We start from the raw sequence: 144,179 nt of genomic DNA on the forward strand, positions 1-144,179 counted from the left end.
TGTGTTTCACATTCAATATCGAAGCTTGAAACTTAACCACCCTTTATTTATTATAGGGTTCGGTTTTTTCAGACTTTTTCGAAGTCTGTAATTTCGAGTAATTTGTGAGTTTATAGAGAATTTCATTTTTTCCCAGATTTATTATTAACGGAGTACTGAGAAAGTTCTATAAAGTTCCTTTTCTAAATAGCAATTTTTGTGACTCTTATACTCTAAATATTGTGGATCACGAAAGCAATAGTCTGAACAAGACTGTAGTGCTAGTGATGATGATTATGACTTTCCAAATATGTTAGTTTGTCTGAAAGCCTAAAATAGGGCATATTAACAATCAGTGGAGATGAAAAAAAATATTTCCTTGCATCTTCTTTAATAAATATATTAATTTGCTTTTAGTCAGAATATTACAATAGTTAAAAAGAAAATATTTCTTAACAAATTTTTGCACTTGTAAATTATTTTATTTTGTAAGTACTTCCATTCCAAGTGCAAGCGAAGAGTCCGTAGGTGTCCCTTTATTCCATTTACCACCCATTGTAAGTGGTTATTTGGAAGCGGAGCGGAGCACATTACAACTACCACCACAGAATAGTAATTTTTTATTTCCTTGTACGCCTTCGGCACTTCAATTCGCCATAATTATATTAGCAGGAAGCTTTTTTTTATATAAACATTTTTATTTATTGCATCCCTCAGTATTGCAAACACACATACATGCATAGCGCATAAGTGTATTATTGCCACCAACAACCTCATAGGCGGAAAATAAGGAAATTGGAAAACAATACAAACAAAACCGGTAATACCAGGGCAATAAAAATGGCGCAAGAAAGTCATAAAAGCGCAAACGAAAATGACAACATAACTAGAAGCCCACACCTATTCACACACACACACACACATGGATGTGAATATGCGAATGCTTATGTATGTGTGCTCAGCTGCATGATTGCAATGAACACAATTCGAGCGCCACGCTTCCTGCATGGGAGACATCCACATGTCGCCACACTTGAACTCGCCATCCAATAGAGATCAAATTACAAACTCACTCTCGCATGATTCATAACAAAATTTCGGGTGCCTTCTTGTGATAAAACGTCATAAATAAAAATGTGAATGAATCATTTGGCAGGCAGACTTTCACAAAATGTGATTGTAGTGGGTAATATTTGTATATGTATAAGTATATGTATATGGATGAATGAGTTGCAAAGATGACGTTGCAAGCACGCAGAGGCTGCTTTGTTTGACGCATACACAAATATATTTGTACGCGCATATGTTTCTGGCAACATTTTCCACAACAAAAGTTTACTTCTACTTATTTCCACAGCTTCCTCTTCCAACCTTTTTTTGTATCTCATTTGTGGAGCTAAATACCACTTTAAAGCGCTATAACGCATTGTGCGAAGCTTCTTATTCCGGCTGCTTAAATATGTAATAGCTCGTATGCAGGCCGCTTTCCATTTTGCTCACTCAACTCACGTCTCAGTTTTACTTAAGTCTGCTCCATATAACGCAATATTATGCCACCTGGGAGTTCCCCCCTCCCGTGTAGTTGTAATATTTACTCGTAAATATTTTTATAGACTTTACTTCACACGCGCATCTCGTGCTTTCCTTTCCTTCCAGCCTGCGCCTAAAAGCATGCTTGCTAGTTGGCATCTTCGCCACCGTTACCGTCGCCGTAAAAGTATTACTGCCACCTTTTGCCAGATTGCTTCATTTTGCTTTTTACACACGTACCCGCATTGTGCAGCGAAAGCAGAATTCAATTTTCCTTTTTTCAAACTTTGCTCTGGCATTTGCTGTCACCTTTTCGCTTCTCGCTTTGCCGAATTTCATTTTTTTCCCACCACTATGAGAGTGTAAAATATTCAATTTTAAACAAGCACAGAGATGGTTGTCAAGAATGGAGGCTGCAAGTGTGTAAGATTTGGCAGCAGGGTTAAAAAAAGGCTGAAGGGATTGCATGAAAGGTAGTTATGTTAGTGGATGTGTGCTCTAGAGTCACTCTACATGGACTAAAATCGCTACATAAAAACTTTTGTCACACATTTAGGCTGAGCAATTATGAAAGAAGTTCTTAAATTTTTTCTTTTTGTATGATTTTGGTTTGCTTGCAGGTGTTTGCGAGCATCAGCTGTCTTGTTGCCATACTTTTAAGAATTTTTGCTGAAGTTTTATTTTGCTTGAATGTGGTTGCCATGTGCTTAATGGCGTTAATTGTTTACTTTCGAATTATTAGATTATATGTCACAGATACAATTTTTTGGAATGTGAATGAAAATAAACCATATCACCCCTTCTCTTCGCCTTCGTCCTAGACGACGTTATGACCCAATTGTCTCTGCACAAAAGACGTATCATATGGAGTTTCATGATACATCTTGAGGTCCTGGACTTCGCCGATGCCATCCGCCTCCTCTCTCACAAACTCACTGATATGCAAGCGAAGGCGAACAGACTAGTCACGCTGAACGCACTGTCGAACTGGAGGTCAACATCGCCAAGCCAAAGGTAATGAGAGTCAACCACAATAAAGCAAGACATATAATAGTTGACGGGTGCCCATTGAAATTTTTCGAAAACTTCTGCTACCTCGACTGCACTATCACGACAGATGGCGGACCAGATGAAGATGTCAACTGCAGGCTAAACGAAGCAAGGGCGGCGTTCAGGCGAATGCATCCAGTATTATGAATTCTGTATTGTTGTACGGAAGTGAAACATGGCTGGTCTTTAACATCGTCACACAGAGGCTACAATCTTTCGTCAACAAAGGCCTTCGCATCATCTGTATAAGTAGAATATTCTGGCCAAACACCATCAGCAGTAACGCACTGTGAAAATCAACGAATGAGTAGCCCGTCCTATGGCAAATTAAACGCAGAAAGTGGCAAAGGATAGGTCTCACGTTTAAAAAACCTCCAGATAGTATCACCAGAATGGTCGCAAGGGAGCAGAGGTCGCGGTCGGCCAATGTGGATATCGCGCAAGCTAACAGATACCGACATCGCATGGAACAGTGCAAAAACAATAGCCCAGAACCGTGTACGATGGAAGAGTCTTGCAGTACTCTAGAGTATAGTGAACAAAGATATAAAAAAAATATTATAAAGGAAGTTATCAGACACTTCCGTAAGCTCTGTATTCTTCTTCTTTTGTCAATTGCTGTGACTGCATTATAGAAAGCAGGTAAACGAATGATCCGATCGATTAGATTAAAAGAAAAAAGGGTTCACTAATGATTGGCCAACAATCTATTGTATCCAATCTATTTGTATCTGTCTGATTTGATGTGCTGGATAAAGCCTTTTACAGGCCTTGCGGTATAGTAGTATGCAGTGCGTTCCGAACTACAAGTACATCAGAGGAAGTAGCGCTTGGCATATCTAAACTTTGCCCAATAGACATCTTGGCGAGGAAGTTGGCTGAATCCTTAAATAATAAGATGAGTCGTCAAATAGTGAAAGAGAGTTTTTGGCAGAAATGGCAGGGTTGGTGAAGCAACTCACTGAATGGTCGTTGGACCTATCGATTGATTCGCAGTTGGCTAGACAAACGACATCAGGGAGTGGATGTCCACCTTTCCCAAATATTGAGAGGACACGGGTGCTTCAAATTTTATTTATATCATATAAATTCTGATCTAAAGACGATCTATACTGTCCCTTCAGTGCAAATGGCGTGTAGAAGACGCAGAAAATTTTTATTTATCTGTCCGCAGTTTGAAACCGAAAGGATTGACTTTTATAATAAGGTAGGGAAGCCACTTTAGGTTAACAACCTGGTTGATATTATACAAGGTGAAGTCCAAAATAAACAAAACTAGTGTCAAAAAATGTTTTTGATGGTGCCATCTTTTCAATGAGCTAGTGCGTTGGAAACTACATCCCTAGCTGACTTCCAGATAAAGCTTGGTGACATTCGGTTCAGTGGAAGCGAAGTTATTGCGTCTAAGGTGTCAGTGTGTTTGTGTCATCAGTACAAAAATGAGTATCGAACAAAGAGCGTTTACCGAATTATTCGAATAAAAAAAGTTTATGGCAATGATTTTCTATCTCGAGCCAGGGTTAATTAATGGTTTTCACGTTTCAGAGATGGTTGTGAGAACATAAATGACAATGAACATACGGACCGCCCAAAATCAGTAATCACCGAAAACTCCATCGAAATTGTTCGTAAATTTATCAAAAATTAACCGAAATTATCGTTGAAATTCATGGCATCGGAGTTAAATATCTCCAAATATCGATTTATCGGATTTTAACTGATCATTTGGGCTTACGAAAGGTCTGTGCACATTTCATTTCGCACAAGTTAACTGAGGACCAAAAATTGCTCAGAAATCAACATTCGAAAGACCTCATTAAAAATACGAGAAATGACGAGAAGTTCCTCTACAACATTGTAACTGGTGATGAAAAGGGTATTTCCAACATGAACCTGAAAGTAAGCGTCAAAGTGCCACCACCCAAAAAAGCGCGTTTGGAGAAGTCAAAAATCAATTCGATGCCCATTTGTTTTCACGATTCCAAGGAACTGTTCACAAGGAGTTTATGCCAATAGGCCAAACCGTCAATGCAATTTTCTATCTTCGCGTTTTGAAGCGTTGGTGCATCGTATTGGTCGAATTCGCCTTGAATACCGCGAAGGAGGAAGCTGCCGCTTATTGCATGATAATGCACCATCTCATCGATCCACTCTTGTGACTGATTTTTTGACTAGAAATGGCAATTTACCCATAAATCACTCACCGTATTCGCCTGATATGGCTCCCTCTGACTTCTACCTATTCGGAAAATTGCTTTTGGCTATGAAAGGAAAACGTTTTGCGTGCGTAGAGGCAGCTCAATAGGCTTGTACCGACATCCTGAAGGACATTCCCGTCAATGACCTGAAACACTCTTTCGAAAAGTTTATATATCGCGCAAAACAGTGTAACGAGGCCAGAGGGAACTATTATATTTTGAATATATAAACTCTAAGTTCTCAGAATAAAGCTCCTGTCGTTTCTATTTTAGCTCAGTCTTGTTTATTTTGGACTTCATCTAGTACTTGAGTCAAAACAAAACTGATCCGCTGTTTGCAAAGTAGCAAATAAAATCATCATAAAGTCACGTGACGTAACGTCTTCGCAAATTTCCGTAGAAAGTCAATAGGCCACCCTCCCTCCGCGAAGCAATACCTCACGGAAAAAGGGAAACGGAGCTGGGGTGGGTTTTCACTGCAGTGAGCTGAAAGGCAAGTTCTACACTTCAGCTTGCTTCAATGCTTTGTGGCACCTCTACAACAACAAAAACCCTATTTATAAGCAAATATAATAACGAAAACGAATATCGAGAGTTGACGAGGTATTGCCCCCAAGTTTAGAATTTCAAAATAGTTGAATTGAAAAGGGGCATAGTTACCATATCAACCTACAGTATTTAATAACACTGGATCACAAATTTCAACTTTTTTTCTGCACCAGAGACGCCGTTATGAAATTCTTATGTAAAATCACCGTCTGATTCCGAAAATCGAGGTTATTTTTTATTCTATGGTAACGTTTTTGAGATATTTACGAATTACCGTTATTTCAAAAAAAAAAAAAAATTGGCCCACTTAATCATATATATCTCGAAAACGAATTGAGCGATTCAAAACCCGTTTAAAGCTTTTAAAAGGTAATAAAATTTGCTATAAACTGTATGTAAAACACTTTTTGCTAGGCCCTGCAGATTCAAAGATAACGAACTATCATAACGGATTTTTTAAATTTTTTTTGTAAAAATATAAAAAAATTTGTACTTTGAGAGAAAGGATCTTTAAAACTTTTTATTTTTTCGTATATTTTTTGTTTTTACTCTAAGCTCTGTTTTATTACAAAAAAAAATAAACTTTGATTAAGCAAAATCGATGAACTAATACAAAAGTTAAAAGCATTCAAGTAAATATATCCATATAGTAAAACTTAAGTACCCTACAAATAATAGCAAATGTACATATGATTCTGTCTCAACTCTATGATCTTATTTTGTAATTGAAAAAGTTATGTGTCTTGTTTTGACGCTTATTTATATAAGGATCGGTTTCTCTTATGAGAAACCAACAGTAGTCACCCATCATAGCGACATCCCAGAATCCTTGATACCGACTTTCAATCATTTTCATTTGCTGGTGAAACCTTTCGCCATGCTCGCCACTTTCGTCGCCAAGATTTGCTTTCAAATTTTTTGTTTAGTTTTAAAGTTAACTGAGAAAACGGTCTTATATGTGTTTTTTATTTACCCATTTCCGCATAGTTTTTGATTAAATCGTTCACTATCAGCTCGAAGTTAGGACTTTTGTGTTTGCCTAAAAAAGAAGTAACGACCTTTTCAAAAGAGTCCCACGCCGCTGCCTCCACTGGTGACAATAGTTCTTTGAAATGGGTATTGGCCATTATTTTCCTTATTTGCGGCCCCACAAAAATCCTTTCCTTTATTTTTGCTTCTGAAATCTGTGGAAAGATTGTTTTCAAATAATGAAAAGCTTCGCCTTCTTTGTCCAAAGTCTTGACAAAGTGTTTGATAAGGCCGAGCTTGATGTGGAGCGGAGGTAGAATTATTTTTTCCTTCTTTATAAGTGGTGAGTATTTTATGTTATCCACCCCAACTTGAAACTCGATTCGTGCTGGCCAATCCTTTATGATGTAGTGGTCTTGACGTGCTCGGCTATCCCATTCGCATAGAAAGCAACAGTATTTTGTGTATCCAGATTGTAGACCACATAGCATTCCAACGACTTTTAGATCGGCACATATTTTCCAATTATGTTCTTCGTATTTAATTAATTTAAGCAATTTTTGCATTGTCTCATATGTTTCCTTCGTATTTACTGCATGCGCTATCGGGACAGATGGCTTTTGGTTGCCAATATGCAATAATACGGCCTTTAAACTTAATTTATTGCCGTCTATGAACAATCGCCACTCTTTTGAAACATATGGTTCACCAAACTGTTTAAATAGACCAGCAATGTTTTTGCAATAACAAACACTGTCCTTCTTCATATAGTAATGGGAGAATTGTACGTGACGAGTCCTATGCTATGTTACCTTAACATCGGATGAAACAAATTTAAATTATTGCATACGAGAGGAGTGTAGTTCGGCCTTTTCTTTTCACAATTCCAAATCCCTTATCCAATCATTGAGTTGTGCTTGTGACAAAGGGTTTCTTTCGTTTTCCGTTTGCAATTCAGTACAACATGATGCCGCGTAATCAGAAACTGCTGTTGACAATGAAACTGGAGCCAGAACTAAAGTTAAATTTGATTCTGGCAATGTAGCTTCCGTTGAATTTAGTTCTGGTAATGACACTGTAGATACGCTCGCATAGGTTACTTTTCTTGACTTTCCAACCCCAAATACTTTTGTAGTTCAAATATAGCAGTCCGTTGAATAGCAAGTTGGTTCCCTCCACTTCATTGGTGTAATAAGTTTCATATGTCGCCTGAATAGATAGTTTAAGAAACTAGTCAGATATGCATTAAAAGAGAGCAAACTCCTAATTTTTACGATGTACCTTTTGGTTCCGGTTTCCGAAAATATCAATTCGACTCGACACGTGGTGCACACAGTATTCGGTGTCCATGGTTTTTCATTGCCATAACACTTATGGTATGCAAATTTCAAAGGATTTGAAAACACACGTCGCATCCTTTTAACGATAAATTCCCCGCAGATGAAACAGAACATATCTGGATCATTTTTACACTCAAACTCTCGCGCCCTTTTATTCATATTATATTTTTAAGTAAATGACGGATTATAAACTGCAATTATAAAGTGAACAGTATCCGCCGATCCTTGCAGAAATTATGAAGGAACGAGGCACATGTACTATTATTTATACCTACATAGATCAACTAAAAATGCAAGCCTACCTATACAAAAAGGTTCCCTAGTTATACATAGAAAACACTACTTGCCTTAAACATATGGTCTTGCTTGAAATGTATCTGTGTTTGAGATAACGACACAACAATTTTTTGCATCTAATAACTCTTCCAAAATCAACCTGTAACTAACTGATATGCGAATACTAACACATATTACCAGTACGGTACTTAAGTATTAAATGGATATATTTACTTGAATGCTTGTAACTTTTGTATTAGTTCATCGATTTTGTTTAATCAAAGTTTATTTTTTTTGTAATAAAACAGAGCTTAGAGTAAAAACAAAAAATATACGAAAAAATAAAAAGTTTTAAAGATCCTTTCTCTCAAAGTACAAATTTTTTTATATTTTTACAAAAAAAATTTAAAAAATCCGTTATGATAGTTCGTTATCTTTGAATCTGCAGGGCCTAGCAAAAAGTGTTTTACATACAGTTTATAGCAAATTTTATTACCTTTTAAAAGCTTTAAACGGGTTTTGAATCGCTCAATTCGTTTTCGAGATATATATGATTAAGTGGGCCAATTTTTTTTTTTTTTGAAATAACGGTAATTCGTAAATATCTCAAAAACGTTACCATAGAATAAAAAATAACCTCGATTTTCGGAATCAGACAGTGATTTTACATAAGAATTTCATAACGGCGTCTCTGGTGCATTTTGGCTGTAAACCAGTGTAATCAGTAACTCTCACCTAACTGTAAGCTGCTTATCCAATTACGAACATCCTCGTTGTAATCCTTGCATCACATCCTTCATCGACAAATAATAGCCGGTTGGACATGCATTACAAAATAATAACAAGCCAAAGGAAAATACAAAAGTAATGGTACCGATTTTTCCACACGGCATGCACACACCCACACTCGATTGATTAGCACCACAAAATAACGGCGGCGAAGGTATGCGGCAACGCTTCGCTTCACTTATTGCACTTTTTATTATCGTCGCTGCTCTTTTTTATATTTTGTATATTATTTTTTTGTATTTGTTGTTGTTACTGTAGAGTTGCGTGCACCGATGGAGCGATTAACACAAACATAAAACGCTTAAACCGATTTAAGATAAAGGCGCACACATTAGACGGAAGGAGGCTTTTTAGCATAGAAACGTGGCATGCAGATTGTGAGCGATATGCGTTGGAGCGTATGCACGCAGGTTCGTGCTTCTGTGACACAATGTAAATTTATAGATAATCGGACGTGTTATGCTCGTACTTGATTCAATTAAGATATGCAAAGCGAGCGTTGGTTGGGGGCCCATTTAGTCTTAAGTAGGTAGGTGTTGTAGCGGCGTAGGCTGTATAGGCAAGGGCCTGATTAGGTGGGCGTATTTCAAATGAGGGTTTAAGGATGCATAATCGATTGGTTGTATGCTTTTAATTGGCTTTAGACATTTTTTACTTAAGATTTTTTTTTTAATGTTTAAAAAAAATTTTTTTTGTTTAAAACTCACATTCATTTTAATATTAATTTTTGTTAATTTTTACTAAATTGTTAACACCATTTATATCCTAACTTATTATTATTATTTTTTTTTGTTTTTGTTGTATTTTTAATTTATTATTCATTTTATATTTTTTAATTTTTTGTTTTAATTTCTTTTTTCTCGGCATTTACTAGCATTTTTTTCTCAGCAACTTCACTATTAAATTTTTATTAACTTTTACAAATCGGTAAAGGCTTTTATATTATTTAACATTTATTAATTTTATTTTTAATTTTTTAGCTTTTTTCTTTTGTTTTGGTATTTTTTTTAATTTATTACCGTTATTATTTTTTTTTTGTTTTATTTAAAATTTTTTTTTATTTAATTTTTTTATTTTTTTTTTTTTGTTTTTGCCTATTGCACGTAATTTTTATAAATTTCTTGACTCCTCAATTTTTATTCACACTGTAGATTTTAATAACTTTGTTTACTATAATCTTCACAAACTATTAATTCATTCAATATTTAACAAATATCGCTGAATTTTATTCCATTTATTGCAGTTGCCTTTCTGCTAAACAAGCAACTGCTTCGTTTTGTAATTCCATCTTCACTTCTTCACTCTCGTTTCGCACGATATTTTTACATGATATTGAAAGCCTCATGCAACGGCAGCCACCTTATAAAAAAATGTACTCAAAAATATTTATATTTGACAAAATTGTATTCATAAAAAAATATTTCTCTGCAAAAAATCAGGCTTCTCACTTTTCCATTGTTGGCACCAAGTGCGTATAGTTGTTATTATTTTCCATTTCACTTCACATTCACTACTATGCAACCGCTTTTCTTACCTCCACCCATACAACTGCCCTGCTTCCAAATCAATTTATGTTTTACTTATTTCACACTTTCACTTTTTAACACGTTGCACTCTGCCGCATACTCCAATTGTTTGTTTTATTTCTACCTTTTTTTTTTTGGCTTTTCGATGTTATGAAATTCACACTTCACAACTTCAATTTGCCAACGGCCTTCCGTTTCCGCTTTCCCATTACAAAAATAATCTGAGTAGGCTGCGGCCTATGTGTCGTCTCACCAACTTTATTCTCTTCTACCGCACGCACGCACGAATGTCACTTGATTTGCTCAGCCTTAACTTACCAACTCGCCGCGTTCGCGAATTTCCGCACAACCTTTCAACGCGAATGCCGAAACGAAACTGGAGCGCATGGCAGCGCTGCGCTCACTGATGACACGCCAAACGCACATCAAATTGGGTGGGTGTACAAATGCCTACTTCCGTTACTACGAGTAAGCTCTTCAAGCGGCATGCATTGTTTGTGGGAGAGCAGCACGCATGTGTCTCCAACAATGTTGGCGCTCATGGCTTCTCATGAAATTCTCCACTTACTCGCATTTTGTACGTGCTTTTTTCGTTTTGGAGAATCCTTGACATTGACGCTTGAAAGCTGATTTGTGTTTTGTTTTGTTTGCCAATTTCCAAGTTTGAAATTTTGAGAGTGGCAATGCAATTATTTTGTTGTGTTGCTAAAATCTATTCTGGCGCTTGACAGTTGCAAGGTTAGTTAATGAGTGTTTATATGGACGCCAGTCGAATGAAGCATACTAGTAATGCCGATATATTTTAAAACAATAAATTAAGATGGTCATTTAGTGCTTATATGGGAACGCTACCGTCGAGCTCAACGCGAACTTTGTGTGAGTACTACCGGGCATTGAGAAAGACATAGAAACTTATTATCTAAATTGGGAAACGAGGGGTCTACAAATGCGGTTGCGAAAGCTTGAGATGCTAACTGCTACCGAAACAGAAACCTCTATCAGATTATCAGGAACTGATATCAGAAAGCTTTGAGAAAGTTCCAATATCGGGCCGGTTTTTATTTCAAATAAAGGTAGCGAAATGGTGACAGAGCCTGCTTAAGTAATGACGGGAACATTACTTTAACCTGCGGAATGATGGCAGTAGTAGAAGTCACAGAGAAAATTAATACCCTAATATTTTCACCGTTTGAATGGGTTGGTGCGTGACTACCATACGGAATTCAGAAAGAGAACGTCGGTTCGAATCTCGGTGAAAAATCAAAATTAACAAAAAGTTTTTTCTAATAGCGGTCGCCCCTCGGCAGGCAATGGCAAACCTCCGAGTGTATTTCTGCCATAGAAAAGCTCCTCATAAAAGTACCTGCCGCTCGAAGTTGCTTGAAAATGGAGGTCCCTCCATTTGTGGAACAACATCAAGACGCACCCCACAAATAGGAGGAGGAGCTCGACCAAACACCCAAAAAGGGTGTCCGCGCTAATTAAAAACAGAAAAAAAATGTATGTTCATCGTTAGCGGCGGAACTGCCGATCCATTGCCCGGCGGCGGGAAAAATGCATGCAAGGGCTCTTATTTTATATAAATAAAAAATAAACTTACTTGAAAAAATTCATTCCTGTCACTTGAGCACTTAAATGAGCTCTGACTAATTCAAAAGCAAAATCGTCCGCAATCTGCGCCAACTATCGCGGATTAAGTCTTCTGAAGGCTGCGTATGCGGATAAAATTCAATAGAGCTTACTAAATAAATACCATGTATCAAAAACTAAACTCTCTGTCTGAACTTATAGACTGATTGGATCTTATCATTGTGTCCTTAGAACAGGAAATTCAACCGTGACTCGGATATTGTTCACGCATGATGATTTATAAATGATACCTTGGAAACGTCTGTGAGGAAATTTTTTGCACAAACCATCTCTTTGTTGGACTTAAAGACGCCTTTGGCAGTAAAGAGTTGACGGAATGTCTGAAATCGGAATCGCCACAAAACGAATATGTCGGTATAAAACGGCATTGAGTAGTAGCAGAAACTCGAACAGATTTAGAAACTACCTCTCCGAACAGTTTGATGTCAAATGAGTATTCAAACAATGTGACTTTCTATCGAAAACGTGCCCGGGGTCAGGGGCAGTATCTTGATCTACTTCGAAGAATGTGGGGGGATAAAATTCACTTATGCTTTGTGACGTATAACCTCTCGTATTGCGATTGCAATACCTGCAGGTGACGTTGTTGATTGCTAAGCTACCATTCATAATTATATCCAAATTGGTTCGACAATACCAGTTCAGTTTAACTTAGCTCATAAGCTCACAACGGACTTGTTTTTCTCTGGGTGCCAGATTACACGGGAGAAGGCGGAAATGACAAAAACCCAACCAAATGTCTATGATTTTCTAGAACCAGACTCTTTTTCCCTGACAATTAGTTATAGTAGGTTTTTCTTTGCTCATCTAAGTGATGATCAGAGAATAAGTTAGTATAGGAATTCGCTTAGGGATGACTTTGTGGCATCAAAAAGCTGCAAGTGGTATAATCTTCAGATGCCTTCTAGCTTAAATGACCTTGCTTGACATTTGTTTTCACAGAAAAGACGGATCTACTGACAATTTTTCATACGTAGTTCAAACACCTATTCAAGTGTAGCTGGAATTCATGGCAATCAAATTTTAATGGCTATATTAACCCTCCGTTGGGCACGCGAATATGAACAGACTTTTCTGGCCAGACTTCTTCGACTTTGGACGTGAATTTAACATATTTCTATTATAGCTAAGGACTTGAGCTTCCAGGTAGCTTCCTAAAATTAAATTTTCTTTCGATTTATGGACATAACTTTTTTAAAAGGACTATTTTATAGGTTAGGTTGACCTGGCTAGCTGAAAGACATCACATACTGTTATTGATTCTTAGTATTACCAGGTATTACATTTACGTTTCTCCATAGTAAACCTGTAATAAGTCTGCGTCTTTTGCAAACCAAAGTAAACTCTGAAGCTAACCCCGATACGCACTCCAACTTCTCATATTGTGAAGCTTCTAAGCATTTCATTCGTGTTTTAGTTATTGCAGTGCACGAACTTAGAAGGTGTTTTAAATTTTCTCTCTCTTCTAGTTCATTATAAAACCTGCAGTTATCATTGTTCGTAATTCCTATCTTGTATGCGTCTGCCGCTACCAAATCGTGGCCTGCCAGTATACCTACTCAGCTTTCTTTCCTATACAGAGTTAGTACGAATCTGGCATAGGTATTTACCTCGATTCTGTTTACATAAGATTTTCGCGATTTTAGAAGTGGCTAGATTGTTCCACCTCCTGTCTATCCGTTCATGTCCACAACGATCCCATAGTAGGTCATCTTTAAGAGTTTTAAAATTCGTTTCCTTGTCCAAATGGCATGTTAATTGCGCTTTTGGCAATCTCATCTACAATTTCGTTGTCTGGTTGCTCAATAGATGTGCAGCCGTCTGTCGGCGGCCAGTATTTCTCTGATTTCGCTGCTTTTTAGAACGTTTTTAATTGAAATTTCATATGAGTTTATTGCCTTTATCGCTGCTTGACTGTCAACGTATCATTACCATCATAGCATCACAGTCCGGGGTGAACCATTGCTTCCGTTAAAATTCGCCTCTACGCCACTCGGTCATCAGCTTTTTGTCATATCAGATATGAGCATAGCTCCATAGTCGACTTCGATGTCATCGCTCCGTCGTTTCATCGGCCGGCCGCTTCTTCTGTCACCTTCTGGATCTATTTCGAAGAACTCTTTTAGAGTTCTATCGTTGTTCATTCGTAAAAAACCGTACCATTGGATCCTTTGCGCTTTAACGTCACTGATTACATTTGCACTGTCAATGTATATTTTATATTTATTTTGGAGTTGCTCGATGTCTTTGCGTTTGCTAATTTTGCAGTCTACTCTACAGCAAAAACTTCTGTTTAAAAGATACTGCAGTAATCAGGCAGCTTGAACGGCTGAACGATTTTTTTATAAATCGGTGAGATTTGCAGAGATTAAAAAGAACTTGCAAATGGTGCAATAGACGGTTTGTAGTCTGAGTGGCTATTTCTTGTAAGTTATGTGGTTCGGACAAAAAAATCTATGGGCATTGATGTGCCTTAAACCAAGAATCATTTGGTTTGGTAACTGCTAAGATTGCGGTAATCAAACTGCGGTATCTGACCTATCAATTTTCTAAGACGTGAGACCTTACATGAAATAGTTTCATAAACAGTCAGATGTGCACTTTTTTTGCATCTTGGAAACATGCGTTTTTCTGTATTGAATAATAATGTTTGATTTACAAATACAAAATGGCAAAAAAAAGGTTGAGTGATGGAAACATTTATAGTATAAGTATTTTGACCTTTACGCACTACATAGCTTGCCTGTTTGTGTACTGCAGCTGTCCAGTTCAGAAGTGTCAAATATGCAAAAAATATAAATCTTTCGATAGGGTGATTAACTTTACGCCACCTTGAACTAGACCCATTTTGACTCATATAAAAAGCATTTTAGATATGTATTCTCAAAACTTAAAAAAGCGGAGTTGCATGAATTTGTACGCGACAATCGTTTGATTACCTCGGTTTCGAAATTCAAAGCAGGCATGAAACATCAAATGATAAGGAAAAAGCGATTCTTGCTAATAGTGACCGCCACTCAGTAGGTAGTGGCAAGCCTCTGGAGTGTATTTCTGTCACGAAAAAGGTCTTCAGAAAAAGCCATCTGCCTCCAAACGACATTAAACTGTAGGTACCTGCATTAGTGGAAAAACATCAAGACGGGAACCATAAATGTCCACCTCCCATTGTCGACCAAATAGTGAAAGGAAGGAAGTGAAAGAAGTCTTTCGGTCATATCGAGCCCCTAAATCGGTTTTCAGAGAGTTTATTATATTTAACAGACTATTTGGAAATTACTCTATACCATAGAAGGCTTCCATAAAAAAAAACCCTAAAATATAAAGTTCTCGCTGTTTTTTTGATGAAAATACAACTTTGTTCTGAAAAAATTGTTACAATTGAATTATTGAAAGTATTGCTCTTCACTGGCTACTACTTTTCCCCATCTTTCTGGTAGATCCCGTATACCGTCGCGGTAAAACTGTTAATCTTTTGAGGCTATCCACGGATCAAGCCATTTTTTATGTCTTCATATGAATGGAACTGCTGGTCAATTAGACCATGTGCCATCGATCGGAACAGGTGATAATTGGACGACGCGATATCTGGAGAATATGGCGAGTGGGGTAGGGTTTCCCATTTCAGTGCTTCCAGGCAGGTTTTAACGGGCTTGGCAACGTAAGGCCGAGCGTTGTCATGCTGTAGAATCACTTTTTCATGCCTCTCCGCGTATTGCGGCCGCTTATCGCGTAGTGCTCAGCTCAATCGCATCAATTTAAGTCGATACCGATCCCCAGTGATGCAGTGATGGTTTCGCTTAGTTTTAGCAGTTCATAATAACTAACACCAACTTGGTCCCACCAAATACATAGCAAAACCTTCGCATCGGGAATATGCGGTTCATTCCCAATGTATGCAATCGTTTGGAAATGGATTGGCGGGTAACTCCTAATACTGAAGCAAGCTCTTCTTGCATTTGACATTGATCCTCTTTGAGCAGTGCCTCCAATTCAGCATCTTCAAAGGTTTTGGCCTTCCTTCATGCGGACGGTCGTCAACATTAAAATCACCGTCTTTGATGCGACGGAACCCATCTCGGCACGTTGTTTCCATAAACTTTTTGTAGCTCTCGATGCGCTTCAGCCGCCGTTTTATTCGAATGAAAGAGGAAAATCAACACTTCCCGCAAATGACGATTATTCGCCACAAAATCAGACATTTTCACAAAACCAAAAGTATATGACACCAAAACAAAATCACTAATGTGTCGAAGCAGTTTGTTTACCATATGCCTGGCTTGGTTTATGACGTTTAGGTTATGCTGGAATCGACTAGCACACACATCTGGCGGTATCTATTGACAAACAGCGGGAACTTAGTTGCGCACCTAATATATGAATAGAAACTTTCTCATTGAAGGAAACAATTCTAAAAGAAATACAAATATATTTTATTTTAAAAATCACGCTTTATACTGCATTATCTCATTTTTCGGTAGCTGCGTGTTTGCCTAAAATATGACAGAATTGTTTACAAAAGCAAAAATTGAAAAACTGGCGTGAAAGGCACTTGAATTCCTTACTTCTGCATAGAATCCAGTGCACATAAATACATTTTTGCTCTGCATAAAGACGACAACGTAACAATGTAATGCAACCTGAAGCCAATCGACAACAATAACAGATTTTTGAATTTAACCATTTGAGGGTTAAAAAAGCAACTGTCTTCCTAACTCAACACACGCCTGTGCTACCACTGCTGATTGGAAGGCAATAAACGCAAACGAGGGCGTGTGGAATTGGAAAGGATGATGCGGGTACGGGTATATGGAGAAAAGTGTATATGTATATGTGTATAAGCATGAATTCCACTTGAACTTCGTGTGTTTATATTTAAGTATTATTAAAGCTTTCACTGCACACATTCTTCTATGCCTGCTTATCTTCATATCCTTTGAAGCACATTTCGTGCGGCCACATTTAAATTTATATGGTTGATGATACGGCCACTATTGTGGGTGGCAAAAGAAATAGTGGCATATGAGCCATGCCACTTTACAGAAATCTATGTGACCCTCATTTCTGCAAAGCAATTTTGGGTTAAATACCCATGCGCATATAAATAAATATTTTGAAAACATACAGAAACTAATCTGCATTAAAGTTAATATCAGTTGGGTGTATGGTGGAAATCGAATGGCGAAAATATATATAAATAAAGATTTGAAAGATGTTCATATGGAAACGATTATTTTTTTTTGGAAAATATTTCGTTGGATACAGAAATACTTTCAGAAGAAGTGGGTTAAAATGAGCTTACAGAGATTCAGACCAATAAGGTAAGACACTAATAATTGAGATCTGTTTCCAACGTTTTGTACGCAGATAGAGTACGCAGGGCAATGACGGCGTTGTACTACTGCCGAAGGCTATAAGAAAAGAAAAGGAATCATACATTGCTTCTACACAGCGTTAGTTAGGCCAATTCTCTACTATGATATTATAGAAAGATAGAATGCCCTTCAGAAAGGTGTGAACATTAAAAGAATTGTTAAGGTACAAAGACTCGCATCTGTTCTCATAATCGCTGCAATGTCAAGCACACCAACAAAAGTATTTCATATGCGATATTAAGCTTCCTTTCAGTGGATCAGCAAGCAGGATATAATACATATATCGTTAACAGTGCGAGAATATAATAGACCTTTGACACCTTAAGTAAGTGGTCAAACATGGGCTATAGCCACGATAAGATCCTAACTGGCATTTCGGAGCTTTCCAGATTACTAAATACACAGAATCTCTGCTAAGCCAAAACAAACCCAGTCTTAGCACACTGATTTCAGTTACAACGGGGCACTGTCTAATAGGTAAAAAGTCTTCCCCACCTTCGCTCGAATCCGCTTTGAGGTCTGATGTGTTAAGACGCGACCACCTTGGCTCTTTGGCACCACAAGATCTACTCACATTTCTTCGGAGGAGCAGATTTAATGAAAATTAAAAGGGAATCCGAGTGCAGTACAATGGATTTAACTGTGTCTGAGTGCTGTACTTGCTAGTCTGTCTCGACAAAAAAACAAAAAACATAAGTAGACACGTTCAGAAGATGACTTCTGCAAAAGTTGTCTAAATGAGGAAGAAGAAGGGACAATCCCGCACCTTTTGTGCCATTATCTGCTCTATGCATACGTAGATTAACCATTTTAGCTAGAAAATTTGTTAATAAGTTGCAAAATCTCGGTACTGAGCAAACTAGCGTTTTGAAAAGTTCTCACTGGTTTAGGAGAGATAAGGACAAGTTCCCTACATTGCATCAAAATGGGCTACGAGCTTAAGTGAGTCTCATAGTAGACAACCGCTGAAACCTAACCTAGCCTACCAACTTAGGATATTTTTTTCCAACTGAAATATTCTGAAAGAATAATTTCAAGATACGTTGCGGCAATTTCGCCACAAAGAACCCCCACTTTAGACTATTTTTGTGGGAGTCATCTCAAAGATACGAGTTTATGTGAATAAATAAATTAATTATAATAATAATTATTCCTGGTGGAGGTAGAAGAGGAAAAGGAAAGCCGACTTTGCATTGGAAATATCACCTAGCAGAAAAAAAGGAAGACCACCTTTGCATTGAAAAAATCAGGTGGAGAAGGACTCGGTGTGGCCAACTGGTGTGGGTTAGCACAAGTAAATTAAAATTTTTAATTAAAATTGCCGAGAGAGAGCCCCAATTATACCTAAATGTCATTGAAACTTTTGAATGAGAAGTAAGCGTACATACTCTTTTAGGAGCCACCAAATCTCCTGGTGCTCCTTGGCTCGACCTTTTCAAATTTCAAAAAAAAAATTTCAAGCGTACATACAAGTGACATTTGGAAAATATCACTTATCAGTTTGAAATTATTGTTATGAGAGAGATGATGAAAAATTATAAACTAACTCAACCCTCCAGTCATTCCACGAACTTTAATATGTAATACTTTTTTCAACGAGCAGAAAAATGGGCCACAAAAATAATAAATAATTGATTATGATATCCTAAAGGATATGGGAACCAGGTGTTATTTTGAATAGCCCGCTATTTCGGTAGAAGTCACTTTTGAAACTGTCATTTTTTGATATCTGACAAGAAGAAACCACGCCATTAATAAAAATTAAACGATACACGCTTAAACAACGCATTGAAGTTATTAAAGTTCACTATAGGTTAGGTTGGTATGGTTGCCCAGGGAATGAGCACACTTGGACGAAGAAAGATTTGTCCTTTGTGATACCATTATGAAGGAGGTGAGGTGAAAGGGAAAGACCGATGGGATGCAGACCATGTTTGCGTCAACCGCTTTGTGCTGCTGATGAAATTCATCAGATTTTTAATGTCAGTGCCAACTATATCAGCAGGCGTGGCAAAGAAGTACGAACCAAGATACCTGGATCTCAGCCCCGCCAGAGCAGGGCAGGTAAGGAGAAGGTGCTGAGATGATTCCACCTCATCCTCCATACATCCAGCGCAAAAAGGACTCGAGGGGATTCCAAGTCTCACAGCGTGCATTCCTCGCGCATTGTGTCCTGTGAGAGAACCCACTCGATTAGAGAGCTGATATTTTGTCAGTCTCAGAAGCTCGCCCGAGCGCCTCCGGTCCACACGTGGCTAGAAGGATTTCGACCTTACAAGTTTGTGTACTTACCCAGCGCTCGCTGAGTTGGCGCGATGCCCAACTTTCCAGGAGCAGATCGCAGGTAGTCAGGGGGATCCTAATTCTCTCCCTTCGCGGGGAAACCACCTCACATGTCCCTTGTCTGGTCAGCTTATCCGCCTCACAGTTTCCCGCAATGTCGCTGTGACCAGGAACCCAGATGAGGCTTATGTCAAAGAATTCGGATGCAGTCGAAAGTGAGGTCAAGCATTCCTTGACCAATTCCGAATGCACCGTCATAGACTCGAGGGCCCTTATTGCCGCTTGGCTGTCGGAGTATATATTTAAGTTCACTATAAAAATGGTGAAAATTTGGCAGAGACGGTTCGTAAAACTCGAACTTTTTTGGGTCATCGTGAAGCACCTTGTCGGACCGCAATACAGAAATTGGTGAAAAAGTTCGAGCTGTTGGGAATAGTTAGTGATGTGACGAATAAAACCCGTGCACGTCGCTCAAGAACAGCCGAAAATATTGCTGTTATACCCGAAAGTGTTGAAGAAAATACGTCATTCTTTGGAATTAGGCATTCCACAAACGTCATTACAACGTATTTTGCATAAAGATTTGGCTTATAAAGTCCAGATGCGGTTTATGGTCCGGCGGAGTCATTGGACCTTACTTTTTCGAAAATGAAGCTCGAGGAACAGTTACGGCGAATGGATTGCGCTATAGAGAGATGATTAATGATTTTTTATGGCCGGAATTGGATGGTATTAATCTGGATTTATTTTCAACAAGACGGCGTTACGTGCCACACAAGCAACGAAATCATTGATATTTTACGGGAATAACACCTCTTATTGGAAAACCTTTTATTACTTTTTGTTGAAAATATGAATTTTGTATATATATTTTATATAAAATATGTAACGTGAGTTTTAAACAGCTTGCATTTAAGACTCGACGCTAAAAGTAACTGCATACTCTGCGCCTCACTTCTCGATTGACCGACAGTAGGTTAGCCGTTGCGTTTATTACTATGAATATTGTTATAATTAATCCTCTTTAAACTACCAACTAAATAAAAATTTTGTATTCCAGAAGCAAAAAGAGCAAAAGGCTCCTTCTTATGCATGAAATCATATTAAATGAAAGAAAGAAGCAATTTAAAGTGCTTAAATTTTATAATAAAAAAACTTAGTCCTACCTGTTGATTTTACTGTGTGAATTATTATTTTTACATACGAATAAAGCAAAAATATGTTGCAGACTCAATAACGCCCTTTAAACACAAATGCTTCCCGGTGGCACCCTCCCTTTGCTCTCTCCCCATGTTGCACTTGAATGCCTTGCGCATTGCACACTTTTTATACGCATTGAAGTGTTATTAATTTATTTAGTCATATCCCTAATGTCATCTACCAACACCGAGACACTCACAACAACCAAAGCACAGAATGAAACTACACATACAGATTAAAGCACACACATACATGCGCATACACGCACACAAGTACAGCATCTGCATATTGAAGTGCATATTCAATGGCGAAACATGTAGACAGCCTCGTGAAACGCCTAGTTCTATGCTATCTATGAGTGACTGGAAGCTATTACAACATAGGACTGTTGCATTTAGATGCAGTTAGTGCCCACATTTGCGCAGCCAGTGTTGCCACTAATCAAAGTATTAATAAAGTTCTTAAATTTGTTTACATGGAGAAAAAATTCAAATTATTAGGAGTTTTTCAATTAAGAATGAAATTAACATTTCTATGAATTTTAAGATGGAATGGTCCTGATCCAATCTAATTTGTTCCACGTCCGCATGGAGAGAGTTGAATTTACTGCTGGGTGCTTGAGGATACGAGTATGTATATGTAGATACTTGTGTTTACATTGCTTTTAGACCACTGCAGGCATTTTCTCCACCCAACCACCCGCACTACCCTCTAACAAATTTTTTGCAAATGCTTTTGAATTTCAATAATGAAAATCCGTACTTGACAATGCAACTGGAGTGCCACCATTGGTAAGTTGCAAGACCCACTGTCAGGATGTTTTTTTTCTTTTTTTTTGTTGTTTTGAGTTTGACTTTCCTTTTCCGCGCCGGCTTGTATTATTGAAGAACATTCGCTGATGTGCGAAATATTGCGGCCAACACTGAATGTTTGTTTTCTCTGATGATGTGCTTTATAAATTTTAAATATAATAGAAAAAAATTAAAGCTTAAATAAGAAATATTGTTCACAAGTATTAACATGCATAAACAAGTATTTTTATAATCCGTTTTTTTTTTAATATTTGATTTTTTTAATACTGAACAAGGCATCAAAATTTAATTTTTTCCATCGCACACATGAAAGCATTGATACAAGGACTAAATTTTAGTAAAATTCCGATTTTAGTTTTTCACAAATTTGTCGAGATCTTTTAAACATTTCATTTAAGGTTAAGAATTCGGGAAATTATTATGTACTAGCATCACCAGTAGTCGCAATAACGACTCTCATTGTAATTAGTTATTTTATTCAATTTCAATTCAATCTTTCCTTTTGTTTCTTTATCACATCCCCCTCCATCTTATATCCCACCTTTGAACATTTACTGCACTGTTTTTTATCTCTAAATCTATCTCTATCTCTTTCTTTATCTCTATCTCTATCCCTATCTCTATCTCTTTCTTTTTTTTGGTTTGTGGAGGAAGGGAAGCATCAAAATCCTATGGCCGAAGCCGTGGTGTGGAACTTTAACCCAATTAACCCCCCCCTCATGTCCTACGGTATGTGAGTATATTAATACTCAATCGTCTGTTATTGTCATTCTGTTCTGTATATTGTGTTAAGGAGCTCTTTCTAGGGACCTACGTGCATATTCCGCGTATAGAAGGTTCTTCGTGATATTTGCGGCCACTACACGTGTAATTTTCCAGTTTTCCAACCTCTGTTCCTTCCACACTTTTGGAAAAACGCCTTCGTTGAGACATGTGTTGTACAATTTAGCAAAAACCACGGGTGTTGATTTAATTGCTGCTTTCACAGCTACATTTGGCAAGCCATCTAAGCCCGAAGCTTTGTTATCAGCAATGAGCTGTACTGTGGAAAGCCCTTCTTGGGTGGTGACTTCTGGAATGTCAACCGCCATCACCCGTTGTGTCTGTCGTGGATTTGTCTCCACCTGATATGGAAATAATGTGGAAACCACTACCCGCAATAGGGCTGGACACGTTGGCTGTGGTACTCTTGGATACTTAATAGTTCTCATTACAACCATTCCCCAGGGGTCGACGTTCACGCTGTCTCAAAGCTCTTTAAAATAGCGATTTTTGCTAGCCTGTATAGCTTTTTTAAGCATAGCTTTACAGGTTTTATGTTGTGCTAATAATTCGTCACCTCACCTTTCTGCGCACCAGATTGCAGTCCCCTCTTATTTTTGCGATCTGACTATTCCACCAATATACTGCTTTTCTGTGTGGCCTTCCCGATAACCTATGCATGGTCGCGTCGCAGGCCTTGCTGAGACAGTTGCTTATGACCGCCGTCATGCCTTCTGCTTTCATTTCCCTAACGCTATCTAGAGTTAGACAAGCGTTCCGGCTCATGTTGAAAACTTCGGGATCAAAAGATTGTCTCCTCCACCCTTTTTGCTGTGCTCTTTAAAGGCGAAAATCACTATTTTTACACCCATTAGTATATCGATGGTTATTGCTTTATGATCGCTGTACGTATAGATGGAGCTTACAGTCCATGTTGGGTTGCGCGCTATAATACTATGGGTGAAGGCGAGATCCACTATTGAGCATCCTCTTTCGGTTTGAAAAGTGAGTTTACCAGGCACATTGAGCAATTCCAAGTCAAATGGTGCCAGGTTTTCCAAAAGCACTCTGCCACGTCTGTTAGTATGCGTACTTCCCCAGGTAGTAGACCAGGCATTGAAATCGCCAGCTATAAGTACTGGATGCTTGCCACGTGCCTCAAATGCCAAGGTGGTCAGCATTCGTTCATATTCTTCTGCGGTGAGGCTCGGTGGAGCATTACAACTGAAAAAAAAGATGCCTTTCGTCTTAACCCACGTAAAGCCGTGTTTAGCAGTCATCATTTTGCTCTGCGGCTTAATATGTCCCATTGTCCAATTCGCCGACTTGTTTGAACTATCCGACGTCCAGGAATAACCAGCTGCCAGCTGCATGGTTCCCCTTGCAGAATGCACATTGTTCAGGATTTTTGCACGTAAGTGCCTTATGGCCTTCTTGACCACATTTTCTACAGAGTCCCGATCTGTCTATTTGCTCCTTGCACTTTTGAGCGACATGATCGTAACCTCAGCACTTGAAGCAACGCTTAGGAGAATTGACCTTTCGTACCCGGCATGACACCCATCCAATTCGCACACGTTGAACCTCTAACACCTTTTTCACATCCCCGGCTATCTCTATCCCTATCTCTGGCTCTATCTCTACATGTATGTGTTGTTTTTGTATGAAGCATTGAAAATTGTTAAAATTTTATCGTTACGTATCTTCCCTTTTCCTCTTATATTTGCCTAAATCCTTTTCTTCATCTTCATACTTTTTTTCGTTTTATATTCTTTAAAACATGGTTTCATGGAAGATCATAAACATTTCTTCAGATTCTGTATACTTTCATCGGTAGGCCCTTGATTTCTTTGTATAAATTTTGCAATTTGAAATATTTTTCAGCTAACTGTCCGCACGAGGCCCGCTGATGAGGGCCCGTGGTTAGAAAACAGATCATTTAAATTAAAAGTGACTAGGAAAAATTTTAATTTGCATGTGTTCGTCTGTTTATCCATAATAACTTTAAATACTAAAATAATAAAAAATAATAAGAAGAAAAATAACAAAAATGGTGAAAGAAAAATATCCCTGAAGGGCGACGTACAATTATAACTAATACCAAACTATTTAGTACTTAAACACTCATACCTGATTATTATTTTTTCGCTATATTAAGGGGATGAAAACATGCTTAAATACTCGTGTGGGCCTTGTAAGAAAAAGTACAGATTCACAGTCTGTAGACAAACTTTATAAATGTATGTATGCCAAAAGGTCATATGTTATTTACATTGCATGCCAAGGTAGTTGAGTTTATCGAATGCTTTCTCAAAGTCAAATATTACGCCCCCGTGGAACTTCTCAATTCGGAACATTTTAACCTAATTCATGTAAATCAACACTTTTAAGTTATAATTAAAATGTAAATTATGTTATGAGGGCAGGATGAATATGACAAATGTCAACGAACTATGATGTCCGGATTATGGACGCGTGGCGAGCACGTGACGAATGTGGGCGGATTTGGGGTAGGTATATGACAGTCTAATGGAAGAAAGTATCTCAGAAACTACCTTCTTCTTCTCAGGAAATGTCAGTAGTTGTTAATTATTTGAGGAAACGTGCAGCCGGCATACATATCTACAGGTACATATTCATAGATGTAGGGTAAAAATAAAATAAAACAACAGGCATTTTGCGTATTTGAACAAATAGTTAGTTGCATTAGAGACAACTCATTTCAAACCGGACAGGAGTCTTGCTGAAAATTTGTTTTCCAATAATACTTGTAGAAATTGGTTTTTAGGTTATTTCGGCAGAAATGTACATAATTTTTCTCCGTCAAACTGAAAGTTGGGAAATCTCGGCCGAATGCGGCCGGAAGAGAGGTACATACACTCAGCCTAAACCAGCTCTATCTTAGATTTATTAGGAGAACTGGATTTGGAAGAAGTATTGTGATGAGTAGAGACCACAAAAGGCCACCAGGACAAGGTGCAAACCTCATTTTCACTCAATTATTCAATTATACTTGTCCTTTTAAGTGGCGTAAAAATATGAGCGAAGCCGCGCAGAGATGAGAGGAAACTAGGAACATTCCGGAGGACTATTCTACACCAAATCTGTGGACTTTTTTGCGCGGAATAGACAGAAAATACTGCAATATGTAACGACCATGCCAGCTTCACTATATCGTCTGTCTGAATGACAGTAAAGAATTCTGCACAACTTTGGGTTTGTTGTTCCAAAGATTGCATGGAGATACTACGATACTACCAAGGTGATGAAGTCTCTCTCTGCCCAACGCAGGACATTCACAAAGCACATGTACTAAGCTTTCTATGTCCATTTCGCCAAAGCGGCAGACATTGGTCTCAGATAGACCAATATTATTTAGATGATAGGTCAGGCTGCAGTGACCTGTAAGATATCCTGTTAAAAGACGCAGATCTACTCTGCCTAGTGAGAGAAGCTTGTCAGATATTCCTTTGCTGAAACTTAGGAATAGTTTGGCTTGACGCTGACCAGCACAGTTTAGCCAGTGTGCGGCAAGTTTTCTTTCCTCCCATTTCCTAAGGAATTCATTAATGTGGCCTTTTATGAGTCCACAGAAAGGCTCAGGACCAGTAAGTTGCATATTTGCTCCTTGTTTTGCAAGGTCATCAGCCATTTCATTTCCCTCATGTCCTTCATGGCCCGGAATCCAGCCTAGTGTTACTATGTTGAGGTTTCCTAACGTGTTGAGAAGGTTTAGGCAATCATTTACCAATTTAGAGGTGATAGTTGTTGATAGAAGGGCTTTTAGAGCCGCTTGGCTATCTGAAAGTATGTAGATGTGAGTACCTCTCATTTTCCTGATAAGGCATTCTCAATGGCATGTATTTCTGCCTGGAATATTGTTGGGTAGAGTCCCATCGGAATCGATTTTTTGAATTTAGGCCCATTGATTCCTGCCCCTGTTCTACCATTTTCCAATTTGGACCCATCAGTCCAAATGTAAAGTTGGTCGCTAAGTTCGAAAATCCATATAATTTTCCTTTCTGTCAGGAAGTTTATAAGAAATCGCCAAATAACAATTTTTGGATTTCCTTCCTTAAACCTCGTTAACCAATTAAAAGGAGGGGTTCATCAACTTAAAATTAATTATCAAATAAATTATGTGAATTTTAAAGCTCAGCTACCGACTACCTCAAAATACCTCCGAACCGCGGATAGTAGATAAGCAGAGACGAAATGAAAAATTAACAGGACGTTAAGGCCCTCCTACAACCTCACAGAAACCTCAATACTGACAAACATGAAGCGAAGGGATGCCTGCAGACTCACCGCAGTAATAACTGGCTTTTGATTTGCCGGGGAACAGCAGTCAAAATGGGTACCCTTCACAATACATACGAGGTATGTTCAAAAAGTATCGCGAATTGTTGGTACTCATGTCTCTCACTCATGCCGACGAGTTGGGCCATTTTGAATGTTCAGTTAATTGTTGACAGCTGCTTCGCTTGCACGTGTTTCAGCTCGCCTTCGATTTTTACCTACTCAAAGAGATGGACCAAAGAACCTGTATCAAATTTTATGTGAAAAACGAAATTATGTGCGCGGATGGATTCCGAATGTTGACTGTGTCATACGGAGAAGCTACTTTGGAGCAAAGCAACGTTTATTGGTGGTACAAAATGTTCTCAAAAGGCCGAGAAGATGTGAACGACGAAAAGCGTGCCGGACGCCCGAGCATTTCAACAACAGACGAGAAAATTGAGAAGTGAAGAAAATGGTATTGGCCAATCGTCGAATCATCATTGGAGAAGTTTCTGAGAGCCTAGACATATTGATTGGCTCATGCCATTTGATTTTTTTCAATGATTTGGGTATGAGACGGGGCGCCGCAAAATTCGAACCAAAACTGGTCAATTTCGACCAAAAGCAGCATCGCATGAATATTGCTAATGAGATGTTGGACTCTGTCGACGACGACCCAAATTTGCGGTCATAACTGGTGACGAATCGTGGGTTTATGGTTATGACGTGGAAACCAAAGCTCAATCATCTCAATGGAAGTTGCCGCATGAGCCAAGACCGAAAAAAGCGCGCCAAGTTCGGTCGAATGTAAAAGTTGTGCTTACCGTTTTCTTCGATTGCAGGGGCGTTGTGCATCATGAGTTCTTGCCACAGCGTAAAACGGTCAATAAGGAATATTACCTGCAAGTTATGTGCAATTTACGCCAAGCAATCCGCCAGAAATGCCCAGATTTGTGGAAGAACAAAAATTGGCTCTAGCATCACGATAACGGCCCTGCTCCCACATCGTTGCTTGTGCGGGACTTTTTGGCCAAAAACAGCACACTAATGATGCCACAGCCACCGTATTCCCCAGAACTGGCCCCCAGTGACTTTTTCTTGTTCCCGCTACGTTAAGATTGACGAGATAAAGGCGGCATCGAAGGACGAGCTGAACAATATAAAAACATTGATTTTTTGAAGTGCTTCGAAGATTGGAAAAAACGTTGGCACAAGTGCATAATATCTCATGGGTATCACTTTGAAGGGGACAAAATCGAATATTTAATGAATAAATAAATAATTTTTGAAAAAAAAACACAAAATTCGCGATACTTTTTGAACACATCTCGTACTGTGACAGCAAAGAACCAGAGAAAAAATTAATGATTTTCCATTTCCTCTGTGAATGCCCTCTGTCCTATGGAAGGAAAGAATGTCAACTATGGGCAAAACATAGTTCGACAATCTCGAACATCTTTCTGGCTTAGGCGTCAACAGCCTAATAAGGTTCTTAAACCGCACAGACTGGATACAGTAATGCTGTAAATAACCATTAAACAAGAGATGTGACAACAAAATGATGCGGAAGCGCTAGTTGGATTCGGGATGAAACAACACTTCAACCAACCAACCGACTGTAAATAGGAATTGGATGATTTAGTTCTTGGCGCTTTTTTTGTCTAGTCTTATTAGATCTGTTCTGTAGATCGATTCGGATAAAAAAAAAGTTTTCTTAAATATTGCTGTACTTTAAATTGAAAAACTCTAAAACAAAAACCAGCAACTTTTTTCGATTCTCTATTGAAGCCTTTTTAGTAAGTACTTGAAAAATATGTAGATAGATAATTCTGGCCTAAATCGCTTTATACTCACATAAATTTGAAAATATTTTTTATTTTTATTTTATGGTACTTTAAAGTAAATTTATTGACTATTTTGGATACATTTGTGACATATCCACATTTAAAAAAAATACGAATAATTAAATACATTTTTTCTTACTTCACCTCAACGCCCAGCATTTCATTCCACTTGTAGAACAATAATTTATTTCATCACTGATATTCGCAAGTCATAATATCGTAAATCAATTAAAATAACTGTTTTCACATTTTCACGTAGCAGGCACTTAAAATACACATAAAAAGCGCAGAAAGTATAAAAATGATAAATTGCAAAAATAAAAAATTTTAAAACCGAATTTTCCATTCAAAGGTCGATTGCTTCCCGCCACAAAATTTCAAATGCGTACATACACACATTCATACACAGCCTCGCACTTACATTCACTGGCGTGCATAAAAATGTGCTTGCATGACCAAAGTGGCATAACGGACGATTAAAATCAACACAGTTTCAAAATATGCAACAACAACAACACTCACATGCGCAGCTAACCAACCAAAAGCGGCAGCAGCAAACACCAAACAGACGATTGAAATGAGACATGCAAAGGATGTGTAAGGATGCGACAGGATGGACGGAAAGCTGCAATGGATAGAACAGCGCCAACAACCGCAACGGGCAGGGCAGCAGTAAACCAAGCGAGTAAATCATCACTGCTTCCGTATCCATGAAATGAAGCAGAAGTAGACGTCGAAGCACTGGCGGAGGAAGCGACAGATGAGCGGATGGCCAAATGAAATGGGTGAAAGGATATGTGAATGTTGATAATACACTTTGCTCTGTATGTGAATATCTATGTGCATATACACCTGCGTGCATAATAATAGCAGCGCGATATAATGCAAAGTTTTGACTATAGATTAATTTTGTATAAATTTTTTTTTTATAAAAATATATAATAGTATGCTCTGCAAAAACATACTTATAAAAAATCAAAAAATTTTCATCGGAGTCTCAAACTTTTTTTTTCATATTTCTAGAAAAATTTGGAATACGCAATTTTGCAGCTCAATAAATTTTGGTATAATTTTGGACCAGTTTGAAGTAGCGCAAAATTCACGTTGATTTTTGGTAATTTTTTTTGTTGACGGTGTTATGCCTCTTCTTTCGTATAACGAAAGCTCGACAATTTTGTTATGCGGAGGAAATTCAAAATACTGCAAATGTCTTTTCATCAGAAGCCTTTGCGATCCTGTAGACATGGAGAATGCTTAGGGAACGCAGGAACGAGGGAGTTATTAAGATAGTCCAACTGCGATCAAGGCACTGACGACGTCATGGTGCAGGTCTAAACTAGTCAACACCTGTAAGGAGGAGATCAAAATTCGTAGCTGTGCAGATAACATTTCGCCGGTCTGAGTTCATGGGCATAGAAAAATAAAGCGGAATGAAATTGCTGATGAGCTTGCCAAGAAAAGGTCGACTGAATTGGTCTCAGTCCAATTGTCTTCTACTCGGTCATCGATATCTCCCTGACTGTGGCTAAAGAGCAATCGCACAACTTGTTTTTCAGAAAAGTGCAAAACAATTGGAGCTCCATTTCTTCGAGTGCTATTTCGAAAGCCATTTGGCCTCAGTACAATAGACGCAAGTTCTTGGACTCCTCGCCATTCAATTTTCAAACTCGCAGCTGGGTTTACCGGTCATTGGGCGATCGGCACCACCGGGAAATCTAGGTTTACCATATAATTCCCATTGCAGAAACTGTGGGGACCCTTCAGAGGAAGATATTGTTGAGAAATTTCTGTGTTAATATCCAGGCTTGGCAGCTAGACGATTAAGGTCACTGGGTTCCCCTTTCTTCGACACCAGTGCGCTAACCTAAATCCCATCAATCTTCTCCATTACATCAACCGCTCTGGCTGACTTTAAATATCGGCCCATTGAAGGTCTCATAATGCTATCTAAGCGGCACTTGTGTGCTATTTGGGGACTGCTGGACTAGCTGTTCATCCATTTCAAGTACACAAGAGCGCCACTTCAAACTACCACTTTGTTATACCAAAATTGTATAGGCTCTAAAACTGCTTGTTTGGGACTTTTCTTGTTGTGCAAACTATATTTTTATAAAACAAAAAATAACAAAATTAAATTCTAAATAAATAAAAAATCCAAACTTTTCATTTTGTATATCGCGCTGCTAGTGTTATGCACACAGCTGTACTTATGTATATGCAACTACTCAGAAATGAATATCCGTATGTGTCGGCATGTGTGCTGCGGGTAACGCGACCAAAAGCCTGTGTAACACATCGAATTGTCGTAGCTGCTGTGTTTACTATCCCTGTTGTTGTTGTTATTATTGTTGCACACATTCGAACGCAAAACGCATAAATTGTGGTTTGATAAAATGCGGTTAACATGCCGGCAGACAGACATATACACGAACACTTTGGTACAAGTGCATGTGTATGTGTAAATGTAGATGTATAAGGATGGTCGACAACAAATTTTTTTTTTATGTTATCCCTAAATTTGTTCTAAGGCCAGAAAAAGTGTCACCTATATTTTTATTTATTTTTTTAAGTTGACATTTTTCCTTATCACCAGCTTTGAAATTTTGAAAATTTGGCATAAAATGTTTAGTAATCGATATTATTTATTATCCTCTTTTCATTTTCCTTCAAGAACGTTCAAAAACTGTCACTTTATGCGTTATTTAAAAAAAAATTACAAAAAAAAAATTGTTTTTTAGTATCCCTGAAAGCCTCTCAAAATATAAATTGAATTTTTTTAATTAAAAAGAAAAATTAAAATATCTCGTTTTTTTATTTTTATTATCATTTTAGGGTATCATCAGGGAATAAAATTTGGGAGCAGCATCAGGAACACATTTTTTTGGTCCATCCTAATGTATAAATTTGAAATATTTTTAACTAATATTTATCCTTATCGCCAGCGCTCTTTTAATTTTCCTTCACAAATGTTCAAAAACTGTTACTTTATGCTTTATTTAAATTGAAAATCTTAACTATTTTTTTGTAGCTTTCTTGAAAGTCCCCCAAAATATGAAATGAATATTTTTAAGCGGTTAGGGGTAGTCAGAATTTTCAAATAATTGAATTTTTTTTTTTTTGCACTTTCTTAAAGTATAATATCTTAAAAATATTGTGTGAAAATTTGAAGTGAATCCGACTAATACTTTTCGAGTTATTCAACAATTAACAAAGGGCGTTCGGGAACTCCGGAATCGATAGCAAAATTTTAAATGCTTTTTTCTCAAAACTGTGTTTTTTGAACTGTTGATCACTGTAACTTAAAAACCGCTTGCTAGATTTCAATAAAATTTATACTGCTTTTGAAAAACATAAAAAAGTCGTGGCTGATCGAAGGATTTTTTTTCAAAAATTTCGATTTTTTTAAACAGTTAATTGTCGATTTTTTTCTTGAAAATCAGAAAAATATTTCCTGAGTCCGCCATATTGTAAATTTTGAAAAAAGCTTCGATCAGGTACAAGATTATCTATTAATAAAACTAATTTTTCTTGTCCGATTGATTTTGGATGAATCTCAAAGGACTTGTGATGATCACCGCAAGGGACTTCTGGAGAAACGGGCTCCACACAAAGAGCGATAAGTTTTACAATTACTAATTTTTTTTTTAAATTTTGCTAAAGTCAAGTCGAAACTGATGTATTAGTACTATGTTTTTATTTTTGTAAAATAAAGCAATTTACTAGCAAAAAAAAAACATTTGTTTTTAAATCATCATTTTTTCGGGCTACCCCTAACCCGTTAATTAATTATTCTAATTTTTTTTACTCTTTTTTGGGTAGCATCAAGGAAAAAATGGGAGCAGCAACAAGAAAAAAAAATTTTGTTTATCCACCCTAATATCTACGCATGTAAATAAATGTGAGCAATACTCTACTTTTTCCCCCTGTGCTCAAAAAAGAAAAAAAGAATTGCCGGCTATTTGCCTTACAAGCGTAATAACAGTTTCCTGGTTACATTTCTTGTGTGCCCAATTTAAATTTTCATTCGGATTTATATAAACTTGCAATAAAATAAAATTACGCTATGAGTAATTTGAGAATCATAATGCCATACAGTGACGAGTGCTGCATGGCAAGCGATTGGGGATTTCGAACATAAATAGTTTGAAAACAATTTGAATGCTAAAAAAACATTCCACTTAAATTATTAGCAATTCTTTGAGTGAGAAAAGCAATATTCATGGAAAAAATCAGTTTCCTTTTAAACACATTAATTAGCCATTGTTATTCAACATTAACCCTGAGCGATATTTAATGCAATACATTCTGCTATTGAATTAACTAAACCAAAATCCCATATGGATGCTTAAGATACTAAAGGCTTTCCGGTAGCTCCTTAGTTTGCCGTCTGCTTCTTCTCCTTCTTTAATACCTGGCTAGTCTTTTATGTCTTATACTCTTGACGTATTCCCTTAAGCCTTGGAATAAGCAAAAACGCAATTAACCAAGAAGAAAAACCAACCTCCTCACCGGAGGGACTAGTTACCTTCTTAAAAAGATCTTAGTGGTTTAAGCAACATAGTTAGATGATGGAAATCAACTGCAGTTATCACAATGGGCCTTAGGGTCACCGAATGTTTCGCCTTAGACAAGCAACCTGGCTAATCTAATCTAACCTAGTGATTTATCAAAGATTACTAGGTTATCAAACGAAGAAAACATTTTCATCACTGTCGGAGGCAGATGCCAAATTTGCAGTTAAAGAACTTAGCAAAGCGCTTAGCGGCATCAGCAGAAGTATTAGCAGTTTGTTGCCGAAGAAAAAAGCGGACGGAAACAGATTTCCTCGAACTTACAAAAATCCAAAATGCTTTTGGATTAGATTTTAAACTTTCTTCTAAGCTTGAAACATAGTTTCTATGCAAAAATTGATGCAAGTAGACGAATTTCTTATCATATCAGCAGATTCTTCAATACGCCGCCTACAAAGCATGCACCTTCGCCTTCATACCTCCGAAGTCACCACACTTCGACGGCCTGTGGGAAGCAGCAGTGAAGTCGGCCAAACATCTTCTGGTGCACACACTAGGCTACGCGCTGTTAACCGCCGAAGAAGCCGCAACGCTTCTCGTTGAAATAGAAGCAGTATTGAACTCCCGACCGCTCGCACCACTCAGCAACAACCTCAACGACGGTGAGGCGCTAACGTCAGCGCATCTGCTAATCGGTTGTCCTTCGCGAGCTTTGCCACCGGAGAAAGTACCCGACAACCCCAGCCGCTGCTTAGAGAGTTGACAGCGTGTTTGCTCTCTAAAGAGGAAGAGTAACCTTCTGGAGCTTCAGCAGCGCAGCAAATGGGTACACCCGCAGCCCAACGTTCAGCCAGGCCAACACGTCGTCGTCCACTAAGACAACGTGCCACCGCAGCAGTGGGTGCTGGGTCGCGTGGCCGCAACCATTCCCGGAGCGGACTGAAAAATTGGCGTCGCAGACATCGCAACTAGGTTGGCTGAAGTGCGATGCCCTCTCCACAAACTCGCCGTTCTACCGGCGGTGAACAAAAATGTAAAGCTGTTGAATTCCTTCAAGGTGGTCGGTGTCAAGCCAGATTCTGGCAAAAATACAAATATATTTGCTTTGTTAAATATAATGTAATTTTTGATGTATAGCTAATTAAAATTAAAAAAAAAATAATAATATCTTCACAAACCAGTGAAGATTTTTCACTCTTTATACAGAGCAGTTCGCTAACTCGAATTTTTACTGTTTTTGAATGTACGGAGAAATCATAAATTTTTGCAAATGACGTCAAATGTACATAAATCATATCTGACGCTTGTCAACTACACACCTGCACTTTAGAAGCAGACAAGCAATCGAGCGCCAAAGGCCATAATAATGATTTCCATCACTCAAAATTATTTAATTTTTTTTAGTAAAAGAGTTGTTAAAAAAAAAAGGATGATTAATTTTGCGCCACCATGTATGAGCCATACGCAGGTGAGATATTTTATGTTTGGTCGTATTTGGAAATCCAGTCATACTTTCATTCTGAAGTAAATAAATGTTACTGACGCTTTCCTACTAAGGACAGAGGTGTGATTAATATTTAATTTTTTTATCTAATTTTTTTTTAAAGCTTTAATAACAATAAAATTATTAAATAAACAAAAAAGATAACGCAGCGCTAGCAACGTTGGTTTTTAGCTGATGATATGCTTGTATGCATGCAAAATTTCAGTGCTGGGCAGATACATAAATAAAGTAAATACAGTAGGTTCTGTTTTTATGCGGCTTTTTTTTATGCGATTTTGAAATAATGTGGTTTTTTAAAAAATTAAAAAATTTTTGCTTATTTATTTATTTATTGTTGTGCGGCCTAGCCCCACTGTGTTTGCTTAGCTTCTTTTGCTGTTTTGCCGTTGCTGATGTTCTATTGTTGTTGTTATTCTAATTCTTAGTACAGTAGGTTCTGTTTTTATGCGGCTTTTTTTTATGCGGTTTTTAAATAGTGCGGTTTTTTTTTAAATTACAAAATGCATGTCGACCTATCGGGAATTGTACATATAAACAAGATTCTAAACCAGCTAAGCAAAAGCTCATCACAGATTACATCAGAAATGCTAACCCTACAAGTATGGAACCGCCTGCATAACTGTCTAGATCAGACGTGTACATTTCCTAAAGTGACGAAAGTGATTTTATGCCAAATCCTAAACGAATGCGCAACATGTGGGTATTGTCTGATTCTATTTCTGCCGTAAATTTATTTTTCGATTCTGACGTTTCTTAAATAAAGATATAATTTTCAAAAATACAATATTTTGTTTGTGCGATTTTATTTAATTATTTCAGATTCATGCGGTCTATGGAACGTATCTATAGTTATAATATGGGACTAGTGCCCTTTTTTATGCGATTTTATTACATTATTTCAGATTTATGCGGTTTTAGCATTTGAAACGTATCTATAGTTTTACTATAGAACCAGTAGCTTTTTTTATGCTGTTTTTTTTTATGCTGTTTCTTGCGGAACGTATCTACCGCATAAAAACAGAACCTACTGTACATATGCATGAATATTGCACAGTTATTTTTTTTGCTGATCTTCTATTGTTGTTGTTATTTTACTTCTAAGTATGTACGTATGTACATTGTACAGTTATTTTTTTGCTTTTGCTTGCTTGCGTGCTTTTTGAAAGAATGAAGATTATTAATCAACTGGCTGCTTAGAGAAACGGACGAGTCTTTAAATTATCAGCTGTTTTTGTGTAAGTAAAAGCGTTTTATATTCAAATTGCTTCTTAATCATTCACAATTTAATTTAAATTTTAAAGGTTATTTAACCCTGCTCACAAATGTCCAACAAAAAAGAAAAAAGGAATAGAAATGCAATTTCCCTAGAAACTAAAATTTTAATTTTGGACCGCTTAAAAGCAGGCGAACGTTATGCATCTGTTGGGAGACATTTTAAATTTGGTGAATCTACTATAAGAGCAATTAAGAAGAATGAGGCCGCAATAAGGGCATCGGTAATTAGTGGAACAGAGTTAAATGCTAAAAAAGCGTCGTATTCAAGAGGTAGTATAAAAGAAAGATTAGAGAAAATGTTATTAATTTGGTTGGAAGATTTAAACCAGAAGAGAATCCCCACAAATGGCCAACTAATTAAAGAACGAGCACTTCGATTGTATGAGCAGCTGAAAAATTCGGATCCTACTATTTCATCCAGCGATCACAACATAGCAGAGTTCTCAGCCAGTACAGGATGGTTAACTGGGTTTTTAAAGCGTAATGCATTTCATAACGTAAAGATTACCGGTGAAATTGCATCAGCAGATGATGATGAAGCTAAAAGTTTTCCAAAGAAGTTCCTCAAAATTATTGAAGATGGAGGATATAGCCCAGATCAAGTCTTTAATGCCGACGAGACTGGGCTATTTTGGAAAAAGATGCCTAGTCGTACCTATATTGCTAAATCAGAAAAATCTGCAAGCGGTTTTAAAGCAGCAAAAGATAGAGTCACCTTCTTATTTTGCAGCAATGCGTCCGGGGATCGGATATTAAAACCTTTAGTTATAAATCGATCACTAAAACCTCGATCGCTGAAGGGTAAAGACATGGCAAAACTTCCTGTTCATTGGATAGCCAACAAAAAAGCGTGGGTGACTACTGCAATTTTCACAGAATGGTTTAATCGATATTTTGTGCCGGAAGTTAAAAAATATTTGCTGGATAAAGGTCTCGAGTTCAAAGTGATTTTGCTTATCGATAACGCGCCAGGTCATCCGCATATTGAACATGCCAATGTCGAGATAGTGTTTCTCCCACCAAATACAACCAGCATTTTGCAACCATTGGACCAGGGCATTATCTGCAATTTTAAAAAACATTATCTAAAGTTCACCTTTCAGCACATTTTGGACAAGATAGAGAATGAAGGGATAACAGTTACGGATGCCTGGAAAAAATTTTCCAATTTGGACTGCATAAATCATGCTGGCTTGGCAGTTAAAGCTATAAAACCACAAACTTTAAATACTTGCTGGAAAACGGTTTGGCCAGAATGCAATCAAAGCGGAAGTCTATCAGAAGAAATATCAATATCAGAAATTATATCTTTAGGTCATGAAATTGGTGCAGAGGGGTTTGAAACATTATGCAGCGCAGATATTGATGAGCTACTTTTGGACGCAGAGCTAAATGATGAAGACTTAATGGAAATCATTGCTGGTGATTCTGGAAAAGACATCGAATCGGAAGATGAAATAACACCATTTACGTCAAATGTGAATCGAAAAGGAATTCAGATGTGCAGGGAATTAGAAAATTATTATCTGACCAATGATCCAGATACTGAGCGGGCCTTGAAATTCCAACATGAACTTAATTTATGCATGTCGACCTATCGGGAATTGTATAAACAAGATTCTAAACCAGCTAAGCAAAAACTCATCACAGATTACATCAGAAATGCTAATCCTACAAGTATGGAACCGTCTGCATCACCATCCAGATCAGACGTGTACATTTCTTCAAGTGACGGAAGGGATTTTACGCCAAGTCCTAAACGAATGCGCAACATCTGGGTATTGTCTGATTCTATTTCTGACTTAAATTTATTTTTCGATTCTGACGTTTCTTAAATAAAGGTATAATTTTCAAAAATACAATTTTTTGTTTATGCGATTTTATTTAATTATTTCAGATTCATGTGGTCTATGGAACGTATCTATAGTTATAATATGGGACTAGTGCCCTTTTTTATGCGATTTTATTACATTATTTCAGGTTTATGCGGTTTTAGCACTTTGGAACGTATCTACAATTTTACTATAGAACTAGTAGCTTTTTTTATGCTGTTTTTTTTTATGCTGTTTCTTGCGGAACGTATCTACCGCATAAAAACAGAACCTACTGTACTAAGGAAATAGCGAGTATACCAACCACCGGCTCTTTTCGGAATTAACCGTTAGCGGGTGCTTGCATTAACTGCAAGAAATAGGGGGAAATATACGAAAAGTAAGTAACTACAGCATGCCTCGTATAACTAAAATTCTCAATTAGTGAATTTCAAATATGTAAACCAAATTCAGAGTACTTTGGTACATCCTGTTATGGTTTGTGTACTCACTAGTATTCAGCTTGTTGGTACAGTAGCGTCGAAAGAGGAAGAGTGAAAAACATTTCATTGTTGCGTTTCTTGCAGAAGATTCAATTTCGGAATAGAGAGACTGAAGGAAACGTTTATGGATTTGTTAGAGAACTTTCCTTTATTGGTTATGCCATCATTTTTCAATAAGAAAGCAAAATCCACTATGGTCAGCTACATCGCGGGGTGTTGAATCGAAAAAAAAGTATAATAAACAGATGTCAAAGTTGTAGAATTTTCATTTATTAATTTTTATTCGTTCAAGGAACTTACACCCGCATGATTCTTAACTTACCAAATTATCTAACATACTTTCATTTTTATCGAATTCGGTCAGCGTTTTGTTAAAATATTCGGAATGACGCAAAATTGGACATGCAACTTTGTTTTTGAATAACTTTTTTATTAAATCGGAATAAAGGGATTTTGAGTGATGGAAATCGTTATTCTGACCTTTAGGCGCACCATGATTGACGTGCGTATTTTTAATTTTTCGGATAGGGTGATTAATTTTGCGCCACTTTGTAGTAATTTGGCAGACTAGTTCTGGACTTGTTCATGAAAATTCGAGCCTTTTAGGATAACCGATGAGTCGCTAATTGGTCCGAAAGAGAGCTTATATCTCTTTCTATTTATTTTAGCAATGGCAACATGGTTTCTCAGTAGGTGTCCTCGAACTTAAACACTGTAAATTAGCCATCTCGGTACTGTTATAGGTGTCAAATGTAGCGAGAATACGCATACAGGGTGGTACATATGTAAAGTTGCTTCTAAAAAATTTAAATCTTTATTCGATAGAGCAAACGCTCCCGTTATTTATAGAACACAGTCTCTTTCCTGTGGCTACTTCGGCTGGCTTCTCAGAAGGGTGCCCTTTTGTTTCCCCTCTTTTCCAAGACTTTGGAGAAAGTTATTGGATATATTTCACGGAAGGCTTGTTTGATATTAGCTTTAAGCGCTTACGGATCGTTCGCGTAACATCGATCCCTCAAGGCACTTCACAAAATAAGTTCTAACGGCATCAAATCCCAGATCAAACAAGATCCCGCAGTCGAAGTGTAACCAATTAAAAAGGTCCTAAATTTCGTTTGGAAAATTACTTTTATTCAATTCAAAGTAATAAAGAGCGAAAATAATATAAAATTAAGAATCAATTTACTTCTGCTCGATATGACCACCTTTCGCCTGGACTATGGTCTTGAGACGGTCCAGAAACGAATTGCAGGCTGCCCGAGTTTGCCTTGCAGGTATTTCGGCCCACTCGCGGACAGTGACTTTTTTCAGCCCCTCGAGACTGGTGAATCTATTAGTTCGGACCTTGATTTCCAAAATGGCCCAAGAGAATAATCCATCGAATTCACGTCTGGTGAATTTGAGAGCCACTGTGTGGACGTTATGAAGTTCGAAACGTTGTTTTTTAGCCATCCTTGGTTCACTTGAGCTTTGTGAGACGGTGCCGAGTCCCGTCGAAATGTCCATGGTCTGTAATATTTGTTTGCTCACGGCTTCAAAGCAACTATCCAGAATACTTTCCCGATAATATTTCGCATTTACCTTAACGCCAGGCTCGATGAAAACGATGGGTGAGCGCCCATCTGCTGTTACAGCGGCCCAAACCATTACTTGTGGCGCCTGCTGCCTCCTGGTGGCCAATCGTTGACTCAAATTCTCGTATGAACAGTCAGTCATACGTTTCGTTTGGGAGTTTACAAGTTTCTCAATTTGAAAAATTTTCTCGTCAGAAAACACAATGTTCGGAAATTGACCGCTTGCCGCCAAGCGAAGCAACTCCTTCGCTCTCTCAATTCTGACTAGTTGCTGCTTTGGTGTGAGATCATGCGCCTTTTGGATCTTGTAAGGCTTGACTTTGAGATAATTTTTCAGTATGCTATGTGCTATGGAGCTACGGTTTCCAGATGCTGGACTTTTGCTTATGAACCTGGCCGCCATGATGAAACTGGGCTTCGTCAGAAAAGATGATTTTGTATTTTTTTTTTCAATAAACGAAATGGGCCAGACAACATAGACCTTCGAAATAAGTTTGCAATATTACTTTACAACTTTGCTCAAGCCTAAATCAATCAATTTCGTTCCGCGGTTATATCAAATGGACTTTCTGTCAAGATAACCAGAGAGCAATAGCTATCACTATCAAAATAGCATGTGATTAAAATAATGCCTAATGGGGGTCCTGGACTTTAAATTTTAATTAACTGACACTCGATTCAGTGGAAGCGAAGTTATTGCGTCCAAAGAGTCAGTGTATTTGTGTCATCGGTACAAAAATGAGTTTAGAACAAAGAGCTGATATCAATTTTTTTTTAATCGGTAAACGTTTGCCAAAACATTTGATTTTATGAAAAAATTTTATGGCGATGATTATCTATCTCGTGCCAGAGTTCATGAGCAGTTCGCTTCAGAGATGGTTGTGAGGACATAAGTGACAATGAACATACGGGCCGCCCAAAATCAATAATCATCGAAAACTCTATCGAAATTGTTCGTAGATTTTCAAAAAGGAACCGAAATCATCACTGAAATTCATGGAATCGAACTTGAATATCTCCAAAACATCAATTTATCGGATTATAACCGATAATTTGGGCTTACAAAAGGTCTGTGCACGTTTCATTCCGCACAAATTAAATGAGAATCAAAAATTGCTCAGAATTCAACATTCGAAAGACCTCATTAAAGAGGCGAGAAAAGACGGGAACTTTCTCTACAACATTATAACTGGTGATGATTTGTGGTGTTGCCAACATGAACCTGAAACTAATCGTAAAAATGCCGAATGGAAGGTCTCAGACGAGCCACCACCCAAAAAATCGGGTTTGGAGAAGTCAAAAGTCGAGCCGATGCTGATTTGTTTTTACGATTCCAAGAGAATTGTTCACAAGGAGATCGTGCCAATGGGCCTAACCGTCAATGGAATTCTTTATCTTGACGTTTTGAAGCGTTTGCTGCATCAAATCCGTCGTATTCGCCCTGAGTACCGCGAAGGAGGAAGCTGGCGCTTATTGCATGATAATGCACCATCTCATCGATCCACTTTTGTGACTGATTGTTTTGACTAGAAATCCAATCATTCACCGCATTCGCCTGATATGGCTCCCTGTGGCTTCTACCTATTCGGAAAATTGCATTTGGCCATGAAAGGAAAATGTTTTGCGTACGTAGAGGCCATCTAAAAGACTTGTACCGACATCCTGAAGGACATTCCTGAATCACTCTTCCGAAAAGCTTTTAGATCGCGCAAAACAGTGTATCGAGGCCAAAGGGGACTATTTTGAATAAATAAACTCGAAGCTATCAGAACAAAGCTCCTGTCATTTCTATTTTAGCTCAGTCTTGTTTATTGTGGACTTCACCTTGTAGGTATTTCTATTGAAATGTAGAACATTTATGTATTTTCAATATGAGCTGAATCGGACCATAAATAGGACTTTTCGAAATATTTCGACTCAAGCGCCACCTGCTGAGTAATATTTTCGGGATAAACAGCAACAGCAACAGGGGATAAACTATAACTTCCCCAGAAAGTTCCTCTATTTAGCAGTAAAAGTTTCGTCGAATTCGGATCATCCGTAGCGAAGATCAACGATTTCAAACAAATAACCTGACAAAAAGATTTAATTTTATGAGCCGCTCACAATTTCGTCTAAAATAATATTTTTTGTTAATTTTTCCAATGTACAGGCAGGACAGTCCAACCGTTTCATTATAAAGGGTGGTTAAATTTCAAGGGCCGATGTTGAATGTGAATCACAACTAAACGTCAAGCTTTTTCTGCATTTCATTTGACATTTTGCAATTTCAGACTAACTTAATTTAAACCATGGAAAAATACACAATCGAGCAATGGTCAGAATGGTGGCAGGAAATGGCAACAGTGAATGACCAATTTTCGAAGAAAATCATCTTCAGATATGAGGCACATTTTCACCTCAGTGGATTCGTCAATAAGCAGAATTGCCGCATTTGGGCGAATGATAATCCAAGAGTGATTGTCGAAAAACCAATGCACCACAAAGAGTGACTGTTTGGTGCGGTTTATGGGCCGGCGGCATCATTGGGTTGTATTTTTTCCAAGGCCGTTACTGTGAATAGTGTTCGCTATCGTGAGATGATAACGAACTTTTTATAGCCCGAATTGGAAGAGAAGGATGTGGACGACATGTGGTTTCAACAGGACGGTGCTACTTATCACACAGCTAATAAAACAATGGCTCTTTTGCGCGAAAAATTTAATGGCCGAATAATCTGACGTCGCGGTGATGTCAATTGGCCGCCCGGATCATGTGATTTGACACCGTTGGACTTCTTTCTTAGGGGTTATATGAAAGAAAAGGTATACGTTGATAAGCCAGCAACAATTCAAGAGCTAAAGGAAGTGATAATTCGGCACATTAACGGCATAGAACCTCAATTATGCCTCAGCGTCATCGAAAAATTGGACCATCGGATGTAGGTGTGCCGCCGAGGCCGCGGCAGCCATTTGGCCGATATTTTGTTTTATACGTAATTGAGCCATACCAGTATTATCATAATAAAGAGAAATGAGAATAATTGCCTAAAAAATTGTATTTTATTCAAAATCAACACCGGCCCTTGAAACTTAACCACCCTTTATCTCGACTCGGGCGACTCCTAAAATTCGCAAACAGTACGCGCATCTTGAGTGATGCATATTTTCGCTAAATGGGACTCTGATCTGGTATCGCTACGGACCAAAGTGGTATCTGTGTGGCTTCGGCCAGCCAGTATAACCTATCCTAACCCACGTAGTATAGATTGCCTAAGAAATACCCAAAAAAATTAGTTTTTATAAATAAATACACAAAATGTAATTTTTCAATAATTTTATATGCTTTATTCACTTTATTTTTGGTTCACGTATTGTTTTTGGTTTTCATATACTTATGCATTGTTTATTTAGTATAATATAATAATTCGTGTATTTTGTTAAGGTTAATAGCTTTTTGTTGTTTTTCTATCTTCAGCAAAGTTTATCTTGGTTGGTTTCTGAGCGACGCCAATATCTTCGTGGCGGTTTTCTCTTCACTAAAATAATTGAAAAAAAAAAAAATGGAAAAAAACGTAAAAATATGCCGTTGAGAACTAAAAATATTTGTGAAATTTTTAATGCTGTAGCTGAAATTTTAATTCACGAATTGGAATATTAATAATAAAATATCAAAAAAAAAAAAAAAATAAATAAATAAAAAAAATCAAACCGAAGTGAAATTATTTTTTGTTATGAGTAAAATTTCAGTCGATTTTTGGTCGAAACAGTACCAACTTCTTAATTTGCTTTTCAAGTCCTACTATTTCTCGTTCATAAGTACATAGCAAAATTATTCAACTATGGCGACCAAATGTAAACAGATACCTATGGCACACCTCAAAGAACTTGATTTCCGCAAAACACAAGAGAATGGAGTTTCTAGTACTGCGAACGAATTTGAAAAAGTTTTAAGCGAGGTTTTGGTAACGAGTAAGTCACGAGGAACTAACTCACAAGTGAAATTCTGGATTATGATGAAGCAGACGAGTGCGCGAGTGACTTGGCGAATCAAGTCCAAGCACACAATCTTTTTCGGGTTTACTGTTTTCAGCCTGGAAATTCAACGTAGAATCTCTCTTGCCAACAAGTGCTACTTTGGACTAAGTAGGCAATTGAGTAGTAAACTCCCCTCTCGACGAACAAACCTAACACTCTACAAGGCTCTCATCATGCCCGCCCTAACGTATGGCGCAGAAGCTTGGACGATGACAACATCCGATGAAGCGACGCTTGGAGTGTTTGAGAGAAAGATTGTGCGTAAGATTTTTGGACCTTTACACCTTGGCAACGGCGAATATCGCAGGCGATGGAACGATGAGCCGTATGAACTTTACGACGACATAGACATAGCGCAGCGAATAAAGATCCAGCGGCTACGTTGGCAGGGTCATGTCGTCCGAATGGATACAAACGGTCCGGCTTTGAAAGTATTCGATGCAGTACCAGCTGGTGGAAAAGGAAGGCCTCCTGCGCTGCGGAGACTTGCATCCTGACCTCAAATTGCCATCTGACTGTCACCAATTATAAAGAGTGTTTCCAAAGGATGGTTTCCAAAATGTTACATCTTCTTGAACCACAATGGAATTATGCTGAAGCATACATGGGCCAATTAACCACAGTACCAGGTGAAAGTTGCTATAATTCCAAATATGCCAGTACTCGGCAAATTCTTCAGATATGTAGACCTCACTCTAGAGCCGTAACGGAGCCACAGATCTTTCGAATTTTATATTCGGTTATCTCAAAAGGTTCCAATAATAGCTGAGAAACTTTTATAGCCTTTCTATGGAAGTCTTTTATGGTGCCTTGATGGAAATACTCCAAAAATGAGTCTATTCATTTAAACACTGAACTCCATTCCGTGTTTTTTTTTCTATTTTAACTGGCTGATATTTAGTTTCAGGAGCTGTTAACTCTAAAAGCAGCCCACGATCAATGGAGAAAATATGGAGATTAATCATTATTGGTATTTCATTTCATTGTTAGTCATCCAATTCTTTCTTCGCTAGCAAAGTTTAGCTGGTTGAATTGATATCTAGACGTGGCTGAAGCTGAACCGGTAATAAACATTAGGTGTATACTTCTTATAAACCGATGACATCGCTACTACCATCGAAGTGCTCATAGCGCAATCTCCATTACTTAATACGTAAGCTTTCTGCGAAGAAACGATCCCAAATGTTCTCTGGTTACTGTACGAGTCAGTTAATCCTTTCTACAACTAATTTAGCCTTCATATATTTGGACTTTATTTTTAGCCACTAGCAATGTGATGATGAATATTGACTTAAAGGTATTGATGAGATGCATCAGGTATATTGGGTTCTGGTTCCAAAGAAAAATGTTAGCCAAATATACCTCTATCTTCAGCCTTGGTGAGGTGTGCCTTCAGCGGATGCCAATTCACGTTAACCTGAGGCATAGGCTCAGTGTTGCTCAATAGGAACGTGATTGTGTTTGTGATTAACTGAGACCTGTTTGAGTTTCTAATGCATGGTTTTTTTTTTAAATATGTAAAACAACTATTAACTCCTTTTAAAAGTAAAATAGCTTTAGTTGTTAATTAATAAACGTATTTTAATTATTAATTAATTTGAGAAATGGAATTCTTCTTCTTCTTAAAAAAAAAACAAATTTTATATAAAAAATTGTCCATCTTCAAAAAACAAAAGTAAAATATAGAAAATATGCGTAATAATTCTAAGATCTCACAAAAAAAAAAACTGAAAATAATACTAATCATGTAAAAAAAGTTAATTCAATGCTTCCGTCCTTTTTTTTCATAATCACTTAAATTATGAAATGAAAATTGCTTATTAGTTGCAATTGCACAACGTTTCTAAAAAATTAATCAGAAATTAATAAAAAATATTTTGCGCCACTTCAAAACCAATATTTTCTCTTAGCTCAATTATTTTGCCATACTAAAAGTTGCGGCATCAAATTTCACCAACCATTTTTGGAATTTTTCAATATTCCAGCTTCTTCTTTGCCTTTGTTTGCACAAATTTGTTTTTGTTGATAATTCGTTTTCTCTTACCTCTTCAGCTAATAATAATTTTTAATAATTTGTTCATTAGTTATAAACTATAAACTACACACACACATAAGAGAGAAAAGTGTTTGGTTTCTTATTTAATGTTTTTTTTTTTTGCTTTGTTTTGGTTTGGAATTTTTTTTGGTTTCTTTGCTTTTTTGGTTTAATTTTTGTGTTTTTTTTTTTGGATTTATTTTTTTTGTTTTTCACTCTATGAGTATTCATTAATTTTTTATTCTATTTATTTGTATTTCTAGTGTTGTCGTGTTGGTTTTCCTTCATTTGTTATCCTACATTTTTTAATTTGTTAAATATTTATTTACTTGTTTCTTGCTTGTGTCTCATCCTACCACCAACTTTTTTTTTAAATACTAATAATATAATTTTTTATTTATTAATTTTTTTCATTGTCTTTGCCACTCTTGCTGTGCAGATGCTATTTATTTTTTATTTTTTTTCTTTTATAAAGAATTTTTTTTTTCAATTACGCTAGTTCACATGATTTCTCTTTTAACGGTATTTACTCAATCTTTGTTCTCATCCACACTTTAGGTATTTGCTTTTAAATTTTTCGTTTTTGTTGATGATATGCAAATAAGACGAAACCTTTGCGGAAGATTTTCGCTTAACTCAAAAAAAAAGGATTTAATCAAATTTTTTTATAAATTTTATAAATTTTTTTTAATATACAATTATTTATAAAAAAATTTGATTTAATTTGTTTATTTAATTTAATGAAAATTTTTTATGAATAATTTAAGTTTTATAAATTTAAAGTTTTATTTTATAAAATAATTTTTTGTGAGAAAAAATATTTTCAAAAATTTTTTATAAAAAAATATTTTTATCATTTAGAAATGAAAAAAAAAACATTTTTAAAAAACTTAATTCTTATAAAAAAATGCATAAAATTTAGTCATTTTAAAAAAATTTGATTTAATTTAGTTATTTCATTTTATGAAAATTTTTTATGAATAATAACATGAATAATTTAAATTTTATAAATTTAAAGTTTCCTATATCATTTAGGAATAAACAGAAAAACAATACTTTTAAAAAACTTAATTCTTATAAAAAAAATTTATAAAATTTTATTTTTATAAAAAATATATCGTTCTAAAAATTTAGAAAAAAATTTATGAATAATTTAAACTTTATAAATTTAAAGTTTTTTTTAAAAAATAACTTTTTGGGAGAAAAAATTTTTTCAGAAATTTTTTATAAAAAAATATTTATATCATTTAGAAATTAACAAAAAAAAACATTTAAAAAAAATCGAATTTTTATAAAAAAATTAATAAAATTTTATTTTCTAATCTTTTTATGAATAATTTAAATTTTATAAATTTAAAGTTTTTTTATAAAATAACTTTTTACAAGAAATAATGTTTTCAAAATTTTTTATAAAAAAATATTTATATCCTTTAGAAATTAACAAAAAAAACAACATTTTGAAAAAATCGAATTTTTATAAAAAAGTTTATAAAATTTTATTTTTATAAAAAAATATGTCTTTCTAAAAAATTTCGAAAAATTTTTTATGAATAATTTAACTTTCATAAATTTAAAGTTTTTTATAAAATAACTTTTTGTGAGAAAGAGTTTTCAAACATTTTTTATAAAAAAATATTTATTTCATTTAAAAATGAAGAACAAGAACAACATTTTTAGATAACTTTATACTTATAAAAAAAAATATGTCTTTCTTCTTTTTCAAAAAAATTTCGAAAATACTTCCAAAATGTATGGTACTTTCTAAGCTATAAAATAAAATCAAATTTATTAAAAATTAAAAAAAAAAAAATTAAACAAACTCTTTTACTGCAAGCAATGAATATTTTTCTATTTACTTCTTTTGCTTCCATTATAGAAAATTTAATTTTTTCTTCTAACTCTTTTTCAGCGCACACTTTGTTTTTTTCTCAACTTCTCTCACATTTATATACTATTTTTATTATTAAGTATTTATTATGTTTTAACAATTTCAACAATTTAATTTTCAAATTTCAGTTTTTCAATTTCGTTTCAGTCTTTCCAAAATGTATAGCCAAAATTTTTATCGCAACACTACCCCCGAAATACATATACATATATTTATTAGCACAGATACGAGTTTATTTGTTTTTATTACTTACTTTGTTTTTTAAGAAAAATTTCATAACACATAATCCTTTATTAAAAAAAAGTTTGAGGTGGCTTAGATTTTATTTTACTCTTTCACATTTCTTTGTATCCCTTCTACTTAATATGATTTTGCATTTTTACTTTTTGTGGCTCTGCAGAAATGACAAGTAAAGTTGTTGTTTTTTAATTTTTCAAACAGTTGTGTGAAAATTTCTAATAAATCACTTTATAGCTATTGGCTTTGAATATTTCTTGTTGCACGGTTTTTTTTTTTATTTTTATTCTTCTCTATTTTGGATTATTGTATTCCTTTGCATATTTTGATTTGGTGAGTTTGTGCTTAAAATATATTTGAAAACATATTTGTTGGCAATTGAAAAATCTCTATTCCGTATTGGTAAAAGAATTTTGAAAATATTTTTGTCTTTTTCAAATGTCTGAAATCCTGTGATGGTGAATGGCCTCTGAAAAAGGGACGGAATATCTGGACCCTCAACAGAGAAGATCTTTCCAACGGATAAATCTACGAGACTTCCATGGATTAGACGATAAGCTACTTCCTAATAGAAAGAAATAAAATTTACCAATTCGTATATCTCACTATATCTCAGTTTCCAATTAGAGTTTGATAAGAAAGTATTCATGATCGATATAGACGGAGAAAAGAGAAAAAGGAAACAGAGCTGCAAAAGGAGGGATGTAAAGCTTTCCCAAATTTATTTGAAGATCCGTCAGAACTTGATTGCTGCTTGGCTATCAGTTTTGATGATAAGGTCCGTATTTTTGTACCAATTTTAAAGAAACAATTGATATTTTCAGAAAAAGTTGGTGGTACTAAAAGTTACTGAAATCTTTAAAAAATTTTAATTTATGCTTCAAAAAAGATTTGGAAATTTTTCAATCACCACCAAAAAGTTTTACTCATTAGCGCATCTTCAAGTTAGTATTAAATGTTTTTTTAGTGCCAAACCATGAACGAACGCATAGTTTACATTTATGTATGTAAGTATGTATGTATGTATGTATGTATGTAGGTGTTTACTTGTAATGCGCTTATTGTGAATTGGTCTGTAATGAATTGCTCACTGAAGTTGCTTATGTGGGTGGTTTGCATACAGGCATTTTTGTTAATATACACGCATATGTTTGTGTATGTGTTGCGGTGACTGTGGGATAAATACGTATGCATATTCATGTTAATAATTAAATATTTTTTATTGAAAAAAAGTTTAATGATTCTTTCTAATATTTCTTCATGTTCATTATTAAATGCATTTGAGTTATTTTTGCTGTTTTCCTACTCCAACAGAAAATTAGATAATGTTTTTTTTATCCACCTTTGTTGTAGCTTTTTCGGTATTAAAAACTGTTAAAGCTCAACAGCTGCTTCCGTCAAACTGCTTCTTTTCATTTTACGTCCACAACAATTTTTATTTTGCAAATTCGCTTTTATTTTAAACCTTGATTTGGTATTTGCGTTTTTTGTTTTTTTTCTTTTTCATATAAGTTCCTACAATATTTAAATATCTATTGCATAATTAAATTTTATTTGATAATTTGTGCTTGCATTTTCCTTAAAGGAGTTAGTTTGGTTTTACTACTACACTTGCATTCATATACATATGTATCTATGTATGTATGTATGCGTGTATGCAAGTTTGTATGCTAATTCTCATATGATTTTTGTTTAACGTAGACATCGAAAATTTGAAAATTTTATTTGAAATTATTATTGTGTTTAATTATTTCTTCTTTAGTTGTTTTTTATCATATTTTTATTAAATATTTTTTGCGTCAAACTGAACCTTTTTGTCTTCATACCTGCATATATTTATATCTATGCTTGCAAAGGGCGGTCAAAAGTTGTGTATACTCATTGCTAAGATCATGACTAATTTTCCAGCTTTCAGGAAAATTTTTATAACAAAATTATTAACACGTTTAACCCTCTAATGCACAGAAATGCCGCGGACATGTGTTTTTAATCCCAATTACTTTAATGGCATCAGTTCTTTTCCACTCAGCTTCGTGTTGAGAGGTATTTTTTTAACAGAAAAGATAGAAAAAGATTAACTAATTACGATAACTTATCGCCTGTGGAATGTGAAAAGTCAACAGATATCAAAAAAAAAAATCGAAAAAAAATGAAAAAAACGAAAAAAATAAATAAATAAAAAAATATGTAGTGGACTTTTTCGATTTGCTTGAGAACCTCCAAAAATACTTGCACTATACCTATAGCCTCAATAAAAGTATACAAATTTCTAATTCAGTAATAGTTTATTTAATAGAAAAAAAAACAAAAGAAATATTAAATATAAAACCAAAAACAAAAAATATAAATAAAAAAATAAAACCAAAAAAATATAAATAAAAACAAAAAATAATAAAAATGTAAATTAATTAGAAACACAGGCAGGTTTTACATTATTTTAGCTGTCATTCCGACTATGACCGATAACACAAAGCTGACTTCAGATTAATAAAAAAGTAAAACAATATAAAATAACAACAAAGAAAAATATAAATAAAAAACTAAACATATAAAGATAAATTTAAGTATTTTGCAAATTAGAAACACACACAGGCTTTCCACTATTCTAGCTGCCGTTCATCCTGTAACTGAAATCGCAAAGCTGACTTCAGAGTCAAAAATCAAAATAAATAAAAATGAAAATAAATTAAAATCTCAAAAAACAAAAATAATAAAAAAAGGTAAGCAAAAAAAAAATAAAGAAAAAATTAAATACATAAAATAAATAAAGGAGCTTTGTGAATTAGAAATGTAGACAAACTTTACGTTATTTTAGCTATCATTCAGACTACAACAGACTACAAAAAATAAATAAAAAAAGTATAAGTAAAAGTATGGTTAAATTTCAAGGGCCGATGTTGAATGTGAACTACACCTAAACGTTACGCTTTTTTCTGCATCTAATTTAATATTTTTCAATTTCAGATTAACTCAATTTGAACCATGGAAAGATACACAATCGAGCAACGCGTTAAAGTTATTCAGGCTTATTATGAAAACGGGTGTTCAAATCAAAATGCATATCGCGCACTTCGTGAAGAAAATCATCTTCAGTGATGAGGCACATTTTCACCTCAGTCGATTCTTCAATAAGCAGAATTGCCGCATTTGGGCGAATGATAATGCAAGAGTGATTGCCGAAAAACCAACGCATCCACAAAGAGTGACTGTTTGGTGCGGTTTATGGGCCGGTGGCATCATTGGGCCGTATTTTTTCCAAAATGAGGCCGGTCAGGCAGTTACTGTGAATAGTGTTCGCTATCGTGAGATGATAACGAACTTTTTATGGCCCGAATTGGAAGATATGGATGTGTACGATATGTGGCTTCAGCAAGACGCTGCCACTTGTCACACAGCTAACGAAATAATGGCTTTTTTGTGCGAAAAATTTGATTGCGGAATAATCTCACGTCGCGGCGATGTCAATTGGCCGCCAAGATCATGTGATTTGACACCGTTCAACTTCTTTCTTAGGGGTTATTTGAAAGAAAAGGTGTACGTCAATAAGCCAGAAACGATTCAAGAACTAAAGGATGAGATAATTCGGCACATTAATGGCATAGAATCTCAATTATGCCTCAGCGTCATCGAAAATTTGGACCATCGGATGGAGGTGTGCCGCCGGGGCCGCGGCGGCTATTTGGCGGATATTTTTTTCATACGTAATTGAGCCATACCAATATTATCATAAGAGAAATGACAATAATTTCCTAATTGTATTTTATTCAAAATCAACACCGGCCCTTGAAACTTAACCACCCTTTACAAATAAAAAATTAAATATATAAAACAACAATTTAGGCATTTTGTAAATTAGAAACACAGACAGGCTTTACATTAGTTTAGCTGCCGCAACGCAAACCTGGCTTGAGATTCATGTTTCTCGGTCCAAAATAATCAAACAAAACAAAAAAAAAAGTAATGAACTTTCCACTCGCAGCGATTTATGCATTACGTGTTAGAGGGTTAAGCACTAAAACTCAGTTTATTAATTATGTCTGTGTAGTTGTAAAGGGTTTTTTGCAGTATATTAAAAAAAAATTAAATGTAGAATTAAAATCTCAAAATTTTTTTTTGGTTCCTCATGAATCACATACATTCCGATCTACCCATTTGCATTGGTTGGTGAAAATTCAAATTAAGATACTCTTTCCCCAACTCCTACTCATACTTAAACACTCAGGGGCAATAAAATAGGTGTGCGGCCAATTATTTTAACCAGTTTAGACTTTTTTATTTTTGTATTGGTTTATTTAAAGTCTATTAATTTTTATAAAAGTTTACATTATATAACAAAATCCGTTAAACTTTTTCTTCGAACTTTGCACAAAAATTATGAAAATTTTGCAAATTTTTAACGTAAGTCCAAATTTTTATATAAAATTTTTAAAATAATTTTTGGTATGCAGTTTTATTACCCATTGAATTTAGTTTACTAAAATGTAAGTTGCAAGTGATAACAAAATCCTGTTGATTTTTGAAACATTTTTTGTGGACAGTGTCATGCATTGACTACCAGTTTTTGTCTGGATAAGTTTTTCATAAGTAAGGAAATGACTAAACCAAATCGTCCATAAATTTAATTATACGAATGATTAATTTTATTTAAATTTAATTATATAAATGATTAAATTTTAATTATAAAAATGATTAAATTTAAAAGATTAAAATTAAACATAATTTTTTCTTTGAAGAGTGTAAAAGGTAAACTGAATTTCTATTTCTACTTTCTTTTGCTTCTTTCAAATTTCATCATTATTCGTAATTATTTTCTTTTAATATTTACTTTTTAAATTATTTGTGTGCTTTTTTTGATTGTTTTTGTTTGTTTGTTATTTTTATAATTTATTTATTTTTTGTAGTTATATATTTTTTATTATTCATTTATTTTATTTTTTATTATTTATTTGTTTCAATTTTTGCCTTCGCTTTTTTTATACATTTTAAAGTACTCTCCTATTAGTGAGTTTCCAGGCACATGGAACAGGAAGTAGCAGTAGAGCAAAAACAAAAACTTGTATCTGTATTTAACACTGTGTTTTGTTGTTGTTTTTGGTCACTAGAATGTGAAAATTTCTAAAAAATTTAACAGTTTACAGTAATTTAAAAAGATCTTGACACTCTTGAAACCAAATAAATAGAAAAAAATCATATCAGCTGTTCTACCATCCACTACCTGCTCAATGCGCCTTGGCTAGTGCCATTTTGTGAGTCGAACATTTTTTTGAATTTTTTATATATTTCAATGGGACTTTTTTGTTTTGATTTTTTTAATTTTGAAATTTTATTTATTTATTTAGTTTTTTATTTGGAATTTTTTAATTTATTCTTTATCTAATTTTGAATTTTTAGTATTTTTGAATTTTTTTTTTTCTTATTTTGAATTTTTAATATTTTTAATTGATTTTGTTATTTTGAATTTTTTAAATTTCTTAATGTATTTTTTTTTAATTTCTAATATTTTTATATATTTATATTTTTCACTATAAAGTAATTGTTAATATTTTTTTTGTTTTTTTCGGACAAATGCTTCCTTATTTTATTTGTGTGTAATACATTTGCATTGAGTTCTTTTTGTCTTTTGTTTTCTTTTCTTTTATGTTCTTAATTTTTTTAGTACATTTAAGTTAAATATTTTGTTAAACCTAATTTTTGTTTTAAATCTAATTTAGTTTTATTTAATGTCGTAAAGTTTTATCACACCATTTGAATATATGCTGGCGGGGAGGTTTTCTATCTCTTTAATTTTTTCTCACTTTCATATAATTTTTTTTTATTATTTTCCTTTTAAAAATTACAGTAAACTTGATTTGTAGACACTGATTCTCTGCAGAGAATCTTATTGTGAATGAAAAGTAAGAAAAAAGATCTTGAAAAAAATGTTTATGGTTGATGATATGAACTCAGAATGCCCAAAAAATTAGCGTCAAAATTTATTTATTTTATTTTAAACGCTTTTGCTTTCTTCGTTTGCGAATTAATATTATGTGGTTTTTCATAATCATTTCAATAATTTAGTTTACCTAAAAACAAGTATTTTTTTCCAGTATTCAGTTCCCTTTCATTTGAAGTTATTGCTTCTTTACTTTCATTTTTTACGTACCTACAAATACAAATAAATTTGTTAGTGCCCACTGTAAACATAGTTTGCTGGCCTTCAGACTTCTTACTCATATTGATTTACGCATCCATTTCACTTTTTTGCTCCCTATTTCGTTATTATCTCTCTCTTGTCTTTTATTGCATATTTTGGTACAGCCTGCCTAGCAAATTAGTAACGACGATAAATTGAAAATAAATGGGACTTATTTTCACATATCACATTTAAGTATTTTGGGCATGTTCTTCAATTTTTCTGAAAATTCTTTTAATGTTTTATTTTTGTAATTTTGAGTTTTATTCAGCGCTCGAAATTTTTGTACGGAGTTTTTAAAGTCAAAATCTTCTCCTACTTTTGATATTTTTATAAGCTTTCTTTTATTTTCAAGATATAACATAATTAAAAAAAAATTAAACATTTTGAAAATTTTTATGTCAAGTTTTTTAAAGTCATACAGAATTTCTTAATGTTAACATTTTTATAATTTTTGTTTTAATTTTTGGGATAAAATATAATAAGAAAAAAACAAATTAAAAAAAAATGTTTTTCTTTGGGAAACATTTTTTTTGTCATATGTGAAATGTATTCATTTTTATATAGATATAGCTTTTTTAATTTATACATGCAGTTATAGGATTTGACTATTCATTTATTTATTTTCAAACTTCTTTATTTTTTTTTAAGTATAGTTCAACTACAACAAAAGCCATATAAACTAAAGTTTCGAACTTTGTAAAGGGTTTTTCAATAAGGGCGGGTAGATGTTGAAATGGAATAAAATGGCGTTTGCTGTGTGGCACGTAGGGCCGTCCTGCTGGAACCACATGTAGTCTAGGTCCCAATGGTTCAATATGGGCCATAAGAAATTGGGAGGGCCACCACGTCTACCGAAAAATGGGCGCAATGCGCGCAACGTTTGCGCTAATGAACACTCATTTTGATAATAAAGTTTTATCATTTGAACGTGCTGTTCAATCGTGTAACTTGCCATGATGATTTGGCATAAACAACTGAATAATAAACAAAAGATTTGACAGATGTCACCAAAACAAAATGGCTGCCACAGGGCGCCAAAGTCGACCCGCGCCAATTGAAAAACCTTTTATAAAACTTGTAAAAGTTCGGCAAATTTTCACCTGAATTTCAGACTTTTTACTTAGAATTTTTAGAAAAATTTCGGTTATCTAGTTTTATAGATCATTCAATTTCGATATAATGAAATGCAAGTTTTAACTACATTCAAAATTACACTGATTTTTGACAATTTTTTTAGAAAGCGGTCTTGAGCAGTTTCTCTATTCGACGCAATTTTCTTACTATACCTATATAGAAAAAACATCCTATACCGTCAGCAGAAAAAATTGTCAAAAATCAACGCGATTTTTGAACTACTTGAATTTTGTATTTTATTTATTCAATAATCTACAAAACTGCGTACCTGAAATTTTTCTACAAATTCCTAGTGAAAATTGTGAAATTTTGCTGAACATTTGCTGAATTTTCATAAATTTTGTGTTTAGTTCGAAACCTTAGCTGATATGGGTTTTATTTTGGTACGAACCATATTTTTATAAACAATTAATTGAAATTATAAAATAAGTAAACAAATAGTCAAAACTTAACAATATCTGGTGAACACTTTATTTTGACGCTGACGGTATATATAATTTTTAGACTGAAATATAAATTAATTTTTTTTTTTGCGAAAAATGTTTATTTGCTTCCGAACATTTTTTTGTTGTAATTTTGGAAAAAGACCTACATTTTTTTTAATGTTTTTTTTTGGTTTTCTGATACTAACAGATACTATGCTCAGTACTCCCTGAAAGTTTCATAATAGGATCTCAATAACTTTTCTACTTATATTCAAATACGTACGACGAACCAGAAACCAAAAATTCTACTCTAGTGAATCGCTAGGCTTTGAATATAACTCGCAAAGTTATGGCAATCGCACTACGAAACTCTCGAGGTAAAATGAAAAATGAAATGAAATGAAATAAAAAAAACAAAACAAATATGAAAAATCTGATTAAAAAATTAAAACAAAAAAATTAACAAAAAATTTAAAATTTTTCAAAAACAAATTTGTTTTTAAGTATATTTTATTGTAAAATTAAAAATACATTTGAAAAAAAAAGATATTTGCCTTTGTCCCTTTGAATTTTTACCCAAACGTTTTTAACAAAAAAATTGAAATTAAAAAATAACAAATAAATTTTAGAAAAATATATTTCACCCTACAGAAATTTTTAACAAAAATTTATAGTATTTTAAAAAAATTATTTTATTTATAAGTGTATCTAATTCTAAAATTCAACAAAAAATGCAGCAAAAAGAGAAGATATTTTATTTAAGCCTTCGAATTTTTCCTCAAATATATTTAACAAAACCAAAAAAAAATTTTAAAATTAAAAAAAAAAATTTTTTTATTTAAAATGGTTTTCAAGTATATTTTATTCTAAAATTAAAAAAAACTTAACAAAAGATATTTGATTTTTCCTTCGAATTTTTCAACAAACGTTGTTAGCAAAAAATTAAAAAAAAAATAAAATAAAATAAAAATAAAATAAAAATAAAAATTAAAAAAATTATTTAAAAAAATATATTTTGCACTAAAAAAATGTATATATGTATAAAAATGTTAAAACTAACTGAAGAATTCCACTTTAAAAAACTCTATAACAAAATTTACTTTATTTTTCAAAAAACTTTTCTTCAAAACTTTTCATATTTACTTCTTATAATACGTAGTCCTACAAATAACCCAATTTTCAGAAAAATTTAAAGCCATGTCCAAATACTGAGATCACTTGACATGGAATTGCTCCTCCAATGAAAATGTGCGAAAAAGATGGCTATATTATTCAGTTATCTATCTCATATCTTAACTATGAGTTATCGACTTTCCTTTTCTGCTGCACAGACTGTTCCGAGTACTACATAGTTTTTTGTTGTTGAATGATATCAGTGTTCCTCTTTCCGGATTTTTCAGCACACTCCTTTCACCTCAGTTTATCATTTATAATTTTATCTACACTTTAGAAATCTCTATTTGCTTCATATCAAATTGTTTAAAACCTATTAAAATATGTGTTATGAATTTCTTAGTTTTATTACATTTCTATTATCAATATTCAATATATATTTTTATGGCTATTCAATTATCTGCTCCTTATCATCTATCGTTGAGTTGTGCTTTCTCTGTAATTGATTATACTATTTTACTTTCCTACGAAATAATTACATTCAGATCTGATAATCAATCGGGTGTCTGGTTATCAGTGAAGCCTCCTTATCAGTTAACGACACTTATGAAATCAGATCAAGGAAATGGAAATTTTTCACTTAATTAATTTTTAATTAAATGCTGCTATGAACTCGTGTGTGTATGTATGAAATCTATACAAATAGTTTTATCGATTGTTTCACAACTATCACAAATACTTAATTTACGAGAAACTAGCTTTGTCAACTTAGTAATCTATTGAAGCTATGAATAATAAATATTTTATTGTTAAGCTGATTTTTATACACTTCTTTTCTTTTCTCTCTAATAAATCAGTGGTCAGGTGGTCTTGAAACTTTTATATAAAACTTGGTAGATGTGTTCTGATCGTGAAATAAAAAAATTATGTAAAGGAGAGACTGTCACTGGAAAGAACTTAATGCTGTTTTCACACCTTAAAAAACCAATCACTAGATTATGAGGCTTGTCGCAAATATTGATCGCAATAGGCGAATTGAAAAAATTAAAAAAAAGTCGATTAGCAAACTAGAATAGAGCTGAGGTTCTACTCAAGAGAAGTGCAAGGAATGACGGATCATTTAGCGGATCATTCTGCTTAGACGTTTCTTTGCCAAGTACAGCCTTGGAGTGTTAGATCATCCACCTGACGAGTATACGTCGTATCTTGCGCCGTACGACTTTCAATTGCTTCCTAAGGTAAGATAGAATCTGCTTTAAAAGGCCCACAATTTGAGTCCGTCCAAGCAGAGAAAGAGAAATCGGTATGTGCGCTGAAGAAGCTGATAGAGGAAAACTTCTACCAATGTTTCGAAAAATGAAAAATTTTCTAGGAGATTTGTCGGCTTAGACCAGTAATGTGTATTGAAGTTGATTAAAGGTAAATAGTCATGAAATCAGAAATAAGTGTTTAACAGCATCAGTCTCGTTATTTCATGGCCACACCTCCCATGCCTTGATTTCAAGCTTAAAGTAATGTCCCTCAAGTTTCACTTTTCATTTCTCGCTTTATCTTTCTCCTTCGCACCTTCAGTGTCTGTTTAATTTCATAGACTTTTATCACTTGTGTATTCTCAAAAATTATTTCATATCTACTTTTATTGAGCCTTTGCTGAATTTCTAATTATATGCATTTTTGTGTTAGACATCGATAAATTTGAATATGCACCTAATAACATTGATTTCTACGGAAAAGTCATTAATTATTTGTTTTCAATTGCATTTTTTATATACAAATTAGCATACGAAAATACTCGCTCGTGAGCTGATAAATTGCGTGCTTTTTTGTTACAAGCTGGCGAGTAAAAAAATTTGAAAACAAATTCGTTTGGAAACTTTTGTTCATCAAATAAGATTATAAAACCTCTATAAATCAGCGCATGAAAATGCTCGCTCGTGAGCTGAAAAATTAAGAGCTCTTCAGTTGCGAGCTGGCGAGAAAAAAAATGAATTTGTGTGCACACTTTTACTATCTTCTCCTTTCGTTTATGGCTGCTATTAACACGTAATAATTTTTTCAATTTGCAAGTCTAATTTTGTTTACCCGCGAGTGAAATTTTGTAACCCACGGACTAAGTTTTTCAGTTCGTGAGTGAAACTTTTTAGTTCGCGAATTTAATTTTTTAACTCGCGAGTTTAATGTTTATGCTCGCTAGTTTAATTTTACAGCTCCCGTGGCCAATTTTCACGCTCTCGACTTTAATTTTTCGGCTCGCGAGTTTAACTTCGCAGCTCACGAGTTTAACTTTCCAGCTCACGAGTTTAATTTTTCTGCTCGCTTGCTTTGTTCTAAGCCTTCTAGCTAAGAAAAAAGTCTTGCGTGTTGAGGCAGAGAATATACATACATACAACATCATATCCTGTACCCAGATAGGTGTGTAATCTCATGCGACTGAGTATGTATGTACATATGTATGCATACATGTAAAGGGTGGTTAAATTTCAAGGGCCGATGTTGAATGTAAACCACACCTAAGCGTCCACGACACCGTTGGACTTCTTTCTTTGGGGTTATTTGAAAGAAAAGGTGTACGTCGATAAGCCAGCAACTGAAAAGCTAAAGGATGAGGCGGCCATTTGGCCGATATTTGATTCCATACGTAATTGCGTCATACCAATATTATCATTATAAAGAGAAATCACAATAATTTCCTAAAAAAATTGTATTTGATTCAAAATCAACACCGGCCCTTGAAACTTAACCACCGTTTATGTGTAAAAAATGCTTTGGTCAAATAACAAATCATATTTAGTTTAATATTTATAATATTTTAATATTTAGTTTGTTTTCTAGCTGCTTTTTTTCATTTCTATTAAGCTTAAAAATTTTACAAGCCTATGTATTTCATACCATTTCCTATTCATTTTCAATTTCATCCAATTCTATTCACTTTTAGTAAAATCCCCCTTTTTTATTATTATATCGCCATTTATAAAAATTAGTGTTGCACTTTTTGTTTTTATTATCAATTGAGTAAGAAAATCTATTTGCATTTTATTGTGTTATTATTACTTGTTGTTGTTGTTGTTGCTGTTTTGTGTTTTTGCAAAAATAGACTTCACTACTATCACATTTAGTATTATAAGAGGTTAGACGGCAAATGCTGACATTGAAAGCGAGTTGAAAGCGCTATTTGCGCTCACATTTGAAAAAAGTTGTTATTTTACGTTATTTATATTAATAATAATAATATTTGTTAATTCATTTATTTCTTCTTCTTCTTCTCTAATTACAACATTTGGGCTGTCGCTTAACAATTTTCGATTGCACCCGAATGTGTGGCTTCAAATGCAAATACATACGTGTGAATGTATGCGTGTATGACTTAGATTTTAAAAATTTGTAATTTTCATATATGTACACTACACATACATAGTATATTTGTTTGCTTGTATATGTTTTCTTTCATATTAATACTAATATCATAGCTATTTTGTGAGTATCGTTTGTATTTTTACAAGGATTCTTTTCTTTTGCAGCGCAAACGCTGCCTACTAACTAATTTACATACATACATACAAGTAGTTTATTTATGTATTTTCCTATAATACCATATTTGCCTTTTTCTTTATTTATAAATGGAGATGATAGTTAATGGTTATATAGAAGCGGCAATTGTGGAAAATCTACAAAAATCGTTTTGTGAAAATTGTTTAGGAAAAGATCGCCCATCATAACAGGGACTGGTGCATATCACGCCGTTGCTGCAAGAGTGTCATAATCCAAAATACTTCTATCTATCTATCTAATCCAAAAACAAAAAACAGATATTTTTTGAGACAAGTATGTAAAAAAATCACCCACCTTCCTTCATGTTGTATTAAAAATGGATTTTGAAAGTTTAACCAATAAGTACGTCATAATATGAAGTCACAATCTCGAACAAAAATTATTTTGCATCTGTACTGGCACTCGATTTCTACTCAAATACATACATGGGCAACCCTCCATATTCGACGGACCTTTGTATCTTTTGACAGAGACGTCAGATCGCTTAATGACATACCGCGTTGGAAGCGTCAGTCCAGGCAGATTTTTACCATGGAACAGTACACGCCACGCGAGCGCTCCCAATTTACATTCAACAAAAGAAGTCAATTGTGAAAAAAAGAAGAAAATTGTAATGCCAATTATTCGTCGAAAGCGTATGAGTCAGTTCTGGTTTCAACAAGACGGCGCTCCACCACACATAGCTCGCACCACAATCGATTTTTTGAAGAAATTTTTTCCTCGTCGTTTGATGTCGAAAAATGACGATTTGACTGGCCACCGCGTTCGCCCGATTTAACGCCACCTGACTTCTTCTTGTGGGGATATTTAAAACCAAAGGTTTATATTAATAAGCCAAAGACCATAGAAGAGCTCAAGAACAACATTCGTGAGGCAATAGCCGCTATTCCAGCCGAAATGTTAGCTAAAACTATGGAAAATGCTGAAAACGGGCTCAATACGCCGTACAGGCTCAAGGCGGCCGTTTGAGAGATATCATATTTAAAAAAATAATGACAACAAATCAAAATGATTATTATCGTCAACATCAAAAAAATAGTGTTTTTCTTTGATTTAAAAAAAAAAAAAAACACATGGGTCTGTCGAATATGGGCAACCCAGTATGTTGCACTTCTCTTTTTAGTAAAGTAAGTAATATGGAAATTAGAGGATAGGCAAACCTTTGTGTCGAGTTATAAAGGCGAGCAACGATCATTCTGCTCGTATATGTATAGAGTTAGAAGGAAGAATAAACAACGCGTGGTGCTACGTGGTGCTTCCATCTAAAAAGTTGATAAAAATAGGCAAATACTGGATTTTGCTAAAAGTGTGTCCTCATTACTTACTCAATGGTTGAACGATAGAGCCTCAATCACTAATTATTTGGCAAACACGCAGATTGATGAGGCCGATCGGGTGTAAAGAAGATGAAGAGAAGATATCGTGACGAGCTCTACTTGGCTCTACAAAGAGAATGCGACACGAAGCAAGTGCGTTGTCGATTTGAACACGGCAAATATATAGTCCGGGAGCCAGGGGTCATTTTGACCTCATCATTTTATGCCGACTGATTATAATACTGAAGGCAAACGCCATCCAATGGATGACGAAACCAACCGTCAGCTGGTCCAGTAGCGGTGGATACGTGCGTGGGATGCTGCGAAATGTAACGAAAAACAATTTTTAACAACTCATTTAATACCGGCTGAAATTTTTTTCATGTATTGTTGACATTTAGTAGATTACAAAAAAAAAATAGTCAGCTGCGCGGTAGAGGGGGGAAAGCACGTCAGCTGAACAGGCGAACTTGTAAAATAAATTAAAAAGTAAAACTACTTTATGCCGATTGAAATTTTTTTACATAATTTTGGACACATATGAAAATATAATAATGATGGTCAGCTGCGTTTATAGCGGTGGGAAGACCGTCAGCCGAAGCAAGATTGTATCATTGCGTTCAGCTGATGTATTTTACCCCCTCTACGGCGCAGCTGATTATTATTTTTTTTTTTGATTCTACTAAATGTCAACAATACATGAAAAAAATTTCAGCCGGTATAAAATGAGTGGGTAGACATTTTTTTTCGACACGTTTCGTAGCCTCCCACAATCACACCCACCGCGGGTGCGCCAGCTGACGTTCATTTACGTTATTCATGAAAGCTAAATCACAAGTATAGTCAAGAAATTAACGGTATAAAAACGCAGTCCAAAATCAACCCCTGGCTCCCGGACTAATAGATGAATTTTGCCAGTACTGGCACCCCACATACAAAAAATTTTTATTCGCGATTGTGACTCTATGTTATTAGTTACTCAATAGATTAACGCAATAGAAGGAATATACAATATATTTTTACTTCCACAGAATTAATAAAATGCAAATTTCGATACCAGTTTTCTTTTGTTTAGTATTCCGGTATTTTTTTTTCTGACACTCTTCCAGCAAAGGCGCAAAATGCTAGTCATCGGCGCCTTTTATCCAAAGCCAATGAAATCTTTCCCGCTTGCTGCTTACCTGTCAACGTATTCAAATGGGAATACATTCAGACTCCATGCAATATTAAGAATAAGCAGACACAATAAGAAACTTTCAAAATCTTCAATATCCTCAATATCCACCTCTTTTCAGTTTCCAGAAAAATTAATTCCAATTTGTGCTTTCGAAAATCATTTTTCTTCTCATACTTATAAGTGCGTTGCCGAGGTATTCAATATTCATTCACGAGGTCTGCAGCATATTTTAATGGGGCATACTCGTACGAGTACGAACTGGCAATGCTTAAGAAGTCATATCTCATCAAAAACCAAAATCGCCCCTAAAAACACCAAAATCGACCCCTCTGAAAGGGTCACCCACAATGACGGGCATAAATCACGTACGGTGATCGGGTCAAACGTAAATATTACGTGTGCCATGGGGTCGGGTTGAAACTAGATGATTTAAAAAAACTTCCCGAGCTTGTATACGATTTCGGCCTAACAACCTCGATCCAAATCGTAGGTTAAGGGGCTAGTTTTGGAATAAATAAGATTCAATTACTTATTAGCCTAAGGTATGCACATAATTTTGTGAATATTTTCAATCCAGCAATTCAATTTGAAAGTCGAGTTTTAGAGCAACACCATTTCCATATGTCAAATAGATGCACTCTTAGATAAGTAAAAAAATATATGAATTTGAATATGAATTTTAAAAATTTTGTCTGTGAAGCCTACAAGGCGATGAAGTAGTGTCAAGTGAATGTGGAAGAGATAGAAATAGAGGAGGATCTCAATCAGAGTATGAAGATGGAATTGCTGCTAAAAAAATTTTATAAATTCTGAGGCTCTAATAATATATATTAAGTTGCTCTAATATTATGAAAGCTTTTCCATGAATACTACGAAAATGTGTCCAAACTATGGAGTTCACTAAATTGAAATGAATTATTAGACTTCACAGTAGCAACCCATCTAAAACTAGCCAATGTACTTACAGAAGCAACGATTCAAGCAAGTTGCTGTTCATGCAGTTGGTGTAGTCACACAAGAGTTCAATGGAAATCATGTGGCTTGTGGATAATAAGTACCGCACACTATTTGGCTGAGTCAAAAATTTCATTGCATGGGCACAAAGCTGGTAATGAAAGCGCTGGCGCAAAACAGTGCGAAAATGCCACTGAATTGCCAGTATTTGATCGTGACGATAATACAGAGTTTATCGAGATACGTGAAGTATAAAGTTCCTGTTGCTCATGCAGCTTATAAAAATAGTACAATGCCCAAAAAAAGATACAAATTACAATACACAGTTCAATGTATGCATTTAAGTGGTAAGTATATAATTTTGAAAATTTTTTAACTGCTGGTTATAACAAATACTCGCTGCTTGACTCTTCTTACTGCCAAGCAATTACTTGCATTTTTTATGCGTTTCCAAAATATTCTGATCGTAACGCCATTCCAAAGTATTTCGGGTATTTTCAAGTGAAACGTATTTTTGCATGCCATGAGACCCCAATTTGTGCCTACTTTTAGGCCACAAGATATGGATAAGCATCATGTAAGCGTGGACTACTCGCCAAAAATGTGTAACCACTAAAGGTGTGGCATAATTTTTAACTTAAATAAAGATGTTCACTTCATGCAAATAACCAATTTATGAGATTTCACGAGCTTTTGAATTATAAAGAAAAATTTAGTTTATAAATTTACTTATTTACATTTTTTTCCGCAATTTTTTTTTTATCACCTCCAATTAAATTTAATATTAACTACCGTATTTCAGAAATTAAATATTTACAACTGGTAGTTTCTAATTTATTTTTATTTTTCTTTATTATATTATATTTTTAATTTTAATTTTAAATTTATTTTTAATATTAATCATTACTTTATTGGTTCCTAATTGCTTTTTTAATATAGACATTGCTTCTTCTTCTTCTACTTCTTTTCGTCTTCTTTTTCACATCACTAGCAATTACGCATTTAGTATTTTATTGAAAAAATGTAAAATAGCTGCCTTTAATCTCATATTTTCGTTTTTGTTTACGTTTTGCTTATTTGTTGCTTTCATGCTGCGAATATTTTTATATTGATTACATGTATATGTGTGTGTATGTATGTGTGTTTGATAGTGTTTCCTTAAAAAAATGCATTTTTTTTGACATTTTTCATGCCTTTCAATTAGTTGATATTTCTAATGCTGAGCGACTTAACTTCAATTCTGTTTTATTATTCCTATTACATTTACATATATCAAGTTATTGTTGTATGTCCTTTAATTTGTTGTTGTTCATGGTGCGTTTGATATGATGTTCATGTTCATTACTTTATAAATACACTTGTGCCCCTCTCTGGTTTGGTTATCCCTTCATCCTCATTGCCACAGTGAACATTTGCGGTGTTAAACAGCGCCTGAAATGTGAATAAATTAAATGAGTGAAATGTTTTACATCAAGTGAAATCTCTAAACTAAAAAAAAAAATAAAAAAAGATTTAAAACAAATGTTTAGTAAAAGCTGTGTATTTCATAGGGCAACGTTTAAATCAGCATTGGCTATGAAGGCGGAAGCTTAGAACCTTGTGGTGGTATAAATCTAAGCTTGCATTTACTAAAGTGCAAGGGATGCCATTGTCTGTTGAAACTTCGCCAACTCCGAATGGCAGATATTTTTATGAGGAGCTTTTTCATGGCAGAAATACACTCGGAGGTTTGCCATTGCCTGCCCAGGGGCGACCGCTATTATTGTAGAAAAATGTTTTTCTTAATTATAATTATATTATTAAAATTATACAGAAATAATGAACATTTAAGAAAGGCAGAAAAACAAAAAATAGTCAAAATCGGTCAAATATGTATCCGGGGTTCGATAAAGAGTGTTTCAAATAGATTCTTTCTGCACTCCGTCTTTGCACTAAAGTCAAGAGCCTGGTTTATAAGGTCAAAAAAATCAATTTTTTTTTTCGTTTTAAGCGATTCCTGATATACATATTTTAGAATATTCACACAAAGTTACAGAGCCTAATTCTCAATATTTCCGTAGATACAAAGCCAAAGGTAGGCGAGCGTTAGGTAGTTACGCTGTGACCGGACAGCTATAGTACAAACTTTATCTTCTTTTCTCGCCTTTTCATTTTTATGATTTCTTTGAATTGGCGTACATGAATGAAAAAAAGACTAATGCACCTTTTGAAATTAATCATAGCTTCTTCCCTTCAGTATTAAATTCTCTTCTATTTGAACTAACAAAATAGAGAAAAAAAAAAATTTTCAAGATTTTTATACCAAGTTGAAGTGAATTTTTTTTTTATAGAAAGGCATTTTTTTCTTTAAAACCTCCAAAAAGTTGAAATTTTGGAATTTCTCTCAGTTTTCTAAGTTCATCTAGAATGAAAAATCATGATAATTAGAAATCCATTTGAATTTTTTGCTTTAGATAATAATTACGACCTGTATCTTGTACGCCAGTTGGAAACTCCAGCGTTGCAGCGTTCTACTAATTTCTATGTTAAACATTTTTTTCAACTTATTTTAACCAGTACAAAAATTTTTTCTACTTTTTAAATGTTCATTAAGGGGGTAGTATGGTTAATTCGGTGTAAAACAAACATATTTTTCGAAATTTTTTTTGTCGACACAGTTGATTTATTCAAAACTTTAAAATTACTTCATTATAAAGTCATATTTAAAGAATATTGTGTGAAATTTTCATTGATTTTTATGAAGAAATGAGTTGGTGGCAGCGAATCTTCGCGGACGTCTCATAAAAAAGTTTTATTGCGGTGTCCCTCAGAACTCATTACTGGATCAACTAAAATCAAAAAACCAAATTGATTTCATCAGCTAATAAAGTTTCGCAGGTAACAACGTCGAATTTTTTTTTTTTTTTTTTTTTTTAATTTTTTAAAGCGCTTTGAAGTCAAAACACCGATTTTTCATAAAAAAAAAACTTGAAAACTTTGTTGTTTTAAAATATGACAAAATTTAAAAAAAAAAAAAAACTCGACGTCATTACCTCGTGAATAAAGTAAAGAAACAAAAAAACCAAATTTGAAAAGAATCGGTGCAGTAGATATGAATCTACAGTGGACACCGACCGTAAAAAAGGCAAGTGTGAGAAAAACGCGTTTAAAGATTTGTGAAGATTTTTACAGCGTGAAATCCGGTTGGAGAGGTAGATACTTAATCCTTTGTGTCTTTGTCAATTTTACTCTAATGCACTTCAAACTTTCACACAATAATCTTAAGATGTTATAGAATAATTTAAAAAAAAAAAAAAAAAAAAATGAAAAAAAATACCATACTACCCCCTTAAAAGATAGAAAAAACTTTGTAGTGCTAAATTAATTTTTTCCTTAAAAAAAAATCGCAAAGAGATGCAATTTTTAGTCCTCATAAACCAGGCTCCATCCTTTATGAAACCTGCTATGATAACAAATTTTCTCAATTAAAATTTGACTTACCTCGAGTTGTTGCTGAACCGCTTTCAGTTGCACGCGTGGTTCCCAATTTTTACCCCATTCTCTCAGCCATCTCTTACTGCCGCTAGTCTTCCTGTGTATTTCTATGCATGTATGCGTGGGTATGTTTGATTCTGGTATTTCACATAGACATTTATAATATTTTATAAACTACTTTTCTTCGAATAACTATTTTCTAAATGTGCGTTTGAATATTTTCGTATGTCACTTTTTAAATTGTTTGCTAGTTTGTTTGTTTTATAACTATTAAAATTGTGAAGAATCAGAGTAAAATAATAAAAATTTACTGGTGTAAAAATTAATTTTTTTGTGCGAAGTGTATACTAAAAAAATTAAAATTTAGTTTAAGTTTTGGAGAAATAAAACTCTGAAATTTTTATGAAAAAATAAACAAAAAAATGTTATAAAATTAAAAAACTAAGCCGAAAAAAATTGTTAAAAAAAACTAAAAAAAAAATTATTAGTACCTTTGCATTCGTTTTTTTTAATAACACATTTTTAGGATATATAAAAACGCTGAAATATTAAACTGTAAACAAACCGGTTTTTTGATAAACAATAAAAATTAAGTAATTTGATTAAAAAAAAATTAATATCTTTCAAAAAGATTTTCCAATAAAAAAAGGAAGAAATTTCGTTTTAGATAAAAAAATACGTTTCAATTAAAAATAATTAAAAACGTATATTTCAATGAAAAATAAAGAGTTTACATTTTGAAAAAAAAAAAAAATTATTGTATACAAAAATAAAATTCCCATCAAAAAGTAAAGGAAAACATTACAAAATATTTTTCAATAAAAAATTAAGAAATGAAGATTTTGAAAAAAATTAATATTTTAAAAAGCAAGGGAAGCAAATTGGGGCTTTAAAAAAATATTTATATCTTCATAATATATTTTCCAATAAGCAAAAAACAAAACGTGCGAAACAGGTTTTTTACTCAAAAATTCCTTACTCATTCAGCTCAATTGAAGTTTGAGGTGACCTCTTGAGTTGGAAAAAGTTAAAAGAAAATACACTGTTTGAAATTCGAATTTCGAAAAAATTTCGCACTTTTGTTCTTTGCAAAATAATAAATTTTCAACTACTTTTTTGCTGTTGTTTGTACATGAAGTCCCTCGTGCAAGTAATGACCATCATTTTGAACCCAGAATCATTAAAATCGGCCCATTTTTGACTAAGTTATGAGCAATTAAAAAAAAAATTCTTATATAATTAAAAAAATCGATTCTGAGCCGAAAAACAAAATTGCCGATAACTCTTGAAAAACATTTTTTTCGGGCAAACAAAAAAATACGTGTCTCATTATTTTGACCAGAGAGCAACATATTTGAGTTACATCGAAATCGAGGAACATGTCCCGAATAGCCCGGTTGAATTGAAATGGAAAGCATCTATTACGTTTTCGAAAATAGATAATATCACCAATTTCAAATAAAAAATAAGACAATTTAGTTTTTGAAACAAAAAAAAATATTTTTGAATTAAAAATACAGAAATTACGTTTAGAAAAAAAAGTTATCTTAAAATCTCTGCTATAAAAAAGAAAGAAATCTCGTTTTTGAATAAACCTGTTATCTCAAAAAAATAATCTTCAATAAAAAACAAAGAAATAACGTTTTTGGAAAAACACTATATCTTAAAAAAAAATTTTAATAAAGAATAATAATTAATAAAGAATAAAAAATACTATTTTGAAAAAAATTGAGCTCTTAAAAAAATATTCTCGAATAAAAACTAAAGGAATGACTTAAAAAAAATGTTTATAAAAAAAAATGGAATTGGAAAAATATTAAAAAAAAAAAATTAAAAATTTTTTTAACACTTTTTGTTTAATTGTGATAAGAGATGAAGAAAGATTTATAAACCGTGTCAAATAATTAAATGTAGTTAAAAAATTTAAATTTTTTCTTTAATTATTGACACAATTTTTAAAAATTTTTAATAAACTTTTCAGAAATGCTTAATAGTGTATCAAAAAAATTTCATAAAATATAAAAAATACCATTTCGAAAAAGTTAAGCTCTTAAAAAAATATTCTCCAATAAAAAATAAAGAAATGACTTAAAAAATTTTTTTTATTAAAATTGTTATTAAAAAAAAATTTTAATTTTTATCCAAAAAAAATTTTTTTTCTAAAATATTATTTTAATATTTCCTTTTTGAAAAAAATACTTTTAAATTAAAAAAAATAAAAGTTGTCTTAAAAACTTTTCTATAAAAAAGAAAGAAATCTCGTTTTTGAATAAAATTGTTATCTTAAAAAAATATTTTTCAATAAAAAACAAAGAACAGACGTTTTTGCAAAAAAACAATTTTTAATAAAAAGCAAAAGAATACTATTTTGAAAATTAAGGTCTAAAAAAATATTCTGCAACAAAAGAATGACTTAAAAAGAAAATTGTTTATTAAAAATTTTTTTTTTCAATTTTTTTGTTGTACAATTTTTTAAAATTTATTTTCCAAAAAATTGTCACTAAATTTTTCTAAACTTTTTTCTAATAAATTTTGTGAATATTTTTTTAATTTCTGTGAGAAATAAAGAACGATTTTTAAAATAGCCAAATAATTAAAATGTTTTTTAATTATTGACACAATTTTTCGAAATTTTTTCATATATTTTTCAGTTCAATTTCTCAAACCAAAATACTAACGATCCATATTTTCTGGTTTACTATAACTTGCCATGCAATTGGTCAAAAATTTTAAATTTGTTCTTAATAATTGACACAACTTTTCAGTACGTTTTTAGTCACGTTTTTAGGAAAACTTAATATCTTAAAAAACAAAATACTTTTTTGAAAAAAGTTAAGCTCTAAAAAAATATTCTCCAATAAAAAATAAAGAAATGACTTAAAAAAAAATCCTGTTACAATTTTTATTAAAAAAACATATTTTTAATTTTTTTCCAAAAATATTTTTTTTAATTTTTTTCCAAAAATATTTTTTTTAATTTTTGTCCAAAAAAAATTTTGTTTTTTTTAAATATTATTTGAAAATTTTTTTTTAACTTCGATGACAAATAAAGAAAGATTAAAAAAAAGCCAAATAATAAAATTTAGTACAAAAATATTCAATATATTCAGTTCACTTTCCCAAACCAAAATATTAACGATCCATATTTTCTTTAATGGCTTGCCATTAACTTGCCACGCAATCAAACGCAAAACGAAGATACGAACACAAAAACAGATTTGAATAAAACAAAAACTATTATTTTTTATTATTTTTTATATTTGTGATTTTCACTTGATGCCTTTTTTGTATTATAAATTAATGTAAAAATTTATAATTGATATACTTAGATAAGTGGAAAAAATAATACATAATTAATAATACACAAAAATTAAATAGAACCAAATTCGTTTGTGTTTGACTTAAAATAAAAATTTCATTGCTTTGTAAACAAAATGGACAAAGCGATTGCGCTTTTCAGAGTTTATTATTTATATATGTACATACATATGGTTTGATGTTTTAAATGTATTTTTATTACAATAATAACTTTTAAAAATATATTCGCTTTTAAAGATTAATTATAGACCAGGAAAAACCGAAAAATTGTAGAAATAAAAAAATAAATAATTTTGTTATAATAATTTTTATGCAAATCAAAAAGAAATTGAACAGCGACTAGCAAACCAAACACCATTTAAATCGCAGTAGTGAGAGCCTTTTACAATTTAAGTATTAAAAATAATTATTTCTTAAATTTAAAATTTCTAAAATTTTCCAGTTACGAATATAGTTTAATTTTTCATTAAAAACTAAAATGACTTTTTATGCGAATACACTTACATATGTACTAAAAAGTGTGAATTGTACAGCAAGTAATCATTTTCTATACAATTCATTTGTAAATTAGTGAAAATGCCAAAAAAATTAAATAATTTCTTCCAATTTTGTTTTCTTTTTTGTGATATTTTTTACACTGCTTTAATCCCAAGAACTTTGTCTTAAACTTATTTTTTTCTTTTTATATTCTACAGCAAATAATTATATTTAAATTTGTTTGGGGTTTTGCAATTTAATCTTTTTTTCTTTTTAAGTATTTATTTTTTGTGTTTTTTTGTTTTTTAATATTACATTTTGAGTTGTCATTTCTACTGTTCTTCGTCGGCCTTTGACGTAATTTACAAAATTATAAATTAGAAAAGTAAAATCGCTTTTAAAAGTTAAAAGGTGCATGTCTATCCATACATATTTTTCTTTTAAATTTAATAAATTTCTATTTTAAAAAATTTTCCTTATTACAATTCATTTGTGAATGCCTCAACGCATTAGCCGCTACAGCCGCTGTTGCATACGAAATTTCTCCGCTACTCTTGCACTTCTGTAATAATACCTTTGTTTCACCAACAGCCAACACTCAATCAACCTCTTCTTCTTGTTCTCTTTCTTAAATATTTATTTACAGCTAAAATTATAAATTTATTTTTACATAGTTTAATACTTTACATAAAAAACTACACTCGCAATGTAGCTGAGATATTATCGGATAGAATAGTTGATGCTTTGCAAAATTTGTATTTGTATGTTTTTTTTTTTTAATTTACCATTTCGGTTTGTATGTATGTATGTTTTTAGGTTGCAGGAAATGTGTAAAATATATTTCATTGAAATCTCTGTGAAAATTTTTAGCTCATTTTTCCCCTGCAGCCATACAATTTTTTCTGGACTCACTTTTTCTGCTGCTGCACACATCCGCTTCTCTATTCACTATTTTCGACTTCTTGTGATTATATACAAAAATGGCAAACATTTTGTGTTCTATTCGATATGAAGATGGATTTTGTTTTTTTTTTTCAAATTTGTGATTCGGTTTAATCTTCTGCGCAATGTTCAAGCGATTCTAGTGATTTGCATGATTACTTGAGTTCAAAATGTGTATGTGTGTGTGCGTGCGTGATGAGCTGACATGCATGCGTTTGATATTCAAGTTTGGTGATACGTTTTTTATGTCGAATTTAATTCACTGTCCTCCAATTCCGCTGCAATATGAAAAATATGTTTGTGTGGATGTATGAGTTCCAGTGAATAGTTCAGATATTTCATACGCCGTCCTGCAATTCTGATACGTCCGTGCGAAATTTCGCGTAGATTGCAAAATAGGACTCGAATGATGAATAATGAAAATTTGTCCACACAAAAAGTAACAAAAGCAGTGCCAATGGTTGAAAAAAATCTTAAAGAGCTTTCCCACCGAGGAAGAAGTTTATGAAATATTTTGTTATACAAAAATTTATTTTTAAGTATTCCAAAATATGCGGAAGATATGTTGCCATATAAAGGGTGGTTAAATTTCAAGGGCCGATGTTGAATGTGAACAACACCTAAATTAACGACACCGTTGGACTTCTTTCTTTGGGGTTATTTGAAAGAAAAGGTGTACGTCGATAAGCCAGCAACAATTCAAGAGCTAAAGGGTCAGATAATTCGGCACATTAACGGCATAGAACCTCAATTATGCCTCAGCGTCATCGAAAATTTGGACCATCGGATGGAGGTGTGCCGCCGAGGCCATTTGGCCGATATTTTATTCCATACAAAATTGAGCCATACGAATATTATCATAATAAAGAGAAATGAGAATAATTTTCTAAAAAAATTTTATTTGATTCAAAATCAACACCAAAAACTGGCAAAAGATTCTTTAAATTAGTCACTTCGGAATCTCTATGGAGGTTGCTTTTAAGAAACTGCGATCTCAAAAAAGACATGAATACATTAAAAGCTCTGGCGAGAATATTGCAGAATTAATCTGCAATGTTTAAAAAGGTTTTAAAGTTGGTGAACTCTTTTCAAAATTTTTTCAAAAAGAACATATTGGTAGGTGAGTAGGTAAGTATTTTTTATAAATTCTTCCTCCACTAAGGCTACTCGGCTAAGTAGATTTATCCAGAGCGATAAATGACAAAAGTGTTGCGTCAAAATTTTCATAAGACAACAAGCTTTCATAAGGTAAGAAGCTTTTATAATATAAGAAGCTTTTATTAAATAACAAGCTTTCATCAAAGTTTAAAGCTTTTCAACGTAAGTTTTACGAATACAGCTACTTCAAACAAAAATGTCAAGCTTTCACAGTTGTTTTCAAACGCGTTTGGGGAAGTGAGTAGGTAAACCAACAAAGGAAGCTTAGCAAGTTCTTGCCGACTGCTTAGCCTTTCGGGATGAGAGCGATAAGTGACAAAAGTGTTGTGTCAAAATTTTCCTAAGACAAATTTTATAAAATAATAAGCTTTTATAAAGTAAGAGGCTTTCATAAAGTAAGAAGCTTTTTTTAAATAAGAAGCTTTCTTAAATTAAGAAGCTTTCATAAAGTAAGAAGCTCTTATGAAATACGAAGCACTATGCCATTGACGTAGATTTACCATTTTAGGTAGAAAATTTTTGAATGAATTGGAAGATTTCAGTACAGTGGAAATCAGGGATCTTCTAAAATGTTTCATTGGCATATACTCGTTTCAGGTGAGATAGAAATAAGTGGCATTACGCCGCATCGCAATGGACTATGAGCCTGAGTGTGTCCCGCAGTGGACAACCGCTTCAACCTAACCTAACCTAGCAACGTTGCCTATATTTTTTTCCAAATGAAATATTCTGAAAACATGATTTCACGAGATGTTGCAGCAATTTGGCCATAAAGTACTTCCACTTTGGGGATCATCTCAATGAAAGAGTTTATGTGAATAACTAAAATTGTAATTCTTCCTGGTGGAGGTAGAAGAGGCAGAGGAAGGCCGCCTTTGCATTGGAAAGATCAGGTGGAAAAAGACGCGACATGCCCAACTGTTGCGAATTAGCACAAGTAAGCACTAACCTCTGCAGTGCACTCTGCTAGAGACGTGTTCGGAGGTTTCTCCTTGGCTGACCAGAAAATTCCAAGCCACAAAAGAAATCATCGATTGAATGAAATTCCATGCAATCAATAATCATTTTATTAGCCATGGATTTTACCAAGTCTACATAATTCAAAATGTGCTTTATAAAACATGTAAGAAAATACAAAACAACAAAAAAAAATAAATACAGCTCACTTACCTCTCTCTTAACTTTTCATTTTGGGTGTTTTTGTTTTTTTGAGTAATTTGAGGAAACGCTTAGCGCCTTGCAGGACAGTGAATGTATTGCAGTTATTTAAATGTTTTGGAGGAATTTATATGTATTGCTTGTTTGCTTTTAGTATTGATTGATGTAATGATGATTATGTGATTTGCTTATTTATGTAAGTATGCACTAAAGGTTATGCAGGCTACAAATTAGTATTTTTTGTATTTGTATTTGTATTTGTATTTGTATTTGCTAAAGCTGTATCCATGTGAAGCTGATTGCTGCATTTATTACACTTCTCTTAAAATATTATAATTTATGTATACGAGTATGTATGTATGTATGTAAGTGCCTGTAAATGTTTTTGTGATTTTAAATTAGTTTTCGTGATTTGGTTATTGCTTCGAAATTTTATAATTATGAAATTTTGATCAAATCTTTGATAATCGATTAATCGAAGAACTCATAAAGCTGATGATATAAAAAACAATCTGAAGAAACGAATAACGAAATCGTTGTTTGATCGCCTAAATAAAAATCATGTTTTTCGGTTTCTTTATAAGAGAAATTTTTCTTGTTTCTTTTGTTTTGTTTGTTTTTTTTTACTTAACAAAATGTCTGCTTAATTGAGCTACTGATCAATCGATTATGCTGCATATTCTTAATTAGTTCTTAGCTGCATCGATTAAATGCTCGAGTGAGTTGCATGAGTTGCATGAGTCTAAGGCTTCATTTCGAAGCTATTTTAGTATAATTGCCTATTGATTATTTTCTAATTTCACAGTTACTAATATTTATTTATGCTTTAAAATTTATAAATTTTATTCAAATGCTTGCTTGCCTAGTGCTTTTGCTGCACTAAGATTAATACTATTTTCATTAATTCTCATTGAAATTTCATTTAATACTAATTTGCGCGATACATTTTGATTTTAGTTCGTAATATCTATGGTTTTTTGTTTTCTGTTGTTTGCTTTTTCGAGAATGTGAAGTTATAATTTTTTATTATAAATGATGTAGCCTTCATTTTTTTTTTTCTAAATAAAATAAAAGCATTAAATCAAATACTTTTTCAAAGAAATTACTTCTCAGAAGAAAAAAATTATGTAAAAATGAAATCCAGAAAGCTTTTCTTGGACCCAATTATTTTACGCTGAAACTTGGCACCTCAAACCCAAGCAAAGGCAAGTGAGCGCAGCGCTGGCTCGTAATTCGAATGTAAAAAGTAGTAAATCTCTGTATGAGTATGCGAGCAGGAGGGAGTGCTATCAAAGAGACTTAGGGTGCGCACAGGGTGACTCTTAAAAGTTTTTTATTTATTTATTTATTGAAAAGAGTAATAATTATAAATAATTATTCCACTTGAAAGGTAAGAAAAAAAGGAACAAGCACTGGCTGCTAAGGCCTTCGGCTATTGTTTTAAATGGTTAATAATATAGATAAAGAAGACAGGGTGACTCTTAAAAATTACCGCTGCAAGTTTTTGCAAAATCTTTTTAGTGTGAGGGGCAAATTCTTATTGGACTCAGGCTACGCTGCTTTTGCCATCAGTCGTGTAAATTTTACTTTATTTTACCCAAATGAGGAATACTCGCAGTTTTAAGCTGCTTCTAAGGCATTTAGGCTAACTGCAAATTTTTACAAAATCTGTTTAGTGTGACGTTGAAATTCTTATTTGGTATTGAGGCTGCGCTGCTCTTACCGCCCGGCGTGTAAATTCTAATTTTTTTCACACGAATAAAGAAGACTCTCACTTTTATGCTGCATTTTAGGGCTTTCTAAGAAATCTTTTCTTGGAGAGAAATGCGCTCAGTGGGCTGCTTTCGCTATTAATTTGATATATTTTGTTCATGGCCATCGCATTCGTAAGGCCACGAAAAAGCCACTCCACTTGTCGGATAACATAAAAAGGGTGGTCTTAGCAAAAAGTGCGGGTTTTCTGGTGTGAAACTTAAGGTTTACATAGAATATAAATATTTTCTCACAAAGTACACTGCAAGTGTGCGAAATTCGTGACTTCTCGCGTCCATGGTTTATGTCATAGTAGTTATTGTTGTTGTAACAGCACAAACTGTTCGCTATAAACTTTTGGCAATTGCTGCTCTAGAGAAAGTGCTTTTCTGCCTTTAATTCTGGGTTATTATGTCCAAGCAAGCGCAGCTCTTCACATGCGTCCCACGCTCTGATTGGGTGTGAGGTGGCTAAATACTGGGTCTTGTTCGAGAAAAAAACGACCACAATCCCTTAAAATGGTTCACGAAAGATTTCTGGTGAATATATAAAATGATAAAAAATATATTTTTTTTTCTTTTAATAAATTTCGTTTAAAGAACTTCGAGTGTACTTGTAAATATTCAGAATTAGTTTATAAAATTAAGAATTTGTTCAAGACATACTAACATATTAATATACTTTTTACCATTACAAATACAACACACTCTCAACTCATCCATCGCCAGCCAACACTAAAGTAAAGCCACGTAGTTAAGTAACTAGATATTTTACGTGTATTTGGAAAATACCTTTTAAACGCACCATTCATGTCATTTAGAAAACCCTAAACATCACATTGCTGTTCCCTCTTTCGAGCAGTTCGATTCGTATTTAATAGTATACTAAATTTAATCACTAGTTCTCTCAGCACTCCTGCTTCTACTACAGATGTATGCCCGGTGAAGAGAATACAGAAGGTGGCGACATCCGCTAACCATTCGCCCGCGCTCAGTGAATTTGACAGTATCAGCTGATTTGCTGACGTAATAATTGGATGTTTGTTCTCATTTTATTATTGTTTTTCTACTCATGTCTCATTTCTATTGTTATTTACGTGCAAATTTATCCTTCTACGCCGTTCCCTTTCTTGTTTATCCAATAGTTACGTCACAGCCAGAAATACTCTCCCGGATGTCGTAATTTTGTTATCAATCAATCTTGCTAGGCAAGCGCGTACATGCACGCATGTATGTACTCTCTGCTTGGCCGACTCACTCAGCTTTTCAATAGAACCCCTTGCCGCTGCTCATCATACTCAATACAGAAGCACCCAATTTCCAACTGAATCACATTAGTCATCATTTGAGTGTATTATAGATATTATCGGCCACCTCCTCCAGTTCGTTCGCAATGCTCGCAGCTGTAGTGCTAATACTTCCGCCGCCGCCGCCGCCGCTGCCGCCATTGTGCGCTTCATACGCAGCCGTATTACCTTCTAACGCCACTGTGGTGACATGCGCGCGACTCTTGCTGCCCACCTTGTTGCGTCTCGCCGCGCGCCCACTTTGCTTTTCACCACCGCTGAGCGGCTCTTCACCGAGATATACAGTGTGATAGCTCACCGGACTGACGGCATTGCAGTTGATTTGTACGCGACTAATTGCCAACCCAGTTGGCGCCAATCTGTCGCTAGCCACAGTTTGTCCACTCGCTGATTTACTCAATGCACCGGCCACATTGTTGCCACTCACCGCTGGCGTAGGACACTCGATTGCGGTGTATGTCAGCGAGGCGTAGTCACCATAGTCGTCGGAGATCTGCGTGGAATGTGTTTCATTGGAAAAGGTTTCACGTGTGGCCGAAGTGCAAATGCCACCCATGGCCGAGACAGTAGTGCCAGCTGCCGCCGCCGATGTCGAAGATCCTGCCGCCTTATGACTTACATTGTCGTGACATATTTCCGCATAGATATTCTCTTTGTTGTAGTCGATCAGATTGAGCGCTTGACAGATGTTGCCCGTTGGATTGTCGGATGCTGATTCGTCGCTTGAAAGCACCAGCGAATCGCGTACACTTGAATAGGGTAGATCGTCTATTAGACTGGTGGGTGTGAGTGGTGAGGCAAGTGCAGAGTGGTTGCCCAAAATGCCAAGACTGTTAGCAACGCCAGCGTTACCTGCGAGCAATGAAAGTCCACCGGCAGCGCGTCTGCCTGTTACCGGTTCGCCAATATTGAAATCAAGTCGCCTATCAGTGGCTGTTGGTTTTGCCACAACGCCATTGTTAGTGTTGTGCTTCAGCTGTGCCATGGAGCGCTTGTTATCGTGCAGCTGCATTTTTTGTGGCAGCGAAAAGTTGAGCAGCTGATGCAAGCTCGAGGAAGATTTACTGTACTGGCGCGTTTTCACGTGAAATTCATTGTACAGCTTTTCGGTAATGAAAGATTGTGGTATGGTATCTTGATTCTCAAGATCCTCCACATCGGTGCCCGCTTCTGAGATGGTGTCATTTGGTAGTAAATCGGGCTTACGCGATGCAGCACCGCCACTGATGAGCTCAATATCCTGTAGCGACATAGATTTCGTCATCAATTTTTTTCCGCGCGTTTCGACTTTTTTCAATTTCTCATCGATGGTCGCCAATGTTGTGGTTTCTGTGTCTGAACAGCCAATGTCCGATGCGCCACCACTTGGCTCCGAAAAACTCTCGTGTACATCGTGAGTTTGCGTATTTGGCTTATCGCCGAATCGTTCCTGTAACAGCTTAGACATATCCGAATAGCGTTCCATGCTCATGCGCTTCGCCTGCACATCCAGTTCGTAGGAGGTCATCGTGTGCGCAGCATGCTTGTCCTGCTTGCGGAACCATTTCTTCTTCGTCGATTGGAAAACTTTCATCTTCTCGGTAATGCGATTTGCGCTGCTTGTCGCACTCTCGAATGCAGCTTGCGCTGCTGCCTCTTTCGCCTCTAGATTGGCAAGATCCGATTTGCTAAGGAAGATAATTGAGTCTTCCTTTTCGTGCGCTGGTATCGTCGTTTTCTCGCGCCTCAGCAACTTTGGCAGATGCAAGGGTTTTAGGATTTTCAAACCTTCCCCACGACTTTTCGAGCCCGAGCGCTCCGGACGGTGCAGTATCTCGACCTCAACCATCTTCAAGAATTGATCACAATTGAATTGACAAAATTTTAGTATGTTTTGCACATTGGGGTTGGCGAGCATACGTTGCTCGCTTTCGAAACCGAGTGAGCTCTTCAGCAAATTCATCTCTTTCGACAGATGCAGTTTGCGTAAGTGTAGTGGACTTTGCACCTCCACATCTTCAATGGGGCAGGCAATCACTACGTTCTCGGTGGTTATGTGCGTAATGCACACATTGTCGGGTATCGCGCTGTTACAGCCATTCGGTCCCGAAATGTAGCGCAGCGTAAGCGGCAATTCACGCTGTGGTGTTATCAGCGCTGTTATGCGATGCACACAATCGGGATTGGCCTTCTTGTTCGCCTCGTTGCCAATGCCACCAAGCTTCTGCAGTATTTGTGGTATGCCCGGCTCGATTTCGTAGAATTTCCCTTTTGTGGAGAGCGACACGTACAACACCTGCCGGTTCTCGTTTAGCAATTGTGCATAGCGGCCCTTCTCCTTTTCACGGCCATGATTGTTATACGCTTTTGCGGTTACTCCACCGGTACAACCGATGGTAGCGTGATCTTGTTTGCCATCTTCGAAAACGGCAAGCAATCGAAATACTTGGCCACCTCGCGCAGTTGTCTTCACATATTGTGGTCGATTATTGGTCGGTGGTGGCGGTGGTTGGGAGTATATTGGTATGCAACCCTCCGTGGGTGGGTTATTTACGTTGGGCTGGGATTCCGTAAAGGCGGGCATATTGTCGACTGAGACGAATTTGTACACACGTTCGCGCACCAACTGTATGAGCGATGTGTAGAGTGTCGCTGTGGGTATTCCCTTGTCGTTGAGCAGAGAAAAGTAACCTGCAAGGAAAATTTAAAAAATTTATTAGAGAAAATTTAAAAGAATATTTTGTGTAATTCTTTCAAAGTTCTATTTAAGGCAGTGGCTATAAATATGGGAAGCTCAAACAAGAGAAAAGATCTAAACACTAACACATAGGGAGCCCCAAACATATTGCAGTGTCTTTCTAATTTATTGATTAAGCTTATGTTCTCTTGTAGTTCTGTGGTCGGCTGTTCAACTCTTCGAATCTTGTTCCGCAAAAATTAAAAAGTATGGCATTTCCATTCATCCGTCCTATAGATTACATGGAACTCCAATGCATGGTAAATACTGATACAGGCATAGGAGCTCTAACGAAGTGAGAACCAACTCGATATACTGAACAGGTTTCAGTTCCCAAATGTTTTTGTGTGGAAGTGCAGAGCTTCAAACCTAAGTGTGCCAGAAGTATGAAGGAAGATGAAACCGCCAGACAAGTGCTGTACTGATGCAGAAGCGGCACAAACGCCTTGGTAAACATATTTTGCCAGCGGAGGAAATAAAACTCAGTGTAATAGGACAAATACTAAAATTTATTGAGGAGCTTGAGCTCAGAGAAATACTCTGAATCCCGAAAAGGGCATAGTAGATCTCCCAGATCGCTACAAATAATAATAATAATACCCAGCATGCCAACCCGCGTTGTATACTTTCAGAGCTCGAGTGTCTCTGCCTATTAAAAGCAAGACAGCGGAACTGCTGTATTTCTATATCGTTGTAGAGCTCGTACAGCTCGTACAGTGAGTGGCTGTAATTTTTGTATGACGAGAGATGTCGAAGAATTATTTTTAATTTACATACTACAATTTTCGAGGTGATACAAATTCTAGACTGGACTATTGGTTATCGGTTATTATGATAATAAGACCAATTGTATTCATTGTATTGAAAACTGAATCTACTAGAAATGCACAATCGCAGCTAATTAGGGTCCCAGGGTACAGGGGTGTAACTGGGAACGAAGTATGTAGTGGATGCATTGGCGAGAGAGGCTGCCGCCCCGTCATTAATAGGAGCCGAACCCTTCTTTCTTATGTGACAATACACCATTAAGGGGAAACTTAGGAGTGAAGAGCTAAGGCTAAGGGAGGCTGATTGACACCAAACTACATGGGGCTACACCAGGCGTAATCCTTACTGGGAGAGTGTAAACAAAGGAGGTTCAGGTAACTCATAACCATATCTTGGGATCAACTGAAGGAAGAGCATTCTTACAGGCCATCGCAGATCGCGCAGTCATTTGCACATGATTGGCATATAATCCACTGACTGCTGGCTTTTATGCGGCCAAGCTTCGGAGAATCCAATGTACCTCCTCCATCAATGTAGCTCAATAGCGTGGAGAAGGTTGCGACATCTCGACCAACTGCAGCCAGAAGAAAGGCAGCTGCGCGCAATCCAACCCAGCTCTATCTTGAGTTTAATAAGGGAACTGGGTCTGGATGAGGTACTGCGATGGGTAGGGAGCACAAAAGACCATGAGATCCAAGTACTTAGTACTGTCATAAGTTTTGTTACAAGTTAAGTGCGTTATAGATATGAAATTATAATACTTTACTGGAAGATCCAACTCCTTCCATTGAAGAGGGTACTGCTCAATGGCTTCAACCCACCTTCCTTCTAAGACTTCATTATGGTACGCTTTGCCAGGATCTTAACCCCTTTTTCCCAGAAATGAGGAGATGTAATGCCTTTAATGCCTAATGGCGGCCGCCGTGGCCGAATGGGTTGGTGCGTGACTACCATTCGGAATTCAGAGAGAGAACGTCGGTTCGAATCTCGGCGAAAGATCAAAAATTTAGAAAAAGTTTTTTTTTAATAGCGGTCGCCCCTCGGCAGGCAATGGCAAACCTTCGAGTGTATTTCTGGCATGAGAAAGCTCCTCATAAAAAATCTGCCGTTCGGAGTAGGCTTACAACTGTAGGTCCCTCTATTTGTGGAACAACATCAAGACGCACACCCCAAATAGGAGGAAGAGCTCGGCCGAACACCCAAAAAGGGTGTGCGCGCCAATATACCATATATATAAGGCCTTTACAAGCCACTCCCCACTAAACCATTACGGAGGCTGGTAGATGGCTGCGCTGAACCCTTGGAACAACATTTTTTTCGTCTTTAGAAGCTTTAGCATGGATTTTGTCGTTTTGCTTCTTAAAAACTTCTTCAGTAGTGAAAATTTTCTCATCTAAGAAAAGAATATTTACATGGCCGTTGACCGCGTGCCATCGAAGAAGCTGCCTTTATCTGCCGGGTATAATTTTCTTCAAGCGCGTTGTCAAAATATTATCAAAGAGCATCTCTATTTAGTCTTGGTATGGATCTACTTCATACATTCATTTTCCTACACATGATTTTCTGATTTTTAAAACGAATTTTTGCGAATTCTTTCTCGATAGGCTTTTATGGCTGCACTGGTTCGAACCACGCGAGGGCGACCACTTCTTTTTTTGTCTGTGACTTCAGGAGTGTGAGAAAAATGATTGATCGTGGGGTACATAAACATTCTCGAAATATTAAGTTTTTTTAGCAATTCGTAAATCTCACTTTCAATGCAATCACTGCAATGCAATTTTCCTGAGCTCCCCACTCCATTGTTAGGAAGCGAAATTTGTCACGAAACTGAGTGTAATTTATGTGTAGAAAATTCGTACGAACAAAAGTAAAAATAATGGAACTTTTTTTTCTGCGAATTTGTTCTTGCGGTATGCATTGTAAAATTTGTCACATAATTTATGGCAAGACTAATTACAAACCTCGAAGTTGTCTGTCTGTTTACCTTTTTGCACCAGCATAAAAATTTACTGTTATTATTTCTGACATCCACTGCTGTATTTCAGAAACAAGTTTACAGTTGAAAAGCCAAAAATAAGTTCAAGCAGTATGCCAACACCCATCTTTTGCCTGTTCGATAACCTGCTGGGTAGGCCACTGTGTATTAGGGCTTTATCCAATCAGCCACTGACTCTTCCATTATCATATGCACACATACTATGCATACATACACACATGTATATATACCTATACACATCTCTCTCTCTCTCTCTCTCTAAAGTACATTCCATCAGCTCGTGCAAATATGAATGTATCGTTGTTGCTGCAACATTAAGTAATTCGCAATTAGCACGTAAAATGAAAATGTTAAATGGGGCAGAAATATGAAAGGACCAAGGTGGATTATTGGAAGAGTGAAAGGAATTGTAAGCCTCTTGCATGCAGGCAATAACTGCCACAAATACAAATGCATGTGCGCAGGATTCAAGCAGAGGGGAGAGAGGGCAGGCAAGATAGCAACATTAATGGCTAAAGTTTAAGGTTGTGGAGCGATCACATGGAGGATATGCGGTGAGTAGTGAGCCAATATGCTTGGAAGTTTACGAGTATAGCAAAGTAGATGCGTTATAAGTGCTCGACTGCGTAGACATTCATATGTGCAAACATGTTCAAACATGCACACATCCATACATACATCTCTGTAATATAGTAAGTTAAAGGTGGTTGCTCATATAAGTCAATAAAAGGTGGCGCAAAATGGGTCATACAATTTTGTTTTTGAATTACTTTTTTACCAAATATAAAAAATTTGTTTAGTGAAGGAAATTTTTACTTTGATTTTTACGCGCTTCATCGCTTATCTGCTTCGTATATCACAGCTGTCGAGCTCACAAGTGACGTACCACGCCATTTGCTAAAATTATAAACTTATAAACGGGCGATGAATTTTGCGCCACCTTGTACATATGAGCGCCAAGTGCTTGAGTGTATGACCTGAATGAATCTTCAACGCAAGGCTCTCGCATAATATTTGTACGCATTAAAATGTCGGTATGTATGCAGTTGTGTGCACTTACCACAAGTACATACATACATTTATAACTGAGCAGTAATTGGATCCGTATAGGCGTGGACATCAATTAGCAAGGCGGATTTAATTGCTTCAACATTTGCTGACAATTTCAGTAGTAAAATAAATAAACAGAGCAGCGTCATTGCTCGGCAGGCCAGTGAGTGACTAGTGACAGTGCTTCAGTAGGGTCAGTTTCCAATGGTAATGGCTTAAGCTGGATGTAGAAAGTTGAAGGCGATGTTCAACATAAAAATGTACAACAAAAATTATTTAAAGAACGCTGCGTTGGTTAGGAGATCCTCGTGTTTTTTTCGAATGAAGTTTTAAAAACTTTCGAATCAAAATATATTTTTAATAATACCGTGCAGGCTCAAAGTGTGCGCGAAGGTTTTGATAGTTGATCTCACATACATAGCATCTTCTAAATCCCCCTGGCATCCCCTGTTTTGGGATCAGTTTTGGAAGTAACTGTATTTGAAAGCAACTCAAATTTAGACAATAAGTTCTATAATGGGTTCCATGTGCAAAGGTTCAGGCAAGTGGGAAAAGTGACTGATCGCCATTCACTTGGGAGTGACCAAGTCGATTCTTCTGCCTGTGGGCCAAGCAGCTCATAACTTTCTGACTTCGCCCAAGTATCCTTTGGGTAGCTTTCTAACACCCGTTCGGAGCGATCTAGTGTGAGAAGGCGAATCAACCCAGTATAACTGGTTGTGCGTAGGGTTTGGGACCCACCCCAGAAAAGATCGGTCAATGAAAAATCGAAAACAGCCTTGGATAAGGGCTCCCTATAACGATAAGTTCTATGCCAGATATATTAAATTTATCCGATCTTTGCAGCGATAATTATGGTCGTAAAAAAATAGTTCCGTACAAAATTTTAGCATAGCTTTAGAATAGCAAAATACCAGGGTGGCGTTTTGGAACAAAAATTTTTAATTTAAGCAAAAAAAAAAAAATACAAGTATACATAAAAAAATAGTACAATAATTTGTATCGCCTACTATATTTGCCATAAAATATAACGGTAACAATATAGAATAAACGGTTCTTCGTTAGATTTTTTAATGTAAATAGGCTTTCGGCCGCCGGAAGAGTAATCTTCATCTTCAATCTTACCTCGAAAAGTAGGGAGAATCTGACAAAACTGAGGACGCTATTGAACGTATAAGACCCCAAGTAAAACCAACCAACTGAACCTTTGTCCAAAACAAAATTGAAAATCCAGGCATAGTCTGAACAATTTCCTCTAAAATTTTTCCCACGGGTGGCTCCAAAATCAAAAATGAAGAACCTAGTCTGAAATGAGGGTGGTTGCTCTTGATACCATATATGACCAGGTCGAGAGCAGAAGCTCACCAAAATAGAAAAAGAAGATGATGGAGTAAAAAAGGGTAGTAAATTGGACCTCCGTGATTTCTAATCAGATCGCAAAGAGGAGTTCACCGAAACAAAAAAGAAAGAAGATGTGTTGTAATAAAGGTAGAGAAGTGGACCTGCTTGATTTGTGCCCCCACCGAGCAGAAAACATCTCTGGCCTTAGAAAAAACTGGCTCATCAACGAAAATCTAAGAAACGTCGAAATTCCGAGCACAATAGAATGAATCTCCTTTAAAAACTGTATCACGAAATGCTTCAATATCAAAAAGTTAGAGTCTCATATAAGAAAAAGTGGCTTCTCTTGTTATGTGAGCAAAACGAGAGGAGAAGCTGACCAAAATTTCGCAAAGGAAGGGTGTCTCCTAAATCAAAAAGGAAGAGTCTGGTCCGAAAATGAGGGCAGCTTCTCTTTATATGAGATCAGATCGAGAAGAGAAACTCCTCAAAATAGAAAAGAAGATCATGGAGTGAAATGATGGGCTACCATAACGGTAGTAAAGTTGCCCTTACAGATGTGTGGACCAAGCGAGCAGAAAACATCTGTGATCTTAGAAAAATTGCCTCGTCTTCACAATTCCGAGAACGTTGAAATTCGGAGCACGTAATAATGAAAATCCTTTAAAATTTTATCTGCTTCAATATCAAAAAGGAAGAGTCTGATCTAAACACATAAGTGGCTTTTCTTGATGTGCGAGCAGATCGAGAGGAGAAGCTGATCAAAATTCGAAGAGGAAGACGTTGTAGTTAAACAAGGCTAGGACTCCTCTTGATTCATGGTCAGAGCAAGCAGAACACCCCCAAGGTTAAAGAAAAAAATTGGCTTATATACATTAAAATGGCAGTAAAATTGCAAAATTTCTTTTTCAAAAGAATTCATTCATTTTTCTAATTTCACAAAACCAAAATTTTCACAAACTCAGTCAAAAAATGTGTAGTCGTCAAACGCTAATTGACAAAGCTTAATTGAGTATGTGTGGGCAAACCAATTTTAATACTACATTTTATTGACTCAATTATGAAGTCTGTGTGAACATTCTATTAGTATACAGTCTCTCGTGCAGCCAATGCATCTACGGAAGGTAACAATTTGTTGTGAATCGCGAATTGTGCCTGTTGTTAGAGCGGGGATATAATTCTTTATACTCTAATGAGAAATAGCTTTCACCTGACCGAGCGCTAGATGCGTCTGAAGGAAAGCAGCTGATTTTGTACACAAATGACAAAAAAAAATATTTTTCACAAATAAAAAAAAATTCTAAACAATTTTTTTCCAAAACGTATATTTTATGGTAGCTAAAAACTTGTAAGGGAAGGAAAGTAGCTGATTTAACACACAAATGACAAAAACAGTGTTTGCAGTTTAACACACAAATGGCAAAAAAAAAAGAGTTTACCCAAAAATAAAAAATTTTTCCAAAAATATTATATTTTATGGTAGATAATAAAATTTTAAAGGAAGGAAAGTAGCTGATTTAATACACAAATGATAAAAAAGTGCTTACCCAAAAAAAATTTTTTTTTTCAAAAAGTTATTTTATGGTAGATACAAAAATTTTAAAGGAAGGAAAGTAGCTGATTTAACTCACAAATGACAAAAAAGTGCTTACCCAAAAATAAAAAAAGTTTCCAAAAAAAATTTTTTTTTCAAAAAGTATATTTTATGGTAGATAAAAAAGAAGAAAATTGCTGATTTAATACTCAAATGACAAAAAAGTGTTTCCCAAAAATAAAAAATGTTTCCAAAAAAAATTTTCCAAAAAAAAAATTTTCCAAAAAAAAAAAAATTTCCCAAAAAAAATTTTCCAAAAAAAAAAATTTCCTAAAAAAAATTTTCCAAAAAAAAAAATTTTCCAAAAAAAATGTCCATAAAAAAATTATATTTTATTATAGATAAAAAAATTATTAAAATAAGAAAGCAGCTGACTTAGCTCACAAATGACAAAATGAAAATATTTTCCCAAAAGCAAACAAAAAAAAATTTTTGGTAGGTAAAAAATATTGAAATATTAAAAAGAACGCAAGATATTATTAATATATAAAAAACAACTGCGTGAGATATCAAACAGATTCGGATTTGATTTTAAAGATTCATTCATGTCATTAAGTATGGAATAGCACGTCTTTCAAATGGCCACCCTCGGCTTCGCTGGTTGTGCGAATGGTTGTAAATGACTCGGTGCAAAATGTCCGATGTTAAATCGGCAATAGCCACTCAAGCAGCGGCCTCAAAACAATAGCAAGTGCTTGGCTACTTAGAGTAGGCTAAAAGCTTTACCTGACCCCAGAGAGATTAATTGAGCAGTTTCAATTCATATGAGCGCGGCCAATTGTTGAGCGCACTCCGTGAAATGACCCAGTTGTCAAATTCCTGCTTCACTACTTTGAGGGTTGCGTCGTTTGTATGGCTTGTAGCCACCTCATTGGAACCACGGTTCGGATACATCGATTTTGTCGAGCTTTTGCCACCGAAAGGCCATAAACATCGCTCTGTTAACCGTGGAATGCTAACCGAAGAAATAAGGTCCGATTGTGCTGCCATGCCATAAACCTTCTTCTTTCATTAGGAATATTTCTTCCTGTTATTTACGAAAATAAAATATGCATGAATATTTTATACTAAAAATGTGTTAATGTTTGAACTCTGCATTTGAGTAAAATTTATTAAAATTGAGTAAAATGGTTTTTTGTATCCGTTTTTCTTTCGAGTGGAGTTTGACCAGTTGTTGCTTGTTGTTGTAGTGCTGTTGTGTCTGCCCCCGATTCTGAACCGTGCTTTAGAATTTGTGATTTAAGTTTTTAACCGTACATCTGCACTTATTACGCCAGGTTATATCATTTAGGCCTCCTGATATTGCAGCTGCTTTAGTTACTTGTGCTTTCGATTCTTTTTCTAAGCCTTTTGCTGCTGGTAATTAGAGCTCCAAATTCAAGCACCTGCTGGATTGGTCTATTATAAACTGCGATCTTGCATCGGATATAATCTCTAGATATTACCATAGTTTTGGTTTTTTCCATATTAAATTTACCAGCTGTCTTATCGCAGTCGAATAGTAGTCGCTGAAGATTATACTCGGTTTCAGATAATACCACACCGTCGACAGCAAGCAATCAGTCTTTGTGGTTGAGTTGAAGCTTGGTCCAATACTTGGGTATTATTTTCGTTCCAGTAAGTTAATTTTGCTTGTTAGCACAGCAGCTGAGACGAAAATTCACCTCGTTGGAGATGATCTTTTGGATAAAATGGATCTCCTTAGTTAGAACTGAGTCGGAATTTGGTTAAATTTTTTTAATATTTTCCACATCTTCCGCAAGCGTGAAATGATGTATGAAGAAATAGCAAATCTTACATAATATTTTAACAGCTGGATGTTACTGGTAACTTTAACAGATGCTCACATAAAAAATTGGAAAAACTATCATTGCTATCTGGTCCCCATATAGACAAATTTCAACCATAATTGCGTAGATAAGAAAGAGATTTTCTTGGGTTTAAAATTTTTTCAAGTTTTTAGTTTAAGCTCAACCGTTTTTTCTTGAATGTGTAACGCCACTAAATATTATATTTTTATATTGTGAATTTTCACTCCTCTAAAAGTTGCTGTCATTTCCACTCCTTCATTTTTCTTTTATTTTCTTTTTTCATTAAAACAGGAATGATTAAATGATGATTAATATAAGTGGATGTATGCACTGAGATAAGTATGAATATAATCAGTTTGATTGATTAAGTTCATTAAGCACTGGGGGAATTTCATCCCGCACGCCGCACAGCATCAACAACAATTATAGGCTACGTTGCACTTTAATGGCCAATGGCGACTGCCATCATATTGAGGCAAATTTAATTAAGAACCAAAAAACTGGTGAGTGTGAAGGAGAAGAAAAGGAGATAAGAGGCAAGAAAAAAAAGAGGAGTCAAAAAAACAAAAAATACTGAAATTGAGCAGCAAATAGTGGTGCTGATAAGCTTCCAAATAAAAATAGATAGTAGAAATATTAACTTCAATCTTCATTAGACATCTACAGAAATCCATTGCTATCCTCTCGACCTACCAACTGCTGTGACACTTAGAGATATGCGCGAGTGATTTGGAAAGTATCATCACTAACGCTGAGCAGCGCGCAAACTATGGGGAAAGTGTTAAAAAAAAAACAAAAAAAAAAAAAAAACAAAAAAAAAAACAAACAAAAAAACAGTGCAAGTAAAGTGTGCAAGAAAACAATTTAAAGAATTTTTCGAAATTCGCGCAAATAACAAAATGAAATAAGGCAATGCTGTGCACTAATGAAGATGACTGATTAAAAATGGCGCTTCAGCAATTTCTGCATGCGAGACAGCGAGAGGAGAAAGAAATTGCAGCGAACAGCCGGGAAATGCCGGGAAGTTATAGCATAGTTTAAGGCGCATAAGAGTGAAATAAGTGAGAAACATTCGGAAATGCAAGGTGGCGTGCCAAAAATGGTTCAAAGGTGTAGTAGACAGTGGAGATGAGCTGGAATTTTGCAATTTTATTAAACACTTGACTTTATGTTGCATAGCTTTAGGCGCTCAGCTATGATCGTAAATTATATTTGACTCGCTCATATATTAGCTTCATATGCTGCTGCATTTCAAGGCAATGAAGTTACATATTTTGCTGTAGGACGATAAAAATTCGTTTTGCCAAATTAAATGACTTCATAACAGCCGGTAAACGTGCCCGAGGGGCAGAAAGAACCCAGTGTAGTTGCGTAGCAGCGAGTTACTTGCATCGCCTTTGATTAAATATTTCTTTAATATGCGTTTTAAATTGACTGACTTGGTATGAAATGAAAATTGAAGAAACGAATTTCTGAAGTCCAGTGCAGCACAGCATTTGCGACACTCGAAAGTATGCTACATTTTTTGTATATTTCAATACACCGCAGAGCGTAAACTTTTTGCTTTCTTATACGCTTGATATGATATAGAAATTAAAGCAAACGAAATTGCTGAAACCCACACCATGTGCGGCGCCCGAAAGTATGCTACATTTTTTTCGTTTTTTTTAATAAGTTGTAGTAAGCAATTTTTTTGCTTTCTTACGCACTTCATATGACACGAAAGTTTAACGAGGCGAAATTTCTGAAATCCACACTACGTGCAGCGCCCGAAAGTGTGCTATATTTTTTCACATTTCTTAATAAGTTGCAAAGAGTGAATTTATTTAAATATTTGCGAGTGTTCAAAAGAAATATAAACTTGTAATTTTAAGTACTCCAGTCCGCTACTCACTCAAAGTAAGCGCATAAATAATAATATTTTAATTGCATCTGATTGCATTCAAAAGGCAAAAGCGAAGCGACAAAAGACGACTGTATGCCAGCAGCTAAACAGTAAGCAACATTTGCTGTATGCCACACACATACATACGCGCACTTGTTATGAGAAACATTTTTGTTTTCCTTCATTCATTCTCATTTTCGTGGAAATTAAGTCCCCTTCTGGTTGAAAGCCAAATAAATACGCGTGTGCAGCAAAAAGTATGCAACGAAAAATATGAACTGCTGTAAAGCGAACAAAGCTCGGCAGCAGAAATTGCGAAAAAACGCGGAAAATGCGTAGCAATTACGACGTTGGCGAAAAGCAAAGCGCATAAAAAATGAAGCATGCTGAAAGTGGGCACAGAAAATTAAACCGAAAAATGAAATGAGAGGACTTGAGAAAAAATGGCAAAGAGATTCTCTTATTTTCATTAATTTTTTTTTTACATTTTCGCGAAATTGCATTTTTTGTAGGATTTCCGTTTGTCAACTAACAGACGCTGCGGACACATGGATACGAATAAATAGAGCTGCGAAAGAGACGTAGTAATTTTTTCTTCTTGTTTCCTTACTTCAAAGTCAATTGGCGTTTTTCAGGCGAGAATTCGATGCAAATATGAAGCCTTTCAAAGATAAGTCATTCAGAGTATTTGAAGGAACAAGAACTACTTTAGGCAGGATACTACGAGTATCACTCTTACCGCGTGAGTGTAGTTTAGTAATGCAATGCAATGTCTGAAGGATCTTTTCGATCCAAGGCGGCCATGTTCAAAATTTCTGCGTTTATCTTAGCTACCGCAACTTCACAACTGCCAGAGAAATTTCTTAGTCACAGTCTTAGCTAAGCGGAAAACGGAAAGAAATTCCAGGATAATAACAAAGGTCTGTTGAACTCTCTCCAAAATGCCCTCATTTTTCCACAAAGTACTGCCTAAGCTGGCTATCATTGAAAGATCAAATAAGAAATGAGTTATGCAACCTGGCTATGGTAAATTGCTTCGTTGCTTCAGTCATAGTTGGTATGCCAAGATCACGAATTTATATGAAAGTTAATTAAAAATGGTATTTGGAGGGTTAAAATATTCCACAGAAACCATAAACGATAAATGTTACTAAGAGTTACTAGGGATTTCCTGTGGAGTTATCTGAATAATTAATCAGGTAACCAAAGCAGCAACGACGAATTGAAGATGGTGTGCGCAGAACATACGAATAATAGTATACAAGATTACGCAGATTAAATTGGAAAAATAAGATTAAACTTCGCTGCAGCGTAAGTGAGGATTAGGTATATGAGACGACTAGCGCTGGAGTGTTAAAATAGCCAGTTTTTTGTAAATACAAATTTAAAATTAGATTCTTCTTCTGGCGCGTCAACCATTTACATTATTTTAGGCGAGATTTTTAATAAAGCGCGCCAGTCTTTTCTTTTCGTTGCTAACTGGCGCCAGTTGGACACATGAAGTGAAGAAAGTCCTTGTCCACCTGATCTTTACAACGCAGAGGAGTTCATCCTCTTCTTCTGCTACCACCAGCTGGTATCTCATTGAATACGTTTGAACCAGCCGGAGCGTTTGTATCCATTCGGAAGGCATGACCCAGCCAACGAAACCGCTGGATCTTTATTTTTAAATTTAGGTTAAGGTAATGAAATCAACACGAAGAAAAGAAAGACGGTAGAAAAAAATAGAAGGAAAAATAGAGTTTGAAAGCAAATGAATGCTAGGAAGTATCTACAATTACGCAGTTCAACAGCGGATGCAGGTGAATTCACTGAGAGGAGAATACAGTACAAACGATATGCGAAAATTCTATATTCGCTCAGTCGCGTGCAGAAAACCATTTTGGTATCTGTTCCGCTCTGGCTAAGACCGTACAAGATTTCCTATAAAACTACATGAAATGCCCAGCGGATCTGATATCGGTGTCTCTACGCCTCTTCCAGGGCTTCATTTGGCTTCATTGGTCCAACAGGTTACAGGGAGGCCAGAAAAGACGAGACAGTTAAAGATCTCCTAATTTGACATTACAACAGGCACACGAGAGCTAGCTTCCACCAGTTATCAACCATCAACCAAGTAACTTAACCCAACTTAAAATGCTGCCCTAATGCAGGTTTGCTTTACTGGCTTTGTTCCCTTTGCTTAGGTCTGCTTAACCTTGAAAGATTCTATGATCAAATGGTAGCTTTGAAAGTTGTATTAGTAAATTCAACAAAAAGAAGCAATGCGTGCAATTGAAAAGTTGTAGGCCGACAAACAGCTGTCTAAGAGTATTTCATCAAAAAGTAAAATATTTCATGGCTTTTCCTCGGGATATATACAAGTACATGTATACCTAGTAGTAAATTGTAGCTATATGAAAAATTTCTAAGTTTTATTTATTTAATTATTTTTTGTTAAATTTTTCTTATTGTTTTATAAAAATATAGTTTCAAACTTCGCACGAAATTCAGTAAATTTAAAAAAATTGTTATCAAAATTTCTATCTTATTCAGAATTTCTAGACAAATTCTGTGCCTACAGTTATATAGCTTCTTCAATTCTGGTGTAACAAGGTACAAGTCCAAAGTGACTCAAAATTCTTGTTGATTTTTGAGAATTTTTTCTTGCTGAGATGTTGCGCACATTCTTCTATATATTGTAAAAAAAATTGTGATGTAAACTAATTTTTGTTTTAATTTACGTTCATTTTGAGCCGCTTAAAATTTGCGCTTTAATGAACTATAAAGTTGCATACTCAAAATTTTTCTAAAAATTCCATATTAAAAGTTAGAAACTTTGATACATTTTTTGGAAAATTTACTAAATTTTTCTGAGCTTGTTTAAAATTTGGAACTCTGACCTACGCGCCTTAGCACACTGATTTCAGTTATAACGGTGCGTTGCCTAAACGGTAGGCACGCCCAGAGAATGGGAGAATGCGTTTGCACACCTATGACTTCTGCAGAAGTTGTCTAGATGAGGAAGCGGAAGAGACGATTTCGCAAATTTTGTGTCACTGTCCTGCTCTATCCCGACGTAGTCTCACCATTTTAGGTAGATAATCTTTTAATGAATTGTAAGATCTTAGCTCTTTCGGAATCAAGGATCTTATACAATTTTTGAAAGGTACAGGGTCCAGCTCTCGAAGTGTAACCAATTGAAAAAACTATTAATTTACTAATTATTTTTATTGAATTCAAAGTGAAAAACTGTGAAAATAATACAAAATGAAGCATCAATTTGCTTTCGCTCGATATGACCACCTTTTGCCTTGACGATGGCCTTGAGATGGTCCAGAAACGAGTCGCAAAGCTGCCCGAATGTGACTTGAAGATATTTTGACCCTTCGCGGACAATGGCTTTTTCAGCGCTTCGAGACTGGTGGATTTTTTAGATCGAACCTTGCTCTCCAAAAGGGCTCAAAGGGATATAAGAGAATAATCCATCGGACTCGCGCCTGGTGAGTTTCAGAGCTATTTTGTAGAAGTTATGAAGTTTTTTAGCCATTCTTGGTTCACTCGAGCTTTGTGAGACGGTGCCGAGTCCTGTTGAAACGTCCATGGTCTGCCACCGAAATGTTCGTCTGCCCACGTCTTCAAAGCAACCTCCAGATTACTTTCCCGATAATACTTCGCATTTACCTTGACGCCAGGCTCGAGAAAAACGATTGGAGAGCGCCCATCTGTGATTACAGCGGCCCAATTCATTACCTGTGGCGGGTGCTGCCTACCAATCGATGACTCAAATTCTCGTATGAATGGTCCATGCAATTAAAAAAATTTTCTCGTCAGAAAACACATTGTACGGAAATTGACCGCTGCATCAGTTGTGCTGGCGGAGTGAAGTTGGTAACACTTCGAGTGCCAGACCCTGCACACATTGGTTTAGGAGAGATAAGGGCAAGCTCCCAGTGCGGCATCACCAAGGGCTATGAGCTTGAGTGCGTCCCATAGTGGACAAAGCGCTTCAACCTAACTTAAGCTAACCGATGCGGTATTTCTTGTAGAATGCGTAACATTTTTATAAAAAAAGTTAAATAAGAAATAAATGGTTGAAACCGCGCTAATTTCGCTTTGCTATGATTTCTTTATATGTATGTGTACTTCTATAATATAGATGCTTACTTAATTATAAGTGCATACATATACATATACATAAAATGTACGAGGTGTGTTCAAAAGGTGTCGCGAATTTCAAATTTTCGCAGGTTACGTCTATTCGAATTTCGATTTTTTGTGGAGACAGTTAATTGTTGACAGCTGCATTGCTTGCAAGTGTTTCAAGACGACCGTCTTCGATATTTACCTATTCAAAAAGATGGACCAAAGAACCTGTACCAAATATTGTGTGAAAAACGAGATTAAGTGCGCGGATGCATTCCGAATGTCGACTGTGTCAGATGAAAGTGAAGAAAATGGTATTGCCCGTTGCCGAATCACCGTTAGAGAAGTTGCTGAGGACCTAGACTTATCGATTGAGTCGTGCCATTGGATTTTGTTTTAATGATTTGGGCATGAGACGTGGCGCCGCAAAATTCGTACCAAAACTGCTCAAGTTCTTGCCACAGGGTAAAACGGTCAATAAGGAATATTACCTGCAAGTTATGCGCAATTTGCGCGAAGCAATCCGCCAGAAATGCCCGGATTTGTGGAAGAACAAAAAATTGGATCTTGCGGCGCGATAACGCCCCTGCTCACACATCGTTGCTTGTGCGCGACTTCTTGGCCAAAAACAACACACTAATGATGTCACAGCCACCGTATTCCCCAGATCTGGCCCCCTGTGACTTTTTCTTGTTCCCGAAACTGAAGAGTCCCATGAAAGGACGACGCTACGCTACGATTGACGAGATAAAGACGGCATCGAAGGAGGAGCTGAACAAGATAAAAAAAAATGATTTTTTGAAGTGCTTCGAAGATTGGAAAAAGGTTGGCACAAGTGCCTAATATCACATGGGGATTACTTTGAAGGGGACCAAATAGATAATGAATAAATAAATCATTTTTGTAAAAACACAAAATTCGCGATACTTTACGAACACACCTCGTACAATAAATACAGCGAATATTTCGAAATGAGAACCATCTGATGTTCTGAAACCTATAAAATGAAATAAAAACCTCAGCATAAACTCCAACAGCCGTGACACGTCTATGATAATATCTCTCAATGAAACGCCAAAGAGTGAAATTTATGGTTGCAAGTCTTAATGCCGCTATTTGTTTTTACTATACTCATACATAAGCAAGTATGTGTGTGAATACACTGACGTGCTTTTGTGCATATTTATGATTTATACATCAAACATTTATGCTTAAGCTCAACTGCGTACCTGATGCGAATCACTGTGGTTTTTAGAACTTTTCATAATCACATTCATGTACACATTCACACAAGCACACTCACACAAGCATGTACGCTTTGCTTACATCTGTTACAGTCGTAATAAATCAAATTAGCTGTTGCAGCAAACTAACCACAAAAACATAGTTAATGGCACATGCTGCTGCAAAGCTACCTATACCAACGCACTGAGCTTTTCGATGCATGCACACTTTTAACACAATTTTATAGAATTCTAATTGTTGAACTTCAGTTTTTGTTTTTGTTGTGCTGGCACTGTTTTTCAAACCACTCCCAAATGACAGCTTTTCAAAAACAACAAAAAAGAAAAATCCTACTTAATTTATGTACGTGGCCAACATATGCGTGGAGCTTATTAAATTTGAAAATTTCATTTGAATTTACATATACACTTGAGTGCAAAATAATAGGAATAGAATAATAGGAGAGCGACGAGTTACAAAGTTATGGATATTTTTCAGTAATTCATTTTCCTGTTCACTTTTTTATAAAGTATAGTGCATTCCCTTATCATGTTGGTCTCTTTGCCGCGGGGATGAGGTTTAGGTAGTGGTTAGGGAATCTATACTTACTACGTAACGTACTACGAACTAAGAGCGAAGCTCAGTATGGAGATTGGTTGACCACCCATCCGGGAAACAGCGCATGAGGTAATCAGTACGCAGAGTACCGCACCAACAAACTCCCTACTCAAGGTGTGCTTCGAATCGTGCCGAGGACTGAATGGTGAAGGGAATTAAAACATGTGCAACGCTAAAAGAGCCTCCTTCTCAAATACCTGGCCATCATCGAGAGTAACTTTGGCCTTACCGCGTTATGAGGCGCTGCTGCTTAGGACTCCATTATTTTCCCTTTATAATCGTCGGTTGTGGAGCTCGACGAACTGTCATGCAAAGCGAGCGTAAGAATCAAATGACCCTAAATCAATAAAATCTAAGTTCGGTCATGTCTGTCTGCTTAGTTCGCATGTTGTGAGGTTTTGTGGGCTTGTATTTACCTTTTTGATGGTTTCCCTATCTATGAGTAATTTACAAGTGGCTATAGTCATAGGTATCAGCGTCTTATCCGGTTGGAGACAACAACAAACAACTCAACCAAAAACCCCACAAAAGCCAGTAAACGGCACTTAGAAAAAGAGCCAAGCCGTGAAAAATCGAGGTCAGAGTGCCTTATCATGAAGTCTCACTACCGAAGGCGCGGTTCCTTCAAACCAAGATTGCTAAAAATGAACTCGCTGGAGCAGCTGACGAGCACGACGCGGCTAACAAAACCAAATAACAACAGATGGTAAGATAATATGATGACTTCATATCTAAAAAATCCAAAAAAGACGCTGCAACGAAAAGAAACAGATCACAGGACGTGATCGAACAGGCACTGAAGAGAGGTAAAGTGACAACGACCATTTAGTGAGATGGTTAAGGATAACCTCCTTTTTGCACTGTCGACGAGAACACCAACAGGGGCAGAGCACAGCTGCAGAAGTGGCTTCAAACTTTTTACAAAACTCGTAAAAAGTTAACAAATTTCAACTTTTTAACCGGAATTTCTAAAAAAAATGAAGTCGCTCCAAAAATGCGTTGATTTTTGACAATTTTTTTTGCAAACGCTGTTGAAAAATTTGTTCCATATAAAGCACATTTTCGGAAGCCTTTTATATGACAGAAAATGCTCAACACCTCTCCGAAAATTAAAAAAAAATCAACAAGAATTTGCACAGGAATGCCGGCCGGCCCTAAATGATATTAGTGACGTATTCAATTTCAGCCTTATTTGGGTTCCGGGGCATAGAGATATTGAGAGAAACTGTAAATCTGATGAACTAGCCAGAAAAGGCACTGCTCTTCAACTGCTCAGTGATAAATGTACCATTGGAATACCCATGGCCACAAGAAAATTAATAAAAAAAATCCACATTATCCAAGAGACCAATAGGCCATGGAGAAATGAAGATACGTGTCTAACAGCTAGGCTACTATGGCCGCAAATAAACAAGAAAAGAACAAAGGAATTGCTTAGTCTCTCAAGAGACTATATCTCGAAGGTCGTGGCTTGTTTAACCGATCACTGGCTATTTGGCAGACACTCCTCGAGACTAGAAGTTTTCTCCCATAAATATTGCACAAGTCGCAGAGATGAGGAAGAGGAAGAAACAGTTGAGTACTTCCTTTGCAATTGTCCAGCCCTAGCTAAACTCAGAGCAGGTTGTCACTTTTTAATTCTCTTACAGAGCTGTCTGGCGCGGGGTTGGGATCAACACTACGTTTCATAAGAGCCACAAAATGGTTCCACGAACGAAGGTGAATGAGGTTCCCGTGTAGCACAGTGACATCACAATGGACCTGTAAGGTCTAAGTGAGTTGGTTGTGCAGACCGACTACCACAATAACCTAACAAAACCTAGAGCCACTTGGGGCTTGCACTTTGTTCCACTAAAAATTAATGGGCAATAAAACTGCATATCCAGAATTTTTTTTATAAATTCTAATACTTTTTTGATATTTCTTAAATTTTTGTGATTTTTGCACAAAGTTAATATGAGGAGTTTGCTCTAAAATGTAGAATACTTTTACAAAGACATAAACAAATTTAATAAAAAAAAAATGTTAATTTGGTAACTCGCCTAGCTTCTATTATTTTGAGCACTTGTGTACATAGAAATATATATATCTGTATTTACACATATTAAATACCTACTATGACATGCGAATATATTTATGTGTACTTTAGTGTGTACACATGTGTTCATTATTTGTTGTAAGGAGATTAAATGTAAAATGGTGGCTCATAAATCATACTCATGGCAGGCGGTATTGTCTATTTCAAAATTAATTTTGCTTAAAATTGAACAATGCCACTCATGCTCATTGGTGGGATTTAAAAAAAATTGTACAAATATTTATATTGCGAACAGAAAACTTCACAAAACAGTTTTTTCTAACAGTGGCCAACCATCGGTAGGCAGAGATAAACTAACGATTGTATTTCTGTTACCCTGTTACTTATTTCCGTTCTGTTATTACTAAAGCTCTGACTCTGTAATAAGAATATTTCTATCTATATCACTCTATCGAAGGCAGCATAAAACAGCATAGAAATTGAGCAAAACCCATAAAAACGTAAGAGAAATCAGAGGAAGCCAATATTCCTTATTTATTACAAGAGAACTGAGAATCCAACCGATATGCATGAAACGCCATTGCATGACCGGAAAGTTACTGCTTGGGTCGGCATTTGCACCAAATTTTTACCGAGCAAACGAAACTGTCGATGGAAACCGATATCGATGGACGTTGGCTCATTATGTCTGCCCGCAAATGCGTGAGAAAGGTTTACCATAGACGGTTACTGGTTTCAACAAGACGGTGCGCCATGCTACACTGTGAATGCAACAATTGAATTTCTGCAACGAAAATTCCCGGAATGTCTAGTGTCAAAAGGAGGCGACATCGACTGGACTTCTTTTTGTGCACCCGGACTTCTTTTTGGGGGGTTATCTGAAAAGTAAGGTTTACACCAACAAACCGCAGTCAATCGACCAGCTTAAGGCAAACATTCGTGCCGAAATCGACGCTATTACACCCGAAATGCTTGACAAGGTGATGACAAACGCTGAAAAAAGATCGGAGTTTGTGATTTGCTAATGAAGGTGGCCACTTGATTGATATTGCATTCAAAAAATAGTTTTAATAAATTGTAAATTACCAAACCTAATAAAAAAAACCTCACTTATACAAATCAGTTTTTTTTTTCAAAGTTATTCAATGCTTTCATACCGACATAAAAGTGCAACCTGAATAAATAGTAAATGCGGATCGTTCCGGTTACGTCGAACTGACTGTCGGGGTCAGTTGTTTTACTCGTTCGTTATGGTTTCAACCGGCATATGAAGGAGGTACTGGCGTACTGGTGGCAATATTTTGAAGTACCTGCACCAACAACGCGTACATTTGCAAGACTTCTATAGGTCTGAGAATATTTAGAGTTAAACAAGCTAGAAACTGGAAAAAGTACCCCATTATAAGCTTAAAGGGACTTGTGGAAAAGGAAACTGTGGCGTATTTCTTAAGAAAGCATTTCTCCTGAGCAAAGTGCATATTTTATTTATTTGGATGTGGAAAATAAGTCGCTGTAATTACAAGTGCAATTGCACTTAGGCAAAAGTCTCGTTTGATTTTGAAATTTACAAGCACGACTTAATGTGTGTGTGTGTGTGTGGGCGCCAGACTACTTCAAATTGCCAGCAACAAAAGGTAGCAACAATTGCGAAAGCCATTGCCACGATGTCGGAGCCTTAAAAGCATCATAAACATAAGCGTAATTTGTCGTAATAATTTGTATATAACCCAGTTTGTATGTAACCGCCACAGCATGTGGTCAGCGGAGGCGAAACGCAGACGTGGCAAGGGAATGGTGGATCGCTGGTTGCAGCACAAAATGCCGGATGAGTTTGTGGGTGTGGACAAGTACCTAAATGCAGTCTCAAGAAAAGTGACGACGACGTTGGGTTTTTCTTGCCAGCGCTTGGCGCCAAATTAATATTGCAATTTGCAAACAACCGCGACAACGATTATAAACCAACACCAGCACACACACGCACGCATGCACACAAAGAAGCATAAATAGAAGCTCATAAGCGAGCGAAACGCGCAAATAAAATAATAAACGTTTATTAGACGCTCTGCGGCCTGTATTAAATGGCCAGCTGCACTTGCCAAGTTGCACAAATTAAGTAACCAGTGATGCACAAATCTACTTTGCTACATACATATGTGCGCATACATGTATGAGTGCACGAGTGCACACACTTGCGTCCATTTGTGGCAACTCCTTGGAAGCGCGCTACCGCAATTGCTGCAATTTGGCGCACATCAGTGACGATATAAATATTTGGAAAATGCTTTCAGCCAAATGTCAACAACAGCCATAAGTGGTGGTTATGGCTGGTGTTATTAGAATCGTTTTAATTATGGCGCATACACGTACTTAAAACCTCCACACACACACACATACATATATATAATTACAAGTATGCAATACTTAAATTCATATGCGGAGCTAAACGTCTAAAGGAGAGAGGCGGATTTTTAATATCGAATATAAAATTGTTGGTAGCCTCCTTTCGTCGCTCTTGGGTATGACAAGAATTTTTTAATGCACTTAAACGGGTTGCTCCATTGCCACATTAGTTATAGGGAATAATGAAATTCAATGATTTTTTTATTTTTTTTTGTCATTCAAACGACCTCCAAGTTATTGCAAAAAATTTGCGTTAGAATTTGAATCATTCAATCTGAATTTTGCTGCACATGGCATCATTTATTTTTGGCAAATTTTGAGCATTACTGGTATAAGAAGATTAGGTTAGGTTATACTAGAGGTTAGCTGGTGGCCCCGAATGGAGAGAGGCCCACTTGAGCGATGACTTTGATCCATTCCTTGAAGTGCCACTAAAAGAAGATGGAAGAGGGTTAGAGGCAGAGTTAAAGGTAGGTATTTGAATAGATCGACAAATATTGCATGCCGACGGAGAAATTCTGCACACGACTGTAATACGAGTTAGTTTTTTGAAATACCGCTGTTCGGGTAAAGGGTGCTGACCAATTTTGCCAACCCAAATTCTCAGTCACTTATTTCTTATATTTCCGATAGGTTAGGTTAGGTTGAAGCGGTTGTCCTGTGTGACACTCTCAGGCTCATAGCCCATTGTGATGCCCCGTGGGGAGGTTGTCCCTATCTCTCCTAAAACCAGTATGCGCTCTTCAAAAATTTTAAAATATCTCTCATTTCTGTAGAGCTGAGATCTTCTAACTCAATAAAAAATTGTCTACCCAGAATAGTAAACCTTCGTCTGGATAGAGCAGAACAGTGGCACAGTAGGTGCGAGATTGTCTCTTCCTCGTCCTCATCTAGACAACTTCTGCAGAAGTCATGTGTTTGCACTCCCATCCTTTGGGCGTGTCTACCTATTAGGCAGTGCCCCGATATGGCTGAGATCAATGTGCTAAGACTGTGTTTATTTTGGCTTAGCAGAGATTCTGTGCGGTTAGCATTTAGAGTCGGCCACAGTTGACGGGCGATTTTGCAGGTGGCTTCAATACGCCATCTTTCGTTTGCTTTCTTTACAATTTCTTCAAGGATGAGTAGCTTAAATGTTTGTAAGGGTATCCCTATGTCATTATCTATGTACTCATCAGACAATTTAGTGCCGAGTCTCGCTAGTTCATCGGCTCTACAGTTACCCTCGATGTCGCGATGGCCAGGAACCCATGTTACCTTTAGGTGAAATGACTCAGCCATCTTATTAAAAGATGTGCGGCATTTCATGGCTACTTTGGAGGTTGTCGACTGTTTTGTGAGGGATTTTATCGCCGCTTGGCTATCAGTGAAAATGTAGATATCATTTCCGGATATCGCATCACACTGTATCAGTGTCGCGGCTTTTATTATTGCCATCAGTTCAGCCTGAAAGACACTACAGTAGTCGGGGAGCCGAAAACTGAAGGAGATCCCCAGATGTTCGGAATATACACCTCCACCCACACTGCCCTCGAGCTTTGAGCCATCTGTATATACATGGATGGACTCGCCCTGTCTCACATCGTCCCGTTCCCACTCTTCCCTTGAGGGTAGGAGGGTCATAAACGATGTAATGGCAAGAATAGACGGGAGTGCATAGTCCACCAGTCCGGGAAGCCCCAAAGTGCCAGCCAGGATTTTACCGCGACCATAATCCGTGTTTGACCACTTATTTAGAGTGTTCAGCCTTATTGCCGCACTGCGTGCGTTATATATTGCCTGCAAATCTACCGGAAGAAGGTTTGAGGTCGCATATTATCGTTGCACCTTGTCAAGTTTTTTGATGTTCACACCCTTCTGAAGGGCATCCCACCATATTACAATTATATTTCCGATATCAGCTTAAATATTCAAAGAGCTTTCAAAATACGCGTCTAGATACGGCTAAGAATTTTAATTTTTTAAGGTTTCACTATTTTTGCTCAAATACAGCAATCGGTCAATACATAAAGGTTCAATTGTTGAGAAGATCAAAATATCGATATGGAGAGTTGTTCAGCGAAACTGCAATAGTTCCAACAGAATAGCCAGTTTTTACACTTTTTGGCTTGCCAGTCCTTTTTCTATCCATTTTCTATCGTTCAATAGAAGGAAGTATAGAACTTTAATTGGTTCTACTAACTGGGAACTGCCTAGTTGCAGCGCATGCTTACAAGCTAAATCTAACGCCTAACGAAGCTTGCAGGAATTGTAATGAGCCGGGTACAAGAGAAACCCTGGAGCATCTTCTATGCTACTGTTTGGCTCTCTCGAAAACCAGACTATGCTACCTGGGTGCTATCAGTTTTGGAACATTAGAATCTATACCTGAACTGGAGCTTAAGCGACTCCCTCTATTAGTGGATTCGAGCCAGTCAGAATTGAAAAAAAAATTAATAAAACTCAACTTTCTTTTAAAACACAAGAAAACTTGAGTGCTTTTATTAGGCAAGGTTGGAGTTTGTGAAATTTTCTTATCATGCAAAATTTATTGGACAGATACTGTAGATAAAAAAAGGTTCAACGGGGTGTTTGCAATTCTTAAGTAAGTTTTGGACTCCATATTGGGAAACCAATGTGTTAAGGGAGAATAAATCAGGGTTAAAGATGAATAAATCAGGGCTAGATAAACCAGGATTAAGAACGGATAAATTAGTGTTAAGGATAAATGACTAACTAGTGTTAAGGATGGATAACCCAATGCTGGTAATGGATAACTCAGTGTCGATGGTGGATAAACTAGTGCTGAAAACTGGTGACAGTACTAAAGAAAGATACACCTGTATTAAAATTGATAAATTAGCGTAAAAGGTGAACAAATCAGTGCTAAGTATTAAGAAATCAAGTATGAATAAACTAGTGTTAAGAATGAATAACCTGAAATGGACGGACATCAGTATTAAGAATGAAAAAATAGCGTTATATTGAAACCCTAGTCTTGAGGGATAATAAATCAGAGTTGAGTAAACCAGTATTAAGGATGGACAGCAGTATTAAGAATGCATAAACCAGCGTTAAAAAGAAAAACCAGAGTTAAGCATTATGAAATCAGAGTTAAATATGAATAAACCAGTATTAAAGGTAAGCAAACCTGGGTTAAGTACGGATAAATTAGTAAAAAAATTGATAAATCAGTGCTGCGAATGAATAACAGTATTAAAAAAGAACAAAGTAGTGTTAAAGACAGATAAACCAGTGTTGAGGATGAATAATCACTGCTAAAAATGTATAAACTAGCATTAACGCAGAATAAACTAGTATTTAGGGTAAATAAGTCAGCACAAAGTTGCTTAGCAATAATTTTTCATAATATACATTTTTTAAGAAAACTCACATTTCTATTGACAAATATTTCCTACTTTTTAATTGCTAATTCGGCTCAATTGTTTTCTAATGTCATACTCGTATTTTACTTTAAATGCAAATTCAGCTCACTTAGTATTTTCAAAGTGAATTTTCCGCAGTACTTAAGGGGTTAAATGGGTTTCGTGGGTTTTTCGATTTTTTTTTGGCTTATTAATTTCTACAACATCTCAAGAATATTATCCTAAATTTTCAAGTCGATCCGAATAATAGTGTCGGAGATACAGCTTTTGGAAGGTATGCGCTCCAAATCACTTTTATTGTTACTCAAAACCTTAAACGCGTTTTTCTCGGAACCGTGTTTTCAAAGTCGGTTGTCAAATGCTCTCGAAAACTACTCAACCGATCTTGATGAAATTTTACACAAGTGTAGATACAATTTACGCATGCTTAGACGCAGGATTTTTTTTTTTTTTTTTTTCAATTACAACTATTTAAAAAAAAAAACAAAATGTCAAGCAAATTTGACCGAAATTTTCATTTTTTTGGAAAAATGTCTGCCAAATTCCAATTTTTACTTTTTTTTTATTTCCTTCGTTCAAGCACGAGTTTATTGACTTAACTGAAACACTTATTTTTGTTTTTTCATTTTCGATGATCCTGTCAGGAGTTATGCTGACAATGCGTACGAACCTTTTTTTCGTGGAGTCACCGGAAACGACGTCACAATGGAGGAGTTTTAATTTTTTTTTTTTGAAAATTTCAGAAATTATTCTTTAAATATCTATAATATCTATAAGACAGAAAAAAGTTTGAATTAAATAATTAATTTCTTACACAAAAAAAAATTGAAAATAGACCTTTTTTACCCGACGAAACCCATGTAACCCCTTAATTCAGGTATTATTGCAAGATCGCGATCGAAAAGTGCAAATAACAAACAAAATAACAAAAAACAAGAAATTGAGATTTTAACTCATACCCCTACGTACCCTGCCGGGAAGTGTGCTGGTTTCAATTGGGCGACCTACAATTTTAAGCCGACTTCGAACAGCAGACATTTTTTATGAGGAGCTTTCTCATGACAGAAATACACTCGGAGGTTTGCCATTGCCTGCCTGACTGTAAATAATTCATTTCGCTTATTCCGAAATTAACTTTTCTAAAGCATTTTGTGCAGGGTTTAGCTAAAAGGGTAACATTTCTACGATGCCTCAGAACCGCACTTATGGTAGATCCGGCCCTCTTTGCTTATGTATAGCGTGAATCATATGTAGATAACCTTAAGGGAAAATCTGTGCCAACGAGACATACTTCATGTTCAGGCATACTACTAGTTCAATTTCGATCAGTAAATAAAAGTGTCAACGTTCCCAATTTGATCACCATTTAAGAGGAACGGGTGGCTGCTCATGGACCGCATTTTCATTACTTTCGTTTTCTCGTGATTTATTTTTAGGCCTGCATTCAATGAGCCTTAGAACAGATCGTAAATTTTGTTCTGCATGCCGGTGTGTTTGACGGAGAGGAGACACTCAGCACTCAGTTGCACAAAGGCAGAGGAGACAACATCAGTTTCAAGTTTTCGCATTTCTTCAATGTCAGCGCACAGTTTAGATATTTTTCAGAGCAATAACTGTTACTGAACTGTCGGCTTGAAGAGAACTAATTGCATCCATGGCACGAGTATTCTCGAATCGAAGAGCAGCGATTTCTGGCAGAATTCTTTGCAGGCTGATTTCAGATTTACTTTCTGCGACTTTCTTCACTACACCGGGAATATTGAATTTCAACTTGGTTGCGATCAATCTTTAGGCCACATAAAGAGTGCATTTGATAATTTTATTAAATAGATATTTATTTTTAAAAAAGAGTCGCTATCTCACGCACGCAAATTTTCAAATTATGAACTGTTAAATTATAAAATTACAGCTTAGTAAGCACGAAAACTGTGGAGCAGAAAAGAAGAGCACGTCCACACTCACTGACATACATATTCAACCAACCATTTTACGTTCTCAAACTCTTCAAAAAACACCCGATACATACATACATGCGTCTATATACATATACAGATAAGCAGACAAGGAAAATAAGTTCCATAATGTTAAAGTGCCATTGTGTAAACAGTAATGTTATAATATAGCAACAATAGCTGCCAACATCGAACATACGAACAACAAACACAACAACAACATGCCGCCTGAGCGACATCGGCTCAGCAACATTTAACCAAAACTGTTGGCATTATGGCATTATCATGGCTAACAACGCGCCATAACTATAAGACTTTTTTATACAAAATACAAATACGCTAATGGCAACAGCAAAGGCACACATGCATATACTTATATACAACAACAACAACAACTACAACATTTTATAGCAACGTGAACAATAATAGGAGCATGTAGGCATCATCAACAATGCTGTGTAGCCATCGTCGCTTTTGTCGAAGTCGTTGACAGCAAATGATGACAACTGTTGTGAGAAGGACATTTGGCATAGCCAACCGACTGGCTGCAATAATCATTTCATTTATTGTTTTCCTTTCATTGCACACAAATACATATGTTTGCGTACATACACAAATACAAATATATACAAGCATGCATGTGTATGTATGTATGTAGGTGTGCACTTTCACTCATCACCCTGCTGCTGGGTTTGCTGCCTTCATTTGCCTTGCCATGCTTGTAGTTGTTTTTGTTATTGTTGATTATACCATTTTATGACCCATTTTTACATCCCATTTGCATTTTTCATATGATTATAGCCAGTCAAGTCAGTGCAAACGTGTAACTATGAGTGTGGCGGTGTGTATGTATGTATGTGTGCCTGCATGATGGTGTGTGAGTGTTTGTTTGTTTGAATGGAAATCCATATGTAGTACATACTTTGGTAGCTCGCTTGTTTGTTGTTTCTAATATAATGACCGTTATGCCAATTTTAGCCGCTACTGTTGCCGGCCAAAAGTACTTTTTATTAATGACAGCCAATTGCATTCAAAAGCTAATGCCATTTCAACTCGACATAAACCATGGGTATTTTGAAATTCGAAGCAAAGTAGGGGGAAAATGTATGTACGTAGCTATTTTTTATTAGTATTTTGTTGTTGTTGTTTTTTTCGATTCTGCATTCACATGCATACAAATATTTATTACTTTTATATTCTTTGTTCCCATGTGCGCTGTTGCCAATGCTTCTTAATTTATTAAATTTTCAGAATATTTTTGCATTCAATTACGACTGGATTGAAAATATAATATATTTAAATGGACTTTTGACAAAACAACATATCTTACTTTAGCTGGTTTTGGCTTTAGGACAATAAAATAATAAATAAGAAGAATCACCTTTCGTAAAATTTTTTTTTTATTTTATTAAAATAGTTTTTTGTTTTATTTAACCTTTTTTTTATTTTATCAAAATAATTTGGTTTTTATTTACAATTTTTTCATTTTATTAAAATAATTTTTTGTTTTTCATTTTAGTAAAAATTTTTTTTTTTTGTTTTATTAAAATAATTTTGTTTTTATTTACATTTTTTATTTTATTAAAATAATTTTGTTTTTAAATACATTTTTATATATTTTTTTATTTTATTAAAATATTTTTTTTTTTTTTATTAAATCGTTTTTTGTTTTATTTAAAATTTTTTTCTGATTTTAACAAAATAATTTGGTTTTTATTTACAATTTTTTTATTTTATTAAAATATTTGTTTTTTATTTAATTAAAATATATTTTTCTATTCTAATAAAATAATTTTGTTTTTACCTAAATTTTTTAAAATAATGTTGTTTTTAAACAAATTTTTGTATATGTTTTTTATTTTATTAAAATAATTTTTTCTCTTATTTTAGTAAAATAATTATTTTGTTATTTAAGTAAAATAATGTTTTTTTAATTTTATTAAAATAATTTAGTTTTTATTTAAATTTTTTATTTTATTAAAATAATTTTGTTCTTAAATACATTTTTTTATTTTTTTTATTTTATTAAAATATGTTTTTTGTTTTATTAAAATAGTTGTTTGTTTAATTTAAATTGTTTTATAATTATATCAAAATAATTTGGTTTTTATTTACAATGTTTTCATTTTATTAAAATAATTTTTTTTTTCTAATATATTTTAGTTAAATATTTTTTTTTTGTATTTTCTTAAAATGAGTTTGTTTTTATTAAATTTTTTTATTTTATTAAAATAATTTGGTTTTTAAATAAATTTTTTAATTTTTTTTTTATATTATTAATTTTTTTTTTATTTTATTATTTTTTTTTTTATTTTATTAAAATAGTTTTTGTTTTATTTAGAATTTTTTCATTTTATTAAAATATTTTTGTTTTTTTATTTTAGTAAATATTTTTTTTTTATTTTATTAAAATAGTTGTTTGTTTTATTTAAATTTTGTTTTTAAACTATATGAAAATAATTTGGTTTTTATTTACAATTTTTTCATTTTATTAAAATAATTTATTTTTTTATTTTGGTTTCTTTAATATATATATATTTTTTTTGTTTTGTGTATTTCAAGCCATAAAATTGTGTTTTTCTTATCGAAACGCAAAATTTATTGAACCATCTAGTATATGGGTTTTGTTAGATAAAGAGCTACTTTTATAAAAAAAAATTATGAATATTAAAAAATAATAATGAAAATAGTCAAAACTTGTTAAAATGTGGAATAGCTACCGTTTTTGTCGAGATGAATCATCGAATTGTGTTTTTGATAAATAAAAAAAAATATTTTGAGTGATGGAAATCATTATTTTGAGCTTTTCGCGCTTTATCGCTTATCTGCAGATGTCTAATTTATAAGTGCCAAATATGCTTGGCGCACGACGCCATTTGCAAAAATTTCAAATCTTCCGAAAGGATGATTAATTTTGCGCCACCTTCTAATTATTAATTTTACTTTTTATTGCATTTATGTGTTTTTTGTGAAAAACAGTTATGCGAAAAAATCCCTAAATTCAATGATTAATCAAGTCCGCCTGTTCTGTGCTATTCATCATCAAAGTTTAGGTATTTCACAATTGCAGCTAAAAACTGTATTCCCTTTCAAGTGTCGATTCAAACAGTCATATTTTAAAAAATTCCAGAACTTTTCGCTTACTATGAATCACTTGTACGTCTGTATGTGTGTATATGTGAAACCTTTACGAACTAAATTAAAATACCAAGGGGTGTAAAATCGCTCTCAACTAATGTGTCAGCACATTTTGCGCATTCGACTCACCTGGAAATTCTTGCGGTATCAGCACGCCTTTTTTGCGACTCGCTGCCGCAGTTTTAGCATTATGTCCGTGAAAAATGTGACGTTGCCGTATCAGCCGATACAACAAAAATAATTCGCCATGATCTTCGCGTTGTTCCGCATCTGCATTGCTATTACCGTTAATTGCTGTATTTGACTGAGTTGCTGTAGCTGAGGCGGATGGAGATGTTGTGTTATGTGGTGTGGAGTGCTTTGAACCTACTCTCTCGCCACTACTACCACCACCACCACCACCACCGCCACTGCTGCTCGTATTCGTAGCACCCGAGCTGTGCGCATTCACATTACCGCTTGAGGAGGCCGTCGATGAGGAGGTGCCGGTGTTAATAGCCACCGTTAGACCACAAGCACTCACCGACGAATTGGAGGCACTGGTGCCTGTGGTATTCGTTGTGGCTGTGGAGGAGCCATTCGACGAGGACGATTGCAATGTTTCATCAGAGAATTTCGTTTTATACGAAATGCGGACAACGCGTGGCAATGAGTAGCGATCGAGAAAGATATCCGCTGGCAATGGCTCGTGTTGCGACTGCAAATGATGTGTGAAAATATATTGAAATTAATTTCAACGTAAGACATAAACGCTTTTAATGCACTATTTTGCTATGAGCTACTCACCTCATTGCTATATTTGGATGCCTTGCTGTCACCGGTGGAGTAATCACCACCACCACACATGCTGCTGCCGCCCGTACCCACACCCATGCCGTTGCCACTTGCACCCAGCCCACAGCCATTGCCGCCCACGCCACTGCCACTAGCCAAGTTCGCGCCCATGCCGCCAGCCGAACAAGCGTAGCCGCCATTGGCACTCATACGCATGCGTCGTGCCAAACGTTGTTTCATTTCGATTTCATTGCGTCGCGCTAGGCGTGCATTCTCGAAATCGGCCACCGAGAACATATTCGCGCTGGTGTCGTGCGAGTTGAAACGTCGCAGCTTGGGTTTGCGTCCCTCGACGGGTGCGAAATGGCCTAACGGACCGCCGGAGACAGCTGTAATGCACAAAGTGTAATTAGTCATCTGCATATATTGGCGCAGAAAAGAAAAAACAAGAAAAGAAGCAAGAAAAAATTTAGTAAATCTGCTTACTAATTACATACCACTTATCGCATTGGGCGGCGTAGCAACACCTGTAGCAGCCGGTGACGCATTGCTGCTGTGCTTGCCATTGACGATATTGCCATTTGTGTTGCCATTGCTGGAGACTAAGAAAAAGACGGGCGGTGGATTACCGCTGCTGCCACCAGCACCACCACTACCACCACCACCACCACAACTGTTGTGATGCTTGGCACTCAATTGCTGTTGGTGATGATGTGAGGCGGCTGACGCTGACATGCCATTTGTATGGTTGCCACCTGCAAGCAAAGAGGAGAGAGGATGTTATGTTAATAAATTACGGTAGAATGAGTAATGCACTTCACAGTTAATTAGATAAAGCTAAAGAATGGTAACTAGAAATAGTTGAAAAAATTTTAGCGCAAGTAAATTTATAGCTGTATGGCCAGCTAGACAAACTACCAGCTGAGTGGTTTGTTTTTGCAGTACACAAAGCAAGGCATGGAAAATTATCTAACGAAGTCATAAAGAAGCAGAAGCGGTGAAGAATTTTTCATATGCAGAGTCAATACTAGAGGACTGCGCATCCATCATGTCGGACATGGGCTACACCGAAGTGATGTATGGCCATAGTTACGTTTGAACGTATGTAAGTGCCTGTGCTGTTATGCTTGATACGGCATTAGAATGTCTCCTGGAAAATAGAAAAACACTGATTGCATACGCTAATAAGTCAAATTCTATTGACCACAGAGGAAAAAAGAGTCGAGATCTCAAATGAACGGTTAAAGATGTGATACCTCGTTGTTTTTCTACAGAAAGTGGGTAAGGCATATAACCCATGTTAAGGCCGCCTTGTGGAAAGTTCCTTCTCTATAGCGGAAAGTTTGATAATATGTGTAGATAAGCATAAAGGCGGCCGCCGAAACCGAATGGGTTGGTGCAGAAAAACGAAAAACGTAGGTTCGAATCTCCGTGCAATACCAAAATGAAGAAAAAGTTCTTTCTAATAGCAGTCGCCCCGCGGCAGGCAATGGCAACCCTACGAGTGTACCAGGTATATACCTATGAAATGAGAATTTCAGCTATTAGTCCATAGATGTCGCTAGGAGTATTTTTAAACCTTCTCAAATGTCTTGTTTTTTCGTCTGTCATCTGTCAACAATATTCAGTTCATTGTTTGTTACGTTTCATTCAACAATGCATTTTTGTCGCTCTTAAAAATGTCGAATTTCGTGCCTTCAAACTACGATTTGCGGACATCGTTGATTTTCTGTTATCAATTGAAGAAAAACGCTTCTCAAGCTCATCAAATGCTTATAGAAGCTTATGGTGGACATGCTCTAAGTAGAGCACAGTGCTTCAGGTGGTTTGAAAAACTCCGAAGTGGTGATTTTAGCGTAGAGAACGAGAACCGTGGCCGGCCACCGAAAAAGTTTGCTAGCATTGTTGGATGAAGATGATGGTCAAACGCAAGAAATTATGGCAGAGCAGTTGGGAGTGACCCAGAAACCGTTTCCAAGCGTTTGAAAGACATGGGCATGATTTTAAAGGTCGGAAGATGGAACTGACTTGATGACAATGCACCGCCACTTCGAACAAGAGCGACCCGGGAATTGGTGGAGACGTACGATTGGGAGCCGCTGGTGCGTGCGGCTTACTCACCAGACTTAGCGCCTTCTGCTTATCATTTGTTTGCATCGATGGGCCACGCACTTTCCGAGCAGCGCTTGAATTCTCACGAAGAAGCCAAAAAATGGCTCGATGATTGGTTTGCGGCCAAAGACGGCCAATTTTTTTAGCGCGGCATCCACAAATTGCCTGAGAGATGGAAAAAATGTGTCGCTAGCGATGGCTATTATTTTGAAGTTTAAATTTGTAACCATTTTTTGTTAATGAACGTTTGAAATTGAAAAAAAGTCTCGTTTCATAGGTATACACCTGGTATTTCTGCCATGAAAAATCTTTTCATAAAAAAATATCTGCCATTCGGAGTCGGCTTAAACCTGTAGGTCCCACCATTTGTGGAAAAACAAAAAGACGCACGCCACAAATAGTACGAGGACCTCGTCCACACACCCAAAAAGGGTATATGGGCCAACTCTGCCATTCATCCATAATACACTTGTGTCCGCGCCCTTTCAAATCCTCGAAGCACTTCTTACATGGGACAAAACACTTCAAGTGCACCCGCCTAAAATCTTCATCGCTTGGCTTTTTTTATTTATTTATTCATTCTTTCAAGTACAACTCAAATAGATTACTAATAATACTTATACTTTTTTAAATGAATGCATTTAGTTGCAGATTTAATTGAAAATATGTTGGTATTGTGGGTAAAAAAAATTTACGCTAATTAGAAATTTTTTAAATTTTACGAATTAGGGCTGAACATAAGATTCTTTATATTGGACGTCCACTGTACTTTACATATTGTTTTACTCACGTATTTCATTTTAACCAAGGCGCATTCATTAAAGGTCTTAGCACTAGACCAACAACAATGTTTTGTACGTTTGATTACCACTGCAAAGTATTGAAAAAGTAGAAAACAAAAAATTGATTCGCCTTGTTTCATTATGGACTGGCAGCCACATGGACACGGCGAAAGAAAAAGAAATTAACTCAGCTGATTTATAACACCACCTTTAATAGATTCGCCTTGGTTTTAACGTAGAAAATGACATTTTTTGCAGTTTACAAAGCATGAATTTTGGAGAATATTTAGAAATTCCTTCATTTCGAAGACGTATTCTTTGAAGAAAAAATCAAGAGCAATGGGATTTGAAAGCGAATTAAATTTTCTCAAAGCTCCAGAAATCAAAACATTAGAAGCATAATGAATTCTAGACATTTCCGAATAGAAAATATCGTGATTTCGTGAGCTTCGCTGAGGAAATTGAAATGAATTCTAGCGAGTGGCGATGGAGACTCAATCGGCTCACTTATCAAATCGAACACGAAAGTGATAAATAAAATGTAAATTTAAGTGCGTTAAGTGTCTAACAAAAAATTGTTTAATTAATTATCAAAAAAAAAAAAAGATAAACTAAAAATTTCATTTCATTGCTTATTAAAAAAACATTATCAAAATTTTTGTTTCAGTTGAAAACATAATGTTGCAGGTCCAGGCTCTTTTATAAGTCCAAAGCCATTTTATGGCCTCGAAAAGTGTAACTTCTCCTCTCTTATTCAGGAAGTAGAGAAAAGACAAAGAAGATCATTCTGAAGATCAATGATAGGTCAGTTTAATCTAAGCTGATTTAAAATTGTATGGAGAGAAGCAAGAACAATTTTGAAATCATCACAGGAATTTTATTAGGTGTGCCACTAAGTTCCCGCTGTTTGTCAATAGACGCCGCCAGCTGTGTGTGCTAGTCGACTCCAGCACAACCTAAACGTCATAAACCAAGCTTAGACATATGGTAAACAAACTGCTTCGACACATAAGTGATTTTGCTTTGGTACCGGTGGTTTTGTGAAAATGTCTGATTTTGTGCCGAATAATCGTCATTTGCGGGAAGTGTTGATTTTCCTCTTTCATTCGAAAAAAACGGCAGCTGAAGCCCATCGAGAGCTACAAACAATTTATGGAGATGCTGCTTTAAGTGAAGCAACGTGCCGAGATTGGTTCCGTCACCTCAAAGACGGTGATTTTTATGTTGACGACTGTCCGCGTGCCGCGTGAAGGAAGGCCAAAACCTTCGAAAACGCTGAATTGGAGAAATTGCCAATGAGGATCCGTGTCAAATGCAAGAAGAGCTTGTTTCAGTATTAGGAGCTACCCGCCAATCCATTTCCAAGGGTTCCGTATGAGTTAAAACCAAAGGATATTGAACGTCGTTTTTTCGTCTGTGAACAACTGCTCCAGCGACAAAAAAGGAAGGGTTTTCTTCATCGCATCGTGACGGGTGATGAAAAATGGGTTCATTACAGCAATCCAAAGAAAAGAAAGTCATGGCGACTGTCCGGTCATGCTTCTACGTCGTCCCCTCGACCGAATATTCACGCTGCGAAGATTATGCAATGTATTTGGTGGGGCCAAGTTGTTGTTAGTTATTATGAACTGTTAAAACCAAGCTAAACCATCACTGGGGATCGGTATCGACTTCAATTGATGCGATTGAGCCGAGCACTGCGCGAAAAGCGGCCGCAATACGCGGAGAGACATGAAAAAGGGATTCTACAGCACGACAACGCTCGGTCTCACATTGCCAAACCCTTACCTAGAAACACTAAAATGAGAAATCCTACCCCACTCACCATATTCTTCAGATATTGCGCCGTCCGATTATCGCCTGCTCCGATCGATGGCACATGGTCTAGCTGACCCAAGTTTCATTCATATGAAGGCATAAAAAAATTGCTTGATCTGTGGATAACCTCAAAAGAAGAACAGTTTTACCGCGACGGTGTACGAGATCTACCAGAAAGATGAGAAAAAGTAGTAGCCAGCGATGGGCAATACTTTCAATAATTCAATTGTAACCATTTTTTCAGAATAAAGTTGTATTCCATAAAAAAAAACAGCGAGAACTTAGTTGGACACTTAATAACTGAGCTCAGCTTACTAACATGGGAACTTGCAGGTTCTGTGGGAGGAAAATGAAACTGCCAAACTTGTGTTTGTGTCGGGCCCAACACTGAAGCATTAAGCAGACAAACACCTGGGTAAAGATATTTTACCAGGGGAGGAAACTCAATAAATTTATCGAGGTAGTTGGGCTCAGGAAAATACTTTGAGGCCAAGAAAGGAGCACAATAAATCTCTCAATGAGTATTAACAATTATTAACTAACAAATATAAAATTATAAAACTCTTGGTCCCTTTTTGTTGTCGTTACCTGGGTCTTTACCAAAGACAGAAATATCGCAGAAATAGTTCTTACATCGGGACTATTTACCTGTTCAGCTGTTTAAAGGCCGTTTAAGCATTCTGTCCGGAACATTCAAAAATGTCCATTGACACAATCAGGTACCTGTCTCAGGTCCCTCTCTTGTAAACGTATGACGATTTTACGCCAGCGATAGTATCCACTCCTCCCACTATTCTCATAAGTGGTTCTGGAGGAAATGAAATATCGGAAAATTTGCGATAGCGCAGTATTTACGAACTATCATCTTGTCGTCGTCTGTCCAGAAACAGTTCCTTTCCGTGACATACTTGCAACTGCAGCTGCTGCTGTTGGGCCGTGCGCTCCCATTCAATGCATTGAAGTCGTAGCGTTATTTTTCCGTCCAACACTCGAACCGCCTCCCAGTTCGCAGTGGACGAGCACATTCCGCGGATGAGGTAGATAGGATATAGTTGTGGATATATAATAAACCAACTTTGGGCAATAAGTAAAATTGCACTTTGCTGAGTTTCGAATCACACTGGAGTAAAAGATAATGAAACTGCTGATGAACTCGCTAGGGCGGTGTCGTAGGCAGATGTTCACGGTCCACAACTATACTGTGGTATCAACAGGGCAGAAGCCAAATACAGGGTAAATAGCTGGAAGAATACTCAATGGCTTGGGATTTAAGTGTGTTCTGCACAATTTTTAATAAGGGTGAGCCTGCAAATTATATCAATTGCAGCAGTATTTTTAGTCTTTCAAGAATCGCAATCAGGCTCGAGCTGTCGAGCTCGAGCGTAATTTGGGTAAGGCTTAAACCCAGCATTAAACTTGATCTTTATCAGTGTGGCTTCAGATCCGTAGAAACTATAATTTTCCAGATATTCACAACACGCTAAGTCTTGAAGAAGACGCATGAAATGAAAATCGACGGCACGAAAAGTAATTTCCTATAAAACGCGACGTCTGAATTTTGTAAGTCCAGAAGACTAATACGATTTGTGCAAAATGATGTTGAGCAATACCAGCAGCTCCATTAGAATTGAGGAAAACCTCATTAAGGGTGGTCTAGAAATTTCAAAAAATCGATATTTTGTTTTTTCTATATTTCGCAAGTATAGTATCTTAAGAATATACTGGGAAATTTTCATGCGGAAATTCACAATATTATAGCTTCTACAGCTCATTAGCCAGGTAGAGATCGGTCCGCGCGCTCCTGGACCTGAAACTTTAAAACCATTTTTCTCAAAACGACCTTTTCCGAAACGACGGATATGAAAAATAAAATAAAATATTCAACCGAATCACTTGAAATTTTAATATGGCTATCATCCGAACTAGAATCATAATTTTAATTATTTAAATAATTTCTTATTTTTTACAATAAAACCGAGTGAAAAAATACCCGTTTTTACGAACTTTTTTTTCAAAAGCGCGCCATTTTGTCAATTGTTAATATTTTCACTTTATGATTAAGAATCTTCTTGAATTTTGTGTTTAAGATGACTACAAGTCTTGAAATCACCAACACCGTCCGGGTCCGATTTTTCGAGAGGGCCATCTTCAGCGGCATTTTTATCATAATAAATATTGTTTTTAAAATAAAATAAAAAGTTTTTCGTTTTGTTAATAGATGTAGTAATAAACGCAAAAAGTGGAAATATCGTTTTTTTAATTTTTAATGCAAAAAAAAAAAAAAAAATTGTGAAAATAGGTGAAATTTTCGTGCTGTACACCACCGGGTCTCCTTAAGCCGTTTGATATCAAACGAAGCTTCAGAGAGGGTGACTACTTTAATCTGATGCTGTAAAAGATTGCTCGAGCAGCAGCACTTAATCGCTCAAGCACAATTTTTTTTTCGATTAAACATAAAATTACTGGCGTATGCCATCGTAAGAAATTTACATCATCTACTCAGCAACCGCGCGAAACTACCTTCTCGACGATGTAAGCGAGGCGAATGTGAGTGGTGGTGAATGAGGGCAAAACGAAGAACCTTCTGCCATCAACCAAAGCCTCAAAACATTCGAAAGCACGAATAACCTTCTGTCATCATCAGGACGTACCCACATTTTAGGTCAAACGCAGCTTAGAGCTTCGAGTGTGGGTTCAAACTGTATGAGAAAAAAAGAAAGTGTGTGGTAGTTCACGGAACCCGCACGATTGAAGTGAAACTTCTTTTATCAACAAATCAATAATTTAACTATTATTTCAATATAATGCATGCAGAAGTCATGGAAAGCATGGAATGGAATTTTATTAAACAGAATTATTTATTTATTTTAATATAAAAAGAAATGAATTTATTGTACTCAATTACATTTGGTTCTCGGCATTGTCATTATCATTATTGGATTCGTTTTCCAAAAATGAAACAAGGGCTTTATGGTAACTGAAATACGTAAAAAATGATCTACATTCTAATCTATCAAGGTATCGATGAAATACTGCATCAATGGTAGTTCCGCATCTTGTTGTTGGTACTACAAATTATCACTTATCGTACAACCGGAGGATTCACTGTCACGGTGTTCAACAGTAGCTCTTAATTTTTTACGCTCCAAATACTCACGTTGCCGTTCAGCACCTGTTTTCGGTTTCCGTTTTTGCTGATTTGATGCCATATTTAACAGAAATCAATCAACAAAACAAAATATGTTTGTAAGATTTGCTCAAAACTACACACACACTCTATGACGCGTCTCGCGTTACTAATATAATATTGTGTTTGGGATAACTGTCAACTGTTTCCACCGAAATGCGTTCGCAAAGTGTATGGTCTTTGGTATGGTAAACAGATTTATGATACATTATTTTGCGGCGACAGCACAGCGCGATAGCCCAGCGGCTAGCAATGTGGGCTTCCGATCCGAAATCCTTGGTTCGAATCACAAGAAAATTTTTTTTTTTTTTTTTTTATACATTTATTTCATTTTGTTTTATGATATGTTTATGAGCAGATTTTTTTCATGGCAGAAATACACTCGGAGGTTTGCCATTGCCTGCCGAGGGGCGACCGCTATTAGAAAAATGTTTTCATTAATTTTGCTTTCACCGAGATTCGAACCAACGACCTCTCTGTGAATTCCGAATGGTGATCACGCACCAACCCACTCGGCTACGGCGGCCGTCAATCAAATGTCATATTTACAAATTACATTCGATAAGAATGCAATAATAAACGACCGCATTACATTCACGACGCCACGCCACGCCAGTCTTTTAACAGATGGCGCTGGCATAGCGTGAGTTTTACGTAGTTTAGCGTAGTTTTACTCCTCACAGCGTTTCATCCACGCCACGCTTTTAACAGATGGCGCTGGCGTAGCGTCACATGTAGATGAAACGCTATGGTTTTACTCCTCACAGCGTTTCATCCTTCGAGACAAAAGAAGTTTCACTTCAAAAAAAGGAATAACTCCGAACACTTCTTTTAAGCATTTCCGAAACTTTATCTAAAAGGATCTTTATATTTCAGCTTAATTTAAACCCTGTTAAACACCTTATTAATCACTCAGAACGTTCACAGTTTATTGTCAATGTGCGCGTGACAAGCGAAAAGTTCAACAATTTCATTGCCAGAACGATTAAAATGATTAATTGATCGCAATGAGCATTTCATCATCATTGGAAATTTTGCTCATAAATTCGCATTGTTGTTGTTTGCCGCCTAGTAACTGCCGCAGGCAACTACCCTTTCTTCTGCATTTTCGCAATTTTTTTTTTAATTGTTTTTTTAATTTTTTCACACACACACAAACTTTCGACGATATCTGCTAGGTACTCACCTACTAGATTTGTTGTTGATACTGTGGTATTTTTTGTTGTTGCACACACTGCATTGCTAGCAGTTGTGTTATCTGTTGTTGCACCAGCTGCTGCTGCGGCTGCTGAGCTTGCTGTTGTTGTTGTTGTAGCAACGGTAGCGACAGTCGTCGGTGTTGCCATGTGCGGACTACTTTTGATAAACCAGTTGGCCAAATGTCGTTGACGTTCGAATTCGATACTACTGCGTTGCATTTCGGATAATTTTATGGAATCAGTCATTTCGCTAGGCATCAGCAATTTAAGCGAAACAATACGAGAAACATACAAAAGATGTTTATTTTACTACTTTGTATGAGCAGCTGCCGACGTCGCGACCATAAGGAAGGGCGTGCACGCCTGCGCAAAGCAAAATGGGGAAAAAATCACAAAAAAAGCACACACACTCGCGCCCATACACACTGACGGCTAGTACTGGAATGTCGCACTACACTTTGGTGTTATTGTTGTGCTGGTTGTTATTGTTATGAATGCAGTAGCTTTTTGCTTCTCTCTGCTTGTTTTTTTGTTTTTTTGCTTCGTATCACTTATGATTTATCATTTTATTTTCTAATTAGAAATCCTTGCGAAAATCACATTTCTTTGCTTTAACTCGTTTATGCATTTTTATTCACTTTTTGGTTGTTTCTTTTGTTTTTTTTTTGCGTTAAATATTTACACTTGCAAATTCATACGCCAAACCGTTGTCACTTGATTCTATTCTAATTCGCACTGCTGTGTTAGCCTGTCAACTGCCGGCCCGTATTTGGCATGATCTACAGCCCAAAAACACTGTTCACACCACCGCGCATTCAGTGCCTGTGACGTTGACAACGCTGCTGACGGCAAACGGCAAACGAAAACGAGCCACATACGAACGACGAGTCGCTGTGCGGAAAAAATTTGCTGACGACCTTAACGACGCGACGTAACCCAGCTACTCCACAGCACTCACGTAGCTACATCGGTACACGACGACTACACTACAACCCGATTCGATGGCGCGTCGAATGCAACTGCCGGCCAACGTCAACGCCAACGACTTGCGAAGCTCCACTGTGTACGGCTGTGAATGCCCGTATGCTCGTTCGTGCTCCAAAAACACCACCAACAACAGCTCAAACGACAGTATGACCGCGTCAACTGAGCGCACCAACAATGAAATGAACTAAGTAACTGACTGCTGCTGTGACTCAGTCAATTCATGTGTTCGCGCGTCATCGTCATCGACACTTTGTATTGCACAGTTGTCGCTGTAAATAATTCTGCTGCTGCGGCTGCTGCTGCTGCTGCTGTCGTTGTCGCCGACGTCTAAAAACAACAAACAGTCAGTAAGTCAGTCAGCCAGGCAGTTTGTTAGTTGACAGAATGGTTTTGGTCGCTAGAATGCTTGATTGGTGAGCGAGTAAATACGAGTGCGCGCAGCAATGAAACAATGAGTTGAGGAGCCACAATATAAAGGAGAGACAGCTGTGTACTGCTGGCGGGGTTGGTTACCTGTAGATATAACAAGAATAACACAAATGACGGTAAGCATTCATATATTGTAATAAATATAAATATGTGTAGGTATGTATAAAAAGGGTGGGTTATCTACACGTATGAAACTTGAACAATTGCTTGACAGGAAGTTAGGTTAATATCTTGGGAAATATTAAAGCTAAAAAAAAATGAAAAAAAAAATAATAATATATTAATTGGCGATTACACTTCTGTTAGGTGTTTAGCCGAGCCCAATCTTATTTGTGGCGGTCATCTTGATGTTGCTCCACAAATGGAGGGACCTACGGCTTTAAGCCGACTCCAAACAACAAATTATTTTATATAAGAGCTTTGTCATGGCAGAAATGCACTCGAGGTTTGCAATTGGCTGCCGGGAGGTGACCGCTATTAGAAAACACTTTTTCTAACTTTTATCTGTATCATGCACGTAGAATTGAACCTACGTACTCCCGAATGGTAGTTACACACCAAACATTTGGCTACGGGGGCCACACTTGGAAAATATCAGCTTATTTTAATTCATTTTTTCTTTGCTACCTGGTAGAGCACTCCGCTGCTCTTCAAGCAAAAAATTTTTATGTGAAAACAAGAAACTTTGTCTTTAGCCGCTTAGCTCACAAGCGGAAAGTCTAGGCCAGTGTGTCTAAGTACAAGTAGAGATTTATTTTTTAAACTATTTTGCATACTTTAACGTGAAATGCTTTCAAAGGCAATGAAATTCGATAAAAAATTATATAATATATATTGAAGGGACATTTTTTTATTCAGCATTTATCTACTCGCTAAAGAAGCCCGTTACTCGCCAAATGAAAATTTTCTACGTGAAAGCAACAGTTTGCCAATGTACAAGCTACTTTGAGGCGTATTTGTTGTGAAAATTAATTCCACTTTTAAGTTAATTGCAGTTTCCTTTTGGTTTTGAAAGATAGTCCATTAAAAATTATGCCATAAAGCAGCAGCTAACTTTAGCGCCGGCTTAGTTTTGACTATGAATATGAACCGTTTTTTGCTTTTAGCCACTTAGCGATATGCATAGACCAGTGCTTCCAAATATTGCTTACGTTTCGGTGAAATGAGTTGTAAAGCAATGAAATTTCATAACTTCATTTCATTTTCAGTTTATCAAAACAAAAATAATCCAGTGCTGCCAAATGTTGGATTCAAGAGAAATGTTCCGATTTTTTCATTACGCGCAAGCTGGTTGGTGAATCGAAAGTATGTAGTTAATAAAAATTTACTTGCAAAACGGTGCAGACATTTAAAAATAAAATAAAAATAAAAAATTTGCGCGCACACTTCTGTTAGGTATATGCCCGAGTTCCTTCGTCTATTTGTGGAGTGCATCTCTTTGTTGTTCCTCAAATGGAGGGACCTATAGTTTTAAGCTGACTTCGATTAATGCTCCCAGAGACGAAGTTTGTTAAACTAGGGTGTTACAGGTGAATGGATTGCGCTATCGAGAGATGATTAACAATTTTTTATGGCCGCAATTGGTTGGTATTGATCTGGACAACGTTTATTTTCAACAAGACGGCGCTACGTGCCACACAAGCAACGAAACCATTGATCTTTTACGGGAAAAGTTTCCGGATTGTGTTATCTCTCGAAGTGATGATCACAATTGGCCACCGAGATCTTGTGATTTAACACGTTGTGAATTTTTTCTGTGGGACCATGTGAAAGAGAAGGTCTACGCCAAAAGCCCAGTGTCAATTCAAGACCTCAAAGATGGAATTCGTGAGGCTATCGAGGACATAGGGCAACCACTTTGCAATGCGGTTAAGGAAATTGCATGAAAAGGATATTGTCCTGTAAACGCGGTCGTGGTGGTCATTTGCCTCCTTTTTATAATGAAATAAGCGTCCGATCATTTATATTACAAAATAGCATTTTTCTTTGAATATCAAAATAACATCTCTTATTAAGGGGGGAAACCGGTTTAGATCGATCAAAAAATCGATTTTTTTATTGCATAAATCGTTAGTATAACTACTCAAGAATATGTGGTAAAAATTTTAAAGCGAAATTCGCATTATTCCCGATTCTATGAGCACTTAAGTGACTGCCCGTCGGTTCCGCACCGTAGCGCGCGTTAGTTAGAACGAAGTTTTCCTCGAAACTACTTTTATTAACTGGTGGGAATTCTAGCTTAAAAAGTTATCGACCAATCGTTCTAAAATTTTTCGGGATTTTTTCTTTATTCAATTCTAATCTATATCAACCTAATTCTGGGATTATATTATAATTTAAAATATGGTTTTTTAAGCAAAACAGATGAAAAAATGTGATATAAAAAAACTACTTTGTGTTCAAGCGTCTCAAAAACCAGGCAGTTTTCAATATTTTTTACCACAAATAGGTTCATATTCTTAGGAAATATGTTGTTATTAAACAAATTGCTGTTGATTTCAGAGAAAAATTGCAACTTCAGGAATTCCCACCAGCAAGGCACTCGGATGGCGATCGTCCATGGACATCGCGCTCTAACGCCACTATCTCCCGCGGAAATAGCTTCAAACAAAAAAGTGTACCTTAAAATATAAATAAAATATCCTCTAAACTTAAACAATTTCTGATTATTCCTTCTTTGTTCAAAAAATTCTCGAAAAACACCAAAAATTTTGGCCTCCTAAACCGGTTTCCCCCCTTAAAAAACCCATCTATCAAATGTAGCACGAAAAAGTGCTGAAAAATGATGTTCATCGTAACGGCTACAGCAAGACTGGCCGTGAAGCGCATTTAAATAATCACCATTCCATAATTTTTCGTAAGGGTTATACTTTTGCATAAAAAATCCCACATTCAGCAAAAAATCTCTCGTTTTCTACTCAAAGCTATTTCGAATTTCAAACGTTAGTTATGGCCCACCCTGTATGCATAATAATAACAATACTCGTAATACTTATAACAATAGTTTGCTGCGGCGCTGGCTATAATAGGCGAGGGTAATGAATGCCTATTGGTAGTTAGAAGTGTTATTGTTCTTGTTGTATGACATGGGGTATTGTGTTAGTAGAATTTGCGGGGAGCATGTGAGTGGATATACTCGCACTTATCTACATTCGTATGTATGCATACAAATATATTTGTACGTGTGTATGCATATAACAGGTATTTCGAAATTTAAGCTCAGCCTGTATATACCCTTAATGAAATAAAAATAGTGTCCCATATAGGTCATATTTTTGCTTTAATTTTTTATATTTTTTGTTAATCATTTTTTTTGTATATTTTATTTTTTTATATTTTTTATTTATATATATTTTTCTATATATATTTTTTTATGTATATTTTATTTTATTTTGTGTAATATGTAGTTACTTTGACTATTCGAAGCATGGCTACTAAGTAACGAGACTGCCGCTGTAAGGAATGTTACAGTCGATAGTTTATGTGGGAGGCCCTCAGGCTGATAACCCATTGTGATGCCGCGTGGGGACTTAACCTTAACGAACAGTACAGCTAATTTTATTTTACCGAAACGAACTGGGATCAGGGACTGTGAATTCAATTATATTCATTATATTGATTATTCAAACAAAAACAACACCAAAAAAAGGATAAACTGATGCTCTAAAACATTTTGTCTTGATTTTACATATTTATTTATTATTATGCGGCCGCCGTAGCCGAATGGGTTGGTGCGCGACTACCATTCGGAATTCACAGACAGAACGTCGGTTCGAATCTCGGTGAAAACACCAAAATTTAGAAAAACATTTTTCTAATTTGTTCTGTTTTTTTGAAAAACAGCTCCAACTTTTTTCTTATTTTTTTGTATTAATAAAATAAAAACTAAAAAAATTAAAAAAAAAATCATAATTTTTAGATTTGTTCAATGCTGAAAATTTTGGCACAAAGCTTTTGAAGGATAAAATAACATTGTTTGAAACCTTTTTTGGAAAATATATTTAATTTGTTAAGCAAATTTTGGAAATTTTGTTTTGTTAATTTTAAAAAGTAGGTCCTCTTAATTTTTTTATTTTTTTTTTTCAAAAAATAATTTTTTTGTTAAAAAGCTTTTTGAAACATATTGTTTGAAAAACCAGCATGGTTCAATTTTTTTCCTATTAATAATAAAAGAAGTAAACTGAAACAATTTTGAAAAACAAAAAAAATTTATAATTTTAAGATTTGTTCAATGTTGACAGAGCTTTTGAATTTGCAGAGCTTTTGAAGTAACAGAGCTTTTCAAGGAAATATCTTCAGCTACTTTAAATTTTTTAGAATTTTTAGGATAAAATACACCTTTCTCCGGTTTTTTTTTTAAGAAATTTAAATTGTTAACATTTTTTTTGTGAATTGAACCGCTCAGTGCACACATCGATTAACTCCATAAAACGAAAAGTTGAGCAACGCGATGATGTAATGTGGTTTGCTTTTAAAAATTCCTCTGATAATATGAATTCAAATATATAATGCGGAATGCATAATTGCAGATATAGCTTTCATCTAACGGTATATAAAATTATTAAGAAAGAATAGCCCACAAACAATCGTCAGTAATGTTACAATATTTATGTGACTGATGGAGTTAATGGATTTGGCAACTGAAAAAAGTAATAAAGTTAAATCTAGTGTTTTCATTTTTAAGTTTTTATTACAGGAAAAGTCAGTTATTATACATTTTTATGGCAGCTTTTTCATAAAAATGAATGTTGAAAGTTCGGTTATAAAATAATTTTCGTAATAAATTTATAGCAGCTTTATGTTAGCGGCATTATTATTTGGGATGATTCAGCAATATTATAAATAATGTCTTGTTCATCAGCTGTCTGCGAGGATTCGTCATTTCGATTTGTTGACAAGTTCTTATAGTAAGCGTGTTTAGCAGGAGGAATGAACTTTAGCAGGTCTATCATGTCTCTCCATTTTTCCTTTGTCACAGTTCTACCTTTAGGATATAATAAAGGCTGATCTATATTTTTCAAACTTTGCGGTCTACCTGCTAAAGATTTTCTTATATTAATGGCTTGAAATTCTATATCTTCATTATAGTCACATTTGAATTGTATGAGATAGGATTTGGACCTTTCTAACTTTATCCAGCGTATTTTAAACCAATTTACTGGAAGCCCTGTGACGGTTACTTTTCTGTTAATGATAGACTGTTCTAAAGGTTTTGTTGACAAAAAATCTTGGTGAGTTATTTGGATTAGATGAAACGGCGCTTTCTTTTTACATGTTTTGATTATATGGTACCAATCATCTGGTGAAAAAATGTTTTGATTTTTTTTTGCACATGAATCAATAATGGCAAAATGTGAGTCATTGGGGAAATAGCTGTGCCCACTTACTACTTCTTTTTCTCCCAATCAATCCCAAGGAAAACGATAAACGTCTTCTTAACCCAGAATATCTGTTGATAAATCGTATTGAAGATTCATCACTGCTTTCCTCACTCACATTATTAGTCTCACTCATCTTGATTATAACGATATAATATTTATTTCTTCAAAAAAAAATTATGAGTAATGTTGAAAAGACTAAGAAGTACACAGTAACATTCAGCGTGCGAGATCACTCCTATACTACGGCTTGCATTGTGCTTCTTTTTATCTGTTTATGCGATGCGACTTTGTTACGAATATTATTGAGAGGGAGAGCATCTTCGGCTGTTTAAAAAGAAATAAGCGTCGATGCACGACAAGAACAGATACGGCGTTACTGAAACGATTTTTATTAGAGTATGGAGTTAATCGAAATGGCTTCTGAAATAAATTACTTATTATTCAGTTGCCAAAAAAATTTGCTATTTAACGGTGCTAATATTTATTATTCAGGAACGTTATAATAAATAAAAAAAGTTATGACTATACCAAGGGCTCTGACACTTAAATTTCAGATTTTTCAAAAATTGGAGTTAATCGATGCGTGCATTGAGCGGCGCAATTGTGAAAAATAGTCGCTCTCAAAATTTTTCCAATTTTTTTCATTCAGAGCTGAGACTGCATTGTATTCTCAGAACAAATTTTGTTTGGTAAAAACTGTTTTTTTGTTAAAAGATATATTGAAAAAAAAAAAAATTTTTTTTGGTCAATTTGGAAAAATAGTCTCTCTGAAATTTTATTTCTTATTTTTGTCATTAATAGCTGAGACCATGCTTAGTATTCATGAAAATTTTTTTTTTGATAGTTTTTATTTTTTCGTTAAAAAGTTTTTTCAACCAATTGTTTTTCTTTTTTTTTTTTTTGGTCAACAGCCCCTCTCAATGTTTTTTCTAATGTTTATATTTTTATGTTAGTTTTTAGTTTTTTTGTTAAAATGTTTTTGCAACAATTCGGTTTTGTTTTTTTGTCAATTGTGAAAAACTCTTAATTTTTTTTCTTATTATTATGTTTTTTTTAATTTATTAGACTACGCTCAATAATCGCAAAAAAAACTTTTTTGAAAAAAAATTACATTTTTTGTAAAAACGTTTTTTGAAACATTTTTGTTTTTGTCAATTTTGAAAAACTTCTAAATTTTTTTTATTTATTCATTAATAGCTGAGACAACATTTAATTTTTTTTGTAATGTTTTTTTTTTCAATATTTTGTTTTTTGATTTATAGCTGAGACTAAACTTTTTTTAAAACGTTTTTGAGACATTTTTGTTTTGTCAATATTGAAAAACCTCTCAATTTTTTTATTTATTCATTAATAGCTGAAACAAAATAAATTTTTTTTCAACATTTTTTTTTATTATTTATAGCTGGGACTATGCTCAGTATTCCCTGAAAATTTCTTTGCAAAAAAGTCTAATTTTTTTTGTAAAAATTTAAAAAAAATTTTTTTATTGACCAACATTTTATTGAAAAATAGTCCCTAAACTGTTTTTTATTTTTTTCATTAATAGATGAAACTATGTTGGTATGCCTTCCCAGGCCCTAAAAGTTTTATAGAGGTATTCCTATGATTTTACGAGTTATGTACACATATTCAAATATAGACAACGAATCAGCGAAAAATACCGAAAATCGACTTACTAATGCACGCAGTGACGCTTCCATAGATTTGTAAATGGACCTAATATATGAGTGGTTCGCTAGAGAAGTGCCAAATTCTTCTATAACATAAATCCGTTAAGAATTGCAGAAATTTGAGTTAAGCAAATAGATTGAAGCATTTATTTAATCACGCTTAGAAATATTTCCAAAAATCTAATTAAATTATCAATACCTACCAAAAACAAGAAATAAAAATAAAAATTATAAGACAAACTTCGATCATGCAATCTTGCATTCTTGACGTTCTACCAAATGACGTGGGCACAGTTTGAACTATAATCCCTAGAAGTATAAAGATAAGAACTCGTCGAGCTTAAAGTTAAAACAAAAATAATGCAAAACGAGCAAAGCTGCGGGAGCTCGATGCCGGTATCGATGAAAGGGTGCATTTGAGACCAAGAGAAAGTGGAATTAATTTACCTCTAAAGGGATAGAAGAGATAGACTGAACATGGAAGGATTTGGTGGAATCACTGCCACTAAAATCGGGCGCATAATAAATGTAATCTGGTGTACTTGGGGGCAGCGCGAAAAATATTCCAGACACTTTAATCCTCTCACATCACTAAAACAAGAAAAATTAGCATGGGCGCTTAGAACCATTCTGAATGCTCATTTAGTGCATAAATTTGGTCCTAAAAGTAACCAAAAAAAAAACAAAGTCATTTATTTATAAGAAAATTGCATGCCAGTCACATGCATTCTGATATAATTTAAAACCTTTTACTTAACAGGCGCAGCATAAGCTGCTCGAGAGGCTCGTGATCAAGCCGGCCAAGTGTCCTGCAGCACTGACATCTGTAGACTTATTAGAGATTCACAACAGTTTAACTAACGAGCTGCTACAGCACTCACTCGTGAGCAAGCAAGAGCCGCTAATTGATTTCTAAATGACTACTTAGCGAGTACTAATTATAGCCAACCATGGAAGGTGCTTAGCATTTGCTGTACAGAGGAATGAGGTCATAAACACAACGTACGGGGTTTGATTCAATAAATTATAAAAAACGAAATTATTTATACGATAAGCAGAAGTGCATAGTAGAAAGATAAATGCGAACGTAGGGGGAAAATAAAGAGATAAAAAGGTATGCCATTCGCTATCATCACAGTTGCTACGGACTATGCCTTCCCAGAATTGAATTATTGCACAAATTGTAGTAGACTTCATTAGAAGATGATTTCCATGCGCTAAGCTGTCACGCGCATGAAGCCAAAAATGTGCCATACAAAAAGAAAAAAAACTTGTTTAAGAAATTAGTACTACAGCGGGTCCGCAGTAAAGCTTAGTGGGTTAAAAGTATTAATACTCTTCAATTAGTTCTCACCCACTTCGACAATCGTGTGTTGTCTAATTTTAAAATTAACCAAATACTTTGGAGCTCAAAAGAATAAAGACATAATTTTGAATGCCGAAATTTATGTGAATTGTACGTAATGCTTTTTGTGTTGCCATTTTTCCGGCACTTGAGAATTAGATATACTCGTATACTCGTCTATTCGTGAATTTGGTAGAAAATAATGCCAAAAGTTGAAATGAAATTTTTATTATTTTTTCTGGAATTAAAAAAAAAGCCAACTATAATCTTTGCAACGATCAAACTTCAGACTTTGAATATTTTATATAGTAGAATTATTTGCAATATTTGGTTTTTGTCAAGCACACCAAAGCAGGAAATAATTTTAATACTTTGGAGCAGATAAGGAAAGTATTGAAAAAAAAAATTAAAATAATAATAATTTATATCTATAGAGGAAACGCGAAAAGTGCGCACGTTTAATCCGCACCTCCACCTACAATCAAGTACAGCTACATACGTATGTCTCCCCTCATACACACACATAAAAGTATGTGCGAAACTGTGTATGTGTGTGTGTTTGTTCTTTGATGATTTGCGATAAGCTCGCTGAGCTGGCATGGCATTGCTCTGACTCGCGGCAGCTGTTAAAGTGTGATAATCAAAAGCGGTCAACGTCACTGCCGTACCGGCCGTCACAAAAACCCGTCCCTTAGGCTGCTGCTAGTGGTGATGGTGGCGGTGGTGGTAGCGATGGAGCAGATATTGGCGGTGATGGAGGTGCTGCTGGTGGCGGTGGTGGTGTGTTGGGGTGCCCCACTTCTAAATTACTCGCTCAACAAGTAACCGCTTGCGCCTTGGGGGACCGCCATGTATGTATGTATGTAGGTACTTATGCATGAGTACATAAATATTTAAAACACAAAGTCGAGCACGTTTGTACATTCGCTAGCGAATATCTATGAACACACAGACTTGATTATTTATGTACAGTGAGGCCTGACTAAGTTGAACACTGCGAGTGCCAGTAGTTTTTCTCAACTTGTGCGAGTGTTCGAGTTAAAAATTATTATTTTTATTATTATTGTTTGCTTAAGCGACGATTATAAGGCGCTTAGTACCAGTTAAAAAAAAAATATTATTATTTTTTATTTTATGCATTAAAGAATAACAGTAAAACTCTATATTGATGAACTTATAGCACTGTATGGCAAACTATAGATCAAGGAGTGGAGGCTGAGAAACTACTTTGCAGAATGATGACTTCGGTAGGGTGCTTGGATATTATAGGGTCCGCCATATAACTTTACGGTATTAAAAATGCTATAAAAAAGAAACTACTGAATATTTTTTCAAACTGTTTTTTTTATTTTGAAGTACAATCCTTCCGGTTAATGATGGCAACTTCATTCATATGGCTGCCTCGGCTAGCCATGCACCATCCCATACGATCGGTCCAGTTTTTCAACACATTTTCGATTGTATGCGGCTGTTTTTCAGCTATGACATCGCGTATGTTGGTCTTCAGTGCATCAATTGTTGCTGGTTTGTTGGCATAATACTGGTCTTTGACGGCACCCCAACGTCACGCGTTGGTTTGTCAATAAGCAACCCAGTTTCTCTTACTTTTTTCGCAAAGTAACGCACATACGCTTCATTCGGTGCTTTTCTTCTTCCCATTGCCGTACGTAATTTTCGTACACATTCTGCAACATTACCATAATTTTCAAAGTAATGTCGCAATATTTCCCAGCGTTCTTTGAGCGTATACACAACCATTTTCGTTCAGCGGAAGAATAAAACTAATTTTCTGTCAAATCAGATGACAGCTAAGTGTTATCATTCTTCAAATAATACCTAGTTCAAATCCGTAACGATAGATGGTGGGCCCTGTATAAGGTCCAATTGGTTTCACCCATTAGGAGGAAACACTGTTTTTTTGTGGTCAAATTAAGTTTTCATATTTGTGATCAGGATTACTTTAAAAATGTTGCCGTAATGTTAAAAGTACAATACATTAATGTCAAAAAAATTATCAAAAGTAAAGGGTGGTTAAATTTCAAGGGCCGATATTGAATGTGAACCACACCTAAACGTCAATGAGACACCGTTGGACTTCTTTCTTTGGGGTTATTTGAAAGAAAAGGTGTACTTCGATAAGCCAGCAACAATTCAAGAGCTAAAGAATGAGTTAATTAGGCACATTAACGGCATAGAACCTCAATTATGTCTCAGCGTCATCGAAAATTTGGACCATCGGATAGAGGTGTGCCGCCGAGGGCGTTGGGGCCATTCGGCCGATATTTTGTTCCATACGTAATTGTGCCATACCAATATTATCATAATAAAGAGAAATGACAATAATTTCTTAAAAAAATTGTATTTCATTAAAAATCAATATCGGCCCTTGAAACTTAGCCACCCTTTATAATACCCAATCGAAGGTTTTTAAAAAAGTGTCCAACGGAGGGTTAACTGACGCTGGTAAACTGCTAACTTTTTATTCAGCTAATGAATTTACTCTGTGGCTGAACTGCTTTAGATTTCGATGTTTAACAAAAGCTGCTGCCTCTCTCGCCCTGGCGCCAAAATAAAAATGAGGCGTACGTCACGCGCACTGCACCCTTTGTATCGGTAAGGCGGTAGGAGGAAAAGTATTCTAAGCATTAAGATTAAAAAAAAAAATCTGAAACATTTTCTACAACCTCTAAAATGTGTAATTGAAGCGATGAAAGTTTTGAAATTTTGGCCTATTTTATTTTAGTGCCGCACATTTGGTTCAGTTTCTGCGACTGTTCAACTAGACAAGTTTTACTGTAAATACGTAGATGTTTATGCATTTGTACATATATTTAGTTTCTAACGAAATAATTACACTTTTTGTTGCTACTCTTATTTTTGTCTTTTTTTATTTCTACTAAATTATTTTTCCCGCGCTAACCCCTTTGCATAGTTCCTCGCCAATTTTTCACGCTTTGTGAAATGTGACGGAGTGCTTGCTTATACGAGTACACGAGTATGTATGTATATAGGTGTGTGTGTGTGCATGCACATTAAGTTGACGTGATTTTTATGGTTTGTTTGAGAATTTTCACTTACGGCATTTTTTCTCAATTAATATGTACAACAAGTGGCCTTCAGCGTGTAGGGAGGAGGAAATAATTAAGTGTGAAGAGTATAGATTTAATAAAATAGTAATTAAGCTTTTTTTCTTTCGATTTCAAGTGTTTGCTTATTTCTATAAAAATACAAAGTTTCTTTTCAATTCAACAGAAAGTTGTGGGGTTCTTAATAGAAAATTTTGGCAGCTAAGAGGTTGATCGCTGGGCAAATGTCATATGCGGCAAGCGCGATTTGACAGCGAGGGTTTTCAGATAATTTAAGCTTCAAGACAGAAGAACAGCTTAAGGGGACAGATACCTGCAAACGGCCATATATTCCCTGATTTTCATTAAAATTATTTCTTTAAATTATTTTTTTCAAAATTGGCAGTTTATTTATACATTTAAGTAATACAATTTTCATTTTTTTTATTTTAATCATTTAAAATGTCTTAGTTCTTCCAGGAAGGCCACAGCGGTGCTTCTCAATCGGCGGGCATTGTAGCACCGGCGTCAGTGAACTGCATACAAAAAACCAAACAAATTTTTCTTTATTAATGTCATAATTGTTATATGAATTAAACAAAAAATAAAGCTTCAAAAAAAAAAGCAAAGAATTATGGGGCGATTTTTCTACTATTTTTGCTTCGAAAAAATTATTTTTTTTGAAAAATTTTCGAATTGTAAATTCACATAAAAAGTAATACCATAAAAAAGATGTGTGCAAAATTTCAGGGAGATCGGTCAATAACTTTTCGAGTTATCGTATACGCCAATTCGAAAAATATAGTTTTGAGAAAAACGCGTCTAAAGTTTGAATACATTCAAATTCAACCTCTCCGAGCGCTCGAACGCAAAGAATAGAGTCGTCACCGTTGACAATCTATAATATAAGAAATACTTAAATTTACGTTCCAAACATTTTTTGACATATTCTTATAAAAAAAAAAATTTTTTTTCGAAATTTTACAGGTATCTGTCCCCTTTAAGTATTTCTTTCCATTAATTTTTTAAATTTCATAAAAATGCTCCCTTTTTAAGCTCTCTATAACTGGCTTTATCAAGTGGCCACATGTGTATGTAGTCGGAGAAAAAACTGGAGAAGTTGTTGTGCACCTAACTTTTGGAGTTATAAACCACCCACAGAACAAAGTGAAGATGCTTCAGGTTTTCAACAGCAGCAATAGACAAAGTTCTTACCAGCAGAATACTTACTCAAAAGTTTTAACCACTTTTTAGGCCTTTAGATGGAGTGGGAGCGGGTATTTACTGCTCAAAACTAGGGATAAGGCAGCCTATCAAGCTGCCAAACCACAGCAGTATTTTCCAAGCGGAAGTTTTTGCTGTGGGGAAAGCCGCGGAGCTAGCCTACACTAGAACAAGAAAGAACTCAACAATTAATATATACGTGGACAGTCAAGCAGCAATAAAATCAATAAGCTCATATTGTATTAAGTCCAAAAATGTTCGACGGAACAGGGAGGCTAGCCTCAAACTGTAGGCATATCGATTGGGTACCTGGTCACAAAGGCATTATGGGGAACGATGTAGATGAGATAGCTAAAAGCGCAGTTAGACTACTTTTGAACAAGATAACGATATACTAAAACCGCTAAACACAGTATACAACGAAATGGACGACTACATGAAAAAGCGAGTGGAAGCTAGGTGGACTATAATCTGACCACATGCAAAACAGCAAAAGTCATGTGTAGAACTAACTACAAAAAACTGGCTCAATTCGTACTTACGCTCTCGCGAAAGGAATGCAGAACTATCATAGGTATGCTAACAGGTCATAATCTATTAGCTGCACATGCCTACAAGATACCGATTGCTAAGACGGACAAATGCAGGAATTGCAGAGAGGATGTTGAGGAAACTTTAGAACACCTTCTGTGCTTCTGTCCAGCATAAAAAAGGCGTCTAAAATGCCTAGGAGCCCCACTGTTTGAGGGTCTGGAGGACGTCCCAAAAGCGGTGCTCCCAGGTCTACTAAAATTCGCCAAAAGCGCTGACATCCTACATGATATCTACTTTAGGTACTCATAGAAGTCGGTCTCCATCTGGTATCGCTAGGGACCAAAAGGTCTATGCGTGACTTATTGCCAACCAGGCTAACCTTACCTATCCTAGGCCTTTGAAGAAACAAACAGAATACTGATTTTTGAAATAATTTTCTTTGTTCTACTTATTTTAGATGAAGTAGTTAGTACCAAGTTATGATGGCCACTAAGAAAAATTCGCAAAACTTTCTCCAACATAATTTTTTACACATATAAGTTGGTGAAGTTGAGTTCAAGTTTTGTTGAATAACTCTGCATTATATACGAGTATAGAATAAATTACACAAATATCAGGAAACAATATTGTCAAAAACAGAAATTTGTTCATAGCTCAAATGCCTCTAAGCCCTTAATGTTCCCTCTCATGCACCAAGGTTTTTTTTAAATTATAATACGTAAAACATTCTGTGCCTGCAAAGTTAGGTATATCTGGAATAAATATTAAATCTTCTGCATCAATGGAGCTCTTTTTTAGCTTAGTAAAACCTGTTAAAAAGCAGCCATCAAAGTGTCCATCAGAGGTGATGACAGGTTGTAGATAATCGGATATGTGATCGGATATTTTTCGACCATGAAATTTATTGTTATGTTTGGCTTAATAGAGTCGGCTATCAAGCCTTATTGTAGATCGATTTTTTATCAAGATTAAATGGACTTGTAATCATCAGTGCACATGGAATATCTAATTCTAACGATATAGTGTCACATGACACGCTGTTGATTCTACAGTTAGCTCCATTCAAGCGGATGTTTGCTAATGTTGAAATATTAAAGCGATTTCAGACCGTTGATTTCCTTTTTAGGTAATCATTGAAGCCACTGGTTGATGCCACTAAACCAACAACATTAGAGGAGCTCAGAAAAATTATCGAGTGCGAAATGCTCTATGTCCCAGCCGATATGTGAGAAGAAGAAGAATTCTATGCTTAAATCTGGCATGTGGACTTACTTGCAGTAAATTTTAGCAAATTTATTTTTATTTATGTTTTTATTTTAATACTTAAAGTAAATTTTAGCAAATCTCTTTTTTATTTATTCGTTTATTAAAAATTGGCGAACACATTTATAAAGAAAACTAACTTCCTACGCTTTCGATACAAATGCCACTTTATTTTGAATAAAAAATCCGTTTATAATAAGAGCTCCCTTCACTACCATTATTTGAGAAATGTAATAATTGGAATCCTATCGCTATTTGAGACTACTGGATTACAACTTTCTAGATTTTCTCTCTTTCAGCCGATTTTATCCATGGTGAAAATATTTATAAAGGTGTGTCCAAAATCAGACCGTTAACGGGCTCTCAGCGAATTTGAAAGAATCAGCTGATGGGCTGATGCAACCGGAGTCATGAGAGTGGCTTGTTTGCGAAAAAATGTAGATTTATAAAAAAAAATCAACACAGTTTGCGGATGGTAATCCGTACCAAACCTGGTAATCTATCATCCTTAGGTTCTATCAGATGGAGCAGCGAGAATAAGTACGCCAAGTATGGTATGTACGCCTAACTCATTCCATCCCGAACCCCTCTAATCTTCTCGTTAGGTCGAGCTCTGACTGTGGCAGGGGATTCGATCGTCAGCTGAGTTTTGATATGAACACATCGAGCTTCAGGCATAGCTTAATTTTTGTTAGGTAAGTAGGAATATATACAAACACACACACATACATATGCATAAGTATATATAACACAATTTTTCAATTTATAATTTGCTGCTGACATTTATGTTCTCATTAATTGTCGTCGATGGGGTAAAAAACTATGAATCACAGTTCGACATACAAAAGTGTAGAAATATGCCCATATTAATATGTATGTACGTACGTTTGTCTAGATGTACAAGCAAAAAAAGCATACACGAAAGCGTAAAAGCAGAGAGGGAGGTCAATAACGTGCGCGCATTTAGAACCAGTTGCCAACAGCCACGGATTATGTGTGGGACGCAATGAAAGAGGAGAAGTGCTAGACGCTAAAAAAATATTTAAATGTTTCGAGTGTCAGGCCATAAAATGACTACGAGCAGCGAAAAAGCAGACATGGGGAACGAGAGGGAGCGAAATTATATATATAAGAGAGAGAGGGTGAGAGCGACAGTGAGGAGGAATACAAAGCGAACGATAAAGGCACGGCAGGTAGATAGGAGAGTACGCCGACTGTAAACAATGGAGCTGTGATTTAACGGTTCATTGGTATTATAAAAAAAAGCAACACAAAGAATAAATAATAATTCTATGCAAGGAATGTGCAATCAAACGAATCTATTTATTTAGAGACAATGCACATCTTTACAAATATATTTAGGCATGTAACTTCTTATCTCTACACTCATACACATACATGCATGTGGTATATATCAGGCAATGTGGGTGTGTAATCAAGCGCTGTAAACCTAAAAATGTGGCGAAGAAAACGTGGGCGGTAATCCGTCAAAGTAATAGAATATTTAGCGCAGTCAGAAAATTGCAAATCAACCAAACGTTATTAAGAAATGTTAAATCAGTTTTACAATAACAAAGCACATTAATGCAAAGCCACAAAAACCACAACATTCCATCCTCATGAATCGCTCCAATTGAAAGCCGATTGAATGAGGTAAAGAAAGTAAATAATTTGAAATGCATAGCTGTGTCGTCGCTATGGCTGAGTTTCGTGGAATGATGTTTTGATTTTTATTTTTATTTTTGTTTTTATTTTCCACTTATTGTTCATTTTCCCCCATATTTGATACTCATTAGCTTGCTTTGGCTGGTGGTGGTTGGTTTACTGTGAATTTATGTTAGTTGCCAACGGGGAAGACCTTGAAATTGACTTTGAACTACTGTGTGTTTGTATTCTCCGAAACGAATGTAGCTTTAATTGAATATCGAGTGCACTGGGTGATGTCCGACGATAAGTGGTTGTAAGTGTTGTTGCTGTTGCTGTTGCTGCTGTTGCTGCTTTGATGCGTAATCTTATCAGGTGAAACCAATAAGTAGATTGACTAATATTTAATTTCAGCGAATATTATACTTGTTGGGGATTAAACGAGGGCACATATATGAGGCTATTAAATGCGTATACGGAAGTGAAGGCAAAGGTACGACTACAATAAAAACGTGTTTGAATGAGAGCGAGCCATTTGAAATTGTTATCATGTTCGTAGAACAAAAAAAAAAAAAAAAAAATAAAATAAAATAAGTGAAATCAAATAAAATTATAAATAAAACAAACAAAGTAATGAAATGAAATCATTAAATGTAACATAGCAAAATATAGCAAAACATGACCTAACGTAACACAGCATAAAATAATATAATTACGAGTTCTCAAGTCGTGCTATTTGTTTTATTTTATTTAGCTGGGACAGTTGTTAAGGGACAGCTGTTAAGGTTTTTTTTTATATTATATAATATATCAAAACTAAACATAACATAAGAAAACAAAGCATAGCAAAACTTAACATAATAAAACTTAATATACATTAAAAATTGTTAGCATACCATAGTATGGAAAAACATAAGATATTAAAACTTAACATGACATAACATAACATAACATAACATAACATAACATAACATAACATAACATAACATAATATATATTAACAAAACATAACATAAAACACTTAATGTAACATACAAAATTTTAGTATACCGAGCAAAAACGTAGTATATCAAAACTTAACTTAACATAAGAAAACAAAGCATAGCAAAACTTAACATAATGAAGCTTAATATGACATAAAGATTGTTAGCACACCTAGTATTGAAAAACATAAGATATTAAAACTTAACATAACATAACATAACAAAACATAACATAAAAAACTTAATGTGACATAAAAAATCTTAACATACCAGAACATGGAAAAACATATTGTAGTATATCAAGACTTAACATAACATAAGAAAACAAAGCATGGCAAAACTTAACATAATGAAACTTAATATAACATAAAAATTGTTAGCATACCATAGTATGGAAAAACATAAGATATTAAAACTTAACAGAACATAACATAACAAAACATAAAATAAGAAACTTAATGTAACATACACAATTTTAGTATACCCGCGCATGGAAAAACGTAGTATATCAAAACATAACATAAGAAAACAAAGCATAGCAAAACTTAACGTAATGAAACTTAATATAACATAAAAATTGTAGCATACCATAGTGTGGAAAAACATAAGATATTAAAACTTAACATAACATAACATAACAAAACGTAACATAAAAAACTTAATGTAACATAAAAAATTGTAGTATACCAGAGTATGGAAAAGCATAGTATATCAAAACTTGACATAACATAAGAAAACAAAGCATAGTAAAACTTAACATAATGAAACTTAATATAACATGAACTATTTTAGCATACATAGTATGGAAAAACATAAGATATTAAAACTTAACATAACGTAGCATAACAAAACATAACATAAAAAACTTAATGTAACATAAAAAATTTTAGTATACCATAGCATGGAAAAACATAGTATATCAAAACTTAACATAACATAAGAAATCAAAGCATGGCAAAACTTAACATAATGAAACTTACAATAACATAAAATATTTTATCATACATAGTATGGAAAAACATAAGATATTTAAACTTAACATAACATAACAAAACAAAGCATATCAAAACTTAACATAATAAAATTTAATACAACCTAAAATATTTTAACATACACTTGCATAGAAAAACATAACAAAACTTAACATAGCATAAAAAATAAAGCATAGCAAAAAAATAACATAACAAAACAAATCATATCAAAACATAATATAATAAAATGTAACCGTTTGCGGGCGCATTAAATATGGACATGGTTGTCGTACTGGTCGGAATTCATTTCCGTTGAAAGAGAATAACATGTGAAATTATGAAGGATAAATAAGATTTATTAATTCTATAAACAAATACAGTAAAAATATTAGTATCGTTGCTGTGGTGGCCGAGAATATACATACGACCGCAAAAGGTTAACATAACATAACAAAACTTAACAAATCATAATATAACATAACATAGCATAGCATACCAAAGCATAACATATCAAAATTTAATAAAACATAACATAACATAGCATGGCTTACGAAAACATAACATAACAAAAGGTAGCATAGCAAAACATAATACATATGATAAATAAAATAATAACAAAACTTAGCATACCATAGCATAACATAAGACCACATAGCATAGCATAAGCCTACATAGCATAGCATACCAAAACATAACTTAGCAAAAAATAACATGTTATAATATAACATAACACAACATAGTATAGCATAGCATGGCATAACAAAGCTTATCATAACGCTGCATAAAAACATATGTAATACAAATATAATTTATTCAACCTTAACATAATTTTTTGTTTATAATGTAATATACAATTTAATAATTTAATCTAATTTTCAGTTAGGTTTTATATTATGCATAAATGTACCTATAGTGAATCGCAAAAATTTTGGTAGCGCTTTTTATTTTATTTAACATTTAAACCCACTAACTTTTAATCGAATATATCTTTCCGACGCTGTTTCTTGCATAACTTTTCTGAAAACGGCGGCCGCCGTAGCCGAATGGATTGGCGCGTGACTACCATTCGGAATTCACAGAGAGAACGTTGGTTCCCTCCATTTGTGGAACAACATCAATGCGCACACCACAAATAGGAGAAGGAGCTCGGCCAAACACTCAAAAAGGGTGTACGCGCCAATAATATATATATATATATATTTCTGAAAATTCATTAAAAGGCAGATGATTACAATTTTTTACAAAAATTAGAGACATAAACTTCTTGCTTCGGCTCAGCGAAGATGAAAAACTCCTATGATTAAACGAAATATAGCCAAAACGGCAAAAGCGTAAGGATTTAGGCAAAAAAAAAAAATTAGTAGAAGTGCTCTTCCTTCCACAAGTGACAGCGGCAAGATAATAACGAAAGAGGCGCGTACTTTTGCAAAATGACCAACGAGCGACAGCAGTTGATGTTAAAATATCAGCTGTAATTTGATGTGCAAATGAGCTCGTATATCTCTGTATGACGACTAAGTGAGGGAAATTTTTAAATATTTGCCAAACGCCCTGTCATAAAATCGTTGATTAATCGAGTCAATAAATCATCATAAACATTACTTTGCGCCACCTTATCGGCATTGCAAGAGTGCATATTTGGTGGAACTGAATCCGGTGTGAACGACTCCCGATGGTTTTGACAGTCGTAAAATTTTTCGAGGCCCATGATGATAATACTTTACTTGTGAGTGGAAAAACACGCAATTTAAGAGAAAGAGGAAGTATTGCTGAGGTATACGACTTTCATTTGCTCCGCAACTCACGAGCAGCCGAGCTAACAACTTTTAACTCTCATTTATGTGAATGTCATTCTTGAAGCCAAGTAGTCGTAAAAATTGTCAGAAATCTGTCTGAAGTCAATTAGAGATCAATAGACGCTTCTGAAGCCACTTCTCGGGTCCAATTTGAGACCAATTGATTGCACATATGGTGTTGTTGGTCTCACCTAAATCTCAATATTAGTGTTACCACGTTACGTTCTACAAACTAAGTAACGTAGTACGAACTTCCGATATTATCTTTGGTCCTCCCCTTCAGTCGAGTTCAGATGAGATCAAAGACCTTGGTGTAATATTCGATGCATATTTTTTATTTAGTAACCACATAAATTCTAACATACGCAAATCATATCAGAGTAGTACTAACTAGCCAATAACAGATATGAATGGTGCTTTACTGACCCCCAATGATGACCAGATGCGAAGATGAAAAGAACACTTTGAAGCAAAGACTCAATATAGCTGACGTTGAATAAAAAGGGAGTTCTCACTAAGATAATCCGCCTTATCAGAGCTCTTTAAGAGAGCTCCGAGCTGGCAGTTGTTCGCAACAGTAACATCGGCGCCCATTTACCAAAGGCATGGTTGTCCCCTGTCGCTTCTTTCCTTCCCCATCGTCCTAGATGACGTTATGACCCAGTTGTCTCTGCACAAAGAGGCAACGTATGGAGTTTCACGATACATCTTGAGGTTCTGGATTTCGTCGATGCCATCTGCCTCCTCTTTCATAAACTCACTGACATGCAAGTGAGGGCGGACGAACTAGTCACGCTGACACGCACTCTCGGACTGGAGGTCAACATCGCCAAGACGAAGACTATGAGAGTCAATCACAATAAAGCAAGACATATAATGAAAAATGGCTGGTCTCTAACACCATCACATAGAGGCCACAATTGTACGTCAACAAATGCCTTCGCATCATCTGTATAAGTAGAATATTCAGGCCGAACATCAACAGCAACGACGCGCTGTGGAGATCAACGAATGAGGAGCCCATCCTATGGAAAACGCAAAAAGTGGCGATGGATAGGTCACACGCTTAGAAAACCACCAGATAGCATCACGAGAATGGCACTGATCTGGAATCTGCAAGGGAGCAGAGTTCGCGGCCGACCGAAGATCCCTTAGAAAAGGTCGATGTTGCGCGAGCTAACAGAAGCCGACATCACATGGGACGACGCAAAAACAACAGCCCAGAAACGTGTACGATGGATGAGTATTTTTGAGGTCCTTTGCCCTTGAGCGGAGTGAACAAGTGTATAAGCAAATCGTGTGCTGCTTTGGACTTTGTTCATTAAAAAGTTCTAATTTCACAGATCCCTACACTCTGAAATTGCTCTTCACATCGTTTGTTCGTCCAAAGCTTAAATATGCGGCGTGCATCTGGAGACCTCATTATAAATTCGCTATTATTAGAACTGAGTGCATTCAAAACTTTTTCCTTACGCTTTCTTCCATTAATTTCTCCACTACTATTCCTTCGTACAATTACTAAGACCCTCGAATGCAGAAGGACTATTCTTTCCTTGTCTTTCGTGCAAGGCTTGGTAAGTGGTGCAATCGATTGCCTCGCATAACTGCTAGGTATTCAATTTGTTAGTCCTGCGAGAACACTTCGGTTTTATTTCCCTTTTTACCTCAAGACTCTCAGTATGAATTAGCCAAGAAATGCTTCATTGGTGCGTTCACCTTGAAAACGCAATGAGTTTTCGAATTCCATTTTGCATCATTTTTCTTTGCCCAAGAAGTGGGTGTTTTCTAACTTATTGAATTCAATTTTGTTTTAGTGCTTCTGCACTTCAGGTCTAAGTTGTCGTTTTAGTCAGTCAGAACCTTAGTAGTTTATAGACTTTTTTGAAACGAATAAATAATTAATAACAACCTTTTTGATTAAATTGATGTTTTTCCACACAGCTAATTAAAAGAGAAATTAGGTATTGAGCGAATCATGTTTTTGTTATCTCTGTATATGCACGTGAGTATGTGTGTGTGCAGCTTTGTACAGGCGGTTCGATATAATAACAACGGCGAAATTTCGATTGTCTAAATCCCAGTTACACGTAAACTCACATTCATACGAAACATACCTACCCTTACGATAACTTATACACACATAGATATAAAGGGTGTTTTTTTTTAAGTTAGGTTTTCAAGTTGGCACTACTTTTTTCGTAGATGGTCGTTTTGACAGCTGTCACTTGATTTATGCTCAGTTTGGTTTGCCATTTCATAATGAATAGACTTACACCTGAACAACGTTTGCAAATCGTGCAAATTTATTACGACAATAATGGTTCGGTTCGCGCGACGCATCACAAGAAAATTTTGTTCAGCGATGAAGCTCACTTTTGGTTGAATGGGTATGTCAATAAGCAAAATTGTCGTATTTGGAGTGAACATAATCCACAAGCCATTGCTGAGACGCCGTTACATCCTCAAAAAGTCACTGTTTGGTGTGCTCTATGGGCAGAGGGAATCATTGGTCCATATTTCTTTAAAAATGAAGCCGGCCATAATGTTACAGTCAATGGAGAGCGCTATAGAGCCGTGATTAATGACTTTTTCGTGCCTGAATTGGACGATGTTGATGTGGACGACCTTTGGTTCCAACAAGACGGCGCTACATGCCATACAGCCAACGCAACAATCGATTTATTGAAGGAAACTTTTGGTGAGCGCATTATCTCGCGCCGTGGACCTGTGGCGTGGCCTCCAAGATCGTGCGATATAACACCGCTGGACTATTTCTTGTGGGGCTATGTGAAGTCGCTTGTCTACGCAGATAAGCCCGATACGATTGACGTCTTGGAAGAGAATATTCGGCGCGTTATTGCTGACATACGGCCCCAATTGCTGCAAAAAGTGGTCGAAAATTGGGCCTCTCGGCTGGAATTTATTCGAGCCAGCGCGGCGGCCACTTGCCCGAAATCATTTTTAAAACTTAATGGCAAACCCTTATCTTTATAATAAAGCTAAATTCTTGGCCATAACATTAAATTATATACGTTTTATTTTATCTTGAAAACCTAACCTCTAAAAAAACACCCTTTACTATGTATATGTGTGTGTATAAATAAATCTGATATATTGTATTATTGGTGTATTTGGCATATTTGATATGCAACTGCGATATCAAAGCGACAGGGCAACACCCATTTATCATATTCGCATGCACATAAACTTTACGATGCAGTAAGGCACAGTGGGTCATTCAATTTTTAGGTGGGGTTACTAAATGGTCCTCTAAAAATGCATATTCATACACACGTATGAAAATTATAATAGAATTTGATTTTGTGCTTTTGGAATTATTTTGCAGCAGAGTGCCAAAAGAATGCACCCACGCAGTTAAAATTTTATTTTTTAATTACTGAGTGATCTAAAGACGCATTTGACGTGAAATTTTCATTTTTGAAATTTAATTTATCAAGTGCAAAATATAAAATGAAAACATTAAATTATTTATTTATTTTTCTTTAACCCTCCGTTGGGCATCCAGGTCTGGCCAGAAGTTTTTCTACTTTGGACGTGAGTTTAACATATTTCTATTATGGCCAACGACTTGAGCTTGCAAGTGACTTCCTAAAATTTTACCGATTTTCGAGCAGACCGAAAAATTTGTCAAAAAATATCGTCTCGCATCACTTTTTCTGAGCCCATCAACTTTCTTGCAAATATAAAACGTTGCCAATGCCATGGCATCCAACATATTGCAAAAGGAAGGAAAGGTCCATCGACTTTTGAAAGGTCTACTAATCGTGCACATTGACGAATA

The 144,179-nt window shown here is 35.4% G+C and overlaps 2 protein-coding genes across 6 annotated transcripts; one reads left to right on the plus strand and one right to left on the minus strand.

Annotated features, from left to right (window-relative positions):
* The first annotated feature begins 35,996 nt into the window (after positions 1-35,996).
* On the plus strand, positions 35,997-38,069 carry LOC129247359 (tigger transposable element-derived protein 1-like). Its single transcript, XM_054886471.1, has 2 exons — positions 35,997-37,178; positions 37,986-38,069. The coding sequence occupies exons 1-2, from the start codon at positions 35,997-35,999 to the stop codon at positions 38,067-38,069; spliced, it is 1,266 nt and encodes a 421-aa protein (XP_054742446.1).
* A 4,819-nt stretch (positions 38,070-42,888) lies between these two features.
* On the minus strand, positions 42,889-120,581 carry LOC129247500 (uncharacterized). 5 transcript variants are annotated; one of them, XR_008582560.1, is made up of 7 exons: positions 119,073-120,581; positions 110,485-110,742; positions 110,000-110,376; positions 109,343-109,910; positions 76,678-79,862; positions 74,147-74,507; positions 42,889-43,105 (listed from the first exon to the last, which is right to left on the minus strand). XR_008582560.1 is itself a non-coding variant. In XM_054886648.1 (5 exons), exons 1-5 carry the CDS (start codon positions 119,341-119,343, stop codon positions 77,227-77,229), a joined length of 4,110 nt encoding a protein of 1,369 aa, XP_054742623.1. In that variant the 5' UTR covers positions 119,344-120,581; the 3' UTR covers positions 75,790-77,226. The 5 variants fall into 5 exon arrangements, 1 of the variants encoding a protein (XP_054742623.1); XR_008582562.1 differs by lacking the exons at positions 42,889-43,105; positions 74,147-74,507 and adding an exon at positions 70,406-71,522 and having other exon boundaries at positions 76,691-79,862; XR_008582561.1 differs by lacking the exons at positions 42,889-43,105; positions 74,147-74,507 and adding an exon at positions 70,406-71,522.
* Between the last annotated feature and the right edge of the window lie 23,598 nt (positions 120,582-144,179).

This window comes from Anastrepha obliqua, chromosome 5 (genome assembly GCF_027943255.1).
Source record: "Anastrepha obliqua isolate idAnaObli1 chromosome 5, idAnaObli1_1.0, whole genome shotgun sequence".
Classification (NCBI taxonomy): Eukaryota; Metazoa; Arthropoda; class Insecta; order Diptera; family Tephritidae; genus Anastrepha; species Anastrepha obliqua.

Excerpts from the sequence above, each read along its gene's own strand:
- LOC129247359 (XM_054886471.1), top strand. The coding sequence starts at position 35,997 with ATGTTATTAATTTGGTTGGAAGATTTAAACCAGAAGAGAATCCCCACA. Across the intron at positions 37,179-37,985 it reads TAACACCATTTACGTCAAAT|AGTACTTTGGTACATCCTGT; the intron begins GTGAATCGAAAA and ends AACCAAATTCAG.
- LOC129247500 (XM_054886648.1), bottom strand. The coding sequence starts at position 119,343 with ATGCCTAGCGAAATGACTGATTCCATAAAATTATCCGAAATGCAACGC. Across the intron at positions 110,743-119,072 it reads ATCAACAACAAATCTAGTAG|GTGGCAACCATACAAATGGC; the intron begins GTGAGTACCTAG and ends CTTTGCTTGCAG. Across the intron at positions 109,911-109,999 it reads CATCCAAATATAGCAATGAG|TCGCAACACGAGCCATTGCC; the intron begins GTGAGTAGCTCA and ends CATCATTTGCAG.